The 138,355-nt window shown below is 52.3% G+C and overlaps 7 protein-coding genes across 11 annotated transcripts in view; 4 read left to right on the top strand and 3 right to left on the bottom strand.

The window, feature by feature from the left end:
- SLC2A4 (solute carrier family 2 member 4) overlaps positions 1 to 23,142 on the top strand; it is a 42,603-nt gene extending 19,461 nt beyond the window's left edge. Inside the window, exons 3-11 of the mRNA XM_053263016.1 lie at positions 2,363 to 2,535; positions 5,333 to 5,457; positions 7,403 to 7,518; positions 10,639 to 10,801; positions 11,963 to 12,150; positions 12,256 to 12,360; positions 13,566 to 13,667; positions 17,817 to 18,020; positions 20,262 to 23,142. Of these exons, the coding sequence (XP_053118991.1) occupies positions 2,363 to 2,535; positions 5,333 to 5,457; positions 7,403 to 7,518; positions 10,639 to 10,801; positions 11,963 to 12,150; positions 12,256 to 12,360; positions 13,566 to 13,667; positions 17,817 to 18,020; positions 20,262 to 20,465 (1,380 nt within the window). The 3' untranslated portion in view covers positions 20,466 to 23,142. The remainder of the gene's footprint in view (positions 1 to 2,362; positions 2,536 to 5,332; positions 5,458 to 7,402; positions 7,519 to 10,638; positions 10,802 to 11,962; positions 12,151 to 12,255; positions 12,361 to 13,565; positions 13,668 to 17,816; positions 18,021 to 20,261) is intronic.
- A 1,205-nt stretch (positions 23,143 to 24,347) lies between these two features.
- Positions 24,348 to 36,082, bottom strand: YBX2 (Y-box binding protein 2). Its single transcript, XM_053265521.1, has 10 exons — positions 35,716 to 36,082; positions 33,491 to 33,554; positions 31,328 to 31,361; positions 30,059 to 30,148; positions 29,685 to 29,975; positions 29,201 to 29,313; positions 27,974 to 28,148; positions 26,595 to 26,774; positions 26,183 to 26,275; positions 24,348 to 24,688 (listed from the first exon to the last, which is right to left on the bottom strand). The coding sequence occupies exons 1-9, from the start codon at positions 35,879 to 35,881 to the stop codon at positions 26,225 to 26,227; spliced, it is 1,164 nt and encodes a 387-aa protein (XP_053121496.1). The 5' UTR covers positions 35,882 to 36,082; the 3' UTR covers positions 24,348 to 24,688; positions 26,183 to 26,224.
- A 10,123-nt stretch (positions 36,083 to 46,205) lies between these two features.
- Positions 46,206 to 57,198, top strand: EIF5A (eukaryotic translation initiation factor 5A). Of its 2 annotated transcripts, none has more exons than XM_053262878.1 (6): positions 46,206 to 46,228; positions 52,458 to 52,644; positions 55,002 to 55,106; positions 56,533 to 56,664; positions 56,790 to 56,863; positions 57,025 to 57,198. In XM_053262878.1, the coding sequence occupies exons 2-5, from the start codon at positions 52,480 to 52,482 to the stop codon at positions 56,850 to 56,852; spliced, it is 465 nt and encodes a 154-aa protein (XP_053118853.1). In that variant the 5' UTR covers positions 46,206 to 46,228; positions 52,458 to 52,479; the 3' UTR covers positions 56,853 to 56,863; positions 57,025 to 57,198. The 2 variants fall into 2 exon arrangements, with proteins under 2 accessions (XP_053118853.1, XP_053118852.1); XM_053262877.1 differs by lacking the exon at positions 46,206 to 46,228 and adding an exon at positions 46,580 to 46,736.
- Positions 57,199 to 61,774: 4,576 nt separating this feature from the next.
- Positions 61,775 to 81,139, bottom strand: GPS2 (G protein pathway suppressor 2). Its single transcript, XM_053266462.1, has 11 exons — positions 80,861 to 81,139; positions 77,080 to 77,189; positions 76,866 to 76,978; positions 74,152 to 74,231; positions 72,848 to 72,930; positions 68,333 to 68,483; positions 67,936 to 68,022; positions 66,093 to 66,172; positions 65,173 to 65,268; positions 64,863 to 64,946; positions 61,775 to 62,026 (listed from the first exon to the last, which is right to left on the bottom strand). The coding sequence occupies exons 1-11, from the start codon at positions 80,952 to 80,954 to the stop codon at positions 61,943 to 61,945; spliced, it is 1,062 nt and encodes a 353-aa protein (XP_053122437.1). The 5' UTR covers positions 80,955 to 81,139; the 3' UTR covers positions 61,775 to 61,942.
- A 4,454-nt stretch (positions 81,140 to 85,593) lies between these two features.
- On the bottom strand, positions 85,594 to 118,092 carry NEURL4 (neuralized E3 ubiquitin protein ligase 4; the record flags this gene model as incomplete). The annotated part of the gene is made up of 29 exons (XM_053260870.1): positions 85,594 to 87,477; positions 87,705 to 87,903; positions 89,114 to 89,226; positions 89,554 to 89,698; positions 91,498 to 91,605; positions 91,828 to 91,921; positions 92,722 to 92,901; positions 94,046 to 94,204; positions 95,060 to 95,224; positions 96,055 to 96,204; positions 96,885 to 96,983; positions 97,323 to 97,538; positions 98,609 to 98,754; positions 99,683 to 99,811; positions 99,959 to 100,134; positions 101,115 to 101,193; positions 101,300 to 101,376; positions 102,259 to 102,457; positions 103,210 to 103,368; positions 104,946 to 105,035; positions 108,075 to 108,256; positions 108,691 to 108,958; positions 109,698 to 109,770; positions 109,884 to 109,972; positions 110,183 to 110,294; positions 110,857 to 111,140; positions 113,061 to 113,126; positions 114,500 to 114,878; positions 117,793 to 118,092. Coding segments are annotated over 29 exons (4,641 nt in total), but the record flags the coding sequence as incomplete, so codon positions are not given.
- A 15-nt stretch (positions 118,093 to 118,107) lies between these two features.
- LOC128329510 (uncharacterized) lies at positions 118,108 to 123,833 on the top strand. The gene is made up of 6 exons (XM_053260869.1): positions 118,108 to 118,134; positions 118,180 to 118,455; positions 121,125 to 121,243; positions 122,354 to 122,466; positions 122,794 to 122,907; positions 123,649 to 123,833. The coding sequence occupies exons 1-6, from the start codon at positions 118,108 to 118,110 to the stop codon at positions 123,774 to 123,776; spliced, it is 777 nt and encodes a 258-aa protein (XP_053116844.1). The 3' UTR covers positions 123,777 to 123,833.
- Positions 123,834 to 129,086: 5,253 nt separating this feature from the next.
- ELP5 (elongator acetyltransferase complex subunit 5) lies at positions 129,087 to 137,401 on the top strand. 4 transcript variants are annotated; one of them, XM_053258805.1, is made up of 8 exons: positions 129,087 to 129,145; positions 129,681 to 129,741; positions 130,748 to 130,828; positions 132,228 to 132,454; positions 133,998 to 134,191; positions 135,112 to 135,222; positions 135,826 to 135,926; positions 136,968 to 137,401. In XM_053258805.1, the coding sequence occupies exons 1-8, from the start codon at positions 129,094 to 129,096 to the stop codon at positions 137,074 to 137,076; spliced, it is 936 nt and encodes a 311-aa protein (XP_053114780.1). In that variant the 5' UTR covers positions 129,087 to 129,093; the 3' UTR covers positions 137,077 to 137,401. The 4 variants fall into 4 exon arrangements, with proteins under 4 accessions (XP_053114780.1, XP_053114779.1, XP_053114778.1 ...); XM_053258804.1 differs by lacking the exon at positions 129,087 to 129,145 and adding an exon at positions 129,162 to 129,288; XM_053258803.1 differs by lacking the exon at positions 129,087 to 129,145 and having other exon boundaries at positions 129,479 to 129,741.
- Positions 137,402 to 138,355: the final 954 nt, after the last annotated feature.

Raw genomic sequence — 138,355 nt, 5'->3', positions numbered from 1 at the left:
AGTTGCAGGGAAGCAACGGGAGGAAAGAGGGCCTGCCCTCCCTTCTTGCTTGTGGGCTCCCTAGAGGCATCTGGTGGGCCACTGTGGGAAACAGGATGCTGGACTGGATGGGCCTGATCCAGCAGGGCTGTTCTTGTGTTAGGAATGTCCTCCAGAGATTACTCCATGGAGAGCAACCATTTCTTTCATTGTCCCCTCAACCCTTTCCTCTGTGCAAAAATGGTTGCCATTTCACCCTGTTTGCTTAGGGTTAGGGACAAAGAAGGGGCGAACACACAGAGAACGCTGCTCAGTGCAGCAATGCCATCACCGGTTTGGCATCTCTAGGGGGACAGACCAGACGCCACCAGACATCACTCTGAGCATTTGTCCCCTGAGACAGTCCAGATGGCCATAACCTGCTGTGGGCTTGCTGATGGGCTGCTTCTTTCTAGGGCGATGGAGGACTGGCTATTGCATGGTCAGTCTTCCCAGCAGCCCCTCGGCTACTGTTGGACTACAGCTCCCATCATCCTCAGCCACAGTGGCAGCTGGGGATGATGGGAGGGGCAGTCCAATAACAGCTGGAGAGCCCCAGGTTGGCCACCTCCACCCTGCCAGATTTCCCAGATGCTGAGTTCATTTACACCACCGTCGCTTCTCCTCCCCTAGTTCAAATAGCAAAGGGTGTTTCTTCTTTTGGCTCCTAAGGAAACCTTTTTCCTCAGGGAAATTAGCAGCCATGTGGGGTGTGTGTGTGTGTGTGTGTGTGTGTGAGGGCGGGGGACTTGGATCAGGAGTGTGGTGGAGTGGAGGGCTAAATCTCCCTGCCTGCCTTGCTACAGTCCTGATCTGCCGGTTCCCTGATCCAGCTGTTAATTAAACAAGCATGCTGGTCCCAGTCTTTCCTTAAAGCCACGACTGGTTGGACCCTCAAACTAGCAATGTTTGCATAAGCATCCCAGTGGTGTAGTCACAAATCCAGGTGCTCTCAGCCCCCATAGCCACACCTACTCTGACAGCCACACCCCCATGGCCACACCCACCCCAAAGACCACAGCCCTCACTTAGATAGATGCAGTGATGTCGGGGTTTCAGTTACAAGACGTTAAGGGGAGTTTCCTAATCCTGCAGAGCTTGAACCTCAGGTGGGTCATTCCCCCAGAAGAGCAGTCTGGATTCTCAACCACAAAAGGTGGAGGATATTATTCATTATTATTATTATTTATTATTAAAACTTTTATACCGCCCTTCCAAAAGGCTCAGGGCAGTTTACATTAAAAATTCCTTGTAACAGAAGACAGGAAGAGTGGTAATGAAATCAATGATGGTCTAATATTCAGTCATGAAACAAGCTGTTGGAATTCCTAGAGCAGCATATGGTTTCCTTTTCTAGAAAGCCAAGGACTTTGCATCTCTGCCGGGACAGTGTCCCTGCCCATCCCAGCACCATTACCCCACTGAGAATCCCCAAAAGACCAAGACGGGGCAGCAATTTACCAGGGACCAAGAACTAGGAACTGTCTCTGGTAAATAGAGGGGGTAGAACCATATATCTGAGGTAGGGATGTGCATGAAACGAATTTTGCGTTTTGTTTCGAGCTCGAAACAAAACAGACAGCCAAAATGTTTCGTCAAAAAGAGCAGTCAGCCTGGTTGATTCAAGGAAACAAAACTAGTTTCACCCATAGGGAACAATAGGGAAACTTGAAATACCCCATTGTTCCTCATGGATAGCTCCTAGGGACACCAAAATGGGTTGGGTGGTAGGGCATGATGGATGCTACCTATCACTCAACCCTCAAAAGAAATGGGCAAGCAGGCGATGTTTAACAGTTTTTTAAAGAAACAAGGCGATTGCAAGCCAATTGGAAGTCAGTGCCAGAAAAACCAATCAGCAAGAGAAAAACAGGCCTCTAAAATGGTATTCAAAATGTCGAAACGTTTTGACCCGAAACAGGGTTCTGAACTCGAAACAGGCCCTTTATTTAAAGGGTGTTTTGTTTCAAGCTTGAAACACTTGAAACGGCTCGTTTCGAGTCGAAACGTTTTGCACATCCCTTGTCAGGGCTGGGCTTCTAAAGCTTGGGTCCCCCGATGCTATTGGGCTGCAACTCCTATCAGCCCATCATGATGAGAGTTGTAGCCCAACAACTTCAGCGGGGGGGGGGGCACAAGCTTCAGAAGCCCTGACATATGGCATTATGGGGAGAGGCAAGCGGTGATCCGTGGGGTGAAAATCTGGATGTTGCAGAAGTCTTCCTGTTATTATCGGTGAAATTTTGGAGGGGACAGGAAGGGGTCACAGTCTGCAGCTTTGGACTGAGGGACATGGTAGGTTGCGGACCAGTCTCTTAATTGACCCCCACCCTCCTTCCCTCAGATAATTGAACAGAGTTACAATGCCACATGGATGGAACGCCAGGGCTCCGAGGACCCGACGCCCATCGACCCTGGCACCCTCACCACGCTGTGGTCTTTGTCCGTTGCCATCTTCTCCATCGGAGGCATGCTGTCCTCCTTCTCAGTGGGCATTGTCTCGGAATGGCTTGGCAGGTGAGTCGACCTAAAGGAGAGGGTGACTCTGTACATGTGCAGAGTGCCTTCATTGAGGTCATCACTGAGGCAATGCAGCCAGCTGCTACAGATTGTGAAAGCACCTTCTACAGAACTCATTGCCAATATTGTTTTCTGGCGTTATTTCCTGTGACTTTTCACTGCGGTGTGATAAGCAGCAATTCAGTAGGTGAATGTTACAAACAAGATAGAAATTCAGCAGGTCGTGCTTCCCCCTGCATAAGAATTCAGTGAAGCTTTTTGTGGGCATTAAAGCGGGTCTTGCAGTAGTGAGCATGAATTGTCCCCTTTGCTAAGCAGGACCTGTCCTGGTTTGTATTTGGATGGGTGACTGCATGTGTCTGCTGTAAGATAGTCCCCTGAGGGGGTAGGACCACAGCTCAGTGGCGGAGCCTCTGCTTACGTGCAGAAGGCCCCAGGTTCATTCCCTGGCCTCTCTAGGTAGGGCTGGGAGAGACTCCTGCCTGAATCCTTGAAGAACTGCTGCCAGCCTGTGTAGCCCGTACTGGGTTAGATGGACCAAGGGTCTGACTTGGTACATGGCAGCTTCCTATGTTCTCTCATCACTGCATTCTTATGGAGAAATAAGCAACACCTGTTGAGTTTCCACTTGTTACGTAGCATAGGAACAAGTAGCAGCCCTAATGGTTAGCCTACAAAGAGCTCCTCAGAGAGAAGTCGTTTTGAGACTCCCTGTCTGACACAAGATGGGGTGACAGCCACCAGCCAGGGTGGCTTTAAATGGGGCTTAGACAAATTCACAGAGGAGGACAGGGGGTCTATCCATGGCTACTAGTCTGAGGGCTCTAGGCCACCTCCAGCCTCAGAGGCAAGAGGCCTCTCCATCCCAGTGGCAGGGGAGCAGCAGCAGGAGAGAGGAAGGAAGGCCTGCCCTCCCCTCTTGCCGGTGGGCTGTGGGAAATGCCGGACTAGGTAGGCTTCCTTGGGCCTGATCCAGCAGGGCTGTTCTTACGTTCTTATCTGTCAGATATAAAATCTAAGTCCGATTGTAGTAGCTGCTGGTTTGGCCCATTTGGGGGCCGTTTTGGCCCGGTTTGCACACGGAGAAGCCATTTTTGGGCCACTGCTCATGCACGTGGGCCAAAAAATGGCTGCCGCATGTGCAAACAGGGAAACAAGCCAAACCAGCCCCTAGGGAGATGGGAGGCCGGTAGGGTGAGCCTCTGGAGAGACTCCCCCCAAGGCCACAGAAGCCCTCAGAGGCAGTACCTCAACCTTTTAAAAAACCAAATTTATTGGCACCTCCAAACTGGCCTGAGGGTTCGGCTTGACCACAAGCTGAACTGGGCCTGGTCCAAGGTTGAGCCCTCAAATTGAACCAGTTCGAGCTCTAACCAGCTTGAGATTGAGCCAGTTTGCACATCCCTAATAGGAAGAAAAGGCTTCTAGGGGAGACAGTGCAACTTTGGAGTACACTTGGACCTTTAGGAATCCTATATAATAAAGTGCTTGGTGTGCGTCCGTGTCTCCCTCGGCTGTTCTGGGCATGCGCACAGCGCATGCCCAGAACACACCGAGGGAGACACGACCGCCGGCACCAGGCGGCCATGTTGGCCGGTTGGTCGGCCCAGCCGCGGGGAGGCCAGATGCAGCAGCGGCGGGTCCGGACCGGCCGTGGGGAGGGCAGATGCGGCAGCGGCGGGTCCGGACCGGCCGCGGGGAGGGCAGATGCGGCAGCGGCGGGTCCGGGCCGGCCGCGGGGAGGGCAGATGCGGCAGCGGCGGGTCCGGGCCGGCCGCGGGGAGGGCAGATGCGGCAGCGGCGGGTCCGGGCCGGCCGCTGGGAGGCCAGATGCAGCAGCGGCGGGTCCGGGCCGGCCGCGGGGAGGGCAGATGCGGCAACGGCGGGTTGGGCCCGGCCCCGAGGAGAGCAGAGGAGACAGCGGGTCCGGACCGGCCGCGGGGAGGGGAAAAACGGCGGCGGCGGGTGGCATTCTGGGTGGCGGCGGAACTCTCCGCCCGGCCAGGAGGCCAGAGGCGGTGTCGGCAGGCGACACTCTTGGCAGCGGTGGTGGAAATTTCCGCCCGGCCGGGAGGCCAGAGGCGGTGGCGGCGGGTCCAGCCGGCCCGCACAAAGGCCAGAGGCGGCGACAGCGGGTCCGGCCCGCCCCTACTAGCGCCTGTTATTTAACGGGCTTAAAAATACTAGTATTGTATGAAGCTCTTCCAAATAGACACACACACACAGCCTGCATCATTAGCCTGGTGGTGTAGTGGTTAGTGTGTTGAACTAGGACTGGAGAGGTTTAAATCCCAGTTCAGCCATGAAACTCACTGGGTGACTCTGGGCCAGAAATTTATCTCTCAGTATCATTGAAGATAAATTTATCTCAGTATCATTGAATTGAGAAATCATTGAGAAATTTATCTCAGTATCATTGCTGTGAGGATAAACATAACCATGTCCACTGCTCTGGACTCTTCGGAGGAAGAAAGAGTTTGATAGAAATGGAAAACAATTTTGTTTAAACACTCATACAAGGAGTGGTCAGTGTACACAGGTGCAGATCTGTAGAGAGGGAGAGACATGCACATGTTATGTTGGACACAGGTACACCAGTACGCTCCCTATATGCACCCTGCATTCGAGGGGCCTGTACCCAGGTTCACGTTTAAAATGAACACAGGTACAGTCTTTCACACAAAAACACGTACAAGTGTACAGACCTAAATGCAGGTACAACATAATGTCTGAACAGGGATATTGTATGAAGCTCTTCCAAACAAATATCCCATAATTTTTTCCATGATTTTAGGAAGAGGGCCATAATCGTGAATAATGCCCTATCTTTTCTCGGTGGCGCTTTCATGGGTCTGGCCCAGCTCGGCAAATCCTACGAGATGATGATTCTGGGACGCTTCTTCATTGGGGCTTTCTCAGGTAAACAAGGGACCCTCTGCCCTGGGAGTGGGAAGAGGCAGGGAGGGAGACCCACCTTCCGCTGGACCTCAGGGGCCGTGGTAATGGCCAGTGGGGCAGAGAGGACAGAAGCAGTTGCTCTCCAGGGCTTGGTCCCAGAATCTGTTTCCAGCTCCAGCTCTGGAACATTATCATAAAAGAAGAGATTGTCACTGAGCATGATTGCCCATGTCTTGGCACAGCGTTATCGCAATCCGCACTCCTGAGATTGAGGGTGTGTTTTGGGTGGCCAATATTGGCAATTCAGATACAATTACAAAAGGTTCTCTTTGCAACAGAAATGTACAGGCTCCCTATCTGCAGGTCAGGTTGCAGAAACGCTGTGGAAATTGATTTCTCCCTCCCCTTTGCCTGTCAGATTACCTAACAATCCTTAAGAAGGTGACAGCTGCGAGATCGGCTGCATTTATCCAAGTTCTCTGTCTGGGAAGAGGAGAGCTGGTCTCGCGGCAGTGAGCCTGGATTGTCCCCTTTGCTAAGCAGGGTCTGCCCTGGTTTGCATTTGGATGGGGGAAACTACATTTGGCCACTGACTGCTGGAAGATATTCCCCTTAGGGCAGGGCTTCCCAACCTGTGGTACTCCAGATGTTGCTAAACTACAACTCCCATCATCCCCAGCCACAATTTTGGTTGTGGCCCCTTGGCTTTGGAACACCCTCCCTGAAGAGCTTTGCCATGCTCCCTCCCCCTCAGTGGTTTTTTTAAAAAACCTGTTAAAAACACATGTTATGTTGAACACAGGTATACCAGTACACTCCCTATATGTACCCTGCATTCGAGGGGCCTGTACCCAGCTTCACTTTTAAAATGAACGCAGGTACAGTCATTCACACAAAAACACGTACAAGTGTACAGACCTAAATGCAGGTACAACATAATTTTTACAGACCTAAATGCAGGTACAATGTTTTAAAAGAGGCTTTTGAATGTTTTATCCGCTGCTGCTGTCTGGTAGGTTCTTTCGTTTTGTAGTCCTCCGTTTTTAGCTTTTTTATAATATTTTTAAATTTGAAACTTTTGAAAATTGGATTTTTAAATGTGGTTTTAGCCTGGTCTTTTACCTGTTTAATTTTATTAATCTTAATTTTATTTATTAACACACTAGCTGAACCCGCAGAGAGCATCTGTGCTCGAGGACTTTGTTGCAGTCCTTGCCCGCCACCAGTGCCTGCTTTATTGCTGTGTCAGCCCCCCCACTCTCAGCTGCTCCTCTTCCTTACCTGCAGGGTTGTAGCCATAATTGAGTGGATGGGTTCAATGAACCGGGCCACCAGCTCCATCCCCCCAGGGCCATCCCTCCCTGTATTCTTCATGATCTCCCTCACTCTGAAGGGCTGCTGGGGAGAGGGTTGAACACAGGCCCCCTCTCCCCTAGCCACGCCCCTGCCTATCTGCATATGGAATCCCCACTGCCCAATCGCCTTGGTGCTTCAGTTCTGTTACCTCGGATTGGTAAAGCACTGTGTGGGCGGGGCTTGCTACATACAACCTTAGTGTACTATATAGATAGATAGATCGTATCTATGTTATTAATGTTGTGAGCCGCCCCAAACAGTAGTGTGCTGGAGGGGCGGGGTATAAATATTTTTGATGATGATGATAAATGTAGCTGGGGATGATGGGAGTTGTAATTCAGCAACATCTGGAGTCCCACAGGTTAGGGGCCATAGCACAGGGGTAGAGCATTTGCTTGCAGGCACAAGGTCCTCGATCCACTCCCCTGGTGGCATCTTCAGGTAGGGCTGGGAGAGACCCCTTATCTGAAACCTTGGAGAAGCTGCTGCCAGTCAGTGTAGACAATCCTGAGCTAGGTGGACCAATGCTCTGACTCAGTAAATGGCAGATTCCTACACTGGCTGAATTTGCGGGTCTTCTTACAAGCCTCCTTTGCTGCTTCCAACCCAGGATTCGCCTCTGGTCTCATCCCCATGTACGTGGGTGAAATCTCCCCTACCCACCTGCGGGGAGCACTGGGCACGTTGAATCAGTTGGCCATTGTCATCGGAATCCTTATTGCACAGGTAAAGCACACCTGCACACTTCCCACAACCAGCACCACTAGCCGCTTTCAAAAGTAATGTTGCACCCCTGGAGAATATCAGGGGGCGGCTGCATGAATGTCAGGGTGGAGAGATGGTCTGGTGGGAGCAAGCCTGACTTGTCTCCTTAGCTAAGCAGGGTCCGCCCTGGTTGCATACAAATGGGAGACTAGAAGTGTGAGCACTGTCAGATGCTCACACCCTTAGGGGATGGAGCCGCTCCGGGAAGAGCATCTAGGTTCCAAGTTCCCTCCCTGGCAGCATCTCCAAGATAAGACTGAGAGAGACTCCTGCCTGCCACCTTGGAGAAGCCACTGCCAGTCTGTGCAGACAATACTGAGCTAGATGGACCAAGGGTCTGACTCAGTATATGGCAGCTTCCTATGTTCCTAACAGGCCATGCGGAAGTTTGGCCGTGAAGGTGAGCATTTTGTGATGGGAAGGGACCCTGATGATGTGTCAGTGTTTAAGCCAGCGTGGTTTTATTTTATTGTATATATTTTGTGTGTGTGTGTGTGTGTGTGTGTGTGTGTGTTGCTAAACCCACACACCAAACATACAGCATTTTTTAGCTTGTTTAGTGCACAGGCTGGAAACCAGGAAGTCCCCATTCCAGCTCCTGCCTTTGTGATTAATTCATTAGGTAGTCTGAAATATTTGCCACTCCCTAGGCTCGTTCATGTGATCAGAAACAGAATAGGGGATGTGTCCTACCCACGTTTGGGAGCTGTATGTGCTTCCGTTTTCCAGTTGTGTGCAGGTAGAAGACAAGGTGGCTGGGGGGAGCTGACTGTCTGTTAAGTGGCAGCTGGGCCCAAGGGCTCCGTCCTACCCAGCAGCTGTACCCAGCTCTTTTGACGAGGTAGGAGGAAAAGCCCTCTGACCCAGCTGCTGCTCAGGAAGGAGGAGCTGGCCTTGTGGTAGTGAGCATGAATGGTCTCCTCTGCTAAGCAGAGTCTGCTCTGGTTTGCACTTGAATGGGAGACTACATGTGTGAGCACTGTCAGATATTCCCCTCAGGGGATGCAGCCGCTCTGGGAAGAGCAGAAGGTTCCAAGTTCCCTCCCTGGCAGCATCTCCAAGATAGGGCTGAGAGAGAGATTCCTGCCTGCAACCTTGGAGAAGCCGCTGCCAGTCTGGGGAGACAATACTGAGCTAGATGGACCAAAGGTCTGACTCAGTATACAACAACAAATATTTATATACCACCTTTCAACAAAAGCTTCCAAAGCGGTTTACAGAGAGAGCGAGAGAGAGGGAGAGATGGAGCCCTGTCCCTAAAGGGCTCACAATCTGAAAAAGAAACATAAGACAGACACCAGCAACAGCCACTGGAGGGATGCTGTGCTGGGGCTGGATAGGGCCACTTGCTCTCCCCCTGTTGAATAAAGAGAATCACCATGCTAAAAAGGTGCCTCTTTGCCCAGGTAGCAGAGGTGATCATTGTAAGGCAGTTTCCTCTGTGCCTCAGGCAATCACTTCCTCCCCCTCCTACCTTGCTTTTTATTCACAGACAACTGGAAAATGGAAGCATGCACAGCTCCTGAATTTGGGTAGGATGCGCCTCCTACTTTATTTCCGATCATGTGAGGGAGCTCTCCTTTCAGCCCCTTCTGCATTGTGGGGAGAATAAGGCCCGCTTACCTTACAGTAGCAATTCCAACCCAGGAGCCCCCAGGTGCTGGTGGACTGCAGCTCCCATCCTTCCCAGCCACCAACTGGGAACTGTAGTCCAACCATATCTGCAGACCAGTGTTCCCCCTCACAGGGATAGCCAGATGTTGTTGACTACAATTCCCAGGATCCCCAAGCAAAATCCATTGCAGCTGGGGGATTCTGAGAGTTGTAGTCAGCAACATCCGGGGACCCCTGTGAGAGGGAACACTGCTGGGGACCCGAGATTGGGAAACCCTGATGTAAGGTGAGCGAGTATCATCCTCCCCTGCCCTATAGGGTCGTATAAAGATGACAACAAGACGACCATATAGGTGAAGTGCTTTGAATGCTCAAAAGCACTCTACAGATGCTATTATTATTATTAATTCAGAACTGGGCATTTCATTCCATTCCATTGTCTTTACCAAGACCTCGGAAATCTGCTTGTATTTGTCTCATTTAAATGTGAAATATCCTGTCTAGTCAGGAGAAGCCCTGGTTTGGTTCACACAATCATTCAAATCTAGGTCTAATGTGGGTTACCAACATTAGTGTGGTTGTGTTAACCCATGCCAAGGCAGGAATCCCAGATTCATCTTAGGCCTTAAGCCACCTTGGCATGGATTCACACAATCACTCATGTTGGTAACCCACATTAGACCTCGATTCAAATGACCGCATGAACCATGCTCATGTCTTTGGCATGCAGAGAAGAGGGCTTTTTCAGGTTCAATTTCCATCATCTCCAGTTTAAAACTCCTTGGGGCTATTCTTACGATCACAAAAACCGGGCTAGGAAAATCCTAGCCCGATTTTTGTGATTGTTAGAACCACTGGGCTTGCAGCCGAGCCCGGTGGTTCTGGAGCGGCTAACCCGCTCCTGTAGCCCACCTCTTAGCCCGAGTTTGCGAGTGCTCCGCAAACCCGGGCTAACTGCTCGTGAGTAGCTGCAACGCGGCTCTGCGCCGCAGCTACTCGCAAGTAGACCCCCGGCGGGAGGCTTAAAAGCTCGCGCAGGGCATACTGGGGCTTCTGGGGGCTGTGCGGCTCCCGAGCTCCCCAGCCCCCGCCGTCTCCGTCTCGGGGCCGGCCATCGTGTGGGCGGCCGATCTGGCCACACAGGGCTCCCTCCCCGCTCATGAGCTGGGAGAGCAGGCTTAGTCCGCTCTTCCCGCTCACCAAATGAAACCGGGTCTCACGGATCGTGAGACCTGGCTCCTTGGGTAGTAGATGAAGGGAGAGGGCTCTCTCTGCCTAACACCTTGGAAAGCTGCTGCCAGTCAGAGCAGGCAGTCATGGGCTAGACGGACTGAGGGCCTGACTCAGTATATGGCATCTTCCTATTAAATGTTTATCTGGTTAATCCCGTTGTCTACACACACACAATGCAGACTGTAACCTTTGTTCAGAATCTATGAAAGACATTCCTGATCTCTCCTGCTGCAGGTGTTTGGCCTGGAGGGGCTCCTGGGGACCGAGAAGCTGTGGCCCCTCCTGATGGGTCTCACGGTGCTCCCCTCTGCTCTCCAGCTCCTATTCTTCCCCTTCTGCCCGGAGAGTCCCCGCTACCTCTACATTGTCCGCAACAAGGAGTCCAAAGCCAAAGAAAGTGAGCCTAACCCTTTGCCCTGAAGGAGGAGAGCTGGTCTTGTGGCAGCCAGCATGAGGGGCCCCCTTTGCTAAGCAGGGTCTGCCCAGGATTGCATTTGGATGGGAGGGTTATGTGAGCAGCACTGTAAGATCTTCCCCTCAGGGGGTGGAGCCGCTCTGGGAAGAGCAGCTGCCTGCTTGCAAGCAGAAGGTTCCAAGTTCCCTCCCTGGCGGCTTCTCTGAGACGGGGCTGAGAGAGACTCCTGCCTGCAGCTGTCCTGGAGAAGCCGCTGCCAGTCTGTGAAGACAATACTGAGCTAGATCGACCCGTGGTCTGAGTCGGTAGAAGGCAACATCCTCTGCCCTCCGTGTTTGCTCTCTCATCTCTCCCCTCGCCTGTCCAGCCATTTGCCCCTCGCTGATACACACCCACGCACTTCACATGTGACTTGCCTCTGGGGGGCCCCTCGAGGCGTGGGGGCCCCCAGGCAGCCCCCTCCCCTTGCCTAAGGGTAGTTACGCCCCTGAGTCCTGAGTACCAGCACCTTTCCCCAGCTGCGATCAGAGCAGGGAGGCAGGCAGGGGATGAAGACAAAATCCTGCCGGGCGCAACGATCCTGGCTGGGAAGTGAGCTCAGAAGTGCTGGGCACTTCCGGAGCTTGGCCATGCCTCTTTGCACGCAGTGGGTCGCGAGAGGGTTGCCCATGGAGATAATGCCTCTCTGGGTGCTTACCTCCGGGAGGAGTGTGCAGCTATCAGAGGAAAACTGTCCATTGGACTATGCAGCAACTGCGAGGGATCCTGCAAACTCCTGCACCTGCTGACGTCTGTGGCATGTAATGCCATGCACAGCAAGTAAGACAAGAGCATTGCTTGGGAGCATGCCCAACTTACCTTACTCCCAGGTAAGCATGCTTCAGGGCCAGTTGCTCTTCTGCCTGCTCCATCAAGAGAATGAACTGCCACTTTCAAAAGGTGCCTCTTTGCCCAGTTAGCAGGGTCACCATCGCCACAGCTGTCTTTTGTACTCCTCCCCCCTTCCCATCCCTCCGTGGGCCTTCCAGTTCCTGCCTTCCACTCTCATTTCTGCCTCCCCTCCCCTGTTAGCCCCCCGGCTCCCCGTTTCTATGCTCCCCCCAGCACTGCATCCTAAACAGCCCCCTCTCCTGTCCCCTCAAGGCCTCAAGCGGCTGACGGGCCACGCGGACGTCACCGCGGCTCTCACGGAGATGAAGGAGGAGAAGCGGCGCATGGACCTGGAGCGCAAGGTCTCCATCCTCCAGCTCTTCCGCTGCCGTATATACCGCCAGCCCCTGCTGATCGCGGTGGTCCTTCAGCTGTCCCAGCAGCTCTCTGGCATCAATGCGGTGAGTGGTGGCAGCTGGAGGCAGCCGGAAGGACCAGGAGGGAGTGTGGGGAGGGATGCCGCTTGGGAAGCCCTTGCCTGACCACGGATGCTTGTCATTGTTTAGATATTCTATTACTCCACCGACATCTTCACAAAGGCTGGGCTGGAGAAACCCATCTATGCCACCATCGGAGCAGGTGTGGTCAACACGGTTTTCACCATCATTTCGGTAAGTGCCTCCAGCCCTACCAAACCCCACCCTGCCAGATTGGAAGCCACGTTCTCACAAACGGCTGCTTCAGCCCCACAGCACCGCTTACAGTGTGGCATTCTCTCGGAGGGCCGCTTCCAGCGCCCACCCAGGACACAGGCTTGTTCACATGATCAGGACCTGGGTAGAAGGCATGTCCTACCCAAGGGAGCTGTGCACATGCCCTTTACAAAAAACATGTTTGTGAGTTAAACCCAAGGACAGAGGCAGGGAGCTTGAGCCTGAGCTAAGCCCCAGCTGGGTAGAATGAGCATGCTTTGCCCGGATTCCATCCCCAGCTTCGGAAGGAGGTAGGAGGAAAAGTTGTCCCACCCAGTCGGGGCTTAGCACATGATCAAGCACCCTGCCTGCTACCTTGTTTTTAACTTGTCTCCTATCCAGGTGAATGAGACCAGTATCAAGTGCAGGGATATTCGGGGGAGAGGAGGAGAGGAGAGCTCTTAGGCTGACCTCCTGTTATTTCAAAAGCCCTCTCCTCAGCTCTGTTTCTAGAGAGGAAGTGAAGACAAGCAAGAGCTTCCGGAAGAACAGATTTCTTGTGGCTCTTCAGCTTTGGTGGACTAAAGCCAGTGAGTTGCCAGCTTTCGTGTGACTGTGTGAATCCACACCAAGGTGATATATTGCCCAAGTGGAAGCTGTGATTCCTGCCTTGGTGTAGGTTCACAAAGGCACACTAATGATGGTGACCCACCTTAAACCTAAATCTGAATGGTGCCTGCCCCCTTAAAGAACACCCTCTGCTTCTGCTCCTTTTTCTTTCCGTGGACAGTACGAGAGGTTAGATGCATTTAGCGGGTTGGTGAACTGGATGAGCATCCCAGGGTCTTCCCATTCCCTTTGGTTTCATGAATCCACCAAGTCTGTGACAGTTTACCTAGGAAGCATGCCAAACTAGACCTTGGGCCCATCTGTCTACCCTCCTGGCAGCAGCTCTCCAGGACTTCAGAGGTGTTTCCCAGACTTACCTAGAGATGCTCCAGAGACTGAACCTGCGGCCTTCTGCATGTAATCCCTTCTCTCATGAGGTGTTCCATTGGAGGTGCTCCTTGGATCCAAGTTTTAATCACCCTCTCACTCAATCTCTCTCTCTCCTTCCTGTTGTTTTCCATCTCCTTATCCCTCTCTGACCCTCTCATCCTCCTCCATGTTTCCTCCCTGCTTAGGTGTTCTTGGTAGAGCGGGCAGGACGGCGAACCCTGCATCTTTTGGGGCTGAGTGGAATGTGTGTGTGCGCTATCCTTATGACGGTGTCTCTTCTATTGTTGGTGAGTATCTGTGCAAAGAACGGAGCCTCTGATAGGCCCAGACCGATCCTCTGTAGATTTATGTAATCTGTTCTTAAAGCCATTGCCACATCCTCTGGCAATGAGTTCCCTTGAGTGAAATGGTGCTTCCTGTCATTCATCCTGAATTTGACATTTGTGCAACTGAATTGCAGTCAGTTTCTGCATGGGCTGAGCCTGAGGTAAGTTTACTCTGAAGTAAGTCCCACTGTGTTAAGTGGGATTTGCTCCCAGGTAAATGTGCACAGGATTGCCTCATGGCTTCTGGAGTTCTGATAATGTCTCACAACAAAGACGTCTTTCTTCACAGGATGCAGAATTAATTTGCATAATTCACTGCCACAAGATATTTCAGGTGATATTTCAGGGGTTCTCAAACTTGGGTCCCCAGATGTTGAGCTAATGGGCTAAAGACCACTGTGGCTGAGGATGATGGGAGTTGTAGTCCAAAAAGATGAGAACCCACACTGGAGGATCTCTGTGTTTCAAGTGGGGTTTGCACTCATTAAAGGATCAAGCAGGAGTATATAACAAAAAGCCTTTTTATTTTTTAAGAGAAGTCAACTTCAACATGCATCTGAATCCCTCCTTCATGCTATAACAACAAGCACCTCCTAGTAGCTGTTGCTCCTATCTGTATCTTCACAGCAACATTGGAAGCTGCCATATACCAAGTCAGGCCATTGGTCCATCTAGCTCAGTATTGTCTTCACAGACTGGCAGTGGCTTCTCCAAGGTTGCAGACAGGAGTCTTTCTCAGCCCTGTCTTGAAGATGCTGCCAGGGAGGGAACCTGGAACCTTCTGCATGCAAGCAGGCAGGTGCTCTTCCCAGAGCGGTCCCGCCCCCTAAGGGGACTATCTGACAGTGCTCACGCATGGAGCCTTCCATACAAACACAAACCAGGGCAGACCCTGCTTAGCAGGGATCCCCCTGTGTTGCTGTGTTATTGTTCCTGACTGCTGCCTCACCTCTCCAACTTAGTTCCATATACATTAATATATCTTTTCTTTTTCTAACACTAACAAAAGAAACTCTTTTTTAAAAAAACAAGAAAGGCACATAGGAAGCTGCCATATACTGAGTCAAACCATTGGTCCATCTCGCTCAGTATTGTCTGCACAGACTTGCAGCAGCTTCTCCAAGGTTGCAGGGAGGAATCTCTCTCAGACCGATCTTGGAGATGCCGCCAGGGAGGGAACTTGGAACCTTCTTTCTCTTCCCAGAGCGGCTCCGCCCCCTTAGGGGAAGATCTTACAGTGCTGCTCACATAAGCCTCCTATCCAAATGCAACCAGGGCAGATCCTGCTTAGCTAAGGGGAAAAGTCATGCTTGCTACCACAAGACCTCCTCTCTTTTCTTCCAGGAGGAAGGGGAATTAACAATAACATTTCACAAAATCACCCCATTTACCCCTTTGGTTTAGACAAAGTCTTTTATGTGGTGGTCTCTGAACCAGTCTACCTACCCGAGTTTTGATCAATTTAGCTAGAGAAGAAGTCGTTCGTTCCTGACGAAGGCTGGCATATGTGGCATCTGGGAGGCCAAGATGAGCCCCGTCACCCTCTGGCTCACCTGGGCAGGGGAATCTGGATTGACTCTAGCTGATGGAGATTCAGATAGTGGAGTGGAGTCCTTTCCCTCCTGGAGTTGACTGCCTCCCCTCACTCTCTCCAGTTGGTTCCAGGGGCATAGCTATAATTGAACGAAAGGGTTCAAAGAACACGGGCCCCCAGCTCCTGAGGGCCCTCCAGCTCCATCCCTCCCTGTTTTCTTCATTGTGTCCCTCACTCTGGGGGGCCGCCCGAGAAAAGGATGAACATGGGCCCCCTCACCCCTAGCTACGCCCCTGGCTGGTTCCATTGTAGGCTGGCTGCTGCTCAGCATTGTCTTCGGTTTCTTCTCAAGACTTGGCCTTTAGGTGTCATCACTTCAAATGATCGCGTGTTCACTTGTCTTTGGACCTCAGCTTTCTGCCACTCTTTATTCTGTCGGTTGAATCCAAACTTCCTCACCCACATGGAGTTCAGGTAGATCTCTGGGTGACTTCTTGTAATAATGGACCTGCCTTAATTTCTGTTCTGTTAAAAGTTCTACTCATCTGTTGTGGTGCTCTGGCTGAATGTAGTAAGTTGCCTTGCATAGGCAGTAAAGTTTTTGTCCATCAGACCCTGTGCTGGTCTCCCATCCAAACCTTGTGAAAGGGTGTTTCAGTGGTCCAGAATAGCTAGGTATGCATCAGTTCCAGCTTTCTTGGCTTTATCATCATCAACAGATATTGATATACCACTTTTCAACAGAAGTTCCCAAAGTGGTTTACAAAGAGAAATAAAAATAAATAGTCAGACTTTAATCAGAGTTCGCTTAGCCATTTTGATAGCTGATTCCACTTTCCCATTTATTTGGGGAGAAGCAGGTGAAGATGTCTGATGATCAAATTCCCACTGACTGAATTCTGTGACACAAACTGTGGTCTGTTATCTGAGAACAGAGTATCGGTTATTCCATTCTAAACCACTGCCACCATGTTTCAAGTGGGGTTTGCACTCATTAAAGGATCAAAAGTAAAGGTAAAGTGTGCTGTCGAGTCGGTGTTGACTCCTGGCGACCACAGGGCCCTGTGGCTGTCTTTGGTAGAATACAGGAGGGGTTTACCATTGCCTCCTCCCACGCAGCATGAGATGATGCTTGTCAGCATCTTCCTGTCTCGCTGCTGCCCGATAGAGGTGTTTCCCATAGTCTGGGAAACAGACCAGCAGGGATTCAAACCGGCAACCTCTGGCTTGCTAGTCAAGTCATTTCCCCACTGCACCATTAGGTGGCTTAAAGGATCAAGCAGGAGTATATAACAAAAGTCTTTGCTAGAAAAGTCAACTTCAACGTCTATCTGAGTCCATGCTGTAATAACAAGCACTTCCTACTAGCTGTTCCCTCCATCTGTGTCTTCCCCCTGTGTCGCAGTGCTATTGTTCCTGACTGCTGCCCCAGCTCCCCTACTTGGTTCCACACACATTGATACACTCTGGGTTACTTTAAAAGGGGATTGGAGACATTAATGCAGCATTGATCTCTCAGCAGCTGTTAGCCGTAATGGCCATACAGGCCCAGCAGGGATCTGCTGATAAGTCCCACCTCCCCTCTACACACTTGCCCCGGCTGACCCAAACACTCCAAGTTTCCTTGGATGCAATCCACTTGTACAATGCACACTTAGTCCATTTTGGACGCTGTTGCCAGGACTTATTTGCACTATCAAATTAAACTGGGATGAAAGCACTTTAATTGGCAATCCTTGCACCACCTAGCTGTGGGAACTACAATTTTGCAAGGCCTCTGCTGAGAAATCTTCATCAGGGATCCTTAGCTGCTTGGTAAAACTAGAATTCCCAGAGTCTCTTGGGTGGGAGGTGCAGCAGATCTGAAGGGGCTTTCAGTTCAAAAAGGGCCTTTAAGACGGTCCATGATGCAGTGAATGGATTGGGAGCACCTGATGCTTTGGAGTTGTGGGAGTTTAGGCACGGTGGACCTGATCCATAGAGAGGGATAGAAGCATGACAGGGAGGGCTGCAAAGTGTAGTTGATTAAAAACCATTTGATCAGCTAGTGAGGCAGTAGCAGATTGGGTAGGATATTTAAATATATATAATCATGGATTAAAGCAAAGGTTCTCAAGCTTGGGTGCCCAGAAGTTGGACTACAACTCCCATCATCCCCAGCCACAATGGCCTTCATGACTGGGGTTGATGGGAGTTGTAGTTCAACAACATCTGGGCACCCAAGTTTGAGATCCCCTGGATTAAAGGATTATTTTTAGGACAAATACTTATAAAAACTGCAGTCAGCAACTGCCATCTTAGGAGAGACATTCCCATGTCATTCTCACACAGCAGGGGATGCCTCCTCTGAAATGAGGCCTGTTACAATACACAGATGCATCCACTACAAAGAAAAGAAAATGTGCTTCTTGCTTCAGAACCCATATGCAAAGGTAATCCACTAAAACTGTATGACTCGTCAACTAAGATTTCTTTAAATTTTATAGAGGAAATGGGTCTGTCTCGAAGGTGCCTCCTTGCTAGTGTTCTTGTCGTTAGAGAGTTAACGCAGTGATTCCCATTTCTCTCCACCCCAGGAGCGTGTGCCAGTAATGAGCTACCTCAGCATGGTGGCCATCTTTGGCTTTGTGGCGTTCTTTGAGATTGGGCCAGGGCCCATCCCGTGGTTCATCGTGGCCGAGCTCTTCAGTCAGGGCCCTCGCCCAGCTGCTATGGCCGTGGCCGGCTTTGCCAACTGGACCTGCAATTTCATCATTGGCATGAGCTTTCCGTCAATTGTGGTGAGTGTTGCTCATCGGCCTGGTTGATGTGGCTGGGGAAGAGATGGCCTACTATGCATGACAGTGTCTACGCATATGAATGAGTGTTGATATCTGCAAGCAGGGCTGAGTGTCTTGGGGAGTGGGATGCGATATTCAACATGGAATTTTAGGAATTTCCAACACTGTTCAGGTGTTACGTTGTTCCTACATTCAGATGCCTACACTCACACATGAGTAGGGATGTGCATGTAACCGGCACCCTTTGAGCCGATGGGGGAATAGCTTTAAGGATCGGGGAGGGTGCCGGGCCAGAGCCACCATTGGGCGAACAGGTTCAAAAAACCTGGGCCGCCACTAATCAGGGGCCGCACCTCGTGGCCCCGACATGCCGCCCGCATCGGACGTCAGGCATGGTTGGTGGGTTATTTCACTCTCAAATGGGGCTGCGTGGCCCTGTTTGGGATTGAAATCGGCCCGTGCTGCATTGGCAGGGCGGGATGGAGTGACTCTCCCTGCCTTTAAAGGCAGGGAGAGTCGCTCCAGCCTGCGCTGCCAACGCACCATGGGCTGATTTCGTTCCCAAACAGAGTTGCACAGCCCCGTTTGGGAGTGAAATAACCCACCCCCCGCGCCTGATGTCAGACACGGGCAGGGCCAGGGTGGCCAGACACAGGCTGCCTCCAGCCTCGCTCCGCAACTGGAGGGTGCACTTCCCCCTCCAGCGCTCTGTGTAAAAATAGTCCGGCGGGGTGGCAGCATACCTCCTTGCCACCCCGTTGATCCCCCAACTGGAAGTGACCAGTGCACGTCACAGGTGCATGCACATCATGCATGCAAGTGACGTGCGCCCGCCCACAACATGCTCCCACATGCCGGGCACGCTGGTTGGGAGTCAACAGGGTGGCAAGAAGGTATACTGCCACCCTGCCGGACTATTGTTATACAGAGTGCCAGAGGGGGAAGCACAGCGTGGTGTGGGGAGGGGGAAGCACATCCTCCCCTGTCCTTAAAGCTATCCCCCACCACCTTCAAACCAGTTTGGAGGCCCGTAAAAGGGCCTCCGAACTGGTTCGTGCTCATCTCTGATGATGAGAGTTGGTCTTGTGGTAGCAAGCATGAATTGTCCCCTTCACTAAGCAGGGTCTGCCCTAGTTTACAATTGAAGGGGAGACTACACGTGTGAGCACTGTAAGATCTTCCCCTTAGGGGATGGCACCACTCTGGGAAGAGCATCTTCATGCTTGCATACAAAAGGATCCAAGTTCCCTCCCTGGCATCTCCAAGATAGGACTGAGAGAGGCTCCTGCCTACAACCTGGGAGAAGCCGCTGCCAGTCTGGGTAGACAATACTGAGCCACATAGACCAATGGTCTGCCTCAGTAGAAGGCAGCATCCTATGTTCTTTTATGAAAGATTGCACCTGTGCTCATTTTCAAAGTAAACCTGGGTACAGACCCCTTCAAATGCAGAATACAGATAGGAAGTTTATTGCCTTACCTGAGTTCAAGATAACATGTGAATAAGTGTGCCTACATACAGATCTGTACCTGTGCACTGTACACAGATTGTATGAGTGTTCAATGCAATTTGTGAATAGGGCTTCCACTTTGAAGCCCTATCTAATTTCTTTGAAGCAAGTTAGGAAGAGTGACAGAGGACTGGTTTTGCACATAGGTTCATAAGTGTTTTTAAAACACAAAAACTACTACAAAATTCCACTGATGTCAGAGGAATAGAAATGACAGTTAGCAGGAATGTTCTCCAAAGATCTCTCTATGGAGAGAGGACAACAATGTGTGCATATTTACCCTGACCCTAACCCTTTTCTCAGTGCAAAAATGACTGCAATTCTCTCCTAACCATTTGGGATTAGGCATAAAAATGGGCTGATCACACAAAGAAAGTTGTAAGTGCAACAATCTTACTACTTATTTTCCATCTCTAGAGGGTAGATGTGGCCAAAAATCACTCTGAGCATTCATCCTCCGAGATGGCCAAAATGTGTGGACCTAGTAGGATTATCAAGATCACAGCAATCCAGCAAAGCCATTTTAACAAAACTCAGGAGCTGGCTTGCACCATCTCCCCTTCCTTTCAATAGGGCTTGCAGAAGGTAACTTCCCAGTGGGTTCTCCCACATGGGTCAGTGGTGCTCTCTCACCGTGTGGTCTTTAGTGGTGCCCCCCAAACCATCCCTGAGAAAGACAGTTTTTGGAGATACGGCACAGCTGCAGTCACCCCCCATCTCTCTTCTTGCAGGAGAAAACTCACGCCTACGTCTTCCTGATCTTCGCCGGCATCCTCGTGGTGTTCATTGCTTTCACGTATTTCAAGGTGCCTGAGACTCGAGGGCGCACCTTTGATCAGATAGCTGCCACATTCCGACGCACCCCATCCTTGTTAGACCGTGAGATCAAGCCGTACACAGAGCTGGATGAACTGAGTCCGGACATGCACGAATGAGTGGAGGCAAGGCAGCTGGGGAGGGGGGAACCCCAACCACCAAGGACCCAGAAAGGGAAAACAGGAGCGGCTGGGCAGTTGGGGTGAGCAGCAAAGGTACCAGCATCTATCTTAGCACTTTAATGTTATTGTAAGGCTTAGAGAGTCTGGCCTATGGTTAGAAAGGAACCCAGTTCTCTTGAGGTCAGTTTTTAGTCTTGATGCTTTTTTTCATTTTTTAGAAAAGAAAAAATAAATAAAACTAAGGCAGGTTTATTTGCAAGGTGGCTTCCTCAGTTTTGGAAGATAAACAGGCCTGTGGCCAGCCTAAACGTTCTGACAGGGCACCAAAGAAGTAAGGGGGCAGACAGTTTGTGGCCTGGAGCACTTATTTGTAGATGATTTAGGGGGTGAAGAAAATCTAGGGGGGCTGGGCCTGCCCTATCCCCCCACCTCCAGCTGTGGGACTGAGTATAAGAAGCTCATGGCTTGAAAGACTGACAGGTAGACATAAACGTTACTGTAAATAAAGGGCTGTGGGAAATGTGTGTGGCAAAGAGAGGCCCTCCGACCCCATTTTGCTGCCCTGGGCTGGAAGAGACAGAATCTCACCAAGAAAGCAAAGACTGTAACTGCAATGGTGACTGTGGGTTTGGACATTTCGGTTATTTATGTATGTGTTGTGTCAGCTTTAATCAGAGTCAGGGGCAAGTCTTGAGTCCCTGGTAGGGCTCTGCCTGGCACATGTGAAGAAATCCTCAACAGGAAAGTGCCCCTGACCAAGCACTGAACAGTTTTCTCCTCACCGCTGGGAGGCCAGGGCTTCCAAGTACTTTTCATTTATAAAGTTAAGCACTGGAGGGGCCCTAAGTATCACTGGACCCCTTGTTCCTTGAGATATTGTATGGATGCTGAACAAGACTAGCTTGCCCTAACTTGGATAGAAAATTCATCCTTGAAGGACAACAGTCATCTTCCAGGCAGTCACAAGACTACTTGTGTCATGCTCATGCTCCTGTATTACTCCAGTCATGCCCTGAACACATGCCTCATGTTGACGTCGCCGCTGTTACCTAGCAGCAGTAGGGGAGGCCTTCCTTGGTCAGCCCCAGGTTCAGTGGCAGCCATTTTGTCTGTCTGGAAGGAAAACATGTGGTTGCCTAGCAACCGGGGCATGCATACCCTCACTCAGGGGTTCTCAACCTGTGGTACTCCAGCTGTTGAGGCTACAATGGTCTTTGGCTGGGGATGATGGGAGTTGTAGTCCAACAACATCTGGAGACCGAAGGTTGGCTCTAACCCCATCTAGATTGGGTGGAGAAGGCAGTCCAGCCTTAGGCAGGACCGGAGAGAATAATACAGATTTAGAAAAAGAAACAAGAGTGCTGTTGACCCTGAGAGGGGACACAGACGTGAGCATGAGGAGCAGGGGAACTACCTGGGCTCCAAACTTGAATGTCAAAAGCATTTAGAGAGATGTTCTCAAATGTTTTCATACTGTGTTGAGCAGTCTCTTGCCTAATATGGAATTACGGTTCTTTTGCCAGAAGCCAGGGACAATTCAGACATGGTTTAAACAGGGGTGTGGGTTTGCCCTTTATTTCAAGTGAGTTTATGCCCACATCAAGAGCCTCAACCTGAACCCTAGATTTCATATAGCTTTTGGTGGCTCCTTTTTGGCAAACTAAGTTGACTTCAGCTCATGATGGTTTCATTCCAAGTTACCTCTTGTCTTCTGGCAGATAAAGAGGCAAAAAGTGACACAGAACTTGGGAGTGAATAAAGCTTCATACACATCTTAGGAAGGCCTCTGGAACCTCCATGTTTTGATAGTTAAGCAGGAGGGCCCCCCGGCCTTTTGACAGCCCAGAACAAGGAATGCCCAGTAATAGCTGCACATCACATTGACTTGGTGGTCTACCACACATCCTGCCCACCCCCCAAAAGCCCTACACTCCATCCTCCCTGCATTTATAAGGGTTGCCCTACTTCCTAGTTCATCTTGGTCACAAGGATTAAAAAAATATTTTGTGCACTAAACAGTCATATGGACTCACAATATGTATCATTGCTTCTAAATGAAAGAATGACCCATAATAGACCTAGTTAGTTAACTTGCCCCTTCTGTCCACATGTCTTCACCCCAAGTATGAGCTGGTTTGAAGCCAGTTTAAGTCATGGTTCCTCTCCCCCACCCTCTTTATAAAGGACCTAGCTTTGTGCCAAGAAGCTTTAGCCCTTCTGTAGAACCGTTTCCAGGGTTTCTTAGTTTGCGAACGATAGAGTTGGTCCTATGCATGATCATGCAGCACTGAAGTCAAACCATCTTGAGAGCTTTCTGAACTCAACACTAAATACGGCAACAATCCTGGATTGCTTCACATTTGGATTCCTTTTTATCTCTAATTCTTCAGCACTTTTTGAAGCATTTCTCTGCAACAGGATTTTTTAAAAGGTGGAATTCTGTACTCAGTTATGACTCAAAATATATTGTATTAAATGGGAAAAAAACTACAAGAGTTTAAATGCTTTTGAATTTCTCTCTCAAAGGCAGAGTAGAACTATACTTTGGGAAATTTTCTGATTTGTAAATGGAGGATGATATTGTCTTAAGATTAAGGGCATGTTTGTGTGTTTGCATGTTTTTTTGTATTTTAAAGAGAAAAATTTGTATATAAAGAAATAGGATACTACACAACTGTTGCTTGCTTTACACAAGGAGTTCTATCAAACTCTAGAGAAAAGCTCAAGACAACCACTACCACACTGCTGCACAATGTAGGAGGCACATCTTGTATTTAGTCAGCTGTTTGCCACTATCTTCCTTTACAAAATACTGAAGATCTGAAAGATCTTAAGCTTCCAAACATTTCTGCAGCCTTTTCCAGCTGCTGCTGAAGCTACATTATAGAGTCAGATCCTTGATTCGTCAAGCCCAGTATTTTCTACTCCGAACGGCAGCTCTCCAATGTCTTTCCCAGCCCTGCAACCAGAGATCCGCAAATGGAGATGGAATCAAGGTCTTGCTCCATGCAAGCTATGTGCTCTAACACAGAGAGCATGGCTCTTCTGTCATTAGAACTAGTAACCCCCGTTTTTAGTTAGCGGTCATGGCTTCTTCTCTGTACTGCACAGAAGTATGGATTTGTGACAGGCTAAACATATCAAAGAGGCCCAGCACTCTCAAATACAGTTTCTAGAAGTATTTTTAGGGGAAATTATAACAGTGTCATTGGTTGAGAGGTCTGGACTTGGATTCAACTCTAAGCAAATTGTGACTTTCACCTGAAGCCTTCCTGCCCAACACACTGACAGTCACACGAGTCAGTACCAAACGCAAACTGCAAAACCAGCCATCCTCCTTCCTGCAGTTACACATACCCTTGGAAACAAACAAGTGTCATTTCCTTCACAGTAGATATGGGGAGAATATCATTAGACTTTTAGATAGACTTGCAATTAAATAGAGAGTTTGCACACAGATCTATGCCTGACTTGGCTGCACACGTCAGGTGTCCCTTTCTAATTTGGAAGCTTCTTTCAAAGTAGATGATGCAGCAGTGCTTGTCACCTTTCACTACATCACAGGGTGGTTTGCACTATGGCATGCCCACTGCTCATGTCCATTTCACCTCTTTCATCCCCATCCTTTTCCTCTAGTTGGAGCTGTGACCTCTTGAGGTAGGAACAAGACCTATAGCATGCAGCAAACATTTCTAGTGCCAGGAATCATCCCTGCCCAGTTATTTTACTCATGGGTTTTAGGACTTCCCTGCTCAAGACAACAGCAAGAACCTTAACAGGTGCCCTCAACAAGAGCTGCAGGTAAAGAGATATGAAGAACCCACCCACCCCCCATGTTTAATATATTTATTACTTGACAGAACACAAACAAGATACAAGTCTGTGCAAATTTTTTTTTTTTTTACTGACGCCCAAACTGCACACAATGGTTCACACAGGGTGTTCTTCAACAATGGGGGGAGAAAAAATTTAACTGAAGATTCAAAAGCCAGTTACTTCTTCTCAAACTGGCAAAGCTGTGGAAGGGGGAAGATAAACCCCTCAGAAGGTTTTTAAAGCAAAGTGAGTTTTCTTTTTGGTCAAGTTCCCCCCTCAGGTTATTTTTTTTTTTATTTTTTTACATTCAGGGCTTCAACAGCAGCAAAGGGGGTACTGGTGAAGTTTGGGGTCTCTTCAAGTGCAGGATGAGGTAACTTGGGTTTCAGGCACATTGTGGACACCTGTAAATGGGGAAAGTGGTCAGATATTGAAGGGGACGATGGAAGCAATGGCCAACAGTTAGTGGTGTTTGTGTAGACACAATTGCAGAGCATGGCCTAGGTCAAAGACTATTCCCACAAGAACTATACCAGGTTCTAGCAAGTGTAAGGAAGCCATGGACACATTCATACTGCGGCAATACAAGTTCAAGTACCATGGTTTCCCAATGGAATTCTAGATTATGGTGAGAAGGAAACAATCTGAATCACCAGCAAAAAAGTGAATCACTCCCTCCAAGCTAGGAGATCTAGAACAAATGGAATGTGTTACATATGCCAGATTCTAAGTGGTTCCTCCTATGTCTTTAAATAGCCTCACAGCAAGGTATATATTTATATACCCCTTTTCAACAAAATAAGTTTACACAGCAAAGACTTGAAAAGGATGTTTTCCTGCCCCCAAAGGGCTCACTATTATTTAAAAAGACAAGGATGCCAGCAACAGGCACTGGAAGATACTATCCTGAGCTGAATAGGGACAGTTACGCTCCTCCTGCTAAATATGAGAGAACCACCACTTTAAAAGGTGTCTCTTTACCCAGTTAGCAGGGTTAGTAGCAATGACTTTTCATGCAGCTATTATTTTAGAGCTGTGCACGCTCCTGTTTTCCAATAATCTGTAAGTAAAAAGGAAGGAGGGGGATAAAGTGATAGTCTGCTAGGCAGCAGCTGCAGCCAGCTCTTTAAGAAGGTAGAATAAAAAGCCTTCTGACCCCGCTGCTGCTCAACCAACAGTCACTTGCTCCCTCATTTACCTTGCTTTCTACTCCCAGTCAGAAAATAGGAGTGCCCAAAGCTCCCAACCCCGGTTAAGACACATCTTTTACCCTATTTAGAATCATGTGAGCCAGCCTATGAAATGCCACAGAACTCCCTTTGGAAGAAAAAGGCACCCCAGATGACATTCCAAGCACCACCATATCCATTATTCCTCAGAAATTCCTTCTGCCTCTTTCCTGAGGAAGGTAGCACCTGGATCCTCAACTACACCATCGACAGTCAGAGACTTGAAGACTCTGCCATACATGCCACCCCGGCCCCCATACAGCCCTATTATAACTTGTCTGCATTTGTGTTGTGAGTGGCTCTAGAAGCCAATCCAGACTGAAAAACAGGGTATTAAAGTACTTGTGCATCACCTTGATGAGGCACTACTGGAGAATAGGACCATCAGCAGAGGGAACACACTCACCTACTTGAGAGATCTGACACCATCATGAAACTTGTCATCATACTGGCAAGTTGGGGGCACAAATCTCAAACCAGGAAAGTTCGCAGAGGCTTGGAACATCAGTCAGAACACAAGGCATTTCTCAGCATGGAGAATGTTTTCAAGCTCACATTTGTACTAACAGAGGACAGGTGTTAATCCAGATACTAGCCAGCTTTACTTGAATCTTGAGAATATAATGGTCACAACCAAGTCACGGAGCAGTCTTACATAGGCATCCTTACCAGATCACAGCTCTTGGCATCCCCTCACCGTGTGCAGATTCATTATGCCAGTAGGGCTGGGGCAAGCTCTCCCCCAGGCTCAGGTGTTGAAGTCTGCAGAGAACACACTCACAGTTTTGCTAACAGAGCACAGAAAGGCCAGGTCCCAATAGGGCAGTCTACCCCATGCTGGTCCGAGGGACTGTTCATCACTTTGCCTCACAGAACTCAATTCAGGAGAGACCTCTTGTGGCAAATAAAGATACAACAGAGCCCTAGGTCCATACTTAATGGCTCATATGAAACCTGTGTTAAAGAGATATTACCCAGGTACCTCCCCCTGCTTCCAATGATTTATCCTAGAGACAGAAAATACTAAGTCATCCTAATGCAGGGCTAAAGGACCAGCCTTTGACTATCAGCTTCCACTTACGTCCACAAGCTGTTGCTGGATTTCCGGCAGCGGCTGGGAGGGACTCTCCTGGGCTGGGGAAGCAGGCTTGCTAGCTTCCACCACTGCTTCCTGAGCCATAACAGGAGTGCTGGTGGCAGGGGTGTCTCCGCCAGCAGCAGCAGAGCTTGGAGCAGGCTGCTCTTTGGTAGTTGTGGTAGCCTGGGACAGAACAAGAGAGGGTGAGGTGCAGGAATGGATAGCTGCATTCGTGGGTGTGAATTTTTATGGTCAAAATGAGCATACATCGCATATGGTTCTTGGCTGGTACCTGCAGGCATCTTTAATTTCTAACTGTTCCAACAATCCTAAACACAGTACAGATTCACTAAAGCAATGGGAAGCGTGAGATCTTTAGTGACCCACTGAACATGAACATGCCACTTAAGTGGTCTATGGCAGAAGGGACAAAACTTCCCCCTATCAAGTGGAAGTTTGAGGAATTGGAAAAGAGACAAAGCAGCTTCTCCATGTCATCAACAGGCAGGGAGATTTCTATACCAAATACTCCTTTGCATTACATTTCTTATGAAACCCAAGTACAAAAAGAGTAGGTATAGATGAAACGGAACAAGGGCAGCCTTTCTGCCTCCACAAGAAGTCATTTAGAAGTAACAGAGATGAGGTTAAGTTCATCCCCTTACTGGAATCTCAGAGAGATACTTTCTTCTAGAGAGTTCGGTGTAGTATCAGCAACTTGGGAGAGTGAAGAAACCATAGCCATTCCTTGTAAGTTTTAGGTTTAAATCTATGAATCCTTGGTCACACTGGGTTGTACATCTTATTTTAAAAGTTTCAACTTCTATCCTTTTCCAATTTCATGGCTTTATCAGTGGCTGGTTTAGAAAGTCTGACCAGGGTTTTGGTGGTCAGGAAGTGTTGCGATACAGGAATCCATTTAAACAATGGTACAACTTAAACACACACCCCAAGAGGAACTTTGCCCACAAAAGCACTCCTCAACACTGCAAGCATTGGTTCCAGTTTGAAATATAGGAACATAGGAAGCTGCCATCTACTGAGTCAGACCATTGGTCTATCTAGCTCAGTATTGTCAACACAGACTGGCAGCGGCTTCTCCAAGGTTGCAGGCAGGAATCTCTCTCAGCACTATCTTGGAGATGCTGCCAGGGAGGGAACTCAGAACCTCAGATGCTCTTCCCAGAGCGGCTCCATCCCCTAAGGGGAATTTCTTACAGCGCTTACACTTCTAGTCTCCCTTTCGTATGCAACCAGGGAGGATCCTGCTTAGCTTAAGGGGACAAGTCATGCTTGCTACCACAAGACCAGCTCTCTTCAATATGCACAGAGTTCCCATCCATGCTGGTCTGTACAATCATCTGGCTCGCCTTAGATCTCACCTCTGCTGCAGCCTGTCGGGCTGCAGCTGTTTGCTGGCGTCTGCGCTGGAAATAAGGTCGATTGCGCTGGCGCTGGGGCTCAGGACGGATGCCATCTGCTGGGGCTTGCGCCGCTTTTGTCTCGCCATCTCCTCCCTCAGTGGTGGGCTGCTGTGGTGGGCGGGGGCGGAAAGGTCTAATCAGGCAAGTGGCCAGGGGAAAAAAGAATGAAAGGTTAAGCAGTGAAGGTTGAGCATTACATGCTGAGCTTCAACATCTAAAGCTTGCCGAGACAGAGTTAAGTTTCCCCTGTGTTCCTGGCAGCTGCTTCCCAGTTTTAAGACTCCCTGCAGCTATCTGCCAGATCTGAAGCCCGAATCTCTTCCAACATGCAGACCTTTTTAAAAGGGATGAAGTGGCTGGAGACTTCTGGAATGCATTCCCTGCCAACATGAGAGCCTCTCCACCTGACATTTTTTTTAAAAAATCCTTACTTACCTTTTCATCCAAGCTTTTTAATTTAATTGTGGTTTTAAGGTTTTCATTTTTGTGTTTTAACTTTGATATTGTTGTGAGCCGCCCAGAGATGGAAGTTTCAGGCAACATACAAACTTGATAAATAAACAAAAATAAGTACTGGAGAAACAGATTTTAAAAGCCACTCATGTGGCAAGCTCAGTCTAAGTTCTAACCACTCACGTCTAGAAAGGGAGGACATGGTAACGCTGGACTCAGTGCAAAGCTAGAGGCAACTGCTTCCACAAGGAGCTGTCATGCAGTCAAGTACTACCAGCATGGCTCCTAACCGTTCACTCTGAGAACCAGTAGAAGGAGATGAGGAAGCTGGAGGATGCACTCCATTTTAAGTCAGAGGCCTCTTCTATCCTTGAACTGTTTGAGTTATCAGCAGATTAGAACTTTCAATTTTTTTTCAGGATTCCCCTGTCCACCATAAAGAGACTGACTATTTCCTTACTGTAAAGAAAAACAGCCCTATTACTTCTTTTAACTCTGTCCTCCTAACACAGAGTCAAGAAAAAACTCCTGCACATAAGGTGCATGAACAGTACAGAAAAGAGCAAACCCTCTTAAATAATGCAACTCTTGCTTTGTTCATATTAATGGAACATCTCTCTGTGGAGCTGGAGCCAAAAAGAGATAGAGGGTTTGCAACACACACAACACACACACGTCCCATGGTGTTACTGGGCAAGGAAATAATCTTCAAGGTACTGCCTGCAGCTTTACCTGCGATATCTGGGACGGAAGCGAGGGGCTGGAGCTCTCTCACCAGCCTGGATCTGCTGTTGCTGGTCTCCCTCAGGCTGGGTGGCATCTTTGGGTTCTGTGCTTTCATTGCCCTGAGGAAGAATATCACAATGCTTTAAACACTCAAGGAAGATTCCCGAGTCAGAGGAGGTGAAGATCCAAGGCTATGATGGACCTACAGCCTAGAGCACAAAATACAACCTATATGGAGAGAGACATTTTGCACACTGACAGTCCAACATCAGTTCACTTCTGTGCAGGAACTTGTGTGAATTGTGTGTGGGGATCACCAAGTGCAAGTGGGGCTTTTTTGCACATTTGTGCTCTAATAGCCTCCAAGAGAGCTCTTACACAGCATGGGGACACAGAATAGCCACTCTGGAAGACTCCTGTCCTTGAGTGGCTGGCAAAACACCCTCACCCATCAGCAGGTTCTCCAGTGGATTTCCCCCAGAAGACTCACTTCTGCTGGCAGGGCCTGCTGCTGGGGCTGAGCCCGAGGCCCCCGCACAAATCTCCGGCGGAAGAAAAAGGGTGGGGGACGCCTCCTTCGAGGACGCTGCTGTATGCCATCGTCTGCTCTCTCCCCCTCGCTGACCGTCTCTGCTGCCCCTTCTGTCCGGGTGACATCCTGTGGCTGTGGGGCCTGCCGGGGCCTGGGAATAAACCTGCGAAAGCGGCGGCGGTTGGGAGCATAGCGGCTGCCTTTCACAGGAACGCCGCCAGGGCCAGTTACGTTGGCGGCCTCAGCACCCTGCAGAAGACAGTTAGCAGTGGGTACACTGGAGACTTCTAACACAGCACTAGACCAGCTACACCAGCAACATCCCACCCTACCTTCTCTCCTTCCACAACATCAAACTCCACCGTTTCCCCATCTCCAACACTGCGGAGGAATTTACGGGGGTTGTTTCTCTTGATTGCTGTCTGGTAGAAAGGAGACAAAAATGTGCTATTCAGAAAGAAGATGTTCATAGTGCATCTCAAATTCCTACCCAGTCCCCTAATCAGAGTTTTCTAATATGGACTTGCAAGACCCATTTACAAAAAACACCAGTGACTTGTTTGGACTGCACTAAGTTTCCACAGGATGCAGAACCAGTTTTCTTTGGAAAAGGTGAGCAAGGTGAAGCCTCTCTCCTCAAGAGACCTTCACAGGTCATGCACAGATAACCAGTGTTCCCTGTAAGAGGGAATTCCAGATGTTGTTGACTACAACTCCCAGAATCCCTAGCTGCAGTTTGCTTTGGCTAAGGATGCTGTGATTTTCTGTTAGAGAGAACATTGCAGATTACAATGAGCTGGTGTAGTGGTTAGAGTGCTGGACTAGGACCAGGGAGACCCGAGTTCAAATCCCCATTCAGCCACCCATACTTGCTGGGTGACTCTGGGCCAGTCACTTCTCTCTCAGCCTAACCTACTTCACAGGGTTGTTGTGAGGAGAAACTCAAGTATGTAGTACACCATTCTGGGCTCCTTGGAGGAAGAGCAGAATATAAATGTAAAATTAAAAATATATATATGCCAACTGAGTTAACTTCAGAGAACTGGGAAATGATCTTTTGTTAAACAAATATTCCTTTGGCTATTTGGTTGAGTTTTAAGAAAACGGACACCCTCTGTATCATTAGTTAAGGAAGGGTGGTCTGAGGGGAATGATGCTGTTCAGGGTTTGCTTCAGCAATGCAATGCAATACATTCACTTCCCATGAGCCCATATAAGAACTCCAGCTTCACTCTAAAGCAGCTTTAACTTGGGTTTCTAGTCTGGGTGTCTAAAGAGTTGCACGTCTCTTTGTCATCCCTCCAGTTAAGTGGTGCACCTTCACTGCCTCAAGCTGATATTCTAGTGGGCATTTGATATCTTCCCACTGAAACAGAGTTCCTCAGGGGTCTGCATGGCTGTACTGAACAGTGCTGTTGCTGGTGGTGCTGCAGCATAGAATCTCACTACAGATTCCAGCATGTAAGTCTTCAGCAATTCTAATGTGCTGGAGAATCATAACCCAGTTTGCCGTTTGCAACTAACTGATCATAGCAAAGAGGATTGTGGTACCCAAGGTACAAGCCTACAGCACAACAGAGAAAAGGATACTACAGTCTTACCTGGTGCACAAAAACATCCTCCTTGGTATCATTCCTGGAAGGAAGGAAGGGAGGGAGATGCAAACAATGCTTAGAATCCTTCTAGACTGAGGGTTCCAAGCAGGTCATGTGTGCTAATTACTTGTGGCCAATACCCAGAAGCCAAGTTAGGATGGCACAGGTGTGTGCAATCTAACTTGGTGGCTAGCTAATGTCAGTGTTATTTAAGCATACAACTGGGCTAAACATCCATCTATTATTTATTTAAAACATTTATACCCTGCCCCTCCAGTACATGAATGCTCAGGGTGGCTCACAACATTTATAAAACAGTTACAATATAAAATCAGACTAATAAAATTAATAAAATTAAACAAGTTAAAAATCCAAGGGGGAAAAACACAATCAAAATTAGCTTTTAAAATTCCAAATTAAAATCTTAAAGCTAAAAACTAAGAATTATAAAAACTATAAACTAAAGAACCTACCAGATAAACACAAGAGGTTAAACATTAAAAAGCCTCTTTAAAAAGATGTGTTTTAGTTGTTTCTTAAAAACACAGAGAGGGGGCAAGGCGCAGCTCTTCAGGGAGGGCGTTCCAAAGCTGAGGGGCCACAATAGAAAAGGCCCTGTCTCTAGTCCCCGCCAATTGGATCTCTGTTAGTGACGGGGCCATAAGCAGGGCCTGAGATTATGAATGGAGGGCCCTGTCAGGTTCATATGGGCAAATGTGGTCCAACAGGTACCCCAGCCCCAAGCTGTGTAGGGCTTTAAGGGTCAAGACCAGCACCTTGAATCTAGTCCGGAAGTGGACCAGTAGCCAGTGAAGCTGCTGCAGGATGCCATAGAACCATTTCTGCCACTTTCCCCAAATTAAGTAAGTGCATGTTTACACAAGTATAGACCCAGATTGTTTAGATACTGCACTTGTAAGGTTTATCTCTGCCACCTGCTGGCAATATAAGCTTTTGTTATATACGACTGAGACATCGAGGTTTAGCAAGTGCCAGACATTCTAGCTTTGATAGAAATCCAATTTTAAAAAATCAGGAAAATTCTAGTTCTGAGCTTGACGCTGAAGGTAAATTTGACGAGGCCTCATGTGAAAGTTAAACACTGATGACATGTACACGCACACACACACACACACCCATTCCACTACTTTTAATCAGAAATTAGCACTTACTAACAGCCATTTTCCATGAATGTAACAAATTCCTATTGCATACAGACACCTTAAGAGGGCATCGTAACACAAGCACAGAGCGTGGCTAAGGAGTCCCAAGTCCTCCACAGGTTGGCTGGGAGAGGCCCCGCTACAGCTACACTACTTGGCTCAACCAGCTGTCTGTGTACTGGCCACGCCAACAAACATTCCTCCTCACTAACAGATTCGTCCAATCAGCCAACCCACTTTCTAAACTCAGAGTCAAATGCACAAGGTGTTCAGAGAAGCACCTTACTATCATTCACACACAGACTTGTTAACGTTGCTACTTGGGACCTCTGTGTTTTTAATTATATATTTAGATGTGCAAAGGAGCCTGCTTCCAATTCAGGTGAGAATTTCACTGTTATCTTCGGCAGAGTTAAGGATCTTTTCTGCAGAAATACACCTGGATAGTCAGCTGACCAGCAACCATGTTTCCAATTAATCTTTGCTCTTCCGACTCAGCCGCTTTTCTCCGGGAGGAAGTTTTGCAATTAAAAGCAGACCTCATTTGTGGAAGCAGGCTTCATTAGATGTTCACAAAGACTTAGCCCCCTGAATGCAAGTATCCAGAGAACATTTCTCCTGCTCACTGACAAACTGCAGCCTACATCTGGAAGGATACAGCTTCTAGTCCCATCTTGTGTCCTTTGCATCTCATGTTAGAAATAATTTCCCTCTGAACCAGTGGGAATTTGCAAATAGGTTAAGTATTATTTAAGTCAAACAATGTCAGCAAATTAAAGTGGAAGTATCAGCCTTAAGTAGTTTCATATTTAACTCTAATCAACTCAAAGCTTGGTGCTTTGCTGATTACAAGTTGCTTGTCAACTCCAGCTGATTTCCCAATATCCTTCAGTTGATAAAGAGCCAACATCAATTTGCCAAAACAGTACAGTTTCCAAAACAAGAGGTCTCTAGATTCATGAGTCCTTCAAGCTTTTGAAGAGGACGATGACACAGAGAGACATACCTGTTTATAAATCCATAGCCATTACGGACGTTGAACCATTTCACTGTGCCCTGCACTTGAGTGGCTGCCGATCATTGCCAAGGGAGAAAAAAATACCAGTTACACGTTGAGAGGGGCATACATTCTCCACTCCTTCAGAAAGGCTCTATACAAACCTCCTAGCCACACATAGCAGGGCCCCAGTGTCTGCAAAAGTGAAGTCAAGATCTGCTCCCCAAACAGACCTTTTTTTTTCCCAACCCAGGCACAGTGGGGAAGTGACTTGACTAGAAAGCCAGAGGTTGCTGGTTCAAATCCCTGCTGGGAAACACCTATATCAGGCAGCAGAGATATAGGAAGATGCTGAAAGGCATCATCTCATACTGTGCAGGAGATGGCAATGGTGAACCCTTCCTGTATGCTACCAGACAACCACAGGGCTCTGCGGTTGCCAGGAGTCGACACCAACTCGACGGCACACTTTACCTTTACTTCAAGGTAGTCAATATCAGGGCTCAATATCAGGTTCAGACTGTTCCTTGGATGCTTTGCTTGATAACCCCTGCTAATTTGGCAAAAAGGTGATTCCTTTTTATTTAGCAGGAGGAGAGTAACTGGCCCTATCCACCCCCAGCACAGCATCCCTCCAGTGACTGTTGCTTGTGTCTATCTTATGTTTCTTTTTAGACTGTGAGCCCTTTGGGGACAGGGATCCATATTATTATTTATTATTTCTCTGTGTAAACTGCCCTGAGCCATTTTTGGAAGAGTGGTATAGAGATCGAAGAAAGAAGAAAAATACACCTGGTCTCGGCCCCTCATCCAGTTTCCACCAGATAGGATGCTGGTGATATCCCATCAGCTGCTCACCCAAGAGCTTACAGGTGGGAAAGCTCCCCTGTGCCAGACTACCATGCTCCATTCTCAGTATCTCTCCATTACACACATCATCATTTCTAGGGAGTATTTTACTTCAGTTCCCTGGGGAATTTTTGTTCTCTGAACTAGGAGAGCCAGGGTGGTGTAGTGGTTAGAGTGCTGGAGAATCAGAGAGTCTCAAGTTCAAATTCTTGTTCAGCCATGAAACTCATTGGGTCACTTCTCTCTCTCAGCCTAAACTACCTCACAGGGTTGTTGTGAGGACTTTGATTTAAAATATTTATACCCCGCTCTCCAGCACACTACTGCTCGGGGCGGCTCAACATTAAAAAAACAGATACAATGTAAAAGTAGATTAATAAAGTTAAACATAATAACTATGTACACCACACTAGGCTCCTCAGAGAAAGAGCAGGATACAAGTGTAAAAAATAAATAATGCTGCAGGCATGGAACAAAGATGGTAGGCTCCTTCACCGCTCCATGGCATAACAATTATTATTATTATTATTGAATTTTTCTACCACCCCTCCCAATTTGGCCCAGGGTGGTTTACAAACAAAACAAAAACAGTTAATATCAGTCAACGACAAAAGCAAAAGTCTTTAAAATACCATAAAATAGTCAGTTAAAAAAACCGTTTAAAAACCCTACAAAACACCCAATTATGCCCTGCCACACACTTGCCCCACGCCAAAGCCCAACGGCGGGCGGGGGGGGGGGGGAATCCTGCCTACAGAAGTGACAGCTCATCCCCCCTCCTGAACAGGCCACACCTCTGGGATCCTAGAAGCTGCTCGCCCCGCTCGCCTTCTTCCAAGCCCATCCCCAGCAGTCGAGGAGAAAGCACCCGGGCCCTCGCCGCCTCCCCTCCTTGGAGCCGGAGCCGCCAACCCCAAGGAGGCTCGTCAGCTGTGGCCAGACTACCACTCCCATCACCCACTGCCACCGTTTGTTGCAGCTGAGGACGGCGGAGAGTCGGTAGCCCAGCCACAGCTGGCCACCCCGGAGTTACAGCACTGCCTCGCTGGCGGCGGGCCAGCGATTCTCCACGCTGGGTCCCCAGATGTTATTGGCCTTCAACTCCCCTCATCCTCAACCAGAGGCCACTGGGGCCGGGGGTGATGGGAACTGGAGTCCAACAACATCGGGGGCCCAAGGCGACCCCGCGCAGGCAGGCTCTCAGGGGGGGCTGCTCGGACGCCCCCCACCAAATCCCAAGGCGAGGCGGATCAAGGAGCCCCCGCTCCCTCCCGCAGCCCCGCCCCTTCCGAGGAAGCCCCTCCCCCAGACCCCACCGCTCTCGGGGGTCCCAGCACGTGTCCAAACCGCCCCCTCCTCCGGCCCCGCCCACCCGCCGGGCTCACCTAGGACGCGCTTGGCCGCCTGGCTCCGAGCCGCCACGCCAGCCGCGGGTACCGCGGGCTGGGCGGGTTTGGCCACCCCCGCCGCGGGTTCCCCCGCGGGGCTCTCCCCGGTGCCTGTGACGGCGGCAGCGCAGCCGCCGCCGCCGCTCTCCGCTTCGCTCAGCATCCCCGGTGCCGCCGCCGCCCGCCCGTTGGTGCCGGTGCCGCCGCCGCTGGCTCTCCCGCCGCCGCCGCTGCTGCCGCCGCTCCTGCCGCGGCCGCCGAACCCGCGCCTCGCGCCCTGGGACACACCCTCGCCCGCGCGGCGCCAACCCCCAATCAGCAACGGCCGCTTTCCTCCCCTCGCGCGCCCGCGTTCCGGCCAATCAAGAGCCGCCCTGGCCTACCGGCCGCTACCTGGGCTTATATAGACCGGCCACCGGCTCAGCCACGCCCCCTCGGCCCCTTCCTCGCCCGCCCATTGGCCGCGGGGGGCCGCTCAGGTGCGCCCGGGCCACGTGGGGCCGGCAGGTGGGTGTCCCGGCCGGGGCGGCTCCTCGGCTGGCCTTGGCCGGCCGGTCCTCCTCGTGGCACGACACCGGTGGAGAGGGCGGTGGGGGGTGCCCAGCGCGGGGTAGCAAAAGAAGCTGCCGAGGAAGGGGGGTGGTGCGGGGAACTGGCGGGCAAGCTTGTTGCGCTTCACCCCACGCTTCCTTGGGGTGGAGGACGCGCCACTGCGCTGCAGTCTGTGAGACTTGCTCGCCCGAGAAAGCCCGCCTAGGATCGGGCTGCGCACCTTGCTTCTTCCAGCATCCTCGGGACACGTCTCGTGGGTGTCGTTTCGGAGAGTGAACTGCTGTGCTGGAGGCTTTTAGGCTTGTTCTCCTCGCAAATAGGGAGCAGCCCGCTATCCAGGTGAACGGAACCGCCGCCTTCTCCCGACGGAGCCGTTTCAGTTCCACTGCCTTGGTTGGTAATACAGCATGTCCACAGTCTGCGCTCTCTCTCTGTGTATACACACATACATACACTTTTCATGATGTTTCCTTTGCCTCCATTATTTTTATTTTTGACTAGTAGTGGACATTGAACACCTGGTAGACCACAGAGCAGATGCTGAAGAACACCTGCCCTGCTACGCTTCTGCTGCCTACTACTGCCCATTAGCCCCGGGGGTCAGCAGAACTAGAAGCCAGCGCAGTTGGACTTCAGCCCAGATGAGAGTGCCCCTCCCTAGAGACTGAAACCCCCTGGCTGCAGTGGTGGATTAGAAGAGAGGCAGAGCAGGCATTTGGCTACAGCGGCAAAGTTTGAGGAGCAGTAAATTTTGCCCCTCTTGAAATTTGGCCGCCCCTCTCTGTGGGCAGTGGTGGCTGCAGCAAGGGTGGAGTGGGCGAGGAGAAAGTCTCCCCCCCCACACACACTTTTAACCTTATATTTAAAAGGCACACCTTCTTTGTTTAAAGTAAAAGGGTGGCAAAAGCCTTTTTGCCTATGGGTGGCAAAAAGCTTAATTCACCCCTGCCTGGCTGCAGCAGCATATACGTTTATGAGCCTGCTTGGACAAGCGGGGCTGTTTCACTAGCCACGGCTGTGGACCTGGTGAGGCAGCAACACCAGCAGGTGGAGCGGAAAGAGAACTTCATATACACTCCTGTTTCTCCCCACACTCCCTTGCAACAGGCAGGGGTTGTTCTGAGGCAGGGCTGGGAAACTTGGGCTGACAGCTGTTGCTGCACTACAACTCCTATCATCCTCAGCCACTGTTCTAAGGGCTGCAAGTCACTGATGCCATCCTCTCATTGTGGCATCAGAAATACCTGGTGGACAGGGGAGGGGGCTCTGAAGAACATCTGCCACCTAGGACCCCCACCCCCACTTTGCTGCCATTGTCTTTCAGAGGAACATGGTACCATCAAGAGCAACATAGTACCATTGTGTGATACAATCAACAGCCCCTGGTATTCTGGATTTGTCCTTGTGAGGGCAAGACCCTCTGCCTATAAACCAAAGTTTATTATTGTGAACTGCTTTCAGCCATGGTGGTGAAAAAGCTGTATCCGTGTTTCGTAAAATGCATTGTGTGTAGCGGGGTGGAGTTTTCTTCATCTGTTGTCATATTCCAAGTGTGTAGGGATTTGTATTTAGTGTTATATTTTGGGTGTGGGTGTGTGGAGGGGGGTTTCCTCCCAACCTCTAGTTTGCCGCGTTTATATAGATCCAGAATATGTTTATGTAGGTATTCATTACCTGGGGATAAGGGTCGTGTCCGCCACCTCAGGGACAGAATTCATTCTTTATTCAGCAGTTCTTTATTCTTGGTGCACCTTAAAGTTCTCCAGCTTGGGTCCTCAGATGTTGTTGGACTACAGCTCCCACAATCCTTTGGCCATTGTGGTGGGAGATGGCAGGAGTTGTGATCCAACATCTGGGGACCAAAGGTTGGGAACCCCTGCCTTGAAGACTAACAGAAGCTTGTTGTAACAGAATGTGCAGTCATTTCAACTCCTGCTAACCGAGCAAAGAGGCACCTTTTAAATGTGGTGATCATCTTTTTTTAGCAGGGGGAGAGCAAGTGGGCCCCTATCCACCCCCAGCACAGTACCCCTCTGGCTGTCACAGTACTGTTGTCTGTCTTATGTTTCTTTTTAGATTGTGAGCCGTTGGGAGACAGGGAGCCATCTTATCTATTTATGTTTTTATTTCTCTATGTAAACCACTTTGGGAACTTTTGTTGAAAAGGTGTATAAATATTTGTCATTGTCGTGTCATCGTTCTTCACCTGAAGTGGAGTGTAATCTGCAAAAGCGTCTGCTACAATAAATGTATTCATATTTACAATGCTACAAGATGCTTTACTGGGCTTTGTCTGTAGCTGACTAACCCAGCCACCTCTCTGGAAGTCCTTCTTGCAGGCATCTGGGTTTTGCACAGCTGTATCTGTCTTCCAAGAGCTGTCCTCTGCTAGAAGATGGAGATGAGAGCTGGTCTGGTGGGAGCAAGCAGGACTTGCCCCCTTAACTACACAGAGTCTGCCCTGGTTGCATCTGAATGGGAGACTAGAGGTGTAAGCACTGCAAGATATTCTCCTCAGGGGATGAAGCTGCTCTGGGAAGAGCAGAAGGTTCCAAGTTCCCTCCCTGGCAGCATCTCCAAGAGAGGGCTGAGAGAGACTCCCGCCTGCAACCTGGGAGAAGCTGCTGCCAGTCTGTGAAGACAATACTGAGCTAGATGGACCAATGGTCTGACTCAGTATATGGCAGCTTCCTCTGTTCCTAAGATGCTGCTGATGCTGGGGTGAGACACAGAAGCTGTGTGAAGGCAGTGTGCATGCAGCAGCACCTTTTAGCAGGAAGTCTGACAAATGTTCTCCCAAGGGAGAACTAGGACTCCCACGGTCCTCTTTTCATCTTGATTCCTTCCCTGTCCCTCCATCCCCCACCCACCCACCTGTGAATTCTAATTGGTTATCTAAGCAGGGTAAAGTCCAGCAATCTTGTTTCCCATATAACCATTAACAGAAAAGGGCGTGCTGTTGTTCCTTTGCTCGGTAAGCAGCAAAGCAAGCTGCATTGAATCAAGTGCCCATGTCAGCTGGGGACATGTTTTGAAGGCACTGCCCCTCTCTGGGACAATGTAACAAAAAGTTACTCCCTGTTTTTCCCTTTGCATCCTCTGCTTTCCTATAGCAGTTCTTCAATTTGCCTTTGGAAGCCTGAAGCTCACATTTGAAGGAGTGTGATACATTCTGGGAGCAAGCCCCCTCCCTTAGTAGTGAGGGACTTTTATGTTTACTCTTGCAAGTAAAAGTTAGGGTTACACACTCATTTACATGTCCTTCTGCTTGGTTTTCCTTTTTTCTGTTCTTGAGCCCCCTTTCCACACAGTGGAAACTCTTTGAGTACGGGGCGGGGGTAAGGTTTTGGCCTGCAGTGCCAGTCTGGAAGGACACACTTGTGCCCTCTCAGCCCACAGTCAGGGAAACAGGCAACTCCCTCCCTGTGCTGTTACAAGGCTTAAGCCCCACTCCGAAATGTGCTTATACGGAAGTGAGCTAATCAGCATTCAGTGTTGTGTATTCTCAGCTGGTCAATGACTGAAACAAAGTATAAAGTAAAAGTAAAGTCAATACCGTGTATTTTAATTAATCGTTGGCAGAAACTTGTAGAGGTAGACTGGGATGAAATGGAGGGACATCCCCTGACAGGAACATTCACGGGGTAACGAATTAATATGAATGTAGAGAGGATTATGTCAGTGATGAATGACTGAATGCAGGGAAATCCAAGCTCCCTCATTACACTCAGCACATGCTGCTACTCTAGCACACGTGCACACACACACACCACTGTATCCTTGAGCAATCCCTGCACACTGCTGGCTTCAGGCCTGGGAGTTCTCCACACCTCAGGTTTTCTGGGGGGCTTTGCTGCGAACTCAAAGTTATACCCAAAACCAGAGACAAAAAGTTAGATTTGTTTAATCCCAGATATAAATCAGGCTGCACTCTGACGCTCAGTAAAAAATCCAAATTGTGTGTGAAGTGTTCCCCGATAGCCCACAGGGACTACTTCAGGGTAAATCTGTCTGATATGTGAACGCACACCCTGAGGACGTGAGCTAAAGGCCTTTAAAAGCCCTGTGTGAAAAATGTCCTGATGTAAATACCGATTGCTGTGACCACCCCTGCTGCAATATATTACCTCTGCAAAGGAGGTGTGGAGTTAGGGAAACCACCTTCTTGCCAAGGTTTCCCTCTTGTCATGTGCTCAGACTCTTGGTCCTTCTAGCCCAGGTCTCCTTTCCTCCTGACTGGCAGTGCCTCTCCAGGGTCTCACTCAGGCAGGGATTCCCAACCTTGGGTGCCCCAGATGTTGTTGGACTATGACCCCCATGACCTCTGGCCACTATGGCTGGGAATGATTCTGGGAGGTGTGTCATCCAACATCTGGGAACTCAAGATTGAGAATTCCTAGTTCAAGGGACCCAGAACATCTGGCGCTCAATTCCATTTTCACGTCCGGTTTGTGTGGATTTGTGCATTCCATCTTCCCCTTAGGCAGGAGTTCTCAAACGTGGGTCCCCAGGTGGCTATTGGACTTCTGCTCTCATGGTCTCCAGCCACCATGACCTTGGCCTTGGCCTTGGCCTTGGGAGCCAAGTTTGAGAACCCCTACCTGCCCTGAGGCTACCTTGAGGGAGTGTGGAAAATGCCCCCTTTGAGCACGTGGATTGGAAGTTCAAAAGAATGGTAACCCATTACAGCATCACAGAGCTACCAGATCTATCAGCAAGGGCAGTAGCTGAGAGGCAGTGCAACTGCTTCACACGCAGAATATCTCACATCCAGTCTCCAGAGTCCAGCATCTCCAGCTAAAAGGAGCCGGTGGTAGGTGGCAAGCTGCCTAATGGAGCAGCGGGGAAATGCTTGACTCACAAGCAGAAGGTTGCCGGTTCGAATCCCCACTGGTACTATATCGGGCAGCAGCCATATAGGAAGATGCTGAAAGGCACCATCAATACTGCGTGAGAGGAGGCAGTGGTCAACCCCTCCTGTATTCTACCAGAGACAACCACAGGGCTCTGTGGGTGCCAGGAGTCGACACCGACTGGACGGCACACGTTACCTTAGTAGCTGACAAGAAAGGCCTCTGCCTGAAACCTTGGAGAGCTGCTACTTGTCAGAGCAGACAACACAATCCACTCAGAGGGAAGGGGGCGGGGTGAAAGGAAGGTGCCAGCAAAGGAAAGGGGGAAACAATGCCCTCTCTGCAAGGTCATCAGTCAATCCTTGCACCTGGCTAGATGTTTAGAGGCAGAGGAGTGCTTCTTCTTCTTCTTCTTCTTCTTCTTCTTCTTCTTGTTATTATTATTATTATTATTATTATTATCATCATCATCATCATCATCATCATCATCATTATCATCATCATTATCATTATAATATTCATTCATTCATTTATTCTATTTCTATACCACTCTTCCAAAAATGGCTCAGGGTGGTTACTCCCTGTCCCCAAAGGGCTTACAATCTAAAAAGAAACATAAGATAGACACCAGCAACAGCCACTGGAGGTCCTGTGCTGGGGGTGGAGAGGGCCAGTTACTCTCCCCCTGCTCAATAAAGAGAATCACCACATTAAAAAGGTGCCTTTTTGCCAAGTTAGCAGGAGTTAACTGCTAACTGTCATTGTAGAGTGGAAGAGATAATAGGAAGGGGTGAGCAAAGCTTAACCTGCTGATATAGAGTGTGGCTATCACAACTGCTGTTGGAAGACACAGGTATTCATCAGCTCCCCCTGGCATCTGGGCACCATGCCTGATTTGTGTACTCTTGTGCGAACTGCCCCCTGGTGTCTGCACAAACATCCTGCATGCTCTACTTTTAAAACAGAACCTGATTGCGTTGTACAGTGTTGGCCCATTAGAAAAATCCCAAAAGCCACATGATCAGGAGCTACCTTTATTAGGATCAATCCAAACAACAGAAAATTTCAAGCAGCCAGTATTCGAGTTCTCTAGGTTTCTTTGTGGAGCAGGATGTCAAGCATAGCTAAATACATACATACATACATACATACATACATACATACAGTGGGAGGAGCTGAGCATAGTTAAAAAAAGTGGGGGGGCTAAGAGTCTGCATTCCTAACAGTCGTAAGAGGGGGTCCAGGATGAATTAAAGCTGGCCAGCCTCACTAGGTAGTAGACAGGCTGAACCCTGGAATTCTGGGGTGAAGAAAAGATCTGTTCTCCCCACAACTCTGTTAGAAAAACAATATTCATTCTGGGTTAATTTTGGTAATGTAATTAGCATTTGAATTTATTTTGGTAATGCAATTTGTATGTATCAAACCAGTTCATGTTTAAAATACTTACTTTGTTGTTCCCTTGAAGTTAACACTTTACAAATAGTGTGTGGGCAACATCGCATGTGCTCTAGGCTGTTGCCCTTCATGGCTAATACAATCTGCCAGGGAAGGTATGGGCAGGAGGTTGGAGGCTATAATCGATGCTTCATTAAGGGAGGGCAAGATGCCTTTAAAAAGCCCTCCCTTGACCCCTCCAACCTGAACAATTACAGACTGGTTTCTCACCTCCTCTTTTTGGGCAAGGTGATAGAGCATGTGGTGGCGTCTCAGCTGCAGGGGGTCTTGGAGGATACAGATTATCTAGAACCTTTTCAATCTGGTTTCCATCCTGGATATGGGATTGAAACTGCCTTGGTCGCCCTAGTGGATGACCTATGCCAGGAGCTTGATGGGGGAGTGTGTCCCTGCTGGTTCTTCTGGACCTCTCAGTGGCGTTCAATACCATCAATTGTAGTATCCTTCTGGACTGCCTCTTGAGTATGAGAATTGGGGGCACTGATTTTGAGTGGCTTCGATTCTTTCTTGGGGGGAGGGTCCAGAAGGTAGTGCTGGGAGACTACTGCTCGACTCCTTGGCCATTGGCTTGTGTGGGGTCCTGCAAGGTTCGGTCTTGTCCCCCATGCTGTTCAACATCTATGTGAAACTGCTGGGAGAGGTCATCCAGGTACATGGACTGCGTTGTCAGCAATATGCAGATGACACTCAGCTCTATCTCTCTGTCATCCGGTCTTAGGGAGGCAGGGGATGACCTGAATCAGGGCTTGGAAGCTGTGATGGGCTGGATGTGGGCTAGTAAACTGAGATTGAATCCAGACAAGATGGAGATCAGTAGGACAGCCAACCAGGATGAAAGGATTCGACCAGTTCTGGATGGAGTTGCACTCCCCTTGAAAGAGCAAGTGTGACGCTTGGGAGGACTGCTGGATCCAGCTCTACTTTTAGATGCTCAGGTGGAGGCGGGGGCCAGAGGGGCTCTTGCACAGCTTCGGCTAGTGCGCCAGCTGTGTCCCTTTCTCAAGAAGGCAGATATGGCCACAGTTACCCACACCCTAGTCACATCATGGCTAGATTACTGTAACACGTTCTACATGGGGCTGCCCTTGAAGAATATTCAGAAACTGCTGCTAGTGCAAAAAGTGGCAGCTAGGATTTTATCCGGAACTGCCTGTTGGGATCACATGATGCCCATTCTGAAAGAGTTGCACGGGCTACCAATTTGTTTCTGTGTCCAGTTCAAGGTGCTGCTTTTGACCTTTAAAGCCTTTAACAGTTTGGGCCATGGATATCTGAAGGGCTGCCTGCTCCCAAGGGCTTCTGCCCACTTGACAAGGTAATTGGAGCAGGCTTTGCTCTGTGTGTGCTGATGGTGAAAGAGGCTTGGCTGTCCAGCACATGGGACAGGGCCTTCTCAGTCATGGCCCCCAGGCTTTGGAATGCTCTCCCAGCTGTCATCCGCTCCTTAGCCTCCATCACATTTTTTAGGAAACAAGTAAAGACATGGCTCCTCACCCAGGATTTTAAATGAAGTATTGTGGGGTTTTTCCCCTGCTGCTGCTTTGTGTTTTATGTATTACTGTTTTTTATAGGTTTTTAAAATTCTAAATAGAGACATTCTTTTTTATATTTATATTATCTGTACTTTTGTATTTTAATTGTCATTGCTTTACTGTTAATGTAAACCGCTTTAAGATTATTTTAATGAAAAATGGTGTATAAATTGAACAATACATTTATAAAATACTTGGCCATTATTTGACTATAGGTGACCAATATTTGATCATTTGATTGATTAAAACTGTTTTGACTGGTCACATGGCCAGCCCTAACAAAGACCCTCCAGAACAACACTATTCAAGAGGTCTTGGGCTTAAACTAAGGCCGGAGACAGAACAGCCTAGCTGTTAGATTTTATATTTTGTGAAGCACTAAAGATTTAAAAATTGTAATGAATTACTATAAAGTATCCTGGGACACCAGCATCAGCTTCCAGTTACGATGTTGTTGTGGTCATTTTAAATGAAATTTACAGAACAAGGTAAGAGCAGCTATTTAAAAATACAAGTCTGCTTATAAATGCATTTGTTCTAAGTAAGCAACAGGCCAATTCTTCATGGACTATTTGGCTGTGTTCAAATCATAGGTGGTCAATTGTTCAACATGCCAACACACACTTCAGAACAGTCACATTAATGTTTCATCACTTTAAGAGTACTCAGAGCAATGTAAATATTGTAAACCGCTTTGGGTTCCTTTGTCAAGGCAGAAAGGAGGTATAAAAATGCAACAAATAAATAAAAGCAATGTGTGTATACCATTAAAGCGATAGTTATCAAGTAAAACAGCAACACACTTTTGAAACCAAACCTCTAGAATTAAAAAAAATGTATTGGACGTCAAACCTGCAGCAGGCATTGGGTGTATGAGAAGAGCGGCGGGGGGGGGAGGGGGGCTCCTCAATGTCTGGACACTGTCTGAGGTGGTCCCCCCCCCGACCCCCACCAAAGGTTAGGCAGTATGTTGGGCATTGGCTTAGTACTTGCTTCCCCTTCCCTTCCACTTGTTGGGAGAGAAAGGGGGTGACCCTGGAGCCCCCAGTGGGTGTGAATGTGTCTTGTGGCAGCAAGCATGACTTGTCCTCTTAGCTAAGCAGGGTCTATCCTGGTTGGCATTTGAATGGGAGACTACATGTGTAAGCACTGGAAGATCTTCTCCTTAGAGGATCGGGCAGCTTTGGGAAGAGCACCTAAATGCTTGCAGGATGCAGAAGGTTCCAAGTTCCCTCCCTAGCATCATCTCCAAGATAGGGCTGGGAGAGAGACTCCTGCCTGCAACCTTGGAGAAGATGCTGCCAGTCTGGGTTGACAATACTGAGCTAGATGGACCAAGGGTCTGCCTTGGTAGAAGGCAGCTTCCTATGTTCCTAAGTTCCCTCCCTGGCACCATCTCCAGGTAGGGTTGAGAGAGGAGACTCCTGCCTGCAGCCTTGGAGAAGCCGCTGCCAGTCTGTGCAGACAACGCTGAGTCATATGGACCAAGGGTCTGACTCAGCATATGGCAGCTTCCTCGGTTCCTATGTAATGTGCCCATAATTGGGTTGCTCTTGCTGCAGAGAAGCAGAAGCGGATAATTCACAGTCCTCAGCGTAGTCCATCTCACACGCTTGCGAGGATCTGCAAGGTGCAAAGTATATGGAAGTGACAGATGTATAATTCAAAAGCCTATTATATGTTCCAACAGAATACGTATTAAAAAACGTGGAATATGGTTCACGCAGAGCTTTGGCGGTCATTGGGGAAGTCATTGTTATTACTATTACTATTATTATGGCACACACACACTCCCCCCTCCCCTTTCTGAATCGCATGACGGGCTTGGTTGGGACACATTCTAAGGCTCGCAATGCACGGTTGCCGTGGGAACCACAGCGGCCCCCTCCCATCCAAAATGGCCGGCGAAGACCGCGTGGGTCCGACTCCAAACTCGGAAGAAGGCTGCGCGTGCCGCTCTGGGCTAAACTCTATGGTAGTGCAGTTATAGGTTGGACAGGGGGAGGCGAGGCTGAGAGCAGGTGCGCACGCGCTTTCATGTCTCCTCCGAAGGAGACGGTTCAAAAGCCAAAGGAGAGGCAGGCTCATTGGCACGCCGGACGCAGCTAGAACGAGGCAGGCGCGCTATATACGCATGTGCGCTGGAAAACAAATGGCCGCGGGGAAAGGGCAGAGCACTCAGCTCTATACGCATGCGTACGGCATAGGTGTGGCCCTCCGGTGATGAAGCAGGATGTTTCCTAGGGTTTTTTTTTGGTGGTTGTTTAGCTCATGCGCACTCGAGCGACACGCTTCGAGGAGCGCTCCGGGCGAGCATGCGCGCGTCCTCTTCCCCGCCCCTTGGTTCCCAACGCGCGTGCTCTGAGCCGGCTTGGGAGCGCCTCCCCCGCCCCTCCCCTCCGCCCCCCAGTAGTGCGCAGGCGCGTCGTGGCGTCAGGGGGCGGAGCCTCCTTCCTTTCCCTTTGCGGCCGCCTCCATTGGGGCGGGTCGGTTCGCAGTGCGCGTGCGGCCCGGGCGGAGGAGGGTAGGGGGAGCGTGGTGGGGGGGGAGGCGATAAGTGCGCGTGCGCACTGCGGGCTGGGTTGCAGCAGGCAGCAGCGGCGGCGGTTGAGCTCGCGGGCGGGTGAGTGTGGCTATGCGCGCGCGCGTGTGTGCCGTGGCCGTCGAGGCCGCGGCGCCCCCCGGAACCAGGCCGCGCGGCGCCCCCCGCCCCCGGCGGCCAGGAAGGAAGGACCGGAGCAAGAAGCGAGCGCCCCTCGGGGGACGGTCGGGCGGCGTCTCTCTCGCCTGCTCCCTGCCTCTCGCGTGGCGGGGAGGCCCGGGCCTAGGCCGTGGCCTGCTCGGGCCGGCCGGCCTGGCTCTCCTGGACGAGGGGGGGCCGCCTCCGCCATGTGCGGAAGGCCGCCGCGCCTGCTGGCCCCGGACGAGGCGGCCTCGAGCCGGGCGGGGGGCACCTGTGCGCCGCCGCAGCAGCAGAGCCGCCGGGGAGCCCCCTTGGGGTCCTGGAGGAGGAGAGGTCCTGGGCTGGGGGGCGGGTCGTGGATCAGCGTGGGTGGGGGCTCCTGGCCCTGCACGGGGCTTGCAGCAGGGCGGCCAGAAGAGCCGGGGGGGGGCGCTTTCCTCCTGGTCCGGGATGAGGAGCTGCACCATGGGGCTGCAGGACGGGGTGGGGCAGAACACGGGTTTGGACAGCCCCCTTGGTCCCTCTCGCCCACCTTATTGCTGGTGGGGGGCGGGGGGGAGGAATCTCAAGACTGGCTTTTTCTTTCCTAGCAGCGGGGCGTCTCCAACTGGGGTCTCCAGACGATGTTGGACTACAGTCCCCATCACCCCCAGCCACAGTGGCCTTTGGTGTTGGACTGCAGTCCCCACCCCCCCCAGGGATTTGGACAACAGTTCCCATCATCCCCAGCCACAACGGCCATTGATGTTGGACTACAATCCCGCCCCCCCAGGGAATTTGGATTACAGTTCCCATCAACCACAGTGGCGTTTAGCCATTGTGGCTGGGGCTGATGGGGGTTGTAGTCTCGCAGCCTCTGGGTGCCCAATTTTGAGAAGCCCTGCTCTGCACTCTCTGGAGAAGGGCCCTTTAGGACTCTGGGGAAAACGCTTCCTAGTGGGGGGTGGCTTCTGGGAGGTCTTGTGGGGAGGAGCCGGGGGGGGGGGGGAGAATGTTTTTGTGTTTCGTTTTACTCTGAGTTGCTGTGTGGGAGGAGTGGGCTGCTTTGGAGGAGCACACAGCAGAGAAGGGCCTGGCGCGTGTTGAGGGTGCCTTTTCTTCCCGGCTGGGGTGTGCTGCTAAATGCCAGGGGTTTCTGTTGTGGAGCCCCCCACCCCACCCCAGGGCTGGCTCTGGTGTGAATCTTGCCAGGGAGGCAGAGTGGCCTTGAGGCAAGAGGTGAGCTTGAGGAGCAGGCCGGGGGGGGGTGTTGGTGTAGGGCAGCCTCCTCTCCCCCTTCCCGCCAGCTACTGCTTTGCTTGTGGCAGGAATCGAGGGAGGATGTCTCCAAAGCGAGTGCTCAGGTTGCTGCCTCTTCCTCGTGGAGTCTGGCCGGCTGGGGAGGTCTGAGGCTCCTGTTTGGAAGAAGTGGGGTCTGGGGGGGGGGTCCTGGCAGGGGTGGTGGGGATGTCAGGCTGGCTGCTCAGGAAGGCTCACTGGCGGGGTGATTCCCCTGCAGGGTGGAGGCTGGTCCAGGGACCTGGAGAGGGACGGGTGTGGTGGCTGTGTAGGTTGAAAGGGAGAGGCTGTATCAGAGAGGAGAAGCCCTTTATTTTGGGAAAGGCCTTTTGTTGCCGGGTGGGGTGAGTCAAAGGCCCAGTCCGGCAGCTGGAGCAGTGGGAGTGGGGCAGGGAGAATGCTCCTCTTTCCCGGGAAGGCTGCTTGGTGGCCGAAGGGGTTGAGGTGTGAGTGCTTCCTGGAGTAACGGAGGCCTGTGTTGTGGGTGAAGGGCTTTGGCCTGGAGAGGAGGGCACAGCAGGGAACCCGGGTGGTCTAGAAGCCTAGAGGTGACGGGGTAGGGCTGGGAAGGGAGTGGGGCACTGGGGGGTTTCCCCTTGTAGGAGTGGGGGAAAGGTAGCCTCTTGGAGGAATCGTCTTTTGGGGATGCTTTCCCTCTGTAGAGATGTGGGCAGGGGAGGTGAGCCATGGGCTTGGAATGGATCCTGAAGGGTTGTCGAAGGGCGCAGAGGGGTGAGGAGTCTGCCTTTTGGCCACGCGGAAAGCTCTGGGCCCCCCTTCCGTGCTTGTAGTTGCCCTGCCTCAAGTGAGCGCTCAAGGAGCTGCCCACCCATCAGCAAAGTCAAGGCGGGGGTTGCCGTTTGGGGTCAGAGCAGTGGATCCGTAGGTGCATGGGCACAGGCAGGCTGCCTGGTTTTCGGTTGACCCCTCGGAGTAAAAGGCCCTGGAGCAGAGGGTTGCAGAGAGCTCTGCTCCCCCGGCAAAATGGGCCAGGCAGCCGGAGCGCTGAGCTGGGCTGTGTGTCGGGGACGCAGCTGCATGGCTCCAACTTCTCCTCCCCTCACATGGGAGCCCGAGAGGAGAGGAGCCCAGCCGAGGCTGGGGATTCCTTCCGGAATGGCAGCCCTTCAGGGGGATCCCCGCCGGAGCAGCCCTTCCTCCTCCTCCTCCTCCTCCTCCTCCTCCACACGGCCTCAGATCCAGTGCAGGGGGGGCGGGTGGCCTTCGGCGGAGTCCCTCGGCTGGGCGTCAACCAGGACTGGTGCCTGGCTGGGTGTAGCCGAGAGAGCCCTCGCCTGCCTGCCTGCCTGCCTGCCGGGTTCTTGCTGAATCAGTGTTTGGCAGTTGGGGGGCGAGTGTGGCCAAAATGACTAGGACTCCGAGGCAGCGTCCGAGTCTCTGGGGGATGAGCAGATCCAGCCATTGTGGGAGTGTCACACATTTCTCTTTGGAGGCCTTTTTCACAGCTTCCGAAAGTGGGGAGGGGAGACGGGCTGGGAGGCTGGGCTGCCACTCCGCACGTGAGTCCTGTATACAACTCTGTAGAAAAGGCGGCTTTTCCGCCCGAATGTTGGCGTGCTCCCCCCTTCCCTGGGCCACGTGGTTGGGACTGGTTTTCCGCAGTGGCAGCGGCTTAGCTGAATCATGCTTGGTGTTGGCAGGAAGAGCGGGCGTCTCGCTGCTCCACACATGTGGCACACTTGAGGGCAGCTTGCCTGCAAAGTGGGCTAGAACTTCCTGCCTTGCTCTGCAGCTCCCTCCCCAGCTGTAGACACAATCGGGAGCACGTGCGTGCGGGGGCTCCGGGGTGCCCGGTGGCGGCGGCGGCGCTATGGCCGCCACCGCCGCCGCCTCCAAAGGGGTTGTCACTTGGCCTGGGCTCTGACGGTTAACAGTTGTCCTAATCAATTATCGGAGCGGAGGGCAGGTTCAAAATGGCTTTCGGGGGAGGTGGGGCAGCAGTAGCCCTGCCAAAACTAAAACCAGCCCAGGCGCTCTCTGGAGAGGGTAAGTGAACCGTTGCGCGCTCTCCGCTTCCTGGCTCGGAGGGGCAGGAAGGTGGCCGGGGAGCAGCTGCGACTCCAGCCCCCGCCTCCGCTTTGTCTTGATGCCAGGGTGAGCCGGCAGCAGCTTCTCGGGAACCCGGTCTCATTTTTCCAGCTCCGGTGCGAGATGGGGAGGGTTCTGCTGGACAGCTTCAGAACCATGTGCCTGCAGACAGAGAAGGCGGGCCTGCCCTTTGTCCAAGCTCTCGCAGCCCTCCTAGAGCGCAAGTTCAATCTCCCAGATGGCAGAGACTGGGCCAAAAGTGTGTGTCCTTTCCCAAATGGCGGTGCTGTGTAGCCGGAATAGAGCACATGGCGTGCTTCTGCTGGGGCATTTATGGGGTTGCTGCTGCTGGAAGATCTCAAGCCCTACAGGGAGCATGGCGGGGAGGGGAGCAGAAGGGGTGGGCCTGCTCGGACCCCCCTGCGGATGCCGCAGCAGCTGCTTGTCAGCAGACTAACTCAACTGGTGGCTGATGAAGTCCTGCTAACTGAAGCGTTTAGGACAGGAGTGGTGTTCTTCTTGAAATGGGAGGCAAGCCCTGAGGGAGCACACACTCCCCCCCACGCAACGTGGAAGGCATCAAGCCTGCCTCTGCTAGAACATGGAGATTTTCACGACGAGCGTGCAGCCCCGCATTTCCAGCCCCTGGTTTTGGGATGGAGTAGGTTTGGAGAGAGGCTGGGGGGCTGCTCTGGTGGCCTGCCTGAATGCCCTTCTCGGTGCTGCAGGTGCAGAGCGGCCTCAGCCCCTCGTCGTTTGGCTTTTTCAAGTGACCTCCTGCTTTCCCATGAGTAGCCAGCAAGCATTTTAACTAGTCCAGGGGAGTTCTGCCAAGGAGGAGGGGGGAAGTGTCTCTGCCGTGTCTTTCCATGGCTCGGAGGCATTGCCCTCCTCTGGCATAGCGGCAGTTCAGAGAGCAGCATCCCTTTCAGGCGCTTGCAGTCCAGTGCTAGGGTGTCTCTGCTGCACCTCCTCAAGGTCAGGTTGCGGAGAATGGTCACTGCTTCAGATTAAGTGGTAGGAAGACATGAAAGTGGGTTGCTTGGAAAAGCCCCACCCCATTCTTGCCACCTTCCCCTGCCAAGCAACTCTTTGTAAAGAAGCTTGTGCCTCAGGAATGGTGACACAATGTTTTGGGGGTGGGGGGCGTGTTGAAGCCGCCCTGAGATGCTAGTGAAACCCACAAGCTGGTGTCGGGGCCCTGCTGGGCCTGCAGAAGCTCCCAGGTCCAGCTTCTGCCAGCCTTTCCAGTCAGGGCTGGGGAAGACCCGCCTCAAACCCTTCAGAACTGCTGCCGGTCCGTGCAGACAATCCTGAACTAGATCTGGCTCTTGGAACAGAAGACAACTTGGCATGTTCTGTGCAGGACAAGAGGGCGAAAACTTGCTTGGCTTCTCCCAAAGCTGGAAGCTAGCAAGGGCCTACAGCAGCCCAGGTGAAGGGGGATGTTGCTTTACATGGAACCTGGCTTCTGGTTTTGGAGTGTGTCATTGGCAGCTGCTTGCTGCAGTTCCAAGTGAGAATTCACTTGGTCATAAGCAGTGATGGGTCAGATCCCCCAAAGCAGGCATTTGGTGCCATTTTTGCCCATGCCAGAAATATTCCCAGTTAGACCTTGGGCCAGTGTTCCCTGTAACAGGGATTGCCAGATGGCCTTGGGCCAGTGCAGCTGGGGATTATGGATGTTGTAGTCAATAATATCTTGGAATGCCTTGGGCAAATGCTCCCTGTGCCCTGGTCTGAATTCTCCCAACCAGTCCCGAGCCACTTGCTCTCCATCCCAAAGTGTAATTAACAGAACACTATCTAATGAAATTAATTAGCTGGTGCAGTCTGGATGAACTGAAGTACTTCGCGCAATGCATAATTAACTTGTGGAATCACTGCCACAGGATGTTTTGATGCCTGACCACTAGCGTAAGCAGCGCTTTAAAAGGTTTAGGAGGTTACATTGTGGAAGACTCTGATGCATGCACTTCGATCACGGAGTGGAGTTGCCCCACGGCTGGGTTTTCTCTCTTCCTGCATCTGAGACTTGAGGCATTGGTTTTATGCCTAGAAATCTCATTTTTTTAAAAAGAAGCGAGAACTCAGCTTCTCAAGACGCTGACCACTGCGTCGGATGCCAAATGCTACATACAGGATGATGGCACACAATCCTGCTAGCCACTTTCCTGTGTGTTTGTCCTGCCACTCCCTCCCTCCTTCTGAGCGAAAGATGATGATCTGGGGGAACAGAGCCCCTTCAGCAACCTATTGAAGCGTCTTACTGAGGTGATGCAGGTGGATGTGCTGAGATCTCTCTCTCCTCCCCCCCCCCCCCGGTTCCTGCAGTTTCCATAACATCTGATCCACCATGGCTGATGACCTCGACTTTGAGACCGGCGATGCCGGGGCCTCCGCCACCTTCCCCATGCAGTGCTCCGCTCTCCGCAAGAACGGCTTTGTGGTGCTCAAAGGACGTCCCTGCAAGATTGTGGAGATGTCTACCTCCAAGACCGGCAAACACGGTCATGCCAAAGTAAGTGTGCTCCCTCCGTGGTGGCCGTAGCCTGCTTTGACACAACTCTCGGCAGCTGTGGGGTGTGGATATGCACATTTGGGACCCGGGCCAAAGGGGAGCGTTAGGTTGGAGGAGGAAAGCGCTAAGAGCACACCTGCGTTCTTTATTTCAGGGGCTGCTGGTCATGAATGCTCATGATTAGCTGACCTGGCTGGTTCCGAAGGTGGGGTGGGGTGCTGAACCTTTACCTTCCATGTTTGCTGTCCCAAACTGCCTCTCTTGAGGGGCAGGAGGAATGGAACTCTTGATAAATGAGAAGCCTGCAGCCAAGAAGACTGGCAGTTGAGTTTGGAACAATAGGCCACATTCCCCACTTAAGGCAGCCATGACCATGGAAGTTGCAACAGGCAGAATTTCCCTGGGCGCCCCTGTTCTCTCCTGACTTTGCCTACATGTATATGCCGCCTTTCTGCCAGTGTGCTCAAGCCAGCTCACAACCACAAATGCTAAAAATGAGGCCCTAGATTCAACCAAACGTGCTTCTGTGAGTTTCCTTCATGGTCCTTGCCGCAGTTGCTTGTCGCTTCTGCCTCTTTCCACAAGCTGTTGCTTCTGCGTTCCTCGAGTTCTTTGTCGTCTCTGGTCTCTCTCTCTCTCTCTCCCCCCACCCTCTGTCTGCTTTCTTCAGCCTCCTTGCCATCCTGCCCTTTAGCTTCCCTGTCTCTTGGGGTCCCAAAATGAACTCTTAGCAAAATTTCAATACCAATCAAATTAGGCAGTTCCAAAGCTGTAATTTAACCTTTTTTTTTCCTCCCCAGGACACTGTCCCTAAGAAACTTGCTTCCATATGAGACAATGGGAGCCAGTGTGGTGTAGTGGTTAGAGTGCTGGACTAGGACCAGGGAGACCCGAGTTCAAATCCCCATTCAGCCATGAAACTAGCTGGGTGACTCTGGGCCAGTCACTTCTCTCTCAGCCTGACCTACTTCACAGGGTTGTTGTGAAAGAGAAACTTAAGTATGTAGTACACCACTCTGGGCTCCTTGGAGGAAGAGTGGGATATAAATGTTTAAAAATAATAATAATAAGTGCTATGTATAAATGCATAGCTCTCAAGGTGTGCTATAATTAGTACAATAAATTTCAGAGCCTTCATCTTTTCCCTAAAATTTAAACGGCATAAGGAAGTATATGCTATTGTTGTGTCTTAAAACATTTGTAAGCATTCAAACTCATTCGGGGGATTTATTTGGAATTTTATTTTTATTGGAATACAACATTTAACCAAACTAAGGGTGCTTTATTTTTTCAGATATTTTGCCTCAAATTCTTTTGGCTATTAGAGGGGGAAATGGAGATGTGTATAAAGCATAAAAGAGAACATGTACTTTTTTCATTGATCAAATACAAGGCAAACATGCTAAATCCGATCAGTTTAGGGCATTGGAAAAAATCCCAGTTCAGAATTCTCTGGAAACCCCATATCATTGCCTGAAGGCCAGTGATGGATCTTAACTCAGTGCTGAGATGCCAAAAAGAGCTAAATGAGCTCCCCAGCTAGGAAGCGTCAGAACCTAGGGGCCACAACTGGGAAGGCCCTGTCCTTGCCTACCTATGTCTCCATCATGGTTCTGGCCATGGTTTCATGGAGCAGGGTCTCTGTAAATGGCGCCTTAGATCCCATCTGGCCACGTTAACAAGAGTGAGTTAGTTAAAAACTACAACCACTAATTACAAATCCATCACTGATTAGTATAGTGCCTAGGACCCACTTAGTGCTGTACAGCATGCAGGTCCAGGGCCCTGGTCAAAGGCTGCCTTGGTCTGCACGAGATACCACTGTCTCCCCTGCAGTTTGTTAAACAGTGTTAAGTCTCACGCATGGGCAGGGATGCTTTTGGTGGGCCCAGGTGACTGCTGGTGTACTTAAAAAACCGACAGACAAGTCGATACTGTGGGAAGGCCTTCTCAGTTGCGGGGGAAGAGGGCTGAAGGTGAACTGGGGGTGTGACAAGGGGACCAGAGCACAAGGCACAAGCACGCAAGGCAGCAAGGGAAGGCCGATGAGGCAGAGCTGAAGCGCCAAGGGGCTTGCCCTCAAGGAGCGCTGGACTCGGGTGCAGGGAGAAGGAGAGGCGGCTGCTTCCAATGCCAGACTGGCTCGTGAAGGCTGCTGTCTTGTGCTGGGCAGCCTGCCTGGCTGTGGAGAGAGCAGCTCCGCAGAAGGAGGGCCTCGGGGCAGGGAGGGGAGGAATGGGCACGCGTTCTGTGTGCAGCGAAGCACCTGCCTGTCTGCCCCCGGCAGGAGCCTCTAATGCTGCGTTGTGTGACTGTGGACGGGGCCCTATTAATCTTCCTGCCCTTCTCAATCCTAGGTGCATCTTGTTGGCATAGACATCTTCACTGGGAAGAAATATGAAGATATCTGCCCTTCCACCCACAACATGGATGTGCCCAATATTAAGAGAAATGACTTCCAGGTAGGTGGGCAGAGTTGGGGTCTATGGGGCACTCTGGGGAATGTAAGGCAGGAGGTGTGGGGGGAGAAATGGTTACATAGGAAGCTGCCATAAACTGAGTCAGACCCTTGGTCTATCTAGCTCAGTATTGTCTACACAGGCTGACAGAGGCTTCTCCCAGGTTGCGGGCAGGAGTCTCTCTCAGCCCTATCTGGAGATGCTGCCAGGGAGGGAACTTGGGACCTTCTGCTCTTCCCGGAGTGGCTCCATCCCCTGAGGGGAATCTCTGACAGTGCTCACATGTAGACCACCTCCAGCCTCAGGGGCAGGATGCCTCTGAGTACCAGTTGCAGGGGAGTCACAGCAGGAGGGAGGACATGCCCTCAACTCCTGCCTGTGGATTCCGGCAGCATCTGGTGGGCCACTGTGCGAAACGGGACGCTGGACTAGATGGGCCTCCTTGGGCCTGATCCAGCAGGGCTGTTCTGATGTAGTCTTCAATTCAAATGCAACCACGGTGGGCCCTGCTTAGCTAAGGGGACAAGTCCTGCTTGCTAGCACAAGACCAGCTCTCCTCTTGTTTATGGTGCATAACTGCCCCATCGAGCACCTTGGGCTGAACAGGCATAAGGGTGCCCCATCACAATTAGTTGGGGGATGGATCCTGGCAAGCAGGGCAGGGTGGTCATCTTTCCAGAGCCCCTGGTTCCTGCCTTTGTGTACTCCAGAGTGTTCATGGGGCCCCCTGATTGCTGGATGTGTCCTGAGGGACTGCCAGGGGTCCCCTCCCCCTCTCAGACAGCTTTCTAAAATGGCTTTTAAAGGCACATTTATTCACCCAGGCTTGTAATTAGACTTCAAGAATCTATACTGTTTTAATGTGTTAAGTTTGTTTTTAATCTTTTATTGTAATCTACCCTGAGTTTTGGGCGGATTACAAATATGCCAAATAATAAGGTGGTCACTTGATGAGGGGTCGTTAGATCTACTACTGCTGCTGGCGTTTGGGGGGAACCGCAGGGTGCCAAGGCGGGGTGGGGGTGGGTAAAGCCGCCTGTATTCCCTGTAACAGGGATTCCCAGAAGTCGTTGTCTATAACTCCCAGCATCCCCAGCTGCAGTGGCCTTTGCCTGGGAACTATGGGAGTTGTAGTCAACATCTGGGCACCCCTGTCACAGGGGCCACTCTTGGCCCCGCTTCCGTCCTCTGTCTCTAGGTAGAGCAGGAAGCAGCTGTGTGGACGGAAGTGTTGCTTCTGTTGCTGAAGCGCTTAGGGCAGGTGCTGACAGAGTGCAAATGGAGAGAAAATCCCATAGGCTTCCCGAAACCTGCGCAGTTCCAGAACTTCCAGAAGTCGCTTCTTTGGCAGTTGTCCCGCTGGCCGCCAGTGCCGGGCGCCGGGCACAGGATGGTGCTGGCCTTAAGGTGTCTCCTTTTCCCTACCCAGCTGATTGGGATCCAGGATGGATACCTCTCCCTGCTCCAGGACAGCGGGGAAGTCCGGGAGGATCTGCGTCTTCCTGAGGGAGATCTGGGCAAGGAGATTGAACAGAAATATGACTGTGGCGAAGAGATCCTGGTAAGGAGGAGGCCCCTCTGCCTTCCTCGGCACAGGGGAGTGGGGAGGGAGCAAGCAAGCAAGCAGGCTGGCCAGCCTCCCTCCCTCCCTCCCTGTGTCTGGCCTGACTCCCCTCTCCTCCTCAGATCACCGTGCTGTCTGCAATGACTGAGGAAGCTGCTGTTGCGATCAAGGCCATGGCTAAATAAAGGAACCACAGGTAAGGACCGGGTAGCCCGGCAGCAAAGCGGAAGGAGCAAGGCGGGCAGTGCCCCACCTGGGGAGGGAGCTGGCCAAGCTGGCACACCTTGCTGGCTCCCCCCACCCCGGCTGTGAGTAGCAGTGGTGTCTCACTGCCTCCCGCTTTCCCTTCTGTTGCAGGGCAGCAGCAGCAGCAGCGCCAACTTGTTCTGAACCAGAGAGGATCGCAACCCGCAGACTGTCAGATTTGGCTCCAAAACCACCCAAATCTTTTTTTTTCTCTTCCCTTCCTTTAAAAAAAAGAAGCAGAAATCCTCCCACCCCACCCTTTTGAATTAAACAAAAGAAAACAAACTTTTTATTTTGTGGTCTTTTAAAAAGAAAGCTGGATCTAAAGTATTCCTTTTTTTCCGTTTTTTGTCCCCGCCCGCCCACCCCGGTTTGGCTCCTCTCCCCTCCCCCTCCCTGTGGCCCTCCCCCTCTCGGGTGCTAGTAACACTACAGCTGTTTTCTGGCAAGAGATGTTGAGAATTTGCACTTAAAGGAAAATATTTAAACTGCTAGAAGGAGGAGGAAAAAAAACCTTGCAAAAGACTCATGTTTAATTTTGTTTTTTAGTTTAATGCTTCTGTGAAGAAGTGGTGGTGGTGGTGGTGGTGGTGGGGAGAACTTGCCTGTTCCCAGCGACAACGGAAAACGGAGCAAAACACTGTTGCGAACTGGGAAATCGCGCTCTTAACCCTATCAGATGTGTGTGTTGTGAACGTTTCTGTCGAGGGGAGGCGGGAAGGGAGGTGTGGCCCTTTTCACTGTTGGATGCTTTTGCGTACCCCCCCCCCCCATTGGTGGTTGCAGCAGTTTAGCCAATTCTCTTGGATGGCATCCTTCCTTGTCCTTGGAGGTTTATCCATTAAATGTGTTTCTTTTGGGGGGTTATTGCTCTGGTTGCTGAGTTTGCTTAACACCCCCCCCGCCCCGCCCTGAATCCCTTCTAGAGCACACAGCCCCCCTCCCCTCCACCCAGAAAGCAAGGAGGGGCAGGTCCCTGCCAGGCATGGAGCATGGCGCGCGGGTGCACTCCCGAGCAGGAGCAGAGCCGCTCATGCGGCTGTCTGGTGAAGACGCACCCTTGGTCCTCATGCCACCTGGGCTCTGGTCCCTGTCAATCATGTTCAGTACCCTTCCTACCTCCCCCCCCCGCCCCCCAGCATAGTGCTGTAGCTGCCTCTGAGCCCCCCCACCCCTGGCGCTAGCAACTCCCTAGCACGCCCCGCCCTCCGTACTGGGTCACTCTGTCCCCTCCCAAGAGCTGCTCAAGGTAGGGATCTTCTGGGGTAACAAACTAGCACCCCAACTGTCTCCTTGGTTCATATTTACCCTCCCTGCTGTTGACAGGTCAGCGCTGTGGCCTCCTCCCCCCCCTTCCTCTCCCCTGTTAATCCAACACATTTGTTAATCAACCTCAATAAAACAAGTTTAATATGAAACAAGTTGTCTTGTTTTGTTAGGGGTGGGAACTTTGAAACCGCTGCGCTCCAGTCTGTGGGTGTCATGAGTGTTGCTGGGGGTATGACACACATCCGCACCCCAGGGCAGGAGCTCCCACTGCGGCCTTGCTGGGCCCCCATTGAGGAGCTCAGGCTGGTAGCTGGAGGCCCTTCCTGGCAGTAACCCTGGGAGGGAGGTGAGGGTGAGTGGGGGGCTGGCAGCCCAGATGCTTTGTGGGGACATGAGCCCCCATTCCCCCCAAGTTCAACACTTCAGATATAGCAACGAGAGTTCCCCACCTGGCTCCCCCGATGCTGTTAACTTCAACTCCCATCATCTCCAGCCACAATGGTCAGCCATTGTGGCTGGGTGGGAATGATAGGGGTTGTAGTCGTAACAACGGCTGGGGAGGGGACCCCAGGTTGGGAGTCCTCTAACCTTTCCAGGGCTGCCCCGCAGGGGCCTTCCGCAAGTGGCAGGCCAGGGCCCAGCACCCCTCGCCTCCGTGGCCAAGAGTTGGGGATGAAGGGGGCTGCAGTCCCACAGCTGCTGGAGGGTGTCAAAGGCTGCGCAGCCCGGCATGGGGTAGTTCACTCTGCAGCACCCCAGCAGCCAGGCCGGAGCGCTTGTGCAGGCTTCATCAGCCTTCACTGTGGCAACTGCATGGAGGGCCTTGGTCTCCGCACTGCACCGAGGCAAGGCTGCGACTGATCCAGGGCAACCTCTGCAGAGGCTTCCCAGCATCGGTTGCTTCCGTGCAGGCTGACTGTTGGGAGACGGTGTGAATACCGCCTGTAGTTTGTGACACAGTGGCTGTGTGCAGGGAGCTCTGTGCCGCTAATCTGCCACATTGAGAAAGCAGGGGGTTCGCACTAGCATGTGGACTACAACTCCCATCACCCCTCATTGTGGCTGGGGTTGATGGGAGTTGGACACGTGGCGAGCGTCGGGTTCACTGCCTGCCTTGCCAGCAGAAGACCATGGGTCCTGGCAGATTGTGGACACACGTGTGCATGCACCCCACACCCACCCATTATTCCTCCTGACCATTGGACAGCTCTTACAGTTGGTTGTGGTGTGAGTCATAGGAACACAGGAAGCTGCCATATACTGAGTCAGACCATTGGCCCATCTAGCTCAGTATTGTCTTCACAGACTGGCAGCAGCTTCTCCAAGGCTGCAGGCAGGAGTCTCGCTCAGCCCTATCTTGGAGATGCTGCCAGGGAGGGGACTTGGAACCTTCTGCATGCAAGCAGAGGGGCCCCATTATCCCCTGAGGGGAATCTCTTGCAGTGCTCACATGTGGTTTCCCATTCAAATGCAGCCAGGACAGACCCTGCTTAGTCACACTTGCTGCCACAAGACCAGCTCTCCTGTCACCCAGAGAACAATTTGTTATGGGTGGCTGACAAGGTGGATTATGCATTATTACGAAGCTTCTTGTCTCTGACCGCCACGGGTTTCCCGATCTCGGGTTCCCTGGCCTTTGCAGCCCTGCTTCCCGAGCCAGCCACCAGCTGCAGCTCTTCCAGAATAGGGGGGATCTTTTGGCTTTTGCATGCTGGTTCTACGGTTTAATGGCTGAAATAAAGACATGGTGGGTCTCAAACATCCGCTGCTGCTCACCAAGCACTAAGAAACAGCGATTTGCATAGCTCAGCCCGAAAGGGAGAGGGCGCTCCTTGTTTCAGGCTGTAAACTAGCTTAAAACAGCATCACCAGCTGCAACAAATGCGACTTTTCTTCTTCAGGAGGAAAGTTGTCAACATGAAGGAACTTTGAACCCCTGGTACAGGCAGGGTCCAACTCAGCAAGGATTTAAGCCACCTCCTCTCCTCCCTGGCACTGCTCCTGGAAAGGTTTGTACGAGGCAGCAGGCCTATTTCCCCTTCCCCACCCCGAATGTGTGGGTTGCCAATTTGCAACCCCCCCTCCCCCGATGATGGGCAGGGGCTCTCAGACCTGGTCTATAGCTCCCATCATCCCATGCATCAGGGCTATCTTGGATGAAGATTTTCCTGCCTCCACACTCTTCAGGGAGGCCTTGCTTTCTGCCCCCCCCCCCATTAACAGGTGTTTGGGGGGGACAGGGCCTCCTAGACTAAAGCCCCCCTGCAAAAGCTTCCTGCTGAAGTTTCACCATCCACCTGGAAACTTTCTCCAGAGGTGCTTTTAGCAGAGAGCACTGAAGTACTGGGCTAGCTTCCAGGTCAAATGAATCCTACTGACCTGTTAAGCCTTTGCTGTTGGAAACATAGGAAGCGGCCTCCTCCTGAGCCAGTCTCTGGGTCCATCAGGCTCAGGATTGCCTTCACTGGCTCTCCAAAGTTTCAGGGAGGCGTCTTTCTCAGCTCTACCTGGAGTTGCTGCCAGGAATGGAAACTGGGACCTTCTGCATGCAAGCAAATGCCCAACCACAGCTATGGCCCCATCCCCATGTTTTTTAGCCACCTGGGGGCGTTCTGTGCATGAAATAAAGTCATATTTCCAGAGACCAAATTTTGCATGGACAATCTTGCCACTGAAATTAGCTGAATGCACTACTTTTACATTGGAATATGCTCTGGGAAAGGTGTTTATTTTAATAGAAGCAGGGGAAAGCCTTTTTAGCTGTGATTCAGCAGTCAATAATTCTGTTGTAAGCTGCCCTGAGTGGTAGTGCACTGAAGGGGGGAGGTATTTATTTTATTTTCACACTTATATCCTGCTTTTCTGTGAGGAGCTCAGAACAGTGTAGATGGTTATTTTTATCCTCACAACAACCCTGTGAGGTAGGTTAGGTTGAGAGATACATGACTGGCCCAGAGTCACCCCGCGAGTTTCATGATTGAGGATTCAAATTTACATAATTTAAATTTGAATCATTCAATAACATGAATAATTTTCAAAGTTTATTTATATATTTATTACATTTTATATCCCACTCTTCCTCCAAGGAGCCCAGAGCGGTATACTACATACTTAAGTTGCTCCTCACAACAACCCTGTGAAGTAGGTTAGGTTGAGAGAGAAGCGACTGGCCCAGAGACACCCAGCTAGTATCCTGGCTGAATGGGGATTTGAACTCGGGTCTCCCTGGTCCTAGTCCAGCACTCTAACCACTATACCACCCTGGCTCCCAGTGGAAATCCTACAAATCTCAAACTGTTTTTACTTCCCTTTTGCAAGCACATAATTACAGATATTTAATTTCCTCCAATTCCCCTACAAGTGTAATCTATGCACAATGACTTTGCCCGATCAACCGCGGCCCTACCTGCTAGTTCGACTTTAAAGTCAGCATGAATAAATGGCTGCTCTTTGCTTATTTTGCTTGCCTCCCACGCTGTGGGGCTGAAGCAGCTTTTCTCTCCTTGCCTTCCAAGACTGACTGTGCCTCCTGGATTATTCATGTACTCTAATGAAGTGGTGGGGGAGAAGAGACGAGACCAACTTCTCAAAATGAATTATGCAAAGTTTATTCAGATTAATCTCACAAAATTCGTAATATTTCAGCAAGGCAGGGGGAAGGAGTAAAGCGACACACGCGTGGCCAGCAAATGCTCGGTTTGTGCTGCCGACGGGGTAGGAGGACGCACCAGAAGCAGCCGGGCCAGGATGCTGCTGCTGCTCACTTGTGGTAGAAGCGCTGCCCCTGAGGATGTTGGATGAAGGGGTGCCGCGGTGCCGGCTGGGGAGAGGCCTGGAAGCCGGACTGAAAGAGAGAAACACGTGTAAGGACAGACAGTTCAACACATGGCAGTCCTCCACATTGGGACCTCTTTTGAACCAGTGATGGCTCCTAACCACCCATGTCCAAGTCCAGGGGCAGGGAGGAGAGCTGGCCTTGTGGTAGCAAGCATGAATTGTCCCCTGGCTAAGCAGGGTCCACCCTGGTTTGAATCTGAATGGGAGACTACATTTGAACACTGTAAGATATTCTCCTCGTGGGATGGAGCCGCTCTGGGAAGAGCACCTGGCTGCTTGCATGCAGAAGGTTCCCGGTTCCCAGTTCCCTCCCTGCCAGCATCTCCAAGACAGGGCTGAAAGAGACTCTTGCCTGCAACCTTGGAGAAGCTGCTGCCGGTCTGGGTTGACAATCCTGAGCTAAATGGACCAAGGGTCTGACTCAGTATAAGGCTGCTTCCTATGTTCCAACCTTGGCTTGCCAGCTGTTGTTGCCGCTGGGGATGACGCACATTGTAGTTCAGCAACATCTGGAGGCCCACCAGTTGGGGACCCCTGGCCCCAGACCAAAGCAGCTCAAGCATTACTGGCACTCAGATATGTCTGTCCGACTTCTGAGACTAGCTCCTATGATCTTGTTCCGTAGCTGCTCGCTGCTGAGGGGCCCAGGTTCAATCTTTGGCAGCACCTCCAAGACAGGGCTGGGAGAGACTCCTGCCTGCAGCCTTGGAGAAGACGCTGCCGGTCTGTGTGGACAGTACTGAGCGAGCTGGCCCAAGGGCCTGACTCGGTAGAAGGCAGCTGAGTATTGCTAAGACAATACAACACTATGGCCCAGGCAGCTGGTCTGCCTCCATCTCCTGCACCCCCACTTTTGATGGGCAGGTAAAAACCCTTCCAGCAGGCAGTGGTGACTGGTGCCTTTTGAAACCGGGTTTGTGGATTGCGCTGGTACAGACTTGCGTTTTTAGGACTTTGAATTTTGATCTGATACATGTTTTTTTCACTTTTGCACATAGTCCCCTTGAGTACTTTGGGATAACAATGCTGAAAATAAACGAGACAGCCTTGTCAGTCATTAGGGGAGATTTTATGCAGCTGGGGGCGTAATTGAGAGAGAGGCAGACAGGACTGCCGGGGAACCAGAATCGAGCCCCTTGGAAACCCAAGCTGGCCCAAGCTATAGGTGAGAAGACCTGAAGTGGTTGGGGCAGAGGTTCTCGAACTCAGGCCGGCAGCTGCTGTGGACCCGCAACTCCCAGCGTGCCCAGCCACCGTGCCCTTTGGCAGTTGCAGTCCCAAGTTTGAGAAATGCAGGGTTGGGGGTCAAGGAGGCAAGAAATAAACCTGCTTGTGGGGAGGCAGCCATGATAGCACTGTATGCTGCTGTCACCCTTGGAGCCTGGGTGGAGGTGCAAGACATGGCAGCTTATGTTCCCAAGGGGGCAGGGCAGGGGCAGTCGCTAGAAGCATTCCTCCCACAAACTGACTTTGACCTATATAAAGCTCTCCTCTCGCAAGCAACGGCCTCCTCCAGCCTTCCAAACTGATCAAGTGTGCCTTCATGAGTTTATCAGCTGTGTGCTATATCCAGCCGGTAAGGGGGAGGAATTCCTGGTGTCTGCCTGCGGAACTCCCTACCCCTGGAGGTTTGCCAGAGGCCCAGCATGGTAAGCCTCTTCTGTCTGCCCAGGTTTTGATGGACACCATTGACTCAGGCTATTTCAGACTTGGTTTTAATCAACGGCTGTTTTGACTTTTTGGAGGATAACTTTTAATTTGTATTTTCAAAAGAGAAACCTTTTTTTTAAAAAATAAAGTAACAAGCATTTTCAAATTACACCAGACATACAGGAACAAAAAACTGAGTATTCTCAAGCGTTTCACTTTGCATCCCACTGTCAACTGTACTCAGTGGTTAATATACATGTAAAAGAAATGAGGATAGCAATAAGACTCTCATAATAATAATAATAATTTATTCGATTTCTATACCGCCCTTCCAAATATGGCTCAGGGTGGTTTACACAGAAAAATAACAAATAAATAAGATGGCTCCTTGTCCCCAAAGGGCTCACAATTGAAAAAGAAACATAAGATGGACACCAGCAACAGTCACTGGAGGTCTTGTGCTGGGGGTGGAGAGGGCCAGTTACTCCCCCCCTGCTCAATAAAGAGAATCACCACGTTAAAAGGTTCCTCTTCATTTAATGCATTAAATTTAATTAAATAATGCATTTTGCCCATTGTCTAATTTATGACTTGCAGTATAATGTATATATATCAGAGCTGTGAGGATACCTTTACTTCTTATCGGAGAAGTACTAGGTTAAATCTTTCAGGTCTTGCATATGGAAGTTTATTTCTATTTACAAAACTGAGCAAGGGAAACCCTCTCTCAAGAAAATGATATCGTGAATCTCCGCTCTCAAGGTGGAGGCGGCAATAGAAACAAAAATTAGGAATCCTCTCCTAAAGCAGTTATGGGTTTCTGGAGGCAGGGCAGGGACTTCAAGCCCAACTCTGGATCTCGGTGACCTCCCCACAAACGTCAAAGCTGCATAAAGGCTGGCCCTCTCCATCCCTAGCATAGCATCCCTCCTCCAGTGGGTCTTAGTGGTGTCTACCTGGTGTTTCCTTTTAGATTGTGAACCCTTTGGGGAGAAGAACCCCTTTTCTGTTCCTTTCTTGCCCCTATGTAAACTGCATTGCAAACCTTTTGTTGAAAAGCAGTATATAAATTGTAGCTGCAGTGGTTCACGCGTGAGGACAGATACTCTGTACAAGCCCAGAGTATATGACATGCCAAGGCTGATTCTGGCTTAGATGAAGCACTGCTTCCACCCACGCAGTAAGAGACTCACCGTGTGGGGCTGTTGGGGGGCAGTTCCATGGGAGAAGTTGCCAGGGGAAGCTGGGCGTGCTGGATGGGTGTAGGCCAAACTGGGCTGCAGTGAAGAAGGGAAAAAGACAAAGGAGAGATAGCAGCCAAGCTAGTGCAAGAGCTGCACCACCTTGCTGCAGTGAGATGAGCAAACCCAAGACAGAGGCTCATGAACTTCAGCAACAGAGCTAAAAAACCCCAGAGAATGCACCAACCCACATTAACAGGAGCAGCCAAGTGGCAGGGGTGGAATCAGAGAGACAGACAATGCTTTGGAATGCCAACCTTACCTTGGCAGCTGTCTGCATCTGGACAGGGATCTGGGGAGCTGGCAGGAGTCCCTGGTTGGGGTGCAGGGCCTGGGGGTGCATCGGGCGGAGGGTGGGCTGCAGAGGCAACAACATCAGACCAGAAGGATCAGTTTGAAAGCACCCTGTCTCTTTGCCCAATGATACTCATCTCCCTTGTCAGGAGGGGGAAGCACTCTGCACATGCTCGGATGCACTATCCTACACATCTCAAAACAGGCATGCAAACAATTTACCAAGCTCAAACCTGGCTTCAAATTAAGTTCCTGCACAGAGATGGTCTGCTGGACCCCAAAAGCTAAGTCATCTCCAGAAGTCCAATGGCAGGTGCCCCCCGCCCAATGGAAGGGCTGTGGGTGGCAACAGAGGCCATAAAATTCCCTCCCTTCCCAGAGAGGCTCAGCTTGCTTCGTGCCTGTTAGACTGTAGAGGTTGAAGTTAAATCTGTTCTTTTCCAGGGGGCTTTTGAGGGTCAATTTATTAACAGTATATCTGATTGATTGATTTACATTTGCCCCATCCATGGACATGAGCACTTTACAAAAAATGAAATAAAAATGAGAGGACAAGTGCCTGCCCCAAGGAGCTTGCAATCTAGAAAAATAAACTCAAGGGAAAACACAGAGGAAAGAGAGAGGCAGGGATTGATGGTGGAGAAGCATGCAATTATTTCAAGCAACACAGATGCCTGCATTTTGAAAGTGAACCTGAGTATCGACAGGAAGTGGAAGGTATGTGGTTTTTGATGTTAATTATGCATTTTTAAATTTATTGTAAGCTGCCCTGAGACACTTTAGGAAGGGCAGTATATAAATCGAACAAACAAGCAAGCAAGCACAATGTGTGCTGAACGTAACACGTGAACAGGGCTTTAGAAGATCTTCTGTTTGATGTCAACTCACTGAATCGGTAAATCCCGACTGCTGATTAGCATGCTCCAGCTGCTTCTGTAGAGGGATCGTGGTGCTTGGAGGAATAAAACCTGGGCAGGTGAGAGAGAAGAAAGCGTTAGAGGCCAGAGAGAGTGCAAGTGCAAGCACAGGCAGCCACCACAGCGGCTAGCTCAGCAGAAGCCACTTTGCCCTGTCCTGTGTCCCTAACCAGTGGTGCGGCTAGGTCACGGCAGAATCTGGACCTAGTGTCTTGTGGGGGTCCTGGTATAGAGGGGCTTTTTTAAAAAAGAAGAGGAAGGCAACTATGTTGTTTGCAGATCTCCTAAATTATTCTAGGGCAACTCCCTTGCCAAGCATGCATACAGGAAGGAAGGGAGGAGTATGGACAGGTGAAAGCAATGTGGAAGAGAAAATAAAACAAAGGGGAGGGAGGGGGGGAGGAAAAAAGAAGGAAGGAGAAAGAGAAACAAGTTGTTCTAGTAAGAACTAATCTTCCTACTTTCCTTTCACTATCCCTAAAGGTAAAGTGTGCCATCAAGTCGATTTCGACTCCTGGCGCCCACAGAGCCCTGTGGTTGTCTTTGGTAGAATACAGGAGGGGTTGACCATTGCCGCCTCCTGCGCAGTATGAAATTATGATGCCTTTCAGCATCGTCTTATATCGCTGCTGCCCAATATAGTACCAGCGGGGATTCGAACCGGCAACCTTCTGCTTGTGAGTCAAGCATTTCCCCGCTGCGCCACTTAAGGTGGTTCACTATCCCTACAACTGGACTAAATTTGGTTCAGATCAATTAGGCAGTTCACAAGTTAGCCCAGCTGTGCCTCAAACGTTCACTCGCCCGCCGTCTTGAATCAGAGTGGATGACCTCATCACAAACCACACTGCTGAGGTATCCCTACAACTGTGCCAGATTTGGTTCATATTGGTCCAGGCATTGGGAAGTTGAAGGTGCGCGCGCACGCACACACACACGCATGGAATGCTAGGTGATCTCATAAGCCTACTGGAAAGGCAAAAAGGGAGGGAAGGAAGGAAGGAAGAGCAAGAGCGCATCTGGGGCTTTTTCGTTTGGAAAAGAGGTGACTATGGGGAGACATGATTGAGATGTATACAATTATACATGGAGGAGAGAGAAATTTTTCTGCCTCTCTCACAACACTAGAACCAGGGGACACCCCATGAAACTGAAGGTTGGGAAATTCAGGACCGACAAGAGGAAGTACTTCTTCACACAGCACATAATTAACTTATGGAACACTCTGCCACAGGATGTGGTGATGGCCAACAGCTTGGAAGGTTTTAAAAGTGGCTTAGACAGAGCCCTGGAGGACAGGTCTATCCATGGCTACTAGTCCGGTGGCTACAGGCCACGTCCAGCCTCAAAGGCAAGACGCTCTCAATCCCAGTTGCAAGGGAGCAACAGCAGGAGAGAGGGCAAGGCCTCAGCTCTTGCCAGTGGGCTTCCCAGAGGCCTCTGGTGGGCCACTGTGGGAAACAGGATGCTGGACTAGATGGGCCCCCTTGGGCCTGGTCCAGCAGGGCTGTCCTTAAGTAAAGGGAGGGGGAAAGGGGGCAGGAACCCTCCCTAAAGTATGCCGCCGCCTGGACTTGGGCTGGTGCCATTGCTCCTCACTTCAGATCGCCATACATAGCTTGGTGACGAACCAGGCAAGTTCCCTTTTGCAGCAGCAGCAGCAGCGACAATGGCCCTCTGCTCCCAGCGGCCAGCGCCCGAGCTCCAGAGAGACCCAGCGGCACAGCAGGCCTGTGCTCCCGTGTCTAGGGGGTCAGACACTGGGTGCCCACCCATGACCTGGGTCGCCAGAAGACATGCCCACCTAGGCTTACCTGGCTGGGTGGCGGGGAAGTGACTATGGATCGTGTAGCCAGGCTGTTGCTGAGACAGGTACTGCATGGTTGGGAACGCAGAAGGCCCTGCAAGGGAATCGAGGACACAGACAGAGCAAGCGGTGAGACGGAGGAGCAGCCCCAGCGTCGCCTTCAGAGACGTCCCGCCGTCAGTCTCTCGCGGCATCTCCAAGCCGGGTGGGCAGAGGCCCGGCCTGAACCCCGGAGAGACGCTGCCAGCCAGTGCTGGGTGGGCCAAGGGTCTAACTCAGAAGAAAACACAGCTCCACAGGCTCATATGGTTATTCTCTCCTGGAGGGGGGTGAGGAGGATTTGGCTTGGCCTTCTGGCCCGGCAGAGTGACACCCAAACCCCCACCCCTCGCGGGCACCCTCACCTCTGATCGACTGGCTGCTGCTGTAGCTGACCGGCACCGTGTGTTGGCTCTGGCTGACGGCGTAGGGGCCATGCCCAGGCTGGCTGCCTTGGTACTGCCCGTGCTCAGCGGTGCTGGCGGGAAAGGCTGACTGGGCGGCAAAGTGTCGGGTCTGCGGACAGAAAACGAAGCGGGCATTTCCACACGGATCGCTGAAGAGAAGTCTCTTCGCTTTCCCCTCTGTGTTTCTTGCCCAGGTACAAGCCCAACTGAGACCCCCTCGGACACAGGGCTTCACCGTCCGCCATTTTGAAGCGGAAGCCATTTTGCATGGGGGACGTGACAAAATTCCAGGCAGGGAACATAGGAAGCTGCCATAGACTGAGTCAGACCCTTGGTCCATCTAGCTCAGTGTTGTCTTCCCAGACTGGCAGCGGCTTCTCCAAGGCTGCAGGCTCAGCCCCATCTCAGAGATGCTGCCAGGGAGGGAACTTGGGACCTTCTGCTCTTCCCAGAGCGGCTCCATTATCCCCTGCTGAGGGGAATCTCTTCCAGTGCTGCTCACACGTCTAGTCTCCCTTTCATATGCAACCAGGGCAGACCCTGCTTAGCTAAGGGGACACATCATGCTTGCTACCACAAGACCAGGTCTCCTATGAATGTTACTACCTGTGTGGCGGGGAGAGGACCGAAGCTCTTCCCCCAACTAGGATTTTACTGTAGCTTTCATCCAGTTCACAAAAGAAAATGGTTTAAAACTCCTGTTCCTTGAGGACTCTCTTTGGGCCTATGGCAGGACGTGCTTGAATCCTTCCTAGGTTAGGGAAGAGACCACGAAGAATATAGCCTAGACTGCCATCACAGATCTCTGGGTTGCTGTCATTATCAGTCATTAAGGCTGTCATTCAATTAAAGAACTCTTGGATCGACTGATTATCCATAGAGACCCTTGCAGCCAATCAAGTCTGCATATGTTAAAACACAATTATTCTGCAGCAAAAGGTTGTTCTTTTTGGGTGATGCATGTACACTTTGGAGCGTGGACTCTCAGCCGTGGGTCGCCCAGGTGGTGGTGGGCTACAACTCCCATCATCCCCTCTACAATGGCTTTTGGTCACTGTGGCTGGGGATGATGGGAATTGTAGTCCACCACTACCTGGGGTCCCAAGGTTGAGCAACTCTGCATTAAGGCAGTGAGCCTGGGAAAGGATAAGGAGAACCAGATTCCTGAGCCCTCCTTGGAGGAAGAGAGGGATCCCAACATAATGTCGCAACAGGCTTCCCCTCCTCCAACTAAAAGGTGGAATTCCTTCTCCTCCAACTAAAAGGTGGAATTCCCTCTCAGAGGTGTGGAAGAGAAGAGTGAAGGTCATCTGCTATCGGCAGCTCTTATAAACCCTTGCATTTAAAACAAGAGCTCATTAATTGCCCCTATTCCTGCATGGCTTCCCTCCACGGGCTGTTGCTGGTGTCTACGTTTCTTTTTAGATTGTGTGCCCTCTTATTTTATTTATTGTTTATTTATTGTTAAATTTATATACTGCCTTTCATTAAAAACAATCACAAGGCAGTTTTAAAAACAATCACAATTCCCTCTTAGGACAGGGAATTTGTTTGTTTATTATTTTCCATGTAAACCGCTTTGAGAACTTTGTTGGAAAGCGGTAGATAAATATCTGTAGCCGTAGTAGTAACGGAGACCACTTTTCAGCAGATCAAAAGGTGTTTTAATCCATTAATCTACCCAAGAAAGCATTGCAACCCTGTTAACAACCATCCTTACTCATGCTACTGTGAGCTGGGTTGCATGGAGACATGCAGAAGTCTGAGGCTGAGCGGGGATTCGAACCTGTGCCTGGCGTCCAGCTCCAATGTTCTTCTTGGATGCATCATTCTTGCCCCAGATGTTATACATGTGCGCATCAGACACTTCCGGTTACTTCCAGTCCGAGGAGGCATGGGTTGCAAGCTGCCCCACTGGACCAGTTTAAAAGGCAGCGCTGGTGGGGGAAATGTGGCAGGAGGGGTAAGAGCCCCCTCCCCCATCCTTAAATATATCCCCTCCACCTTCGAACCGGCAGAACTGCCAGACAGTCAAACCAGTTTGGAGGTCCATAAGGGGCTTCCGAACCGGTTCCGTGCACATCCCTAGTGCAGGCTCTGATTTTTAACATACTGCACTACTAAGGATATTCACCTATTGCTTTTCAGCAAAAAAGCTCTCAAAGAGTTTTACATAACAAAAGGGAAATGGCTCCCTGTCCCAAAGGTCTCACAATCTGTACAGAAAGACAATGGGGACACTCGCTCCCTCCCTGCTAAATATGAGAGTATCACCACTTTAAAAAGGTGCCTCTTTGCCGAGTGCACAGAATTTAGCTATCACTATTCTTCAGATACTCTAGAAGATTATTCCCTACTTGCAAGAACCTCTAGCACGGGAAGATGAAGTTAGATCAGCACTCTGGTCATTACCAAGTCGGAAGGCTACAGGAACGGATGGAATAGCTACAGAAATATGGCAGGCAACAGAAGAAGAATCAGTCAAGGCTCTAACCAAACCATGCCAGCAAATTTGGAGAACGACACAGTGGCCAACAGTGGAAGAGCTCAGCTTACATAGCCATACCAAAGAAAGGAGACTTAACAGATTGCTCAAACCATCACACAATATCCTTAATTTCACATGCTAGCAAAATAATGCTCAGGCTCATCCAACACAGATTAGAGCCCTACGTGGAAAGGGAAATGCCGGATGTTCAAGGTGGTTTCAGAAAAGGCCGAGGAACAAGAGACATCATTGCTGATGCATGCTGGATAATTGAGAAAGCTAAAGAATACCAAAAAGAGGTCAATATGTGCTTTATTGACTACAGAAAAGCCTTCGATTGTGTCGACCTTGTCAAGTTGTGGAATATCGTTAGGAAAATGGGCACCCCAGAACACCTCATTGTTCTCATGAGAAACCTACACACAGGACAGGAAGCCACAGTCCAGACGGGACATGGTGAAACAGACTGGTTCCAGATTGGCAAAGGAGTAAGACAAGGCTGTCTACTTTCTCCTTCTTTATTCAACTGATATGCTGAACATATACTGAGAGAAGCTGGATGGGAAGAAGATGAGTGTGGTTTTAAAGTTGGAGGAAGAAACATCAATAACCTGCGCTACGCTGATGACACCACTCTGCTAGCTGAGAATGCTGATGATCTACAAGCTCTAGTAATGAAAGTCAAGCAGCACAGTGAAAAAACGGGACTACAACTAAATGTCAAGAAGACTAAACTAATAACAGGTACAGCAACTAGCCTCAGCATTTAAATGAAGAGATTAAAGTGGTGGATAGCTTCTGTCTTTTAGGATTGACCATCAACAGTAAAGGATCCAGCAGTCAAGAAATACACCACAGACTAGCACTTGGTAGGGTTGCAATGAAGGCCTTGGAAAGGATATTTAGATGCCGTGGCGTGTCTACTCCTACAAATATTAGAATCATTCGGACAAGGGTTTTTCCCGTGACACTCTATGGATGCGAAAGCTGAACTTTGAAGAAGCAAGATAGAAAAAGTATTGACACTTTTGAACTTTGGTGCTGGAGAAGACTTTTGAGGAGACCATGGACAGCCAGGAAAACCAATAAATGGATCCTAGAACAAATCCACCCAGAACTTTCACTCGAGGTGCAAATGACGAGGCTCAAACTAGCATACTTTGGACACATTATGTGAAGACCCAGCTCCCTTGAGAAGTCCATAATGCTGGGGAAAGTGGAAGGCAAGAGAAGAAGAGGACGAACAGTAGCACTAGGTGGATGGACTCGATGACGACAGCCATGAATGCACCACGGAGAGACCTTCAAGGCCAAATGGGAGACAGAACCGCCTGGAGAGAATCTACCTCTGTGGTCGCTAAGAGTCAACACCAACTTGATGGCACTTAATAGTTCAATCAGTTCTTCAGTTTATCTCTGCCTCCATTTTACTCTTTTGATCCCCTTGTGCCAAGTTTTAAAATTGTGTGCCCATGGGGCAAGGAACAGTCTTTTCATTCTTTGTCATGCACTCAAATGGCACTATATAAATAAAGCGATTCATAAATGCCTGGGGTTAGAGCTGCATATTGGAGGTCACCTGAAGTTTCACAGTAAGATGAGTTTGGGGGGGAAATCTAAAGAAATATTTAAACAAAATACTATACAATGCTTTAAAAAAAGATAAAGCTGCTATTTATTATTATTATTATTTCTTATTTACACAGTCAGGCAGGTGTTATTGACTGGTTTGTTTTATCCAGACATCGAGTCATTCTCAAGGACCTGGGATGTGTGAGTTTTATTATCAATATTGTTCTTGTTGTTATTATAGATATCGCAGCAGAATATAGGCTGTTCCCAGTAAAGTTGCTTTTTGTAATTGGATAATGGTGATTTCTGTGCCCCCTATGGGCCACAGAATAATTATTAATTAATTAATTAATTAATTAAAACAACAGCTTTGATCTCTCTCCATCTTTTCCGCCATGATTAGGGGTACTTACTGTGATTACTGGGGGCCCAAACATCTGCTTGGCTCGGTCTGCAGAAATCAGGGTCCCAGCCCGGTTATGTCCCCCGGGGCTCCCTGCAGAGAAAGGGTTGAGAACCCCTGGCTTAGATGGGCTTCAAGACCAGGCATCTACAAATCCACTTGCCAGAGGTGAGTACCACCAGCCCTCTGCCTGTGTGCCAGGAAAGGATCCGAGGGGAAAAAGGGAATTGGTGTTGACCACATAGGAAGCTGCCTTCTACCGAGTCAGACCCTTGGTCCATCTAGCTCAGTAGTGTCTACCCAGACTGGCAGCAGCTTCTCTGTGGTGGCAGGCAGGAGTCTCTCAGCCTTATCTGGAGATGCTGCCAGGGAGGGTACCTGGAACCAAGATACTCTTCCCAGAGCGGCCCCATCCCGAGGGGAATCTCTTACAGTCCTCACACATGTAGTGTCCCATTCAACTGCAAACCTTGGCAGACCCTGCTTAACAAAGGGGACAATTCATGTTTGCTACCACCTAATGGCAAAGCAGGAAAATGACTTGACTAGCAAGCCAGAGGTTGCTGGTTCAAATCCCCGCTGGTGTGTTTCCAAGACTATGGGAAACTCCTATATCGGGCAGCAGAAATATAGGAAGATGGTGAAAGGCATCATCTCATACTGCGCGGGAGGAGGCAATGGTCAACCCCTCCTGTCCTCTACCAAAGACTAAAATTTTAAATTTTAATGTGTGTTTTTATCTACAATGATTTTTATCTTTTTATGAATTTTAAATGTTTTATATTATGTTTCCATTCGGTACACCACCTAGAGATTTCTATACTAGGCAGTACACTAATTAATTAATTAATTAAAGACAACCACAGGGCTCTGTGGTTGCCAGGGATCAACACCGACTTGACGGCACACTTGACTGGACTTGACTGACCACAGGACTAGCTCTCCTCCCTGCAGACAATGGCTGGCCAGCAAGCTAGGTTTGTGGATCCCTTTTCAAGACCATTTAGTGGAATCTTAAGGTCACGGCCAGCCTTCTAATCTGGCAATACGGGTCAAGAAGGAGAGATGCCGTGTGCCCCCCACACGGGGGGCGGGGGTAGAGAGTCCTGCTGACCCCCGTCTGTCTCTCTAGGATTCTGGGTTGTACAGCAAGGAGTGCTTGAACTCCCCAGGAAAGATCTCCCTGCTCACTTGGAGCAGAGCACCCCAAATGCTGCCCCAAGATGCCCCCTTCCCCACTAGTGGAAAGACACCTTCAGCGTATGCCCAGTTCGCTCCGGCTAAGCCAGCCCCTGCCCCCACAAGAACACACACCTTGCATGTTGAGGATGGGAGTGCCTGCATGGAGGGCCATGCCCTGCTGGTAGGCGGCGGCTGTCAGAGTCGTCATGTCGCTGCGGAGACAACAAGGAAAGGTGCGCGCCCCAGTTAAGACCCCTCCTGCCACCGAGAATCAACCCCAGGCCCATCGTATATGGGAGGCTGCTGTTGACTGAGTCAGACCCTTGGTCCATCCAGCTCAGTATTGTCTATCTAGATTGGCAGTAGCTTGCAAGGTTGCAGGCAGAGGTCTCTCCCGGCCCTATCTGGAGATGCTTCCAGGGAGGGAACTGGGAACCTTCTTCACGCAAGCCTGCAGGTGCTCTTCCCAGAGCAGCCCTATTGTCCCCTGAGGGGGATATCTTACAGTGCTGACACATGGAGTCTCCCATTCAAATGCAAACCAGGGTGGACCCTGCTTAGCACAGGGGACAATTCATGCTTGCTTCCACAAGACCAGCTCTCCTTCCTAAATAATATAATCCAAGACAACTTAGGAACAGAGGAAGCTGCCTTCTACCGAGTCAGACCCTTGGTCCATCCAGCTCAGTATTGTCTACACACAGACTGGCAGCGGCTTCTCCAAGGTTGCAGGCAGGAATCTCTCTCAGCCCTATCTTGGAAATGCTGCCGGTGGCACTTGGAACCTTCTGCATGCAAGCAGGCAGGTGCTCTTCCCCTGGCTATGGCCCCATCCCCTGAGGGGAAGATCTTACAGTGCTCACATGTAGTCTCCCATTCAAATGCAAACCAGGGAGGACCCTGCTTAGCAGAGGAGACAGTTCATGCTTGCTGACCATTATATGTCATCAGGTCTCCTTTCCCTGTCTCTTACAGACCATCATGCTGGAATCATGTCATCATGCGCTCCTGGGCAAAACCACGTCATCTGCATCCAGATCAGTCTTTATTCTTTCTAAGCTAAAAGGACCAAACCCCTCCAGCCTTTCCTGGAAGGGAAGGTGCTTCTTCCCCCCTTTCAGCTGCTTCCCTCTTTGCCTTCTCCAGTGGTACTTCAGCCTTTTCCGAGATGCAGAGTTGTCTAAAGGCCAGGTGCCTTGCAGGTCAACACATGGGCGCAGTACCAGGGCAATTGCCTTTTGTTTCCAAAGCCTTTCCTAAAGATTCCTAAATGCCCATCGGAAGCTGCTTTACACTGAATCAGACATCAGTCCATCCAGCTCAGGACTGTCTACCCTGACTGGCAGCAGCTTCTCCAAGGCTGCAGGCAGGAGCCTCTCCCAGCCCTACCTGGAGATGCTGCCAGGGAGGGAACCTGTTATGCAAGCAGGCAGATGCTCTGAGCTACAGCCCCAGCCCCTAAAGGCAGGCCTGCTCAACTTAGGGCCCCACCCCCCGCCCTGGCTGTTTTTGGACTACAGCTCCCATAATCCCCAGCCACAGTGGCCAACAGCCAGGGATTATGGGGACTGTAGGCCAACATCTGCAGGAGGGCAAAAGTTGAGCAGCCCTGCCTAAAGGGAGTATCTTACAGCACTCAGAGGTAGCCTCCTATCCAAATGCAAAAAAGGTGGACCCTGCTAAGATGCAGAGACAATTTATGTGTGCTACCACAAGAAGAGCTCTCCTCCCTAATTTCACACACACACACACCATCGAAACAGACCGCGACCACTGCAGCAACAAAGCACCTGCTTAAATAAGCACCTCTTGATTGCTCTGTGAGAAGCAACCAGCAACGGAGCCAGGGGGCTCTCTCTCCTAGGAGCGTGCAGGCCACGACAGTAAAGGGGAGGAGAGCTGGCCTTGTGGAAGCAGGCAAGAATTGTCGTCTTTCCTAAGCAGGGTCTGCCCTGGTTTGCATTTGAACGGGAGACCACACGAGAGCTCTGTAAGATATTCTCCTCAGGGGACAATGGGGCTGCTCTGGGAAGAGCACCTGCAGGCTTGCATGCAGAAGGTTCTAAGTTGCCTCCTTGGCATTCTTCTCTCTCTCTCACAACACTAGAACCAGGGGTCATCCCATGAAAGTGATGGCCAGGAAATTCAGGACCGTGAAAAAGGAAGTACTTTTTCACATAGCACTTAATTGACCTACTATGGACTCCTCTGCCATGAGACATGGTGATGGCCACGAGCTTGGATGGCTTTAAAAGGGGCTTGGACAAATTCATGGAGGACAGGTGTATCCATGGCTACTAGTCTGGTGGCTACAGGCCACCTCCAGCCCCAGAGGCAAGATGCCTCTGAATCCCAGTGGCAGGGGAGCAGCAGCAGGAGAGAGGGCATGCCCACAGCTTCACCTCTTGCCTGTGGACTTCTCGGGAGGCATCTGGTGGGCCACTGTAGGAAATCGGATGCTGGACTAGATGGGCTTCCTTGGGCCTGATCCAGTAGTGCTGGATCTTATATTCTTATGCATCTCCAGTTAGGGCTGGGAGAGACACTCCTGTCTGTAACCTTGGAGAAGCTGCTGCCAGTCAGGGTAGACAGTTCTGAGCTACATGGACCCCTGATAGGACTCAGTAGAAAGCAGCTTCCGATGTTTCTAAAACCTCAGAAGTAGTGATGTGAATACATCAGTAGGGTGGGTTGATATGGAAGGAGGTACTTCTTCAGTAGACCCCTAAACCATGAGACGCCAGATCTGGCCCTGGGGGCAGCGACATCAAGTTTCGGCCTCCTGCTGTCTCCGCACCCCACGAAGGAGGCAACCCAGCCTCCCTGCCCCCTCCCCACTCACTGACCTTTGCTCTTTGCGACGGCGTTTCTCTTCCTCGTGAAGCACCTTTTTCAGTTGTAGGAAAAGCTGGTGCTTCTCTTCCTGCAGGGCTGAAAGCTTTTCTTGCAGCTTCAGGATCTGGGGATGGAGAGCAAGAGGGGGAGTGTGGGCGAGTGTGGTGGGCCTCCCAAGGGGGATATGAAACATGGGAGGGGGGATTCTGACCCCCCGCCACACACCTGCTCCCGGGTCTCCTCCAGGGACATGCGCTCCTCCATCTCCTTCTTCCGCCGCCGTTCCTGCTCCTCCCTCATCTTCTGTTCCATCATCTTGTCCACTTCCTCTTCCTCTGCAGGACGGAGACAGCAGGTGGGAGAGGTATTTATTTCACACACACACACACACACACACGCACACACACACACACACAGAGTATGCCACCCACCCTAGCATGGCTCCGCACATTTTACAGCAAAAATGCAACCCGTTTAAAATGCAGCATAAAACCCAAAATAAATAAGTAGTTAAAAGGTGAACATAAAAACTCCTTTCAGAACCATTTAAAACCCATCATATATTATTAAAAGCCAGGCTTAAAAGATGGATCTTTATGGCTCTCTTGAAGGCCTCCAAAGATGAGAAGCCCACAGGGAGTGTGTTCCCCAACCCAGGGGTGACAGCCGAGAAGGCCCGATCCCAGATTCTCATCAGGTGGACCCCTCCTGATGAACTCAATGAACGACGGGGATCTTGTGGGGAAGGCGCTCTCTCGGGTAAGCCGGACCTAAGCCGTTCAGAGCTTTAAGCAGCATTTTATCATTTGCCCGGCAGCCAGGGCCACTGTTAAGAACCAGAGAAGGGGGTGCTACTCCTAGGAAGGCTGAATTCAGCTCAACGCCAAAGGAGCTGAGTTTCGTGACTCAAGGGGTACGGTGGCCTGATGGAGAAGATTCTGGGTTCAATCTCTGGCATTTCCAGAAAACCTCTCTCTGCCTGGGATTTTGGGAAGCTGTTTGGGAGGGGGCCACGGCTCAGGGGCAGCCCAATTCAGACCACTACGCCTAGGGATGCTGGGAGACGTAGTCCAACAACAGCTGCAGGGCAAAGTTGTGCATGCCGGGCTTAAAGGTTCTCAGGGGGCAATAGAAAGACCTACAAGTTGGAGATTCCAGAGAACAGGCAATATGGGACTAGACAAACAGGGCTCAGCATAACACAGCTTCGCACGTTCACACACTGGCCTAGAAATTTGCATGCAGGAAGGCAAGCAGGAATCTCACGGCTACACAGACTTTGGAATCTCTGTAGCCAGAATCCTTTGGTGGTGAAACAACTTGGACCTGGGCATCTTGGCCAATAGCATAATTTCGATAGGATATTAGAACTGATCATTGTGGAATTGATGGGTGTTGTGTTTCGAGCTCATTTAATGTGTTGTGTATTTAACTGATATAATCCAAATCTACCCAGAGATGAAAGTTTGGGGCGGTGTACCTCAATGACATGAAATTCCTAGACCACAAAAGATAGAAACATTCTGTTTTGCAGAGAGGTTCCAGACCTCATACACATTACCAGAAAGGGGGGCGGGTAGGGAGAAAGAGAAGAAACAACAGAAAAATTCATTAAATTATCAGAAAATGTGGGGAAACTCTCCCACCGGGAAAGCACCAGAAATGTGTTCCCTCTAAGGTGTGCACGTGTGCGCATGCTCACACGGTTTTTGATGTTCACTCAGTTAATTTTAGATCATGCTCAGGTTGAATCAGGAAAGCCCCGCTCTGAATGCACACGTGCACACACACTGCCTTGAGACTGCCGCCCAGAACAAAACTCATTCCTCCCACAGATGAAAAAAATTAGAGAGAACACTGCTTCCGACAAACTTTGGCAGTTTTCTTGGGTACTTCTAGAGGCAAGAAGTCCAAACTTTCACAGAATGATGAAAAACAAGCAAGATATATTAAGAACATAAGAACAGTCCTGCTGGATCAGGCCCAAGGAAGCCCATCTAGTCCAGAATCCTGTTTCACATAGTGGCCCACCAGTCGCCACTGGAAGCCTACAGGCAGGAGTTGAGGGCATTCATTTATTTTATTGTATTTCTATAACCCCCTAGTATAGAAATCTCTCCCTCTCTCCTGCTGTTACTCCAGTGCAACTGGTACTCAGAGACATCCTGCCTTTGAGGCTGGAGGTGGCCTATAGCCCTCCGACTAGTAGCCGATGATAGACCTCTCCTCCATGAAGTGATCCAAACCCCTCTTCAAGCCATTAAAACTAGTAGCCAACACCACATTGTGTGGCAGAGAATTCCACAAGTTGATTATGCGTTGTGTGAAAAAGTACTTCTATTGGTTGGTCCTAGATTTCCCGGCAATCAATTTCATGGGATGACCCCCTTTTTAGTGTTATGGGAGAGGGAGAAGAATTTCTCTCTATCCACTTTCTCCACACCATGCATGATTTTATAGACCTCGATCATGTCTCCCCGCAGTTGTCTTTTTTTCCAAACTAAAAGGCCCCAAGTGTTGTAGCCTTGCCTCATAAGAAAGGTGCTCTAGGCCCCTGATCATCCTGGTTGCCCTCTTCTGCACTTTCTCCAGTTCTACAATATTGTTTCAGTCGACTGGATTTCTATCTGTGTCAGATTTCCACAAAACTTGCTTAAGAAACAGAATCTTTGTTTGTCTGTCTCATTCAATAATTTGTCTTCTTAGGGGGTTCTTGGCAGCAACATGATTACATACTCCAAACAAAGGAGAGATTCCTGCCTGTAACTGCTGCTGCCAGTCGACAAGCCTGAGCTAGATGGACCAAGGGTCTGACCCAGTAGAAGGCCGCTTCCTGTGTTCCTTTGTCACCAACTAGCAAAGAGTGACGGGCAGGCGCATGGTCATGTCGTGGTACAGAAGGAGTGCTTGCAGCCGGCAAGCCTGTTTTCCTCGTATTCCATATCCAGCCAGGGGCCTGCTTGGCATTTGGGGGGTGTCTTTCATGGGAGAGGAGATCTCAGCCCATGAGATTACGCCAAGACACACAAGTGCACAACTGTGGTCCTCTGGCTTTTGTTGGACTACAGTTCCCATCATCCTTCCTGACTACTGGCCACTATGCTTGCTGAGGATGGCGTTATCGTCCAATCACAGCGGAAGAGTCCAAGTTGTGCATTCCTGCATTGGGCAAGGATGGGCCGACTTCAGGCCTGTAGGGTCTACTTTTGGTGGTGGTGTGGTGTGGTGTGTGTGTGTGTGTGTACACTCAAGTGCCATTTCACTGATGGGGAAGACTGAGGCCCACAGACTTGCCCACGAGCGTCCCAGCAGTTTGCTGTCAGGAGGTGGAACAAAAGCACACCTAAGCAAACACTCCAGGGCCCTCCCACAACATTGCTTTGCTTCAGCAGCCTTTTTAGAGTTTTATTTTGATTGCTGTTCTCACTGGGGCTGAGAGATGATGGGAGTTGTAGTCCCAGAGCATCTAGGAAGCCAAGCTTGGAGGACCCTGGAGAACGCACCTCTGAACACCGTGGGGTTTACTTCTCAGCAAATATGCAGCCGGTAAATATGCCCTATGCTCAGAGAAGGAACCCCCGCTGCGTTCGAGGGGGCTTTCTCCAGGGGCCATCAGTGGGGGGTGGGAAGGGCTGGGCTGTGCATGCGCGCATTTCCCCGGAGGACACAGGGGAAGACGCCTCTCCTTGCAGGCAGGTCCCTGCCCGCGGGGAGCCTCCAAGGCAAAGCCCCGCAGCCGCCTCTTTCTGGGGCGCCGGGGAGAGAGCAGAAGTCCCAAGAGGGACCCCAGCGCGGGGGCGGGAGGCAAGCCTCCGCCCCCCCGCCCCCGCCAGCAATGGCTCGCCTCCCCATCTCTCTCCCAGAAACCGAGCATGTGGGACGCAGCAGCACGCCCCCCGCCCCCTGCACTTTGCCCCGGCGGCGCCCGCCACCCGGGCTCGCATGCAGACGGGGGTCGCGGGCTGCAGCCGGGGTGGGGTGGGGTGGGGTGGGGTGGGGGGCTCACCCTGCCGCTTCCTCTCGCGCTCCACCATGACGTGGCGGTGCAAGGCGCGGGCCATGGCCGAGCTCAGCTTCGGGCGCTCCAGCAAGGCCGGCATCTCCCCGGCTCGGCTCGCCCCGAAGGCAGGCAGCAGCGAGACCGGCCCGCAGAGCAGCGCGGGCGGCGGCGGCGGCGGGGCCGGGGGGGCCGGAGGCGGCAGCAGCGCGGAGGGGACGCGCGACACCCCCGCCGTCTTCGGCGCCTTCCTCTTCCGGGTGGCGGCGGCGCTGGCGGGGGGTGGTGCTGGTGCCGCCCCCAGGAGGAGGAGGAGGGAGGGACCCAGGCGTCCGGGGAGGGGAGGGGGGACCCAGCAGCAGCAGCCCCTGAGAAAGGGGGGAGGGCAGCAAGCAGCCCCCCCCCCGGATAGGAGCAAAGCCTGGAGGGGGGGAAGGAGCGAGGAGACACACGCGCGCACACAGCGGGGGGTGGGGAGCCACCGGCAAGTGTCAACAGGGCTGCCACGTGGGGGGAGGCGGAGGAGGGGGAGGAGGAGGCGGCGGCGCGGAGCTGCCCTCGATGGCCGGGGAGCAGAGCTAGGCTGGGCCCTGGGAGGCGGGCAATGTCCCGAGTGCCAGAGATGCTGCTGCTTGCTGCTGCTGGGCCGTCCTCGGAACTGCCGGCCTCATGCAGGGGCAGCGCAGCGGGCGCCGGGCTCTCCCGCTCTGCTGCTGCTGCTGCTGCCGCCCATCCTCCGGCGCCCTCCCGGGGAGAGCGAGCCGGGCCCGCCGCTGCTTGCGAAGACAGAGATGGTGGGCTGCCTGGGGTGCCAACAAGCTTCTCTGCCCACGTTCCTCCCCGCGGGCTCTTGGGGGGAGCTGGGCAGCCGCGGGGTAAGGGGGCCGGTTCATGGTGGGTGTGTGGACTGGGAACTGGTTGAGGGGCCGGGGGGTTGGGTAGGGAGAGCCTTCGCGGGGGCGGGGGGGGCGGAGTAAGAAGTGGGGCCTCCCCGGGGCCAGTACTGGGACCGGTGCATTTTCATCTATTTCTACATGAGCTAGAAGTCGGGGGGGGGGGGGGGTCAGCAGCAAGGTGGCCACATTTGCCCTGTGAATGAAACTGTTCCGGAGTCCTGGCTAAACCCTCAACTCGGGCCTTGGGGCTAAGGGGCGGAATCAGCACCATTAATAGGACCCTCCGTTACAGTATCCATGTGTGCAAAGTTTTGGTCTGGAAATGAGGAGAAGCCAGGAATATGGAACAACCAGATTTATTTAGGGATAGTCGGGGTACAGGAAGGGAAAAGGATTGATTGGGCAGGGTGGAGGGGCAAGAACATCTTAACTAACAGTATTAACTAGAGTCTCCTGTAGAGGCATTTGAGCTTAAGGTCCAAACTGACAATTAAATCAGCTTGAGACTTTACTTCAGAAAGGACCGAGATGTAGACGGGATCAAGGAGATTTAAAAGGGATAGGCAGTTAAGAAGTGTAAAGTGATTGTATTTTGTTTTATTGTGTTTTCGCATTGTTTATTGATTGTTGCATTGGACATATTTGTTGCTTCTATTTTTGCTGGCCAGTGGCTGTAATAAAATTGATGATGATGATGATGATGATGATGATGGATAGGCAGTTAGTATTACCAGTCCTGATCCGTTGGTGCATTGGAGGCACTTGCAGATTGGAGGGCACAGGTAGCTGTCCCTGCAGGGACAAAGCAGAAAGGCCGGGGTGGGGAGGGCAAGTGCCACAGAGTTGCCAACTGCCAGCTAGGGAACAAGGATAGGTCCAGAGTCCTTCTTCAAGTTCTGTGTTGTGGATAGGTCCAAGGCCCCCCCCCCTCCTTTTTTCCCTCCTGCCCATATGCTTGGGACAGGAGTGCAAATAGGCAACATAATGCCCTGGGGCAATGCACAAGCCAAGTGCCTTGACTGCAGGGGCTGAAACACACGCAAAGAAGTTCATGTTTGCATGAACCAATCAAGTAGGTGTGATCTGTAAGAAACAAAAGGAGTGGCTGGTGGAGAGGTGTGTGCAGGATACAGGATGGGTGAACTCAAAATCTTTATCAGAGACCAGATGTCTCTTCTTGGGAGGGAGGGAGGGGTTTTCTTTTGCTATTAAGGATCCTACTTCTGGGTCTTTGCCAGCTCGTTAATGTTGTGGTAAGAATGGCACACCCCCAGTTTCCTATCTGGGTAGTTGAAAGAGCAAGGCTAATCCCACTGTGAAGGGAGTTAGCTTTTTCTCTTGTGAAGGTCTCTTTGACCAGGGTCTACTTGCTGACTTCTTTTTGCAAGAGAGGCCAAGGGGTGTGTGTCTCTCCCTACAGTCATCTGTTATTCTGACCTTGGACAATGCAGCCCCATGTTTGCTTGTGCCAAGTGGCCAAATTGCATCATTTACCAGATGTGGGCATGTGCAGAATCCACAATCCCATGAACGCAGGTATCCAAGATGGAGGTTGCAAGCCTGCAACTTCAAATCACACAAAGGGGCATCACTTGCAGCCCCCAAACAAGCTGTTTCGGTAACAGCAAATGACACCAACCTATTTAGGGCAGTGACATCCAAAAGAGATTGTGAGGAGCTCCAAAAGGATCTCCCCAAACTGGGGGAGTGGGCAACAAAATGGCAAATGCAGTTCAATGTTAGCAAATGTAGAGCGATACATATTGGGGCCAAAAACCCAACTTCACCCATACACTGATGAATCTGAGCTGTCAGTGATTGACAAGGAGAGGGATTAGGAACATAGGAAACTGCCATATACTGAGTCAGACCATTGGTCTATCTAGCTCAGTATTGTCTTCACAGACTGGCAGCGGCTTCTCCAAGGTTGCAGGCAGGAATCAATCTCAGCCCTATCTTGGAGATGCTGCCAGGGAGGGAACTTGGAACCTTCTGCTCTTCCCAGAGCAGCTTCTTCCCCTGAGGGGAATATCTTACAGTGCTCACACATCAAGTCTCCCATTCAGATGCAACCAGGGCAGACCCTGCTTAGCTATGGGGACATGTCATGCTTGCTACCACCAGACCAGCTCTCCTCTCCCAGGGGTTGGATTCTTGGGGTTGTGGTGGTCAGCTCGTTGGAAGTGTCAACTCAATGTTTGGCAACTGTGAAACTTGATTGCCAAGGAATTTAGGACCGAAAAGAAGTATTCTTTCACACAATGTATAAATCAACTTATGGAATTCTCTGCCACAAGATGTGGTGACAGCCAACAGCCTGGCTGGCTTTAAGAGGGGTTTAGACAAATTCATGGAGGACAGGTCTATCGAAGGCTACTAGTATGAGGGCTATGGGCCACCTCCAGCCTCAGAGGCAAGATGTCTCCAAATAATAGTTGCAGGGGAGCAACAGCAGGAGAGAGGGCATATCCTCACACCGTGCCCGTGGGCTTCTTGGAGGCATCTGGTAGGGTCACTGTGTGAAGCAGGATGCTGGACTAGATGGACCTCCTTGGACCTGACCCAGCAGGACTTCTCTTATGTTCTTAGAACTGTACCCAGTACTCCAAATGTGGCCACACCATAATTGGTGTAACAGCATTATATGACTTTATTTTATTTAACCTATTTCTATGCTGCCCCAAACTTGCTTTTAAGATCATGCTAATGTCAATAGCTCACATTACACCTAGATTCAAACAATGAGTATTTTAATATTAACATTTTTATTTTCAGTCCCCTTCCTAATGATCCCTAGCATTATTATTATTATTATTATTATTATTACATTTTATTTCCCACTCTTCCTCCAAGGAGCCCAGAGCGGTGTACTACATACTTGAGTTTATTTTTCACAACAACCCTGTGAAGTAGGCTAGGCTGAGAGAGAAGTGACTGGCCCAGAGTCACCCAGCTAGTATTATGGCTGAATGGGGATTTGAACTCTGGTCTCCCCGGTCCTAGTCCAGCACTCTAACCCTTCCTAGAGAAAGTAGTTAGTCGTATAGGGCAACACACACCTCGGTGGCAGACCTGACTGTGACGCACTGGCCTGTTCACACAGTTGTTTCAATCTCAGTGTAATGTGAGTTACTGACATTAGCATGATTGTGTGAACCCATGCCAAGGCAGGAAGCTCAGATTTGTATCGGTTCAGTTCACACAATCGTGTGAATGGTGGTAGCCCTCCTTAAACTTCAGATTAAATTTATTATAGTCCAAGAGCAGAAGACAGAAAAACACAAAGTTACAGGAAATTCATGCAACTTGCATCAGTTTACACACCTTGAACTTGGATTCAAATGACTGTGTGAATGAGGCCTCTCTCTACGTGGGGTAGCCCTGGAGGAGTGCGTGGAAGCTGCAGCTGGTGCGGAAAGCAGCCAGCAGACACTGACACAGCGCGCCACGTCGATCAGGCTCCTGAACTGCTGCCAGCCTAATAATTCAGGATGCTGCTGCTGACCTTTTAAGGCCCTACATCAGGGCTGCACCACTTCAGCCCTCCTGCCGATGTCGGACTACAACTCCCATCATTCCTACTGGCCACTGTGATTGCAAATGATGGAAGTGGTAGTCCCAGAACAGCTGGAGGGTCAACATTGTGCCGCCTTGGCCTCCCGTTGCAGAGACTCACAATGAAATGTGACTCGTTCAGGTTTGGATCTCGGATACCAAAGGATTTGCTTTGCTATTGCGGCTGATAGCTGATAAGAGTCGTTTCTCTTATTAACCACCCTGAGTGTCCATATGGCTAGCAGGGCAGCATATGACTCTTGACAAGTAAACAAGGGAGACACACTCAAAACCAGTTGATTTCCGCTTTATAAACCCTTGCCAGGTGAGGGGTGGGGGGAGAAAACACACTGTACAACCTTTTAACTTTTGTTCAAGAACAAAAACCTTTAGACAGATGTAAAAAAAAAATAATGCATGTCATTTTCCATCAAATAAAGTGAAAAAGCAGCATAAATACAATTTAAAATATATATATATATATATATTTATAAACCAAGGGAGAGAGGATGGGTCTTTTGAACCCGACACCCTTTGCCCCTTAAAAAAAAAAATTCACATTTTTTTTTTGTTTGACAACCAAACACAGGTATCAATAAATAAGGGGAAGAGACAGGAAAGTTATATGGATGGGGAAAGGGAGAAAATAGGTGTTGTGGGTGTAGGGCATCTGTCCAAATGGAAGAGTAAATCAACCGAAAGTCAAGGGGAGAGAGGAAGGTGTGCTTCTTGTACGGGGCTGGGGCTGGGGAGGGTGATAATCAGAGACTTGCCTTAGGTGGGTAGAGCTAAAGAAAAGCTGGGGGCAGAGCGGGCAGGGGTCCTCAACCTTTAGCCCCCAGGTGATGCTGGATTACAACTTCCTCCGGCCATTGAGTCCAACAACAGCATCGACATCTGAGGCCTCCAGGCTGAAAGCCCTGGGATAGACATTCAAGTTGCATTTAGAGTAGTCAGAAGGGAAACGATGCATCTGTCTCTCCCCACCCACCAAAGAGCAACCTTTCAGAGGTTGACTGACCAGGTCAGTGCTGTGGCCCGGGCTGCCTTCAGTAGCCAGGCACGCCCCCGGGTGCTCCTGGGGGCAGGATTGTCCTTGCGGGGTAAACAGAGCTGGCCCAGAAGGCGGCAGAAATTGGGAGGCGTGCAGAGAAGTGGACCTCCACTGAGGACACCCCAACAGATTAAGCGGGGGGGGGGGGAGGGGGGGAATCCACACGTGGACTATGAAGTCAAGTCACTCACACGCCAAAGAGAAAAGCCCCAGGCCTACACCAGCACTCTCCCCCCAGACAGGGGCCTGGGCTGCCCTCCACAACCCCTTTCAAGGCTGACCAGTCAAGTTCCAATGTCCACGGGCCACTAATGTAGCCACCATGGCCACCCTGGGATAGGGGAAGCAGAAACACAGGATTTCTCTCCACCCCCGCCACACACCCAAAAGCTGCTCATTCCACTCAGTTCCTATGGCAATGCTGCAAGATGGGGGGGGGGAGGGATGGGGGGACATTGTCATCATACAAACCCCTGGGTGTTCCAGAAAGTCCAAAATCCAATGAAGTCCTTTTGTGGCAACTAAGCCCCCTTCCTTTTCCATCCCCCCTCCCCCCAAAATCCCCCTTCATGCTCTTAAATACAAGACTCAGCCCAACATCCCACCCCCCCAAAAACAATATCCCATTTAGCTTGTCTTGTGTCTGTGCAAAAGAAAAAAGGAGGGGGGGGAAGCAGCCGCCGTTGTCCCTGGCCAGGAGAGGGCGCCATCCTGCCCCTGCCTTGAGAGGTCTCTTCTGAGTCTCTTGTGCCCGTTGGTTGTAGCCAAAAAGCCTTCTGGACTCTCAAGATCCACCCAGTCTGTGCGTAGGAGGGCAGGTTGGGGGGGGGATCGTTTTGGCAAGAGCCTCCCCCGTTCTTCCCCCGCTGCGTTGTGGCATAGCAGCCCCTCTGCAGGAGCAGGCAGCAAGGTGGCCTCACTCCACGCGGACTAGGAGCCCGTACAGGACGGTAGCCCCTTTCTCCTTGGTGACCCACTCGATTTCGGCACTGCTGAAGCGGGGGTCCAAGGCCTCGGGGGCGGTCAGGGACTGGGGGCCCGCCTTGTAGGACCCGGGCCGCACGCACACCTGGAAGGCCACCTGGGCGGAGTGCTGCCGGTGGGACTTGGGGTCCTTGAATCTGGAAAGGGGAGGGAAGCGGGACGGAGGGTTAGAGGTGTGGAGGAGGAGACGCCTCGAAGGGGCAGCGGAGAAGGCAGGCTTCAGCATCTCCCACCCCGGGAGAGAAACCCCACAACCCACAGAGAGAGAGACCCACTTCCTCCCCCCACCCCCTGCGGGCTCCCCCCCCCCGACTCCGGCCCCCCACCTCGTCAAGGCTCCCACACCCCTTCCCGGGATACGCACTGCACTTTGGTGGCAAAAGACTCCAGCCCGGCGTAGCGCAGCGTGGGGGACAGCAGGACGCGCTGGAGCTCTTCCCGGCCCTGCGAACTGTTCTCCTCGGCCTCGTGGTAAACCCCGCCGCCGCCGCCACCGCCGCTGCCTCCCCCACCGCCCTGCGGGTCTGCCTTGACCGGGCGGCAGCTCAAGATGGACGCGCTTCCTGAAAAGGGAGGGCAGGGAGAACGGCAACGGGGCATCAGGCCTGACGGGTTCCCCGCAACACAGGGGAGGGAGGGAGGGACCAGTGCTAGCCCCCTCCTGGGCAGGGGTGAGAGGGTGGTCTCTAGCTTCACTCCAAGGTGCTGGCTGCCGCCTTTAAAGCAGGGGCTCACTACCTTGGCTCCCCAGAGGCTGCCGGGCTTCAACTCCCACCGTGGCTGGGGACGGGGGGAGTTGGAGTCCAACCACCGCAGGAGAACCCCGGTGGTTCAAAGCCTTACGTGGGCTGGGCCCAGGGGAAAGCGGGGCGGAGGCCTTGGCCAGGTTCACGTCAGCAGTGGGATCGCCGGAACACTGGACGCTGCCTTACACCGAGTCAGACCCTGGGTCCAGCTCGCTGCGCATGGTCTACCCTGCCGGGCAGCGGCTCTCCCAGGCTGCAGGCAGGAGTCTCTCCCAGCCCGAGCTGGAGATGCCGCCAGGGACGGAGGAACTGGGGCCTTCCTGCATGGAAGAGCCCTAGCCCCTTGGGGTCGAGAAACCCTCTTTTTATTCTCTCTCGCTGTAAAAGGCTTTCAGACCTTTGTGTCGAAACGTGGGAAATCAACAATGAGCGCAGAAGTGAGAGAAGCCAGCAGCTGAAGATGCCACATGTCGAAAAGCGGCATGGGAGGTACAATGCCACCCCATGGACTTTGCAAAAAATGGAGTGCCAGCGGACCGGGGTGGGGGGGGGGAGCGGCGGGAGGGGTTAAGTGCACCCCCCCACCCTTAAAATGGCTGGCCTTGAACTTTGAGCCAGCACAGCGTTCGAACCGGTTTGGAGGCCTTTAGAATGGCCTCCAAGCCGGTTCACGCACATCCCAGCACAACCCATCTAGAAGGGAGACCCTCCCACGCTGGGGGAGAAAGCAAGAGGAGGGGGCGTATTCCTTGGCATCAATCGTTTCCGTCACAGACCCCAAGACCGCTTGGCACAGAAGTCGGGCTTTTCTGCAGGGGTGTGGCCAGCCTGGAGGAGGGACAGAAAGTGACGATGGGCCCCCTCCCCACCTCCGCCAGAGGGAGAGCCAAGAGCAAGCAAGCGGCCACCCAGCCGAGGGGTTCCCTCCCGGCCCCCAGGCCATTTGTCCCCCCCTTCTTCCACTGCAGCAGTGATGCCCTTGCTTCTCTGCCCTGCCGGGGGCAGCAGTGAAGGCCCCCCCCCTTACCTGGCACTAGCTCTCCTTGATCCAGCATGCGGCGTACGGCCCCAACGCTCGTTCCGTGGTAGGCCATGTGCCACTTCTTGGAGGTGCTGGCGACTTCCAGCTGTGGGTTGACTCTGGAAGGGGAGTGGGGGGGGGAGAGCAGGAGTGGCATCCTGGGGGCCCACCAGTCACTTGCTAGGCACCCCTCAGAGCAGTCTGGCTGGATCAGGCTAAAGGTCTATCGAGGGGATTCCCGACCTTGGCCCAGGGGGCGATGGGAATTGTAGTCTGTAGCCTCTTGGGAACCTCCTACTCTTCTCACACCCAGCCTCCCCCCTCCCACAGCGGCCAACCAGATGGCCGCAGTGGGCCGGCCACGAGCTCTCCCCCCTCTGGAGCCAGAAATGCCTCCTCCCAGCAGGGCTCTTTCCGCTGCCAAGCCGCTTCCTCACACCAAATACCTGAGGTTGAAGCGGCACCATCCGAAAGGCAGGGCGTAGTCCCTGGGGGGCTCCCCACGCTTGTAGTAGGCCTCGTCACCCCGGAGCTTGTGGCACGACTCGCAGTAGCAGAGGCTGAACTTGGGGTCTTCCACAAAATAATCATCTGCGGGGAGGACGGGGTGAGGAGACACAAGAACATAACAGCCCTGCTGGATCAGGCCCAAGGAGGCCCACCTCATCCAGCATCCTGTTTCACACACCGTGGCCCACCAGATGCCGCTGGAAGCCACAGGCAGGAGTTGAAAGGGGCATGCCCCCTCCCTCCTGCTGTGACTCCCCTGCAACTGGGACTCAGAGGCATCCTGCCTCCAAGGCTGGAGGTGGCCTATAGCCCTCCGACTAGTAGCCGTTGATAGACCTCTCCTCCATGAAGTGATCCAAACCCCTCTTCAAGCCATCCAGGTTGTTGGCTGTCACCACATCTCATGGCCCTGACTAAGAGAGGCTTGGATTAGGAGCGGGCTCTGAACCAGGCCTCGCCCAAGTCTTGGGGCGCAGGAGGAGGCTGGTAAGAGACGAGGCGCTCCTGTAGGGAGCGAGAGCCCTTCCCAAAATCCACTGCAACCCTAAAGGTCAGAGAGTGTCAGAGCCGGAAGGGAACTTGGAGGTCATCTGGCCCACTCCCTGCTCAGTGCAGGAAACTGCTACAAGACCCGACAGGTGGCCGTCCGATCTCTGTTTGGAAGGAGAGCCCGCCGTTTCATGAGGCAGAGGGTTCCACTGCCCAGCAGCACAGTTTGCAGCCAGGAATGCCTCCCAACGTCGAGCCTCAACGTCTGCTTCCTTGTAATTTCAGCTCGCGGGTTGTGGGAAGGGTCTGAAGGGAGCAGGAGGTAGTACACCAGCCAAACACAAGCCAGAATCCCAAGCAAAGTGTGGAATACCTGCCTTTTATGGCTCTCTACTTGCTAAAAATGCCAGCTCACGTGAAAAGGCTAAGTCCTCTCTGGCGGATCAGATCCAGGTGGACCCACCTCCTCCAGCATCCCCCATTCAATAGTTGCCAGGGAGATGCCTCCAGGAAGCAGACCCCTGGGCAGAGAGGCCACAGCCATTTTGGAAGGGTGGTCTATAAATCCAATACATAAATAACAAACAAATAAAAATAGTGCTCTGCTGCTGCTGCTCCCCTGAAAACGGCAAGCAGTGGTAAAGTACCTCTGGACTTGGAGGCTCTATTCAGTTGCCACAGCTAGTGGTCCTGTGCCTCCCCCTTCTCAGGTCTGCCTAAAAAACCCTCCTACAGCCATCCAGGTCAGTGACCATCACCGCATTGTAAGAACAGAGGAAGCTGCTTTCTACCGAGTCAGAGCCTTGGTTCACAGACTGGCAGCAGCCTCTCCCAGGTTGCAGGCCGGAGCCTCTCTCAGCCCTGTCTTGGAGATGCTGCTGCCAGGGAGGGAACTTGGAACTTTCTGCATGCAAGCAGACAGGGGCTCTTCCCAGCACAGCCCGATCTCCTGAGGGGTATCTCTTACAGCGCTGACACATGTAGTCTCCCATACAAAGGCAAACCAGGGAAGTTCTTGCATTGACAAAATCATGCTTGCTCCCACAAGACCGGCTCTCCTCCTTTGCTCTCATCATGTGGCAGTGAATTCCACAAGTTAACTGCACACTGCCAGGGGAAAGCTTTTCTTTGGTCTGTCCTGAATCACCTGCCTATCAGTTTTACTGCGTGATCCAGAACCCCAGAATTATGGGGAAGGGAGGGAAACGCCTCTCTACCCACTTCCTCCTCCCACCAGCCTCTATTGCGTCTCCCAGAAAGCGAGGCCAGTGACTCTCTCTCCACCGTCTCCATCCCTGCCCAAGACGGAGCCTCCCCAGTGGGGCTTCATCAAGGGACACCCACCACAAGGGTGGCACGTGGGGGTCTGCCCAGCGGGACAGGCAGCTCACCTGGCAGGAGGAGGAGCTCTCGGAAGCGGCCACAGAGGGCATGGTATTCGCAGGTCTTCATGCTGTTCAGGTCCACGGGGGGCGTCCAGCACACGCTTTCCTTGATACCTGCAACGCAAGGCCAGACCCAGGGATCACGAGAGCAGAGGGGGAGGTTGGGTGCCCCTCCCCGGCCCACGGGCCGCCCTCCTGGAGTCGAGAGACCACGACAAGAGGTGTACTGGGTGCCCTTGAATGGCCCAGGCAGAAACACAGCCAAGCGTGTGCGGGGCCCACAGAGAGAGTCCCCCGCAGGGCTCCAGACCCCAGGCGCCCGGAGCGCCCACTCACCGTCCACCATGTCAGCCTTCTCCATGTCTCCCTGGCCGTGGGGATCGGCGCCCTCTGCTCCGACCGCAGGAGTCCCGTTGGTGACGATGGTAACCTGGGGAGGAATATCCAGTGGTCAGAGTCAAGCAGTCAGCGCAGGGAAGGGGACAGAACCCCTGGAGGGGGCAGCTGTGCAGAAGAGTCTAGGGAGACAGACGCCTGGGCTCTCCTTGTGGGGGATGGGGGCATGGTGGGAAGTGCTCCGTAGGGCTGGAACTCTGGAAGTGGGGTGGGAGGGAGGGAGGGAGCTGGGGTGGGGTCGCAGAGCAGAAAGGGGCGGGGCAGACGTCTCCCAGGCTCAGCCACAAGAACTTCCAGGCTTGGACTTGGGCAGCCCAGCTGCGCTCCCCCAGGCCTTTCGGCGGTGCCAGCAGCCGCCTGGGGACCCTGGAAGACCTCTTCCTTGGGTATGGCGCAGGAACTGGGCCAAGCGCCTACCCGGCCAGCTTCCTGCTTCCCCAGTGGAAAGCCCACAAGCTGGGCTTGGAGGCAAGAGGCCACTAGGAATTCAGCGGTACGCTGCTCCTGGCCATGGAGGCTCCATACAGCCCACCTCTGATACAGTCAACCCCCTCCATGAATCTGCCTAACCCTTTCTGAAAGCCATCTAAGCCAACCATGCGGCAGCAAACCCCCACACGATAAATGGGTGTAACGTGGGGGAAAGGACTTCATTTCCTCCACCCCCACCCCCCGCCGGCAGCCACTTGCACTGGCTGACCCCAGAGTGCTAGCGCCCTCTCCTGGGGCCAGGCTGGGCAGGCACTTGCGGGGGGAAGCTTCCGCCGGCCCCAGGGCTCAGGAGTCCAGATGGGACGGCCCACAGGGGCCCTCCCAGCTCTCCGCGGCTCTCACCTGTTCACACTGCCCGTAGAGGTCAATGAGCACGTAGCAGGGGCTGGGGATGTCCTGCGCGGCCACCCCCTGGTCCATCCCGTTGACGTAGAGGTGGAGGCAGCTGCTGGAATCCACCAGGATGCCCAGCACCGTCCCCTCCGGGCAGGTGTCCAGGTTGGGGCCATAGTTCTCGCAGACCTGCAGCGGAGGGGGGCAGAATCAGCTCACGCGCCACCCTCTGCAGCGTGGGGCCCAGAGCTTCCATCCAGGGGCCGCATCCCCAGTTTACAGGTTTATGGAACTGAAACAACGGGCTTTAATTCGAGTGCCGTCCTCCATGAGGGAGGGCTCATGGGGAGAGGGCCCCGGTTCCATCCTGAGCAGCATCTCTCCAGGGAGGGCTGGGAAAGGCCCCCCCAAGCCTAAAACCTTGGAGAGCCATTGTCCGTCACTGTCAACCAGGGGTTCTCAAACCCGGGTTCCCAGAAGTTGGACTTCAACTCCCATAATCCCCAACCACAATGGATTGTGTCTGGGGGTCATGGGAGTGGGTCCAATAAAATCTGGGGACCCAAGTTTCAGAACCCTTGGCGGAGAATCCCTGAGCCAGATGGATCAAAGGTGAGCAGGAGAGCTGGGCTTGCAGTAGCACACACACACGAATCATCCGCTTTGCTGAGCAGGGTCCTCCCTGGTTTGCATTTGAATGGGAGACTGCAAGATATTCCCCTTAAGGCAGGGGTTCTCAACCTTGGGTCCCCAGATGTTGTTGAACTTCAACTCCCATAGTCCTCATTCAAAGGCCTTTGGGGCTGGGGATTATGGGAGTTAAAGTCCAATAACATCTGGGGACCCAAGGTTGAGAATCTCTGCCTTAAGGGATGGGGCCACTCTGGGAAGGGCATCTGCAAGCTTGCATGCAGAAGGTTCCAAGTCCCCTCCCTGGCAGCATCTCCAAGATAGGGCTGAGAGAGGAGACTCCTGCCTGCAACCGTGGAGAAGCCGCTGCCAGTCAGGGTGGACAATACTGAGCCAGATAGACCAAGGGTCTGACTCAGTATCAGGAAGCTTCTGATGTTCCATGAAAGGCCATAGCCGGGGGGGAAGAGCAAAGCAAGGGATTCCTTTTTCCAGAGGAGCGCTATGAGGTACAGGCAGAGGTCTCCCCTGCCCCCGAGGAAGGAGCCCTCCGCTCCACGGCACAGAAGAGAACCACAGGAAGCAATGGACACACGCAAAAGCATTCCGATTCTGTCGCCACGCAGGAGGAGGCCAGGAGACAAGCAGCTGAGTGGGGGAACCTGTGGGGAACCCCACACAGCCCCACCTCCGCACCCGTCACCTTGAGGGAGTTGTGGAAGACGGAGTCCCGCTGCAGCAGCCACGCGGAGCGCTTCAGGGAGCAGGCCGTGGCGGGGAAGTTGAGCCGCTCGGGGGAGCTGCCAATGACCCCCAGGGAGAGCGAGGACGTCCACTGCTGGTTCAGGGAGTCGATTTGGAACTAAACACACAAGACAGGGGGACGAGAGCTGTGAATTCTTGCCAGGACAGACAAGAAGGAACTACATGCGACTCTGACTTCTCTTTCTCCAAGACTTGCTCACTGCGGGTGTAACGCCCCCCTGCCCCCCCCAACCCCATCTCATTTGCATACATGCGTGTGTGGGGCCAGTATCCAGCCAAAGAGGATATGAGGCCAGCCCATGAAACTGAACACCAGGAAATTTAGGACCAACAAGAGGAAGTATTTTTTCCACACAGCGCATCATTAATCTATGGAACTCTTTGCCATGGGTTGTGGTGACAGCCACCAGCTTGGATGGCTTTAAAAGGAGCTTAGACAAATTCATGGAGAACGGGTCTATCAATGGCTACTAGTCTGGTGGCTGTGGGCCACCTCCAGCCTCGGAGGCAAGAAGCCTCCGAATGTCAGCTGCAGGGGAGCAACAGCAGGAAACAGAGGGCATGTCCTCAGTTCTTGCCTCTCAGGGGCCTCTGGTGGGCCACTGTGCGAAACAGGATGCTGGACGAGATAGGCCTGATCCAGCTGGGCCATTCTTATGGGGGAAGCCATGGTGCTCCTGCAGGCTTCTCACGGGAAAAGAACATGCTAGGTGAATTATCCCAGTTCCTGCCCCCCGAGCCCTTGTGCCCACACAACAGGGCCTCCGACTGGAAATAGCAAGACCAAGGCAGAACGTCCACCCCCCTCGACCCAAAGCAGGAAGTGGGAGATGGTGTGCCGGAGACGTCCTCGGGGAAAGCAAAGCATCACCACGTCCCATCCGGGCAGGCAGAGGAAGGCGTCAAGGCAACCTGGCCCAGGCAGGGCGCAGTGGGAGCCCTCGCGGCCCACCTGGAACAGCTCCTGCTGAGGGAGAGGATGGGCCACGACCACAATGCCCTGGTTGTAGCTGGAGACTCGGGTGGCGGTCAGGTTGCCGTTGGAGAGGAGGATGTTCTTGCCGTGGTTCTCCAGGAACTCCATGGAAGACGTGGCTGCCGGGGCGTCGTTCTCGCACTGGGATAAAGAAAGCACAGCACTGAGAGAGGGAAGGGCTGGCGAGGGCTGTGTGGGGTTTCTTTTTAAAAACACCAGCCCCACTAGACGTGGTGCATATTACTGGCGACTACGGCTGTTATGTTTAACTACTGTATTCCCCCACACCCTGGTGATTTCAGGAGTTCCCCAGCTTGGGTCCCCACTCCAGATGTTGTTGGACTACAACTCCCATCACCCACAGCCACACTGTTGCTGGGGGTGATGGGAGCTGTAGTCCAACAACATCTGGGGACCCAAGCGTTGGAGAACCCTTAGGTTGTTTTATTGTTGCGAGGGTCTGATGGATGGTATGGCCCCCTCCATCAACACTGTATTTTTACCAGCTTTTAGCAACGACGGCTGCTCTGTTTGTTACATGTTTTTTTACTGGCTATTTATTGTTGCCATGTCCTGATGGGTTATATGATGTCCCCCCCACTCCCTATGCTGGGTAGTTGTTTTTTTTTAGTGGTTTTTGCTTTGCTGTGGTCTAATGCACATAAAACCGACCTCTCTAAAAAACCACATGTGATGCCCGCCTCCGGCCAGGGGTCCAACTGGGGGCCATTTCAGAAGATGGCGTTTGCCCCCTGCTTTCCCGGCTCAGGTCTCTCAGGATGCGGAACTGTGCGGCCAAGATCCAATCCTGCGCTTTTGCTGTGCAGGCACAGAGCCACACGAAGCCGCGACTTTCTCTGCTCCGGTGCAAAGACAGGCCTGGGTGTGGTTCTCTGTGCCTGCACAGCGCCAGTCCAGGAATAGGTCTTGGGAGGGGCAGCTGCTCCCGGCCCCTCCCTCCAAGCACTTACAGGCGTGGCCTCCTCTTCCTCCTCCTCCTCGCTGTAGGGCTCAGAGGTCACCGAGGGGGGTTTGGTGCCGTCCGCCTCTTCCAGCGTGCTGGAGCTGACGATGGAGACCGACGTGACCCGGCCATAGAGATCCAGCACCACATAGACGTTCTGGGGACAGAGGCCAACGTTGCAGCCAGGCTGATCGAGAAGCTGCCGGCAGAGGGCTGCCTCCTTCCTCATCCGACCCTGCCCATTCTCACCCCCTACCCACTGCTGGGATCAGGGGGTCCCCAGATATGCTGCCGGCCCACAACGCCCACTATTCACAGCCCAGGGCCACCGTGGATGGGGAGGATGAGACCCGGGGTCCAACGCCACCTGCAGCCGCCTCATCCCGAATCAGGCCTCGCTCAGCAAGGGCTTCAGGCAGCTTCTTCTCCAGCCCGACCTGGAGAGGCTGCCAGGAACCTGCACAGCCAGACCACGGATGCGTCTAGCTCAGCCCCGTCTAGCTCACTGACGGGCTGGGGCTCTCCAGGATTCCGGACAACACACTTGCCCAGCCACAAACTTTCTCCGTGCAAAGCAGGCACCACACCACTGAGCTGTGGCCCCACCCGGACCCCTCACCCCCACAAAAGCAAAGGGTGTGTGCAACCCCCCTGGTTCCCTGGCTATAGCCAGCAGGAAGCAGGAACAGTGAGAGAGTTGACTGGCTGCGTCTAACCGAGCCCCAAAGCTCAGCCGGGAGAGAGAGAGAGAGAGAGAGAGAGAGAGAGAGAGAGAGAGAGAGAGAGGTGCAGGCAGCACTTTCGGGGCGGAGAGGAAAGCAGGGGGCCTTGGCTTACCTTGGCCACCCCCGTGGCTGCCGGCCCCATGTCCTCTCCATCGATCAGGATGTGCATGGTGTCGTCAGTGCAGCGCTTCACCCCCACGCGGCTCCCCACCTGTGAACAAGGAGGGGCAGGCCTGGGTCACAGGGGATCTAGCCAGACCGGTGGTGGGTGGGGGTCTGGGCAAGGCGGGTGGGGCAGGAGCCCTGGGGGCGGCCAGGGTAGTGGCTCTCTGAAGTGTCCCGGAGAGCCGTGGGTCCTTCAGCGCCACCCGGCAGCCCCCCAGCTTCCACAGAGCAACACTCCAGGGAACAAGCTGCTGGGCCTGAAGGCCCCGGTTGACTTCCCCCCTTCGCCATGAGCCAGGCAAGGCCCCCTCTGGTGAGCCCGGGGCCCCGGGGCCTCTCCTCCTGGCCCCTTGGGAAAGGCACCCCCACCCACCCCGGCACTCACCCCGAGGCGCTCGAGCGAACAGCCGTAGTTCTGCTTCTGGAGGAGGCCGTTGCGCCGCACCTCGGAGCCGGCCACCAGCCAGGTCACCTTGGAGCGGAGCTCCAGGACGGACGCCGGCAGCCCCGTGACTGTGTAGGGCGCGTCCAGGGGCAGCAGGGTGGTCAGCCCCAGGTGCACCGAGCCCGACCACTTCTCGTCCAGCTCGTCGATCTTCACCTAGGGGGAGAGAGCGCAAGCGGGTTGGCCGGCAGGGCTCCGTGGCCCCAACGCAGCCCCCCATCGGGCGGGGAGAGGGGCCGAGAGCGAGGGCCTTGGCCGCTCAGAGCCATGGAGCCCCCCCCTCCCCCCCGGCAGGAAAGGCATTCCCCAGACAGACGGGCGGGCTGGGCGGGCTGGGAGGAGAACCCATCCCCCCCCCCGGTCTATCCAGCTGTGCCGCCAAGGGCTAAACACCAGAAGGTGGCTGGGGGCGGCAGGAAGGCCAAGGGAGGGCTCTGGATCACGACCCCCAGCACCACCACCACCGCCACACAGGCCTCCTCCCCAGAGGTCTGCCGTTCTCCAGCAAGCAAGAACCAGCAGGAATCCCTGCTGAGCCCTCAGCAAGTGGGCTGCCCGTTCCTTACCAACTCCGCACCCCCAGGCCAAGGACCGAAGACCCGCTCTCAGGCGTGTAGCGATGATGAGTGAGTGAGTGAAAGGGTTCAAAGGACCCGGGCCCCGCAGCTCCTGAGGGCCCTCCAGCTCCACCCCTCCCTATTTTCTTCATTCTCTCCCTCATTCTGGGGGGGGGGGCGCCCGAGAGAGGGATGAACACGGGGCCCCCTCTCCCCCAGCTACGCCCCTGCCTGCTTCTCTACTCTGTGTCAAGAAAAGATCTTTGGGGGGGGGGTGACCACAAGCGAGAGGCCTGCCAGGGGGTGGGCCACGCCTCAATGGCTGGGCCCCTGCTTGGGATGTCGAAGGCCAGAAGGCCAGTGCTGGGCAGCGGCTCCAGGGAGGGCCGTGGAAGACCGCTCTCGGTCCAACATGGCTGCCAGGCAGTGCGCACAACCCTGAGAAAGACGGACCAGGGGCTGGCTGGGCAGAAGGCCGCTCCCTATGTTCCTATGGAACCGTGCCGGGAGCCCTCATCAATGGAAATGCCCCCAACCCCTGGCCTTTTGGTCTGTGAGCTTTCAGGAGACCCAGTCTGGAACAATCTTCCAGACTGTTTTGGCAAGCACACACGTGGGCCACTCTCCCGCCCAGTGGTGGCTCCCCACCTCCCACCTCGGGGCCCCCACCTCAAAGATCTCGTCCGTCTTCAACTCCTTCATGCTGAAAACGATGCCGTGGCAGTAGCCGGCCACACGCACGGCCCGGCACCCGTCATCCTGGAAGGCCACGTTCTTGCCACAGCTGCTGTGGAAACGGTGGGCGACTCCGGGGACTGGAGGGGGAGAGCATCGAGGAGAGGCGGGAGGTCAGCGGCGACCTTTGCGAGCAGCGACTCCTCCGGGAGCAGCAAGGCCAGCACTGCAGCCAAGGCCTGGCACTGACCGAGGAGGAAGCGCGAGCTCCTTGGGGCTGGCAACTCCCCTGCTGCGTGTGAACCCTGGAAGAGATTCCCCTGAGAGGATGGGGCTGCTCTGGGAAGGACACCTGCAGAACTGCATGCGGCCTGCTATCTCCAAAAAACAGAGCAAGAGAGAGAGAGACTCCGGCCTGCAGCCTTGCAGAAGCCGCTGCCAGTCTGTGTAGACAATGCTGAGCGAGGTGGACCCAGGGCCTGACTCAGTATACGGCAGCTTGTTCTGCTCCCAACTCCCCTCAGTGTGTGTTCAGCAAGAAGTTGCAAGCAAAACCTTGGGAAGCCTGCAGAGCAGAGGCAGCTTTGCAGTGACGGGCTGGACCCGGCCTCCAGGAGTGACTAGGAAAGCCTAGCTCAGCAGCAGCAGGAAGAGGAGGAGGAGGAAGAGGAGGAGAAAGAGGAAGAGTCTGCCTGCCTGCTGGAACCTGGAGACTCAGCTTGCAGTTGTCCTCGACACCTGGATCTGCTAGGCCAGCCTAGTCAACTTCTTTATCCTCTTCAGTTTAATGTGCAGTATTGTAACTTCTCTCCCCCCCACCTCCTTTTCAAACCTAGGACCGTAACCCTTTGGGCAAATAAACCCCCTTTTGAGGCTGTAGCTGCCAGCCTGTGTTTTGGTGTGTCTAATCCCCAACCCCCCCCCACGGCTCAGCTGTTATAAGAAGGAGCCACTTCTGCCGCTGGCCCTCCTGTCCCCATCGGGGGGGGGCCTGGAGGGGAGGGGGTGCACGGCAGACAGGGGGGCTCCTTGGCCACACACACACAGCGGGAGGGGGGGAGCACTCACCTGGCGAGTGGATGGGGAAGGACTTCTCAGTGATGTTGCTGGTGGACAGGCTGTTGTCCATGGGTCCCGTGGCGCTGGTGATGGACACCTGGACGCACTGGCCATATAAGTCGACCACTGCGTAGACCTCTGCGATGGGGGAGAAGCAGAAGAGAGGGCAGGTGAGTCCAAGGGGCAGGCGGCCGGGGTCGGCCCTCCTCCTGGGGAGTGGGGGCGGGGCGCTGTGGCACCCCACCCCCTGCTGACCAAAGGGGCCCCCCCACCCCCAGCACTCACCTTTCCCTGGGGGCAGCCCCGAGCAAGCCACGCCCTGGTCCACGCCGTTGATGAAGTAGTGCAGGTCCCCCTTGGCCGTGCGCATCATGCCGATGCGGGAGCCGGCCGTCAGCGAGTCCAAGTCGCAGCCGTAGTTGTTGCGCATGGTGTTCCCGTCCTGCATGATGGCCGTGCCGCTGGGGAGAGGGGGTGGGGGGAGGACGCTGGACTCAGCAGCCCCACACACCAAGGGCCCTCCGCCTGCCCCATCATCGGGGCCCCATCCTGCGGCAGGGTGGCACTGCCTCCCCGGGTCCTCTGCGCTGACTTGCAGGCAGGCCTGTGGATCGAGCCCCCTGGAACTAGAACCTCCCAACTGCTGGAGACTCTGCAGAGCTGGGCAAGGCTGCTTCTGGGGGGTGGCATCAGCCGCCCCCAGCCCACCCGCTGCTCCTTCTGGGAGGAAAGAGCTTGGCATTCAGAGGAGTCAGAACACACGCCTCCCATCCCAAACCTCAAGGCGGGGATTCCCAGCGCTGGCTCCCCGGATGTCGCTGGACTACAACTCCCATCATCCCCAGCCAAAATGGCCACGGTGTTGTAGTCCAACCCAAGCTGGGAACCTTTGCATTCTCTCACACACACCCGCCAGCTATATGGGTCTGCTGTGTGGGTGTCAACCGTAAGCAGCTTGGAGAGCCAGACTCGGCTGCAAAGTGGTGGGGCACAGGTAAGGTGCTTCTCAAGCCCAGCCCCATATCTTGGGGGGCAGCTGCAGAAGACTGCCAAAGACGGCAGCTACAGAACTCCTCCCCACAGTTAGCCTCAGGAAGCCAGAAGGCCCCTCGGCCCCAAGCTCCGCCCTCCCAGGAGGGGATCGTCCAAGCCCTCTGGACGCGCAGAGAGAGTAGCCAGGACGCGGAGCTATCCCTTTGGGATTCCAGCCCCCCTGTCGTACTGCATGGCCTCACCTTCACCCCGACACGCAGGGAATTCTTGACGGCAGGGAGCATTTGAGCCCGTCAGCCCCCCGATTCACACTCTGCAGCGGGCCACTCCTGGAAGGGCTATACCACGTGCAAGAGTGGTGCTCATCGTCCCTCCCAACCCTTCAGTGATGGGCTTCTCTTGCCAGCTGCTTCCTCAACATCCACCTCAACACTTCCTCAATATTCACCTCAACATCCACGTATCGTAATCGATATCCGTCATTGTGTTGGGGAACTCCAGGTCCTCGGGACGGATGGCGGTGACACCTGCAAGGGGATGAGAGGGAGCCGCAGGAGGATGAAGAGGCGCCCCACAGAGATCAGACCCGCTGCCCCCTGACATCCCCCCACACCTTCTTCTCCCACCCCTCACCTGCTTCGATGGAGCCAGACCAGCGATCCACCATCTTCTGAATGACGATTTCAAAGAGCTCCCCGTCTCGGAGAGGCCTGCAGAGAAAGCGTGGGGAAGAACATCAAGTCTGCCTTGCGGGATCAGGCCCCAGACTCATCTGCTCCAGTGCTCCAACCAGCCAGACCCCTTGGGGACGTTTCCAAACAGAATCCTAAAGTGACCCCCCGCCCCCAACCGCCCCCAGCAACCGAGCTTCAGAGGGAGATGCTGCCTCTGGGCAGGGAGGCTGCGTTTCTGGCTATCACAGCTCATTTCTGTTGACAAAACGTGGGAAGGTGCTTTTTGCAGAGTCAAGCCCTGGGTCCACCTAGCTCAGTACTGTCTACACTGACTGGCAGCAGCTCTCTAAGGTTTCAGGCAGCCAACTCTCTCAGCCCTACCTGGAGATTCCAGGGAGTGAACCTGAGACCTTCTGCAAGCAGATGCTCTTCCACTGAGCTGTGGCCCCATTCCCCAAGGGGAATGATTCTCAGCAGACAGTACTCCCATGTAGTCACCCATCCAAATGCAAGCCAGGATAGGCCCTGGTTAGCAAAGGGAACACTTCCAGCTCGCTACCGCCATATCGGCTTTCTCCCATCATCAGAAGAGCTGTGCTGGGTCAGATGAAAGGTCCACCTGCTCCAGCATCCTATTTCTAACAGTGGCCAAACAGAGCAAGGGACCACCCCCACATCTTGTGGCAATGAGTTCCATAGGCTAGCCACCCCGCCCCCAGGTACAAGTATGTCTCAGGAATTCCATTCAGATCTGTTAAATCTGAGAACTGCAAACTGGTCTCCATGCTTCTAAATAATGGTCTCACAACAATGCGGCAGAGAAGAAGTGCATTACTTAAGATTGAGCAAGTCATAAAGAAGAGGGAAAGGGAAAGGGAAAGAGAGGAGGGTCGCCCAGATGCTTGGTTGCTGGCTGACCGGTTTGAGATGACGATGGCGTCATTGAATTCACTCCGGCAGTTCTGGCGCAGCGCCGTGCGCCCGCCATTGGTGATGACAGCATTGTTGCCGTGGAGGTGGTGGAAACGCAGGTCGCTCCCTGAGGCCACGGAGGACGGGCTGCTGGGAGAGAGCTGGTTGTTCCCCTCAGACAGGTCGTCCGGAAGCGGGAGGAGATCTGGGGAAGGAAGCAGGGCGGGTGGGAGAAGACGTTCAAGAGCTTCATCTCTCTGCTGATCTGCCAGGGTGGACAGGAAAAAAGGCAGAAAAGCTCTGCCAGATGACACTCAGGGGGACCCCCTGGGCCCGGCATCCTGTTCCCAGCGGTGGCTGAGCAGATGTCTCCAGGGCGTTCACAAGAGAAGAGTCCTCCCCAGCAAGTGGCATTCAGTGGTACACTGCCTCTAAACATGGAGGCTCCCTTTTGCTCTCATAACCAGCAGTTGTCTGCCATGGATCTGCCCAGCTCCCTCCTGTCTGAGGGGAGTGCTTCAAGCTTGCCTTCGTTTTTGCTTCTTGCATCGGGCCTTGACAAATATTCTCTGGATCTAGGAGATGGCCCAAAAATTTAGGAGCCAGACACAGGCCCTTGACAAAATTACTAGACTTAAGAGACAGACATCATGGGGTGGGGTGGGAGGGTTAAATGACCTTCCCTTTATCCCCTTTCCAAATGATGTAGAACAGAAACAGGGCTGTCCGGGACAAACACAAGCGTTATTAAATAACTCCGCCTCGGAGTATCTCAAATCTAGGTGCCATGGCTCCCTGGCACCTGGGATTTGTCAAGCCCTGCCTTGCCCAACAGAAACCCCTCGTCTTTCAACCCCGAGTCTGTGCCAAAAGAACCGCAGGGCCGCAGCAATGCCCAAGCCCTGGCAAACCACAAGAAGTCTGATCTCCACCCCACTCCACCACCCCTCCAATTACCGGTGTCATCGACAATGGTGGCCTGGGCCGCCTGCCCATACAGGTCCACAACCGCGTAGATGTTTGGTGGGACGTTCCACGCTGCTGGGCCCTGAGCCACGCCGTTGACGAAGAAGTGGAGCGTCCCGTCCTCCTTACGCACCACCCCAACCGTGTCGCCTGCCTGGGGAAGGAGGGATGAGTGAGAAGGAGGAGGAGGAAAAGACTGGGGAGAGGGGTAGGTACAGCAAGCCTGCAAACCCCGCAGCCCAGAAGCCCTGGCAGGCTGGAGACCACCTCCAGGCTCTCAAGCTTCTCTTCTCCAGCCTAAAGAGATCCACTTCCTTTAGCCTTTCTTCTTCTTGTTTTCCAGACCTCTGGCCATCTTTGTGGTCTCCCTCTGAACACAGGCTCCTCTCTCTAAAGCTTGTCTCATTTTAAACAAGCACACCCCCTTCTGTCACAAACCTTCAGCTCAGGTATCTCACAGAGACTGTGTGCCCCCCCCCCCCCACACACACACTGTGAAATAGGCTACTTCAGTCCCCGGCTTACATCCAGACAAAGTTACTCATGAGTACTTCCACTGAAATTAAAAGGGACAAGTAACTTGTCGCATTAATTTCCGTCTGAGTAACTTAATCTGGAAGTAAGCCAGCCAGGGACTGGAGTATCCTGTCTCATAACTGTAACATTTAGGAGTGTGTAATGTACACATACATACACACATAAAAGCACAGATTTTAGCATTACAATTAAGGAGACAGAATGCTATATAAAAGTTTTAAAACTGATTTTTAAAACAAGTGTTTAGAAGTGTTTTGTATTGTGTTTTATATTGTCATTTGTCTTGTTTTTTGTCTTTCTATTGGATGCTTTTCACCATTGTGTTATTATGAGCTGCCCAGTGAACAATCTGTTGTGGGGCAACTAAGAAATAAGGTTTATTATTACTACTAGTAGTAGTAGAAATCACTGGCTGACGTCCACTTTTAAGTTATGCATAAGCAGTCTTTCTGAAATTAATGGAACAAGTTTACTTGTCCCAATAATTTTAATGGGAGGACTCAGTGCTCATTTTCTGAAGCTTGCCAATCAGGGCGAGGGGAGGGGTATACTGAGCTTCAGCATGTAGCCAGCCAATCAGGAGCAGAAGAGGAGAGTCTTCACCCTCCTCCCTCCCCTTCTGCAGCGGATGCATCGCTGAGGACTTGGCTTCAAGCCGGCAATCCCCAGACGGGGAAGAAACAGCATGGCTACAGGGTGGGGAGGCAGAAGGGCTCTGAGTACCCACTGGGAGCCCTTCAAGTACCCCTAGGGGGACTAGCAACTCATAGGAACCTAGGAAGCTGCCATATACTGAGCCAGACCATAGGTCCATCTAGCTCAGTATTGCCTTCACAGACTGGCAGCGGCTTCTCCAAGGTTGCAGGCTGGAGTCTCTCTCAGACCTATCTTGGAGATGCTGCCAGGGAGGGATCTTGGAATCAGATGATCTTTGCAGAGCGGCCCCATCCCCTAAGGGGGGGAATCTCTTTCAGTGCTGCTCATACTTCTAGTCTCCCATTCATATGCCACCAGGGCGGACCCTGCTTAGCTAGGGGGACAAGTCATGCTTGCGACCACCAGACCAGCTCTCCTCTCCACCTCCTGGGGGCAACCCCCATTCTAAGCTAACAGACTGGCTGTTGCTTCATGCACTGTATGCCTCCCCAAGGCTGCTAATTCCTTTTCTGAACCATCACCATCTTCCAAACGTGCCTTGAGGCGGTCCAGGTTGTGGCCGTATTCATCCAAGATGGTGGTTCCGTTGTGCATCACCCCGTTGCCGGTCATCATCCAGGTGCCTGGGGGAGAACAGCCAAGCCAAGGAGGGAAACAAACAGTCAGGCAGGCAAGGAAGGGCAAGACTCTGTGTGTGTCTCTCTCTGCTCCAACCCTAACCCCCGGTCCATCCAGCGTAAGGGGAGCAGCAGCAGAGTCATTGAGAGGGCAAAGGGGAGAAGAGAGCTGGAAGGGAAAACTGCAGGAAGTTCTAGAAATGACAGCAGTGGGGGAGAAAGACTAGCAAAGGGCTTCAAAAACTGTGGGGCTGTTCACACAACTCGGAACAGGGTCGGAGGAGCTGCCAGCCAGGGAAGGGGAGCAGGGCACACCCCCAATTGGCAGTTGTGTGTTTGCAAAGATGAAGGTAGGAAGAGGCGAGCAGGATCGTGTGGCAGCCAGGAGCTGGGTAGGATGGGAGCAGCCCGGCCACATCCCGCCCAGCTCCCGACCCCCACACGATCCTGCTCCCCAATTCCTACCTTGATCTTTGCAAATACACACCCTATTCATTTTATTGTATGATTGTATTATAACCTGTGCTGGTCTCAGACCGTAATGAAGGTTGATTGACTGACTGCCAATCGGGGGGTGGGGCACAGGTCTCTTACCCTGGCTGGGCACTCCTCTAACCCTGTTGAGCATTCTGTGAACAATCCTTGTCTATGACTCTCTGGCTGTCCTATTTTAAAAAAGAAATGACAGAGCTGGAAAAGGTGCCAAAGGGGCAACCCAAATGCCTGGCTTCTGGGCTCCCTGGGCCCTGCCTGGCTAACCACTGTTGGGAAACAGGAAGCGGGATTTGATGGCCTGCTCCAGCAAGGCTCTCCTGCAGAGTAAATGGGGGAAGATGCACTTGCACACAGCAAGCCACAGTTCCAAGCAGGCAGTGCAGACAGGATGGCCTCCTCCGCTCACCCAAATTGTATAGCGCAAACACAGAATGTGGAGTCCAGCATGGAATCTGGAAACCCAGGAATGCATGCTGCTACTCATTGGAGTTGCCAAGATGGAAATGGGACCCTGGAGGCACAGAATCACTTTTCGAATGTCATAAAACCACGTTATGCTGATGGCAACCAACAGGGTAAACACACCTTAGCCTAAATATTCAACTTTTGCTGAAATTCCAAATTTGGCTTCCCTCGCCTCCAAAAACCCTAAACCAGGGCTTCTCACATTTGGGTTGTTAGGAAAATGCATAGGAAACTGCCATATATTGAGTCAGACCACTGGTCTATCTAGCTCAGTATTGTCTTCACAGACTGGCAGCAGCTTCTCCAAGGTTGCAGGCAGGAATCTCTCTCAGTCCTATCTTGGAGAAGCCAGGGAGGGAACTTGAAACCTTCTGCTCTTCCCAGAGCAGCTTCATCCCGTTAATGAACTACAACTCCAATCATCCCCAATCACAATGGCAAAGGCTGAATGGCGGGCATGTAAAGGAAAGGGGGCAAAGACAGTGCCCGCTCCCTTATCTGCAGGTAACGCAGCCTGTAAGAGAACCAGAAAATTGTGGCTGGGATTTATTTATTACATTTATAGACCGCCCCATCCAAAGGCTCTGGGCAGTGCACAAGAAGTTTAAAAAGACATAAAACAAACACTATCTAAAATGTACTACTGAAAACAATATAAAGCTCATTTAAAAACAATTCAAAACCAATTAAAATATCCCAAAACAATGTAAAAATCATGGAAGGCCAGGCCAAACAATTAAGTTTTCAGGGCTTTCTTAAAGGCCAACAGTGAGCCTGAACTGCAGATATTTGCTGGGAGTGCATTCCATAGACCAGGAGCAGCTACAGAGAAGGCCTGGCTCTGATTCGCCACCAGACGTACTGGTGGTAACTGGAGACGGACCTTTCCAGATGACCTGGGGTTCATACAGAAGAGAGTGCTCTCTAAGGTAGCCCAGACACAAGCTGTTCAGGGCTTTAAAGGTAATAACCAGCACTTCGTATTTTTATTTATTTATTTATCTATTTATTTATTTAATTCAATTTCTATACCGCCCTTCCAAATATGGCTCAGGGCAGTTTACACAGAGAAATCACAAATAAATAAGATGGATCCTTGTCCCCAAAGGGGACAAAAGAAACATAAGATAGACACCAGCAACTGTCACTGGAGGTCCTGTGCTGGGGGTGGACAGGGCCAGTTACTCTCCCCGTGCTCAATAAAGAGAATCACCATGTTAAAAGGTGCCTCTTTGCCAAGTTAGCAGGGGTGTTTTGCCCGGAAACATATCGGCAGCCAGTGCAACTGTTTCGAAACAGGCATAATATGGTCTCTCCTGGTTACCCAGAGACCAGTCTGACTGCCACAATTTGAACTAACTGAAGTTTCCAAACTACATACAAAGGCAGCCCCACGTAGAGCGCATTGCTATAGTCAAGCCTGGAGGTTACCAGCTGATGCATCACTGTTTTGAGGTCGTCCTCTTCAAAGAAAGTGCGCAGCTGTTGACTCAGCCGAAGTTGATGGAAAGCGCTCCTGGCCATAGCCTCCACCTGATACCCCAGGGTGAGGCCTGGATCCAAAAGCACTCCCAAGCGGTGTACCTGCTCCTTCTGGGGGAGTGTAACCCCATCCAGCATAGGAAGATCTAACTCATCCCTCAAATTCTGATGCCCCACAATGAGCACCTTCGTCTTGCTTGGATTCAGCTTCAATTTGTTATCCCTCATCCCAATGACGGGAGTTGTAGTACATCAGCTTCTGGTGATCCAAGTTTAATAATCTCTGCCCTAAACCCTGGGAAGTAAGGATGTGTGGAACCCGTTCAACTGCGAACTGGACCACCAAGAACCCAGCCGATTCAAGCGGTTCAATCATGAACCACTTCAAACCGGTTCATTGAACCAACCGGCCCAGCCAATTGGCTCAACTGAACCGGTTTGCATACCCATAGTCTAGTACAAATTCAGACCGAACCACACCAAATGGTCCGTGCACAACCCTGCAGGGAAGGGCAGTAAACTCCAAGTATCAAAAGAGTGATATGCAAGAGGTGTCATTCCCACCAGAGCCAGTAGGAGGCGCCGGTGCAAGGAGGGTCTCACCTGAACGCAGGTTGGTCATGGTGGATGGCAACTGCAGGTACGTGGGGTTGTGGGTGGTGACACCGATCTCAATGGAGCCGGCCCACTTGTCCACCATCTTGTCAATGCGCACCTGGAAGACCTCCCCATTGCGTAGCGGCCGGTTGCTCAGGACCACCCCGTGGTTGAAATCATCCGTGGCGCTGCATGGTTAGGAGAGAGAAAAGAATGGGTCTGTCAAATTGGAGCGAAAAGGCAGCCGACTCTGGGCCCAGACCCTCAACTGCAAGCGCCTCTGCACAGACGGGCGAAGAACTGGCCGCTGCATGTCTGCAGCCCTCCTCGCGTTATCTACAAAAGCTGCTGTGATGTCATGGGACATCCACACTCGGGCTGCTCAAGCTGAACATGCGAGCGACAGAATGTCGACAAACAGTTCAGCTTCTCCCAAGGCAGCGAGAAAACACCTTTGCTGTTTGGAGGGCTGGGGAGAAGAGGGACAGAGGCAGAGGGCTGAAGGGCAGGGAAATGGCTCAGCAGGGAACCTGCAGGTTGTGGGTCTCTAATTTAAGGAATTAAGAAAACCACAACTGCACAGTCCTCTCGGCTGGAGGCAGGAAGGGCGGGGGACACATACTGGGGCCGCAGCGCAGTCCGCCCCTCGTTGATGATGGCAGCCTTCTGCCCGCAGTTCGGATGGAAGAGGAGGCGCTCCGGCTCGGGCTCGTTCCCTGCAGCATTGATGGCGCGGCGCCCCACATCGGGCGAGAGGGCCCTCATGATGGCATTGTTGCGCCGGAGCCGGTCGCTGTGGTTGTGGTTGTGGACGATGGTGACCTTCACAGCCATGCCGTACAGATCCACCACGCCGTAGACCACCAGCGGGGTCAGGGTGGTGGCCACGCCTGGAAGAGGACGGACAGAAGACGACCATTACTCAGCCCCACAAACAAGCAAGGAACACCTGCATGCCATACACCGACACAGCCCTCAAAACGCAACGTGTCCGGCCCACAATTTTCCATTTGGATGGTGCCTGACTCAGCAGAACACAGCTTCCTAGGTTCCTATATTCTGTTCGACTCTCGACTTCATTCACTAAAGTTTCTAGCCCACATGGATCTTTCTAGAGCAGGGGTTCTCAATGTTGGGTCTCCAGATGTTATTGGACGTCAACTCCCATAATCCCCTGCCTCAGTGGCCTTTGGCTGGGGATTATGGGAGTTGGTCCAATAACCTCTGGGGACCCAACATTGAGAAACCCTGTTCTAGAGGATAATGACCTTCTCCTTGACCCACTTTCTCCCCACTCCTTCTGCCCATTCAGAATCCAACTGATCTCGCTCCGCTACACTCCTCATGTGCTCTCTCACCCTGCCTGGCCTGCACCGCCTCTCACATAAACCCTCATGTCCCCTTCGAGTTCTTTCTTCTCATCTACAGATGTCCAATTTGTCCCTTTTCCCCAATATTGTCCCCTTACAAGAAGTGTTGATTTGTAACCAATTCTAAACAGGTCTAAGGTCAGCTCTCCAGCTGGCTTCCTTTCTATGACCTTGTGTGGCTTCTGTGTTACTGTTAGAAACCCTGAAAAATCCCAGCACAATCTTACTTTAAGTTTCTAGACCTCATGACCGCACTGACCTTGGTCAATACCATTGATGTAAAAATGAAGGGCGTTGTTGGACTTCCTGGTCAAGCCGATGTGGTCGCCTTCCTGAGGAAGCAGAGAGGGGGCATGGGAGGGTTTTGGAAAGCAACAGGGAGGGGGAGGAGGAGGATGTACCTGTTCTGGGGGCGGGGGACCTGAAACAGAAAGGTCTCGCTCACCTGCAGTTCATCCAAGCTGAACTCGCAGTATTCCCGCCGCGTCCCCTTGCCGTTGGTCAGGATGCCACAGCCGCTCATCATGATGGTTCCTGGGGGAGGGGCAAGGATGAGGGTTGAGGGGCTGCTGGGCTGCTGAGAAGAACCAGCCCACCTACAAGACCCAGGTGCCAAAGTTAGGGCGGCTGGTGCTTCTCTGCCCTGCAGCTCCTGGACAGTGGACACAAAGGCACGCACCCCCCGCCCCTGAAAGCAGACAGCCCCTCCCTGCCCCAACCCCAACATAAACGCCAAGATTTCACCTGAGCGCAAGTTGGTCATAGTGGCTGGGTACTCCAGATTGTTGGGATTGTGCGTGGTGACCCCGATTTCGATGGACCCCGACCACTTGTCCACCAATTTGTCGATTCGGATCTGGAGGAAGAAGAGGCAGAGCTGCAGGTCCGGAACAGCTGCACACTGAGAACCTACCTTCCCCGCTGCCTGCAACTTGGGACTCCACTTCATTTGCTGCTGTCATCATTTGCCCATCTCTCCCTCCCCCCGACTGCACGGCAGAGGAGAAAATAATAATATTTAAGTGGCTTTAATTATTTTAAATGAGACTTATGTCAATATTTTAACTGGTTTTGTTTTATGTTAATATTTTTAATGATTTCATTTTTTTTATTGTGAACCACCGTGAGCTGCTTTTGAATGGATGGTATATAAACTAACTAACTAAATAAAATAATAGTAGTAATAAAAAGAGGATGCTGGGGGCTGTCCCCTTAACATTTGTGTGGAAGGAAGGGGAAATAGCCCATGCAATTTTTTCTCATTCTTGGCCAAGAAGCAGTACTGTCAAAATTCTCTCTTCTGCACCACTACTAGAAAGTATAGAAGTCTCTTTTGCCGTGTGTGTGTGTGTGTGAGACAGACAGACTCTCTCTCTCTCTCCCCTGCCCCCTCCACCCCATTTTGGCCTGCCCCTTACCTCAAACATCTCGTTGTCACGGAGGGGCCGGTTGGTCATGACGACCCCGTTGTTGAACTCGTCCAGGGGCCGCCGCCGCTCGGCCGTCTTGTTGTTGTTGCTGAGCTTGATGAGGGTCCCGCACTTCTCGTGGAAGAGCAGGGCGTCGTTGGAGGTCATGGGCGGGGCCCCGCAGGGGGCAGAGTCCGAGGGGGGGCTGCCGAGGCTGACGTTCAGCAGGCTCCCGTTGTAGGCCGACAAGATGGCGTTGCTAACCACTTCCGAGAGCTCCATGCTGGAGAAGCCTGCAGGGAGGAAGGCCAGAGGGAGGGGCTGGGAGGGAGAGGCAAGGCCCCCTCGGCCGGATTCTGCATCTCAGACAGGGTGGCTCTCGGCCTCCCATCCCATCGTGCTCAGCAGTCCTGCTGAGAGCAAAGGCCTCGGAGATTGTGAGCCAACCCTCTGTCCTGTGGCCCGTGAAGAGATCCACTGGTTACCAGTAGCAGTACCTATTAACAGCGGAAGCTGCCCTACCCCAAGCCAGACCATTGGCCCATTGACCCAGGACCAAGGCAGTTCACACGTGCTTACTTTTAGGGTCCTACTTGAGTTGGGAGCTGTGTGTGCTCCCGCTTTGTGGCCATGTGCAAGGGAAACAGCAAGGGGGAGGAAGTGATCACCTGGGGGAGAGGAGTTGGGTTGGGCGGGGTTTCCTCCCACCCTGGTCAAGTGCTGGGCACGAGAGCTGGATAGGGCGGTGCTGGCCGACCCAGCTCTTTTCTCCCCGATGGTCACTCCCCCCACCCAACATTGCTGTTTCCCTCATAGACGATCACAAAATGGGAACAGACAGAGTTTCTGAATGAGGGGAGAACTAATTTATGTATTATTTATCCCACTTATATACCGCTCCAAATAAAATCTCTGGGCAGTCTGCTCACTGTAACACAACAAGAATGAAAACCTTAAATCATATAAAACAAATTAAAATAACCAATAAAGCCTTCTAAACTGAAAGCCTGATAAAATAAGTGCCTCTTCAAGAGTCACTTCAGCACCACCAGCGATGGGGAGGTTCTGATTTCCTTTGGGAGCATGTTCCAGGGCGCTGGGGCAACCCTAGCGAAGGCCCGGTTTGGGGCTGCCACCAAGCAGATGGAGCTCCTCCGATGATCTGAATCAGCAGCAGAGTTCATGAAGCAGTTATGATGGTGTGAGCTGCCGTACTGTCTACTTTGACCAGTAGTGATCTTCTCTGAGGTTAGAGGTAGGGATGTGCACGAACCTGTTTGGGGGCCCTTTACAGGACTCTGAACAGGTTTGAACACAAGGTTGGTTTGAAGTTCGAAGGCCCCGGGGGTGGCACTTTAAGGGCGGGAGGAGGGTGCCCTTACCCCCTCCCGCCACTTTCCCCCCTCCGGCATGCTGAGCACCTACCTTCACCGCAACCTGCAACTTGGGACTCTGTTTCATTTGCTGCTCTCATCATTTGCTCATCTCTCCCTTCCCCCCGTCTGCATCCGGCATCACTTTTTCGTAAAAACCTTTGGGGTGGCAGTGTACCTCCCTGCCGCCCCACTGCCCTCCTTGGCCAGAAGTACCAGGGGCACGTGTGCATGTCAGACGTGCATGTGATGGGTGCATGCACACCCGGTACTTCCGGCCACTTCCAGCCGAGGAGGGCAACAGGGCGGCAGGGAGGTACACTGCCGCCCCAAAGGTTTTTACGAAAAAATGACACCAGCGGGGGGAAAAGCGGTGGGGGGGTAGGTGCACCCTCCCCCCACCCCACGGGTGTTCCGTGGACATCCCTAGTTAGAGGCAGAGTTTTCCAGCCCTGCTACCTGAGAATCCTAGCATTGGGATCCTGGAGATCTTCTAATGCAGGAAACTGCTACAGCCTCACTGGCAGGTGGCTTTGAACAGGAGACTGTAGAGGGTGAATCTGGGACCGTGTACAACACACAAAGCTGGGGCTCCATCACAAGGCTCTGGGCCCTCCCTTAAGGCCACCAGCCCCATCTCTGCTGGAAGGTGGGAGATGTCCTGTTCTCTGCCTGTCTCAATTAGACTATCCTTTAGGCAAGGGGTTCCCAACCTGGGGTTGTCGGATGTTGTTGGACTACATACAGCTCCCCTTCTGGCCATTGTGGCCGGGGATGATGGGAGTTGTAGTCCAGCAAGATCTGTGGAAAATGGGAAAGGATAGAAGAGGGGATGCTCACCATTTTCTGACTCCAGGCTGTTGGGAAATTTATCTGGCCGGTTCTGGTTGCAGGCCAGGTCCAGGGCTGTGAGACAGAAGAGGAAGACGGAAAGGCACATTACGTTCCCATATTCAGAATGAATACGACGAATATGTACAATGGACATTTATGTACTGCTTTTCAACAGGGGCTCCCAAAGCAGTTCATATAGATATAAAGTAAATAAAGATGGCTCCCTGTCCCCAAAGGGCTCACAATCTAAAAAAGAAACATAAGATAAGACTCCAGCAACAGTCACTGGAGGGATGCTGTGCTGGGGATGGAGAGGGCCAGTTGCTCTCCCCCTGCTAAAGCAAGAGAGTCACCACTTTAAAAAGGCACATCTTTGCTCAGTCAGAATGAGGCCCTTGGTCTGTATCTCGCCCAGAATTGTCTACTCTGCTTGGCAGCATCTTTTTGGACCTTCCTCAGCATGAGATCCTTTCAGCTGGTGATGCCAACTGAGAGTTGGTTGGGACTTCTGCACAGAAAGCTGACCTTCTACCACTGAGTGACGGCTCCACCCCAAAGAAGAAAGGAGGGAAGAATACTCTCAAACTTCACAGTCACTGCAGCACCCAGCTGACAGATCCCTCCTATGTCATCACAGGTGCAGAGCAGCGCACACACACACACACACACCCCTCAGTTGATCAACCCATGCAGTCTAGACCACGGTGTCTGTCATGAGCAGAGAGCAGGTTCATACAGAGAAAGATGACTGGGTTAAGTGGATCCCAATAACTCAGACAAGTGAGCCAAGCTATGCACTCCGAAAGAAAGCAAAAACAGACTCCCCACCCTCCAGCATGGCCTGCAGACCTGACCCAGATATGGTGGTCAGACTGGCTTTCAGCAAAGCCCTTTCAGGAATCATCCCCGAAGGATTTTTTACTGGGTTATCCTCTGGCACCCAACACAGCAGGCCCTTAAAGGGGAGAAATGCACCCCTCAGTGCCTCAAGTTCCTAACCGGCTGGGGAGGAAAGCACAAGAGAAGCATCTGTCAGAAGTCGCAGGGCATGCTCTGGACTGGGGCTGCTAAGCTTAGGGCCCCAGATGTGATGGGACTGCAACTCCCATCCTGACCAAAGGCCATTGTGGCAAGGGCTGATGGGAGTTGCAGTCCAACAACAGCTGGGGATCCCAGCATGGCAACTACTGATCTACCCGTATTTACGGATTTAAGACAGCCCCCTTAAAAAGCAGAGGTTATACCTGCATCGACTCAGAAGGAACGGGACAAGATGACCTCCCGATTTCTAATATCGAAAGAAACTTGGAAGAAACCTAGGCTTGGATTCAGGCAAATGCTGCAGACTGTAAGCCTGTGGGTTTGTTTGAGGGTTTGGGAACTATTTTTCCTAGAGCATCTAGCATTGTACAACGACAGAAGGGTGACAATTTCTTGCTTGGTACCTTCATCCTGGGCAGCTCCTTCCTCCGCGTCTTCCGGGTTCCCAGGCACCACCGTGATCTGGGTACACTTGCCATAAAGGTCCACCACGGCCCAGACGTGGAGCGGGATGCCGGTGGCTGCCACGCCACAGTCCTGCCCGTTGACCCAGAGCCGGAGTTCGCCATTGGCCGTGCGCTGGATACCCACTCGGTCGCCCTCGCCCAACTGGTCCAAGTCCTGCCCGTACTCCTCCAAGATCGAGCGCCCGTCCCGCAGCACCGAGCAGCCCGAGATGATCCAGGAGCCTCCCTTGAGGCCCGTGGCGCTGCTGGGGAAATCGAGGTGGTTCGGGTCCAAGGCCGTCACCCCAATCTCAATGGAGCCGCTCCAGGAATTAACCTGCAGGGCAGGGGAGAAGGAAGAGAAGTCAAACACAGACGCCCCAAAGGCTTCACTGACATGCCTGGTCGACGGGGGAATCAGGGAGGAGAGCTGGGCTGGTGGGAGCAAGCGTGAATTGTCCCTTTTGCTAAGCAGGGTCCGCCCTGGTTTGAATTCGAATGGAAGACTACATGTGAGCACTGTAAGGTAACCCCCTCAGGGGATGGGGCTGCTCTGGGAAGAGCATCTAGGTTCCAAGTTCCCTCCACGACAGGGCTGGGAGAGACTCCTGCCTGTAACTTTGGAGAAGCTGCTACCAGTCTGGGTAGACAATACTGAGCTAGATGGACCAAGAGTCTGGCTTGGTATAAGGCGGCTTCCTATGTTCCTATATAATTGGAGAGTGTTTTTTTTTTAAGAAAGAGGAAAGATTTCTGGAGGGCCAGACAAGAAAGAGCTCCTGGGGGATCTCAGAGCTGGAAGTTCTGCCACCTAATTCAAGACGCGTCTGAGCTAGCCGTGTCTCGTTGGTGGGAAAGGAAGGGCCCTTCACACAAGCAAAGGGGTACTCTTTACTCCCCTTGTTCCTGGGCTGGGCCCCACCTCAAGCAAGGGCACCTTGTGGGCAAGGAGGGCGTTTTTCTGAATACCTCTGATGGGGCCTACGATCCTCACAGCAGGTAGGCAAAAGGCAGGGTACAGTCAGTTTTCTATCATTTCAGCATCAAATGAGGCAGGGGCTCCCAACATGGGCCCCCAGATGTTACTGGAGCATCTATCCACTATCCACAGACACAATGGTCAGAGGCTGTTTATTGCTCCCAATGACGATTATTTTTCTCTTTATTTCTCCCAAGTGCCTCTTACTCCCACCCACATCCATAAACTCCCAGCACAGCATTTTGTAGCTGGAAGTCCCCTAGAGGTTTTCTAGTCCACCCGGAGGGGTCTCACTTTAAGGGCAGGGGAGGGTGCACTTACCCTCCCCCTGCTCCCCCCCCCCGCCAGCACTCAGTATCTGTAAAAGCCCTCGGGGCAGCAGTGTACCTCCCAGCCACCCCTTCCCCCTCCTTGGCCGGACGTACCAGGTGCGCATGCTTTTACAGATACCAAGCGCCAGCAGGGGGAAAGCAGGGGGAAGGGTAAGTGGGGGGGGGTAAGACCCACCCCCACGCCATCGAGCCACCCCCGCCCAGTTCCATGCACATCCCTAGCAGGAGATGAAGGTACTTCTCCCTCTCCTGCTGCTCCCCTGCAACTACCGAGTCAGACCCTTGGTCCATCTAGCTCAGGACTGTCTTCACAGACTGGCAGCGGCTTCTCCCAGGTTGCAGGCAGGAGTCTCTCTCAGCCCTATCTTGGAGACGCCGCCAGGGAGGGAACTTGGAACCTTCTGCATGCAAGCCGGCAGGTGCTCTTCCCAGAGCAGCTCCATCCCCTAAGGGGAATATCTTACAGTGCACAGACATGTAGTCTCCCATCCAAATGCAAACCAGGGCAGCGCCTGCTTAGCAAAAGGACGGTCCATGCTTGCTACCACAAGACCACCTCTCCTCCCAATGAGGCATCTTGCCTTTGAACACAGAAGTAGCCTATAGCCAACAAGACAGTAGCCTTTGATAGACCTGTTCTCCATGAATTTGTCCAAGCCCCTTTTCAAGCCATGCAAGCTGCTAGCCATCACCACTTTCTGTGGCAGAGAATTCCATAGATTAGTTATGTGCCCTGTGAAAATGTACTTCCTTTTGTTGGTCCTATATTTCCTGACAGTCCGTATCGTCATGGGATGCCCCTTCTCCCCAAAGCCTTGCCTGGACAATCCCACCCCTTTCATTTCTCGTCTCTCCCATACCCCATAAGACAGTACTTTTAGTAGTGAAGTAAAGTGTGCCGTCGAGTCAATTTCGACTCCTGGCGCCCACAGAGCCCTGCAGTTTTCTTTGCGGAGGGGTTGACCATGGCCTCCTCCGGCGCAGTATGAGATGATGCCTATCAGCATCTTGCTAGATCGCTGCTGCCCGATATAGTACCTGCGGGGATTCAAACTGGCAACCTTCTGCTTGTTAGTCAAGCATTTCCCCGCTGTGCAACTTAAGGTAACTACTTGTAGTAGTAGAGACTGTCAAAATTTAGACCAGGACTGCTGCTTAACGTCCAGAGGAGGAGGAGGAGGAGGAGAACACTCATAGACAGGCGCATCCTGCATATTCTAGAAGTCAGCCTCGCAGGACACCCTGCACATTCCCATCCCTCTCCTAGGGACATCTCCTGCCTCTCAGGGCTCACCCCTCTTCTTAGCCTTCATGTATGTCAGTGATCCCTTTCATCACCCCATAACTCGCTCTTACCTCCCATACGCCTCCCCCAGAGCCTCCTCCCACCCAACCCCCACTTCACCATGCAGGCACCTCAACCGATCCCAACCCTGACTTCCACGGTCTCCCCTTCTCTTACTCTGCCTGTACCCCAGGGGATCTCGCCTCCCGGCTTCTGCTCCTCTCCCTACCCTGCATGTACCCCAGTTCACCTCTCCTCCTCCAGCCTCTGCAGAACCACCACCACACCTCTTCGCCTCACCCTACAACAGGTACCCCAGCGGATCCCTCCGCCAGCCCCCAGGCACCCTGCTCCCCTCCTTCCTCCTCTGCCCCTGTGGGTCCTCCCTCCCACCCACCACCCACCCCCCTTTGTGTCCCCAGCCGGCACGCACCCCGCTGATCGCGCCCCCGCAGCCTCCCCCGCCCTCCTCCCGGCCCTGCCTGGGCCCCTGAGCTGACCGCCCCCCCCCCGCGGGGCCTCCCTACCCCTCTTCATCTTGCCCCGCACGTACCCCGCCGGGGGCTCTCTGCTCCCCCGCCCCCGCCCCTCCCTCTACCCCGCAGTTACCCCGGGAGGCGGCGGCGGCGGCCCCCCCCCCCTGCCCCGGCCTCACCTTCCTGTCGATGCGGACGGTGAAGACGGCGCCCGGGGCGAGGGGCTCCCGGCTGAGGACCAGCCCGTGGTTGAACTCCTGGCCGGGCTGCGACCGAGCCGCGCTCCGGCCCCCCCGCGACAGCGTCACCAGCCGGCCCGTGCGCGGGTGCAGCAGCGGCAGGCCCGCCCCGGGGCCCGGACCCCCGCCGCCGCCGCCGCCCCCCAGCATCCCGCCTCCAGGCCCCACCTGCCGCCGCCGCCCCCAATCCCCTCCCCGCGGCGGCACGGCGCACACCCGGGCGCGACGGCCGGCCGCGCTTTACGGCAGGAGGGCATGCCTCGGCTGCTTGACGGCAGGAGGGCGCCCGCGACGCTGCTTGACGGCAGTGCGGCTGGGCCGGGCTAGGAGAGGCAGCCTAACGAAAGCGAGGGGTGGGATTGGAAGAAGCCGTGTGACTTTTACGGCAGAAGAGCGCCGTCGCGCTTTACGGCGCCGCCCGAGAATCTCGCGGAGCTGGGGTGTTCGGTTCGCCGGCTGATCCACTCTCCAGTCGCGTGGCGTTCCCAAGGCGACTTGCATCTTTCGGGACCTCCTCAAAACAGTTCGTTACCTTGGAAGCATGTTTACAGCATCGCTCTAAACGGGATTAAGCAGAAGCAAACCCCTCCAATTCCCTATTGGGTATGGTTAGGTTTGCAGCCCAATGTTAGAAGGGATAAAAACCCTACACAGAATTAAGCCTGCTTAAGCCCTTTTATTTTCTATTTAAAATATTTCTACCCCGCTCCTCCAGTACACTACTGCTCAAGGCGGCTCACGACATTTATAAAATAGTTACCATGTAAAATCGGACAGATAAAATTGACCAAATTTAGCTAGACAAGTTAAATATATGTTAAAGCTAAAACCACAATCAAAATTACAGATTTTAACATTTTCAAATTAAACGTTATTTTAACAAAATAAAAACTATGAATGGTTTTGACTTTGACTTCAGTGGTGCCTAGCACGTGTGGCAATCCTGGATTGTGGCCTTTGTGTGCGGAAACGTGGCAGCATGCAAAGCCAGCCCAGGTGCAGCTGGAACCTGGCCAGGTGGACAGTTAAACAGGCCGTCCTGTACTCTCAAGCCAGTCTGCCTGGGGGTGCTGCAGCCTCCCTTTATACAGCTCCATCTGATCTGCCGACTTGAGTGGGCAGGGGGCAACCGGCATCAAACCTTATACCCTGGCCTCTCTTTTCCTGTCCCAGTTTAGCAGATAACTAGAACTCCAGCTCTCTGCAAAGTGGGGCACACTGAATTCCACAGATTCCAAGGGACTGGGCTGGGGGGGGGGTTTGCCTGCAATTCAGACATACAAAAAGGTGTGAGGGGGGAGGGCCCATCACACAGTGACCCAGCACAGGCTTTGCATAGGTGAAGTCCCAGGTTCAAATCCTGACATCTCCAGCCAAAAGGTCCTCAGAGATGCTGGGAAAGGGACTCCCCTCTGCCTTAGGCCTTGGAGAGCAGCAGCTGCCAGTCCAAGCAGGCTGTCCTGGGCAAGATGAACCAATGGTTTGACTCCACAGAAGTCAGCCTCGCATGACAATGGGACTGGAGCACAGACCTGGCATGCAGGAGACCCCGGGTTCGATGCCCAGTAGCATCTGCAGTTAAAGCAGGGATTCTCAACCTTGGGCTCCCAGTTGTTGATGGACTTCCCATATTCCTCAGCCCCAATTATTTTTGGCCGTTGTGGCTGGGGATGATGAGAGTTGTAATCCAACATCATCTAGGGGAACCAAGGTTTGGCACCCCCAGGATAGACAGTGTGGGGTTTGATGGACCAGTCGTCTCTCTTGGCGTAAGTCACTTCGTCATGCATTTGGCAGAGGCATAATTTGGCTGGGTCCCTGCCTGCTTTGCATGCAGAACTTTGGACGCAGAAGAGCCCAGATTCACCCTCTGGAAATATCTCCAGTTTATAAATACCTGATTGTAGCAGGGCTGGGGAAGACCCTGAAAAGATGCTGCCAATCAGAGTAGGCAAAGTCAAGGATTAGGTAAGGTTAAGCTTAGGCTCAATGCAATAGTTCTTCTTTAGTGCCAATAATTACATTTTAATCTGGTGCCTGTGCATGTTTCAAAATATGGTGTCGCTGCTTTGCTGTTTTATAATTTTACTTTATAAACAGGGCCTCTAGCTCCCAAATGCTCTTGCTCTGACCACTAAGGGCAGAAGACAGCCCTGCTGGATCAGGCCCAAGGAGGCCCATCTAGTCCAGCATCCTGTTTCCCACAGTGGCCCACCAGATGCCTCTGGGCAGCCCACAGGCAAAGGGTGAGGGCATGCGCTCTCTCTTGCTGTTGCTCCCCTGCAACTAGTATTGCCTCTGAGGCTGGAGGTGGCCTGTAGCCATTGATAGACTACTAGCCCCATTCCCTTCTCTCACCTGTGAGTGGGGAAAAAATCCTTCAGTCCCTCCCCCTGCTGAGACAGCTGAGAGACTGGGACAAATTAGAAACAGACTGGTTAATTACCTGGCGGTGATCTGCCTGTAAAGAGCTGCTGGAAAGACCCTTTAGGGGAAGCCATGCAGATGGACAAAGTAGGAGTGAGTTTCACAATGGGGACCTTTCTCTGGGCTTGCCTTATCGGTGGGGTGATGTTAGCCACAGGTTTGGTTAATGCAGGGGCCCCAGTATCCCCAGGTACACAGTCCTCCTTGTGGGTCCTCCCAACTGGTCCTGTCTGGGTGAAGGTGCAGTGCAGAAGAAGCCATGTTGTCGTGACAGTGGAGAAAGGCCCAGCAACCGCAGAGCTTAGAGCTGCTGATCTGTCCCTGGGAGGCTGTCCTTGTACAAGCCTCGAAAAGGAAGTGCTTCTTTTTGCAGTAGGCTTCCAAGAGTGTGGGTCCCGAGTCCAGGTGAGCTTGCAGGGTCCTTGTCCTCTCTCTTTCACTCAGCAGCAGCTGATCTCATGGATTTCTCAGTCCAGTTTTAAATGTAGAAAACAAGACGCCACTCCCTGCCACTGGTGTAGGACTTGGCCCTGAGCCCTCCTGAAGCCTTTCTGCTCGAGGGATCCTCCCCCGGGTCCCTTTCTGTTGATGGCTTCAGCATGCTACCTGAGGCACACAGGAGTGCCCATCACACTGGCTTCTGGGCAGCACCGTCCTTAGAGAGTCCCGGTGGGGTGTGCAGGGCCTGGGGCAAATTGGCCAGTGTGGGGGCCCTTTCCAGCTACCTTGAATTATGGCAGCAAGTGTTCGCCAAAGGACACCGCACGCACCTAAGGACGGCCCTGCTTCTGGGCAAGGCTGTCTGTGCAAGCTGTGATGTGGTCTTCTCTCTCTTCCCTATTCAGGTGGCCCCAAACACCACAATCTACCAAAGCAGTTTGTTCTACAAGCCAGGAATCTCCAGGGCCACAGCAGCTGTCCTGGGTATCCCATCTGAAATTCCGGTTAAGTGTCACGATCTGAGGTGCGTAAAAAATCTGCAGGGAGAGGAGAGAATCTTCATGCTGGGTGTGGTTCACTGTGGAGGTCGGCCTTGGGGGTTTGTGACAGAAGTTTATAAAGTTCCATGTGGTGTGGATAACTTTCCCTCCCTCTCCCAAAATACTGGAGTGGTGTGGGTGGTTGTCTCAATCGAATTCTATGGGATTACTAATTAGATTCAGGGCATCCCAAAGGAAGGACTTATTTGCACAATGCATACTTAACATATGGAACTTGCTGCCACAAGATGTAGTCAGAGGCGCTCTTACCCCTGGACTTTGGGCCCGAAGTCCAGGGCCTCTACAGCTCCTGGCCCCCCGCAAATCCTCTTTGGTCTGTCCTGGGTGGTGTGTTCGCCTGGTGGAACATAATACTTAATTTGCAGGGGAGGTGGGGGCCCTCCAAAGGCCTTTAGGTCCAGACTCCAAGATTACCTAGGTGCACCTCTGAATGTAGTGATGGCTTTAGAAGGAGATGAGACAAGTTGGGGAGGAAGTGTGTGATAGGAAAACTGAGCCGCCATAGTCAGAGGCAGTGTACCACTGAATACCAGATCCTGGGAAGTGACAGCAGGATAGGACTGCTGGCTTGCTTGTAGGTTTCCTGGGGAAATCTGGATGGCCATTGTGCAAAGAGGGTGCTGGGCCAGATGGGCCCACATTGACCTTGTCTGGTATGGCTCTTCGTGACACTTCATTTGAACCAGAACTTGTAACTAGGAGGACCCTCCACACTGGAAGATGGGGGGAGGTAAAGTACCTCTGAGCATCTGCAGAATGCCATTCCATAAGTCATAGCCACAGTTGCTGGCCACATATGTGATAAGAGGGCAACTCCCAACCATAGGAGAGGAATCAAGTGCGCGTCTAACTTTAAATGCTGGCAAAGCTTGGACTGACTTTTAATGGACCGTTAAAATTGGCTAAAGTTTTGCAAGATATAATTAACTCATTACAATGCAAACTGTTAACAGCTTAAAAACAACCCTAGTTGCTTGGTGTAACACAAGCATAAGATGTATATATTTTGGGTGTGGTGTGGCCCCCTCTTCTGTGCAACTGACTGTCCAAGCTTGCTTTTTTCTCTGCCCCAGGCAAATTCCTGAACAAGACTCCAGAGAAACTTGCAAAACCAAGAACTGCAGGCCACAAGCTAAGCAGAGACCAGCTACTGGACATCACAAAAGACATCTCTCTCGGCATCAAGGCAGGTCCTTTCAGAAGCAGAAGTGCGTTTCAGGCTTGGCTTACAGGGGATCTCAGACTGGTCCCTAGGTGCCAGACTCCTGTTCCCTTAACCCATGAGCACAATTGCCTTCTATCATTGTGGCAGGAATGATGGGAATTGTAGTCTAACATCTGGGGGCGCAAGTCTGAAAACTGCTGGCTTGGCTTAGCTTGATTGCAGTATTATGAAGGTTCAGGAAGTGAATAATTCTAAGAGTCTCTAGTGGAGAGGGAGTTGAAGAGCCCGTCAACATAATTTATGCAAAATTTTAAAATGAGTAGAGCCTCTCTCTTTTTTGGTACATAGAGAACTCCTCCTTAACAGAAATTGAGCCATACCTGGACACTGGACCACTGTCAGTCCAAGATGGAATTCAAGAAGCAGATGGGAAAGTGGAAATTGTGAAGCTCACATCAACAGGTAATTTACCAGGAAGAGAAATGGGTGTGAACACCGTTTTGGTGCCTTGCCTTGCCTTGCCTTGCCTCTTGGTCTCCTTTGGATTTCTGGTCCTTGAGCATTCCTCTTATCTCCTAGCCCAGCTGCTCCTGGCCACGCCTTTACTGTGAGCTTTCCCTGCTAAAAAGACAATTTCTGCTTCCCTCGCAGAATCTGCACTCAGTTAACCTTCTCTTACTGATGGCTCTACCTTGAGCAATTTAACCCTCTGTACTGAGTAGCAAAATCATGTTGTGTAAAAGTATCTGAAAGGGTTAAGAAGTCACTCAGTTGTTCCCATTGGTCAGAGGGTCCCTCCCATCCTGATTTGGAGGTGGTGGTGGGGAGAAACCTGTTCGTTACCTATATGCATCCTCCAGGAAGAAACAACATTTAACTAGAAACTCATACAAGATTGGTGGAATAAATTGAATGACCGTATTTAGTCCATTATGGTTCTAGAGAGTGTAGAAAGAGCAATTCAGATAGCCTGTTGTACTGAAGGGCCCTTGGCTGGTACAGGAGATACACCTGGGTTGGTAGTCTATGCCAGGGGTTGTTGGACTACAACTCCCATCATGCCTAGCCACAACGGCCAAAGGGGTGATGGGAGTTACAGTCCCGTGACCTCTGGGGACCCAAACATGGGAACCTTGCTCTAAGCAAAAATGCAAAGAGGACCTAGTGAAACACCATCCTCCCTCTTGCTCTTCCTCCTTGCAGCAGCTGCCACAGCTCCTGGAATGGTCTTGGCGCTGATCATCTTAGTGGCTTCTGTCGTCATTGTGCTCTTTGCTATGGTGGCCCTGCTGCTGTGCCAGAGATGTTGTGCTGTTGCCGCCCTCTCCTAACACAGCATTTTAAGGAATTCTTTTTGTGTACAGTATTTAATAAAACGTTTCAGTGTGGATCTGGCTCTCGTTGCCTATTCTGAGAGGGTGGGATGCCGTGGGTGGTGGTGGGAAGGAAGAACATGTAAGTTCTGCTGGGACTATGGGAGCTTGTAGCAGTTTATAGCCTTTGTCTCGGAGCAAGCTCACGTGAGGGAAAGAAATGCTGACTCATCCCTGCAGAGCTTTCTGGCAAAGGCTACTCCTAAAACTCTTCTTTATTTTTGGTTTGGTAGGTTCTAAAGGCCGCCACCACCACCCACTTATCGACAGAGCTTGACACCCACCCCCGGGCTTGGGTGGAAATCCCAGGGAAAACTCTCTTTATTTTGCTATTGGAAAATTATGCAAAAATCCTCCACGTGCAAGCATACACATGGAGAGAAAACTGATAGTGGCTGAGCTCCTTAGGCGTGTTTTGCACCAGAGAAAAAGAAGTCCCCTTTCAGCCCCCCTCCCCCACTTTCTCCTGAGTTAAAAATCCACTCAGATGGGGCTCGTAAAAGAAAAGAACAAAAAGAAAAACAAGTTTATTCAAATGCTACAGACTGCTTCCATCTGAGGCTTTCCCAGCTTTTAGTTACAGGTAAAAATACTCAGTAGGTTACAAGAATACTTCAAAAAGCACCCCAGATGGATTTGGGATGGCATGCTTTAAAAATTGTGGTTACCCAGTTGCAAGGAATAGGTATGTAGGAAAATACAAAAGCAGCTTTAAAAGCTTACAGAGTCTTTTGCAATGCCCTGGCTGGATGGGCCAAGGCTAGTGTTTCTTAGCTTAGTTCTGTTACAGGTAAACAATAATAGACTAGTATCAGGGATATACAAAGCGCACACAAAATAAAACAAAGTCTAACACAAGATCTGACCAAACAACCTTTCTCTAGATTAAACTCCCCGAAGCATTAAACTCCCCTGGTGTGCTGAGTGGCTGATCACGGGTGTTCACCAGCCTGTCAGTCAGGACAGGGTTCATTTCCAGCTAACTTTTTAAAGAGGGCTGGCGGATCACTACAGGGTTGTATAATAGGCCTGTGAAGTGCAAAGGTTGGGGTGGGAAAGCGGTCTGTAATTGGTAAGCGGGTGTAGGACCCGATTAGCTTTGGTGTGTGAGTTGTGGAATACTGCATCATTCAAAACTGGTCAGCAATATAAGATGGTCCAGTTAAAGGTAACTCTGAATTATCTTCAGTAGTGGTGTGCATGGTCTGGAGTCCCCCTCGGTCCGGCACGGGGGGACTGTTACTTTAAGGGGGTGGTGGTAGTACTTACCTCCCCCCCGCTGCTCTTCCCCCTCTGGCGCTGGTCCTTTGAAAAATCTTCTTGGGGCGGCAGAGTTCCTCCCTGCTGCCCCTGCCCCCGTCGTTGTTCCTAAAGGGTTAAAGAGACGAGCACTAGCGGCACGCATGCGCCCAGCGTGGCGTGCACGCTCGTCTCTGATGCTGCCGCACACGCGCCACAAAGGACCAGCGCCGGAGGGGGAAGAGTGGCGGGGGGGGGGGGAGTACTACCACCACCACCCCTTAAAGCTACATGCCCCCGCCCTTCCGAACCTCCGGACCTCCAAACCGGTCCAGCGGTCTTTTAAATTGTGCCCGGACCGAACCGTGCACACTCCTAATCTTCAGCCAGATCCTGTGCTGAGTTACTTGTCCCTGACTCTACTGCAGGGCTGCACAATGTCGGCCCTTGAGCTGTTTTTGTACCATAGCTCCCATCAACCCTGTAGCAGATTACAGCCTTTGTCTCAGAGGAGCTCACATGAGAGGGGTGGGGGAATGCTGAACTGGCTGGGCTTCTCCTAAATGAATCTGCATTTCTGGTAGAATTAAAATGCTGCCGCTACCACCCCTCTTATAGACAGAGCTTGAACCTCCCTGGGCTCAGGGTGGAATCCCAGGGAAAACTCTTTGTTTTGCTATTGGATAAATACAAAAACCTTCCATGTGTGGGCTTACACGTGATGAGAAAACTGATAGCTGCTGAGTGCTTGAGGATGCTTTTGCACCAGATAAATCCCCTTTTGTGCTCCCCACTTTCCTGAGTTAAAAACCAACTCTGAGAGGTTTCTAAAAAGAAAAGAACAAAAGAAGTTTTATTCAGTTACTACAGACTGCTTCTGTCTGAGGCTTCTGGCTTTCTTAGATACACTCAAAAATACTTAGTAGGTTACAAAAATAGGTTGTCTTAGACATGCTTACATGTTTATAGAGTCTTTTGCAACGCCCTAGGTAGGGTGGGCGTAGACTAGTGTTTATTGTTGGTAGCTATCCAGAGCAAATCAACTGGAAAGTGCAGTGCTAATTTGCATATGCAAAATAATTGTCAAACCAATTTACATAATATGTGAATTAGGCACCCAGATTTGGAAAGCCAGAATATGGCAACCCTAATGCGGGAAGGCTTAGTGAAGAGCAATGGAGTTTTGCTCCGTCATGGTTGAAGCTATCATGGAGGTTTCTCTCATGGAATAACTCTGTAGATCCTTGAAAGAAAGGATTGCCGGAAGCTTGATTCTCATTGGGTGTTGGGTGAGTTCAAGGAATAGGGAATTCAGCATAGGGAACAGTTTTAGTCAGACTGTGCATTAGGAACGTATATTTCTTTCTATGTGTGTGCTTTTGCATATTCCTGATACTGTTCTATTACTGTTTACCTGTAAAGAAATTAAAATAAGAGTTGGGGAAGATATCTTTGCCTGACCATTTTCCTTGACATATTAACAGCAGCAATAGAACAAACAAAAAAAGCACAGCTTTTTAATGAAGGCTGCCCACAGTGCTTACTTCTAAGTAGGCATGCATTGAACATAAAGTCAAGAAAGTCCTTAAACATTACAATACACAGCCTGGTAGTCAGGTAGTGATTTGCATCAACTGCCCGATAGAGATCCCCTGCTGATAGCAATGAAAATGAAAGGCAGTATATAAATTGAACAATAAATAAAATAAATAAACAAACATGGCAACATTCTTCAGGGGATTACTGTACTTGTGAAAGGAAAACCCTCCCAGCTAGCCTCCTGTACTCTTCCTCTCTTAATGCAAGTCCAGTGGTCGAGCAGAATAGTGACTGCACGTTTTGCTCTATAACTTCACTTCTACAAGGGCTAGAGCTTAGCTTTAAAAAAGAAAGCAAGCTGAAATCCCGGTGAATCGGAGTGGACTAAGCAATCCAGGTGAAATACTTGAAACCAAGGTGAAACCCAGAATTCCAGGGAGGCATGGCAACTCCATTCTGCATGTGCTTCTCTCCAGCACAGACCACCCTTCTTGTTCCCAGAATTCCCAGCAACCGCGCTCTAGTTTCCACCCTCATGGTGTACTGATTGGCTGCCCTGGAGTTCACCAGCCTGTCAATTGAGACAAGGGGTCACTCCCTGTTAACTCTTTAGAGGGAGGGAAATCTGATCACTACAATCCCCCAGCCACAGTGGCCAATAAGTATGATGGGAGTTGTAGTCCATTTGCAGGAGGGCTGAAGGTGTGCAGCCCTGCTCGAGTCCAGGGGCTTAGTGTCATGCCCTTAGTCTCAGATAGCGAGGAGGAAGGGGATGCTGACAGCCCTTCAGCCAATGCAGGGGTGCCTGAGGGGCAGAGCCCGGCTGTCAGTTCCCGAGATGGCTGAGGCAGGTCCAGCTGATGTCCCAGAGCAGGCAGAGCAGTCTGAGGCAGCAGAGACAGGGACTGACGAACAGGAGGATGAGCTATGCAGGCAACCCCCACTGAATCCACAGCAAAGATGGGTCACAAGACAGCAAGCACATCTGGAATTCATCAGAAGTAAACGCCTCTTGCAGAAGGCTGATAAGCCATGAATCCCTGCCAGCTGAGAGTTATCAGCTTGGACTATAAAGCACATCTACAGCTTGCAGTTAGCTGCTGGAAGACAATGTACGTCATCCGTAGTGTCGACAGCCTCCAGCCTGAGAGAGAGATTTCCGAGCCGTGTTTATGCCTCTGCGACCCAGACTGGTCTTTTGTGAACTACATCCTAGACTTCACTGCCAGGTGGCTAGATTGCTGACACTTAGGTGCATTTAACAGTGGATAGGGCCGGCTTGTTCTATAGTGGCAATGCAGCACCTGCTGTCTCATGTATTTTCCCATTTCTTAGGAACATAAGAAGCTGCCATATACTGTCAGACCATTGGTCCATCTAGCCCAGTATTGTCTTCACCGACTGGCAGAGGCTTCTCCAAGGTTGCAGGCAGGAATCTCTCAGCCCTATCTTGGAGATGCTGCCAGGGAGGGAACTGGGAACCTTCTGCTCTTCCCAGAGCAGCTCCATCCCCCTAAGGGGAATCTCTTCTGGTGCTCTCACATCAAGTCTCCCATTCATATGCAACCAGGGCTGACCCTCCTTAGCTAAGGGGACAAGTCATGCTTGCTACCATAAGACACCAACTCCCCTCTTTATCCCCAGCTTCCCTTTATTCTACATCAAACAAGGTTGCATGCTTAATTAATTTAAGGGATCTAGTGTGGTGTAGTGGTTAGTGTGTTGGACTAGGACCGGAATTCAAATCCCCATTCAGCCATGAAACTAACTGGGTGACTCTGGTCCAGTCACCTCTCTCTCAGCCTAACCTACCTCACAGGGTTATTGTGAGGATAAACATAACCATGTATGGGCTCCTTGGAGGAGGAGCGGGAGAGAAATGCAAAAATAAATAAATAAAATTTCTGGCATGGGGTTCTCTCCCTTGCACAACAGGCGGAAATTGAATAGGTGCAGCTTCCCTATCAACCTCCCTACTGTCTTGATCTGCCTGTCGAATACTTGCTGCTCAGGTAGCGCAAGGCACAGGGCCTTCCTCACAGCAGACATTAGCACAGGGACTTCAATTCCCAAAACCTGTCCTGCAAAAGGCGTTGTAGCTGGGGCTTATGGGAGTTGGCGTCCAACAACAACTACAAGTTTGAAAGCCGCTGCATCGGCGGCAACTCCAAAACCTGCGCCTTCCCATAAGGCCCCAGGGGACGCTTTTTAGGAGACTCCGTTAGTGCCTGGAACAAAAACAATAAAAGCCGCCGCCTCTCAATTTCAAAAGCCGACAGAGACGCAAAGCACAAAAGTCCCCCCTCGCCTCTGGCGTCTTTCACCTGCCATGATAATCCTTTCCCCTGCAATCAAGTAAATCCGGCAGTACGGCAGTCTCCTGGAGAACACTCCAACATGGCAGCCCCCTAACTGGGTGTTCAGGAGACGTACAGTGACGTCATAGGGGTGCGCCGGGTGACGGAAGGAGTCGCCAGTGCAGAGGGGCGGGGGAGGCATGCTGGGGGAGCTGCTTGCGGGGGGCGCGGAGGGACTCGTCCTCATTCAGGGTGAGGTGCCTGGCCGGGGGGCGGGGGCTGGAGTCAGGAGCAAGGGCAGGATCTTGACGAGGGAGGGCGTGCGGGGCAGGGACCTATGGGGAGCAGCAGGACAGGAGGCCTTGACGCTGCAGAGACAGACGGGCATGGAGGAGGTGGGGGGTGAAGGAGCAGCAGCAGAGACGGGGGGCTGGCTGGTTGGAGGGGGCTGGGCCCCGGGGAGCAGAAGAAGCAGAGAAACCAGATTCTGTGGGGAGCGAGCAATGGGTTGGCTGCGGGGGGGGGGGGGGCGCAACTGGACAGGAGGGGCTTGGAAGGGGTGGGTGGAGGTGCCATAGGCTGCAGTATAGGGATAGTGACCTGAGAAGTGGAGGGGGCTGAGTTGGGGAGGGGCGTGTTTCTGTCTTGTATAGCTGGGGATGGGAGGAGGAGGAGGCTGATGGAGAGGTGCCGTGGAATGTGCTGCCGCTGGAGGAGATGGGAGCACTTGAAGGATCCTGGGGGTCATTAACCTCTCCTCCTCCTCCTCGGGGGCCTTCCCCTGCAGACTCAGTCAGCTGCGAAGGCCGGACCCTGCTCAAGAGTTTTGTGGCGGCTTCAGCTCAAAGGTGGGTGTGAGGCTCTGAGATCTGAGGTACTCTGCATCTGTGGGGGTGTCAGGCATAACTGGTTCGGTGCCCAGCACATTCTCAGAAGGGCCGGCTGTGGGTCCCTGAGACCGCCTCTGTGCCAATAGCCTTTGTGTGGTGGTGGGGATGGAAGAGGGACACTCCCAGAGCCCACCCAAATGGGGTGGGGGACTCATGGAAGAGTTTGCCCTGCATAGCATGCAGCCCAAGCCAAAGGCAGCTCTGGGGCACAACTTCCTGCCACTCCTGGATTTCCCCTCCAGTTCTGTGATCCTACGGAGACTGGGTTTATGACTACGGCTATTAAGATGGTTCCTTGTCCCCAAACATCTCACAGTCTAAAAAAATACTAGGTAGAGACCAGCAACAGCCACTGGAGGGATGCTGTGCTGGGGATGGTTAGTGCCAGTTGCTCTCCCCCTGCTAAACAGAAGAGAATCACCACTGTGGAAGGTGCCTCTGTGCTCAGTTAGCAGGGGACATTCCCTGTTTAGCCCACCAGAAACATGCAGGTGGCCACTGTGCGAAACAGGATGCTGGACTAGGTGGACCTTAGGCCTGATCCAACAGGGCTGTTCTTATGTTCTCTTTCATTTAATGTTCACCATTGAGTATTGTCTTGATTACCCCAAACCTTCAGTTATGTGTCTTCCACAACTGATGTCTTATTTTGTTTACAACATTTATATCCTGCTTTCCAAACACTCGACAGAGCAGTTGCCAATAATATAATGAGGTAGTGTTCTCTGTCGGCCCAGACATAACTGCGATTAGCCACCCTGAGCCCTTTTGAGAGCGAGCATCCCCTGGGGTGCCCCAAAGATCTGATTAAGCAGCAGTGCTACATGTGCTTGAAGCAACCCATCCTGCGCCTCCCCCTGCCCTGCCTCGGAGTCAGTGCCTCTCCCAGCCTTGTCGCACTTGACCTTCCACTTCCTCCACCTTGGGCAGGAGGTCTCATCTCTGTGCTTGTCTTCCTTGTCAGGGGTGACTCTGTTCACGTTTTGAGCTTCGATGTCTCCGAAGACCAATTCAAGGCTGGACTCAGCACCGAACTGACCTCCCTGTGAGTTGGCTTTCTTCCCCTTCCCCTTCTGCTGGTTGATCAGGAAGAGAAAGAGACAAATGCCGCTGGCCCAGATGGATGGCCCCCTGCAGCCTGATCCAGAGTGCGCAAGAGTATGGCAGCTCTCCCAGTCTGGAACCAGTTGAGTCCAGTCCTCGGTCAGCGAAAGGGCTGCTCCTGCTCCTCCTCCTCCAGCACAACCTCGTCCCTGTCCAGAGTCCTGCAGTGTGTTTACATTCTGGAGCAGGGCTTCAGCTGCAGATGTTGGCCTGCAGCTCCCACCATCCCTGACACTTGGCCATGGTGGCTGGGGATGCTGGGAGTTGTAGGCCAACAGCAGCTGGAAGGCCACAATTGTGCAGCCCTGCTTTAGAGTCTTGGTAGGCCTGCTTCTGTATTTCGTGGGTGTGTCCTGAGGGGGCCTCTTGTCCCACTGATAGAGTAAGCTGACGCTGACATGTTGCCAATCCTCCCTTGTTCAGCTCTTTATTTGCAAGGTTTTGTATTCTGCTTACAAGGTGGGGGCGGGGCAGTTGGCTCTCCCTTGCTGGAGCTTTCAGGAGCATAGGAAGCTGCCCTATACTGAGTCAGACCCTTGGTCCATCTAGCTCAGTATTGTCTTAACAGACTGGCAGTGACTTCTCTAAGGTTGCAGGCAGGCGTCTCTCTCAGCCTGATCTTGGAGAGATACCACCAGGGAAGGAACTTGGAACCTTCTGCTGTCCCGAGAGCAGCTCCATCCCCCGAGGGGAATATTTTCTTGTGCTCACACATCTAGTCTCCCATTCATATGCAACCAGGGCAGACCCTGCTTAGCTAAGGGGACCAGTCATGCTTCCTACCACAAGACCAGCTCTCCTCCCATTGGTGGGTGGTGCTCTCGCTCTGGGTTTCCTGTACTGAGCAGGCCTACAAGGACCCCAGTTGGAACAGCTCTACCTTGGCAGAAGGCAGCTTAGTGCATGCATAGGTGTGGTACCACACTGGTGAGGAACAGACTCATGCTAAGTGATGATCAGAGATGAATCATCTCCTTTGCTAAGCAGGCTCCACCCTGGTTTGCATTTGGATGGCAGACTACATGGGAGGCCACATTCCGGGTCCGCTCTGGGAAGATCACCTGCCTGCTTGCTTGTCGAAGGTCGCAAGTTCCCTCCCTGGCAGCATCCACAGATAGGGCTGGGAGAGGCTTCTGCCTGCACCTTTGGAGAAGCCGCTGCCATCCTGTGTAGACAACACTGAGCTCGATGGACCAAGGGTCTGACTCAGTAGAAGGCAGCTTCCTAAGTTCCTATCGCAGCACAAGATGCATGGGACACTCACCTCCTGTCTTGTCTGTAGCTCTTTCCTCCTTGGTCTGGTCCATGGATGATTAACCATAACAACCTGCTTTGTCCAGGATCTTGTTCCACGATGCTTTCCGAGATCCGCTGGGCTGGGCCGGGGAGGAGAGCGTCTTGACCCTGGGAGACTTCTCCGCCTCTGAGCTGGCAGCCCGCCTGGCTCCAGCCACACAGGGACCTGCCACGGTTGTGCTGGACTCGCTCAGCTGGCTCCTGCTTCGCTTGCCGTTTCCCAGCGTCTGCCAGGCTCTTGTGCAGCTGCCCAGGAGGGCGAGTGCTGCTGGTGAGAGGAAAGGGGAGGTTCGGGAAGAGGGAACTGCTGCTTGGGGTGAAAGAGCTTTGCATGCAGCAGGCCCCAGGCCCAGTCCTCGGAGGCAAGGATCAGGGCCCAAGCGCCAAGGAAGACCTTGGGGAGCTGCTGTCAGTCAAAGCCAACAGCCCTGCGATCGATGGAGCAGGGCCTCTGTATCAGGCCCTTTACTAGGTTCCAAAAAGCCAGTCACCCCCTTCTTCAAGAATATCCCTTTAATGGGAGCTCTTGTCTAGACCACGGGGTTCTCAACCTGGGTTCCCCAGATGTTGGACTACAAATCCCAATATTCCCAGCTGGAATAGCTGGTTGTTTTGGCTGGGGATTATGGCATTTGTAGTCTGATGTTTGGGAACCTCTAGATTAGTCTGCACACGACAGTAATGGGAGAGCCTGGACACCTGGTTTTCCTTTGGAGGAGTCATGGGAAATGTAAAAAACAGAGAGAGGAGGTGACTTTTGTGGGAGTCAGGAGTTGATGGGTCTCAATTTGAGCCTTGGAAATGGTTCCTAATGCCCACAGTTCATGAATGAACACTAAATAACTTAATGCCTCTGAACATGTGTGGAGTACATCTCCTTCAATAACCCCAATCATAGGAACCTAGGAAGCTGCCTGAAGAAGATGAGAACAGCCCTCCTGGATCAGGCCCCAGACCTATCTAGTCCAGCATCCTTTCTCACACAGTGGCCCACCAGATGTGATTACTGTATACCAAGTCAGACCTTTGGTCCATCTAGCTCAGTATTGTCTACACGGACTGGCAGCATCTTTCCAGGATTTCAGGCAGAAGTCTCTCTCAGCCCTCCCTGGAGATGCTGCCAGGGACTGAACTGGGGACCTTTGGCATGCAGAGCAGATGCCCCACCACTGAGCTATCCAGGATTAGATGTGGGAGGAGAGTCTTCAAGGACAGGTCACACTCCTTTCAAGTAGGCTTGTACTTGAGCATCTCTCTATGGCAAGTTAATTAATTAATTTTAAATATATTCACACCTTGCCCCAACCCTTGTTGTCTCTCCTTTTCGTGAGGCTCTGGGGAGCGGGGGTGTCATTTCGGGAGCAGGATTGTTCTGTAAGCAGGTACATTTGGAGGACTAAGTCCCCCAACTTACAAATAGGTTGTATTCCAAAAGTTTGTAAGTTGGATGTTTGTAACCCGGAGCACACACCATTTCCAAGAGCAACAGCTTATTTGTATGTGTGGGTTGGCATTTGTAAGTTGGGGGCTTCCTTCAAGCAATATATCTTGCCACTTTATTTGTACTGTATGGATGTTTGTGTGTAACTCGGCACACTTACCTGTACTTAATTCCTCAACTAATAGGCTTTTCCAGCCTGCTTGGAAGTCCCGCCTTCCAACATTGGAGGTCCTTATGTTCTATCTTCCAGTGTGTTGGGGGACTAGCATGAATTCAGTCAGGACTTCAGGGGACTGGCAGGCTTTGGTAGGTGGCGGGGCTGTAACAAAGTGGAGGGGCTGCACGGAGTTTCTAACATTTCTGTCCTCGGCAGGCGTGAGGATCACCAGACTGCTAGCCCTCCTCCACAGAGACTTGCACCCACATGGAGAGCTTGAAACCCTGCATTCCTTGGCCGGTGTTGTGGTGATGCTGGAGCTGGCCCCGGAAACCATGCCAAGAGGGGATGGAGTTCCCCAAACTGCAGTGATGTTGCACAGGAAGAGGAGAGGCCAAGTGGTCCGAAAGGTGAGGGCTGGGGAGGCGATGCACCTTCGGGTGTGGGTTTGCCTCCTCTCTTGCTTATATGGCACCTCTGGTCAGCGAAGCACACGCCTCCGTACTTATTGTATGGACCTGCACAACAGACCGGTGGGATTTAGGAATACGTTTCCTACTTTACAGGTGAGGCTGAAGGACAGTGACCAGCCCAAAGCTGCCCAGAGAGTCCGTCATGGCAAAGGCAGGGCCTGCACCCAGGTCTGACTGACTGCTCAGCCAAACCGAGGGGCATTTGGGGGGCTCCTTAGAGGGGAGGGGATGTCCCTCTGCTTTCTGCTAATACATTGCATAAGCCTGTACTGATTTTGGTCCACAGCAGGCTTGTGTTGGACACAAAATGGAACCCACTCTTCTCACCATAACATTTGTGGCTGTGGGCTTGTGCTTAACAGACCTGTCACAGCAGGAGGTTTGTGCTTTCAGCTGTGGTAGGTCGCATAGGAAAAGCCATCCGTGGAAACGGCAATGCAGAAACAGTGCAGACAGCAGTTATGGAGTTCTGATCAGTTGGGTAGACTAGTCCAGGGGTTCCCAGATGTTGTGGGACTACAACTCCCACCACCCCTTTGGCTTTTGTAGCTGGGGATGATGGGGGATGGGAGTCCCACATCATCTGGGAACTCCTGGACTAGACATCTCAGACGGCTTCCTCCATACTCTCGCAGTAGAAAGAAGTCTTCTTTTTAAAAAAAATCAAACACTTCTTTACATGGGAGTGGGCAAGCCAAAGAGCAATAGTTTAGCACCCCTCTGAAGTGACTTTATGTGGCCGGTACCAAAGTGAGGTACTTTACTGCTGAAGTGAGAGGGGGACCCGTGGTCTTTGGGAAAGGGAATGTGCGTGCAAATGTATCTGACACCCTCCTCTCTGCACTTCAATCTCCCAGAAAGAATACTTTGTGGTCCTCCCAAGTTTAGACCTGAAACCCCTCCATGAGCCATCACGGGATGCTGTTTCCATAAAGGAGGGTCCTGAGGATTGCAAAGTCTCCACTGCGGTATGTGTCCTCCCCTCTGGCGAAACGTGAACCAGCCACATGAATTTGTGGGTGCCTTGGCTTGGGGTGGGTCATAGGAACATAGGAAGCTGCCATCTAGTGAGTCAGACCACTTGCTCCAGCTGAGCATCGTTTGCACTGGAGATGCTGCCGGGGATTGAACCTGGGGCCTTCTGCATGCATGCAGATCAATGTTCCCTCTAAGAGGGATTCCCAGATGTTGTTGACGACAACTCCCAGAATCCCCAGCTGCATTGGTTTTCGCCTGGGGATTCTGGGAGTTGTAGTCAACATCACCTGGAAATCCCTCTTAGAGGGAACACTGCTGCAGATGCTCTTCCCCTGCTCTGTGGCCCCTTCCCCTCAGGGGCATCGCCTTCACATGCAGTCACCCACCCAAATGCAAATGGAGGCAGACCCTGCTTTGCAAAGGGACCATTCAGGCTTGCAAGGCCTTTGGCACGCACGGAGAAGTGTTCCCCCCATCCTGCCTGCTCTGGGTTTGTGGCCCGGCTGAGATTTACCACTGTGCTGTTGCTCTGCTGGCTGTGCCTTCCTTCCCTACCGCTCCTGGTAACAGCCTTTTTCTCTGGTCCTTTTCAGGCTGACCCAACTGCCAATCTGACCTTTAACCTGCGCCTCTCAGAGGCTGAGCGCCAAGCAAAGGAGTCCGTGCCTCTCCCATATCACTTCAGCGAGGAAAAGTAAGCATGTGGGACCCCTTTTCCGGAGTGGCTCACTGGGCTCATCCCTCCTGTGGCTTTGGGGTCACTTTCTGACTCAGCTCAGATGCTACAGATAAGGGGCTAATCCTTTTTGTCCTCACAACACTGTGAGGTAGGTTAGGCTGAGAGGCCCAAGTCAGCTTTGTGATTGAGCCAGAATTTGAACCCAGGTCTGACACTCCTTGAGCACTGCACCACGTGGGCTCCCATTTAGTCGGCCTTGGGCCTGAATTTTAGGATGCGAACAGAAGCAAGCCGTGTTAGTGGCTCATTCAGGTTGGCACATCTCATATGTGCCTCTTGGACAGGAGCATACCTCCTTGTGTATTTCCCCACAAGGACCCATGAGGATAGTCCATTAACAGCCCCGCTGGATCAGGCCCAAGGAAGCCTATCCAGTCCAGCATCCTGTTGGATGTGGCCCACCACATCCCACCAGAACCCTGTGAAGAGCCCACCAGAACCCCCGAGAAGCTCACAGGCAAGAGCTGAGGACATGCCCTCTCTCCTGCTGTTGCTTCCCTGCAAATGGTATTCAGAGGCATCTTGCCTCTGAGGCTGGAGGTGGCCTGCAGTCATTAGACTAGTAACTAGGAAGCTGCCATATACCGAGTCAGACCCTTGGTCCATCTCACTCAGTATTGTCTTCACAGGCTGGCAGCGGCTTCTCCCAGGTTGCAGGCAGGGATCTCTCTCAGCCCTGTTTTGGAGATGCTGCCAGGGAGGGAACTTGGAGCCTAGATGCTCTTCCCAGAGCGGCTCTATCCCATAAGGGGAATATCTTACAGCACTCACACTTCTAGTCTCCCTTTCATATGCAACCAGGGCAGATCCTGCTTAGCTTAAGGGGACAAGTCATGCTTGCTCCCACCAGACCAGCTCTCTTCCCTGCCACTGATAGACCCGTTCTGCTCTGCTCCTGCATTCATGACATCCCCAGCAATCTCCTTCTCCCCCCGATTCCTGAGCTGCACTGCTTGCTTCCCCCCCGCCATAACCTCTGCTCTCCTCCAACTGCAGGAAATCATCACTGCTGCAGACACCAGCAGGGGTGAGCAAGGTCTATTATGAACCGGATGCCTCGGATGATGTAGACGAGGAAGATCCGGATGATGACCTGGATGTATGAGGGTCAGCAGTCTGAGCTGGGCTGCTCCCAGAGGAGACCCTTTGGCCAACTGGAAGGTTGCTGGATTTACCGCAGAGGAGATGCTGGAGAACAGCAGGAAGTGGAGCAGGCCTGTCTCTCCTCGGAGCAGCCACCTTGGCTGGCATTGCCTGCCAGCACACGTGCTTTGGGTGGACTTTCTCAGAGTGGAAGCACAGTCTGGGGACACAGTTTCACAGCAAACTGGAGAGAGTTCTCCCTGCAGACAAAGACTTTCCAATGCAGACATGCTGGTTTTTTGAAAGTTTTTTTTTAAAAAAAATAAAATAAAAAGTAAAATAGACAATTGTCTCTCATTCATTCTGATATTTTGATTCCTTTGGAAAGCAGTGGAAAACGGAGGTGGACAGAGAGACAAGGGCCAGGCCATCCGACACAGGGCCTGGCATCCACTCCGTTGCCCGGTGCCATTGCTTATCTTCGGAGGCAGGTTGTGCTGCTTTTCTGGAGAAAAGGCTGGTCTAAGTCTCCCTCCTCTCCTGCACAACCTGGCTCTCCCTCTGAACCTCCCCCCCTTCTCTCCTCAATATTTCCTCTTCTTTAATTGCACCTGTTGCCAGTTAAACGCTGCACCAGGCTATGCCTCCTCCCATCCCCCCCAGCCCCTTCCCTTTTATCTTCAAAGCATGCTTGTTTGTCCCACCCTCCAATGCCTGTATTTCCAAGACAGAAAACCAAGGAAAGCATTAGGGATGTGCAAAAAATTTCGGGCACAGAACGATCTGTGCCCGAAACGAACAATTTCGGGTGATTCGGGGCCGAACCGAATCACTCCCGATGTCCCCCGATATTTTTCGGGCATGATCCGAATCACCCGAATTTTGGACCCGAAAAATTCGGGTGATTCGGTTTATGGTTGATTTTTGGCGATTTTTTAAAGTTTTAGTGACTTTGGGGCAGTTCGGGGGCATAGCATGGGATCTGGGCAAAAGGAGTGGGGTGGAGTGGTAGTGCCTAATGGGTGCAGGCTACCACCCCAATTTCAGGGGGATTGGACAAAGGGCTGATTTTTTGAGAATTTTTGAAGTTTTAGTGACTTTGGGGCAGTTTGGGGGCAGAAAGTGGATCTGCCCCAAAAGAGTGGGGTGGGGTGGTAGTGCCTAATGGGTGGAGGCTACCACCCCAATTTCAGGGGGATTGGGCAGAGGGCTGATTTTTTGGGAATATTTGAAGTTTGGGTGTCTTTGGGGCAGATTGGGGGCAGTAAGTGGATCTGCCCCAAAGGAGTGGGGTGGGCTGG

The sequence above is a fragment of the Hemicordylus capensis genome, chromosome 6, assembly GCF_027244095.1.
Source record: "Hemicordylus capensis ecotype Gifberg chromosome 6, rHemCap1.1.pri, whole genome shotgun sequence".
Taxonomy (NCBI): Eukaryota; Metazoa; Chordata; class Lepidosauria; order Squamata; family Cordylidae; genus Hemicordylus; species Hemicordylus capensis.
This window is presented reverse-complemented; position numbering and strand designations above follow the sequence as displayed.

Excerpts from the sequence above, each read along its gene's own strand:
- YBX2 (XM_053265521.1), bottom strand. The coding sequence starts at position 35,881 with ATGCTGAGCGAAGCGGAGAGCGGCGGCGGCGGCTGCGCTGCCGCCGTC. Across the intron at positions 30,149-31,327 it reads AGGATGTTTTTGTGCACCAG|ACAGCAATCAAGAGAAACAA; the intron begins GTAAGACTGTAG and ends CCTTTCTACCAG. Across the intron at positions 26,775-27,973 it reads CCCGACAGGCTGCAGCAGAG|GCTACCACAACTACCAAAGA; the intron begins GTGAGATCTAAG and ends GTTCTGTCCCAG.
- EIF5A (XM_053262878.1), top strand. The coding sequence starts at position 52,480 with ATGGCTGATGACCTCGACTTTGAGACCGGCGATGCCGGGGCCTCCGCC. Across the intron at positions 52,645-55,001 it reads GCAAACACGGTCATGCCAAA|GTGCATCTTGTTGGCATAGA; the intron begins GTAAGTGTGCTC and ends TCTCAATCCTAG. Across the intron at positions 56,665-56,789 it reads ACTGTGGCGAAGAGATCCTG|ATCACCGTGCTGTCTGCAAT; the intron begins GTAAGGAGGAGG and ends TCTCCTCCTCAG.
- GPS2 (XM_053266462.1), bottom strand. The coding sequence starts at position 80,954 with ATGCCGGCCTTGCTGGAGCGCCCGAAGCTGAGCTCGGCCATGGCCCGC. Across the intron at positions 72,931-74,151 it reads TCCCATCCTCAACATGCAAG|GGAGCCCCGGGGGACATAAC; the intron begins GTGTGTGTTCTT and ends CTTTCTCTGCAG. Across the intron at positions 65,269-66,092 it reads AGTCGGGATTTACCGATTCA|CCCACCCTCCGCCCGATGCA; the intron begins GTGAGTTGACAT and ends TTGCCTCTGCAG.
- LOC128329510 (XM_053260869.1), top strand. The coding sequence starts at position 118,108 with ATGCCTCGGCTGCTTGACGGCAGGAGG. Across the intron at positions 118,135-118,179 it reads GGCTGCTTGACGGCAGGAGG|GAGAGGCAGCCTAACGAAAG; the intron begins GCGCCCGCGACG and ends GGGCCGGGCTAG. Across the intron at positions 122,467-122,793 it reads ACATCTCTCTCGGCATCAAG|AGAACTCCTCCTTAACAGAA; the intron begins GCAGGTCCTTTC and ends TTTGGTACATAG.
- ELP5 (XM_053258803.1), top strand. The coding sequence starts at position 129,611 with ATGGGAGCACTTGAAGGATCCTGGGGGTCATTAACCTCTCCTCCTCCT. Across the intron at positions 130,829-132,227 it reads AGCACCGAACTGACCTCCCT|GATCTTGTTCCACGATGCTT; the intron begins GTGAGTTGGCTT and ends TGCTTTGTCCAG. Across the intron at positions 135,927-136,967 it reads TATCACTTCAGCGAGGAAAA|GAAATCATCACTGCTGCAGA; the intron begins GTAAGCATGTGG and ends CTCCAACTGCAG.